The sequence below is a fragment of the Perissodus microlepis genome, chromosome 14 (assembly GCF_051167445.1).
Source record: "Perissodus microlepis isolate ML-2025 ecotype Zambia chromosome 14, ASM5116744v1, whole genome shotgun sequence".
Lineage (NCBI taxonomy): Eukaryota > Metazoa > Chordata > Actinopteri > Cichliformes > Cichlidae > Perissodus > Perissodus microlepis.
In genome coordinates, this window is record NC_140474.1 from 22205909 (window position 1) to 22326069 (window position 120161).

The 120161-nt window shown below is 40.2% G+C and overlaps 6 protein-coding genes across 12 annotated transcripts in view; 4 read left to right on the forward strand and 2 right to left on the reverse strand.

Annotated features, from left to right (window-relative positions):
• LOC146373930 (uncharacterized) overlaps positions 1–3085 on the reverse strand; it is a 7552-nt gene extending 4467 nt beyond the window's left edge. Inside the window, exons 1-3 of the mRNA XM_084950867.1 lie at positions 3013–3085; positions 224–553; positions 1–49 (exon numbers count right to left, since the gene is read on the reverse strand). The exon at positions 1–49 is cut by the window's left edge and continues 56 nt beyond it. Of these exons, the coding sequence (XP_084806993.1) occupies positions 1–49; positions 224–553; positions 3013–3085 (452 nt within the window). The remainder of the gene's footprint in view (positions 50–223; positions 554–3012) is intronic.
• A 10858-nt stretch (positions 3086–13943) lies between these two features.
• LOC146373931 (P2X purinoceptor 5-like) lies at positions 13944–27887 on the forward strand. The gene is made up of 13 exons (XM_084951863.1): positions 13944–14276; positions 16600–16750; positions 16845–16916; positions 18248–18323; positions 18448–18544; positions 18902–18982; positions 19098–19239; positions 20029–20165; positions 20331–20424; positions 24340–24405; positions 24507–24589; positions 25056–25118; positions 25288–27887. The coding sequence occupies exons 1-13, from the start codon at positions 14152–14154 to the stop codon at positions 25415–25417; spliced, it is 1317 nt and encodes a 438-aa protein (XP_084807989.1). The 5' UTR covers positions 13944–14151; the 3' UTR covers positions 25418–27887.
• Positions 27888–38553: 10666 nt separating this feature from the next.
• Positions 38554–39606, forward strand: LOC146373932 (lymphocyte antigen 6D). Its single transcript, XM_084951509.1, has 3 exons — positions 38554–38675; positions 38854–38958; positions 39117–39606. Exons 1-3 carry the CDS (start codon positions 38624–38626, stop codon positions 39194–39196), a joined length of 237 nt encoding a protein of 78 aa, XP_084807635.1. The 5' UTR covers positions 38554–38623; the 3' UTR covers positions 39197–39606.
• A 2428-nt stretch (positions 39607–42034) lies between these two features.
• samsn1a (SAM domain, SH3 domain and nuclear localisation signals 1a) lies at positions 42035–56896 on the forward strand. 2 transcript variants are annotated; one of them, XM_084951389.1, is made up of 15 exons: positions 42035–42187; positions 43650–43817; positions 44128–44174; positions 45014–45054; positions 45264–45347; positions 46105–46199; positions 47296–47419; positions 48884–49314; positions 52323–52403; positions 52722–52850; positions 53357–53474; positions 53592–53743; positions 53856–54068; positions 54211–54358; positions 56100–56896. In XM_084951389.1, the coding sequence occupies exons 1-15, from the start codon at positions 42164–42166 to the stop codon at positions 56252–56254; spliced, it is 2010 nt and encodes a 669-aa protein (XP_084807515.1). In that variant the 5' UTR covers positions 42035–42163; the 3' UTR covers positions 56255–56896. The 2 variants fall into 2 exon arrangements, with proteins under 2 accessions (XP_084807515.1, XP_084807516.1); XM_084951390.1 differs by lacking the exons at positions 42035–42187; positions 43650–43817; positions 44128–44174; ... (3 more) ...; positions 47296–47419; positions 48884–49314 and adding an exon at positions 51093–51527.
• A 456-nt stretch (positions 56897–57352) lies between these two features.
• hspa13 (heat shock protein family A (Hsp70) member 13) lies at positions 57353–62740 on the forward strand. Its single transcript, XM_084950189.1, has 5 exons — positions 57353–57527; positions 57620–57960; positions 58101–58314; positions 58490–58657; positions 60764–62740. Exons 1-5 carry the CDS (start codon positions 57503–57505, stop codon positions 61333–61335), a joined length of 1320 nt encoding a protein of 439 aa, XP_084806315.1. The 5' UTR covers positions 57353–57502; the 3' UTR covers positions 61336–62740.
• A 364-nt stretch (positions 62741–63104) lies between these two features.
• Positions 63105–105111, reverse strand: gdpd5b (glycerophosphodiester phosphodiesterase domain containing 5b). Of its 6 annotated transcripts, none has more exons than XR_014802173.1 (18): positions 104702–105107; positions 90375–90548; positions 78320–78423; positions 75751–75844; positions 75526–75585; positions 75047–75145; positions 74140–74233; positions 72778–72923; positions 71553–71635; positions 70098–70248; positions 69040–69261; positions 68701–68858; positions 68429–68576; positions 67018–67100; positions 66338–66352; positions 65029–65141; positions 64555–64821; positions 63105–64384 (listed from the first exon to the last, which is right to left on the reverse strand). XR_014802173.1 is itself a non-coding variant. In XM_084950186.1 (17 exons), exons 2-17 carry the CDS (start codon positions 90489–90491, stop codon positions 64302–64304), a joined length of 1770 nt encoding a protein of 589 aa, XP_084806312.1. In that variant the 5' UTR covers positions 90492–90548; positions 104702–105106; the 3' UTR covers positions 63105–64301. The 6 variants fall into 6 exon arrangements, 4 of the variants coding, with proteins under 4 accessions (XP_084806312.1, XP_084806314.1, XP_084806311.1 ...); XR_014802174.1 differs by having other exon boundaries at positions 64546–64821; XM_084950186.1 differs by lacking the exon at positions 64555–64821 and having other exon boundaries at positions 104702–105106.
• Between the last annotated feature and the right edge of the window lie 15050 nt (positions 105112–120161).

Consider the following 120161-nt stretch of genomic DNA (forward strand, 5'->3'; position numbering starts at 1 on the left):
ACACCAATACAGATGTAAATGACTGGCCACATGTCGGCGGTACTTGCACCTGCATGAAAAGTTGTGGTTTTACAAAATATGTGTCACAGGAAACAGTCGCTTAATCATTTGTCCCTTCTCGTGTAATGGGTCTTGAGGTTTGTGACCCTGGAAAGGAAGAAACTCTACAGGCTGCTGTTTAGTATTGAATATTTAACATAGCTTAAAATAAAACTCCACTTACTACTTTCCATGACTTGAACACACTGCCATCCACAGCGATAACACCCTAGGTCAGATTTTTCAAGCTCATCAATTCTGATGGAGTAGTTTCCGTCTCTTTGCTGGTTTGAAAAGACTTTGACTCGGCCATTTCTGGGGTCCAGGAACTTAACATGCCCTTGAGATGAAAGCTGGACCATCTCTGCCTGCTTTGAGGCAGCGTGGCTCCATGTCACCCACTTGGAGCTGTTTGGTCGAAGGTTACATGGTAGGAGCTTAGATGAGCCAAGTGAAACTCTCACAATGATCCTCTCACAGAAGTCTTCTTCTGAATCCCCACAAGATTTTTCATCTTAAAGGAAAAAATGAAATATAATCAAGTTTAGTTATTTCATATTCAAATGACCAAAAAGTCATCACAATAACTACAACTATATTATACAACCCTTACACATTGATCAAAACTGGCCTGTGGTACTACGTTAGTGTAAAAATTTATGATCTTTAGTAAATATGTTAAAATGATTTAAGCAATTTTAAATGTTTCAACAGAGTAACCATATCTTATGCCAATGTACAGTTACACCAAAAGTAGTTAAAAACTGAAGCGGCAAAGGATCTGTTGATACAAAAACTACAAAGCGTGAAACAAAGTAACATCAAATCAATTATCATCATAATTTTGTGTACTTGCTGTCTTCTCTGAAAGACCGATATTTGAAAAAAGCTTATATAGGGAATGAGAACAGACATTTTTTAATAGGTCTTACCACAGCAAAATAAAAATTTCAGTTAAAAGCGAACAATGTTTACAATGACGATAAGATTAGCTGAAGAGAGCTGACGACAAAAAAAAAATCTAAAAGCTTATAAATATTAAAGAAGATAATATTATATTATAAATATTCTAGAATATTATAGAAGATATGTTATACTTGTACAACAATAAACAAACACATAAAAACAATATAGTGCATGAAGGGGAAGTTTTTTCTTATCTGATGGGTCATATGTAATATATTGGATAAAGATACTAGAAATGAAAAAAAAAAAAAAACCCAACTCATTTAGTTTCTGCATACACACAAAAATTTAGGCTGACCACAAATAGTTGCACAAAACAATACTGATAAGGAAATGCCCACACTGACCAGTACGTTAGGTAAAATTCAGCCTTTCATTAATGCAAATATCACCCAGTGACATAACAGCAGCTTCATGCATTTAGACAAGCGGACATGTTCAAAACAACCTCTTGATTTTCAAACCGAGTATCAAAATAGAGTATAAAGGTGATGTAAGTGACTTTGAATGTGACATTGTTGTTGGTGTCAGAGGAGCTGTTCTGAGTATTTCAGAACAAAATGCTGATATATTGTGATTTTTCCACACAACCATTTCCTGTGGGCCACACCCCACTGTGGGACACTTTGTCAGCTAAGAATGGGAAACTGAGGCCAAAAGTCACACAGGGTCACCAAAATTGGACGAACGCAAAATGGAAAAACGTTTCATAAATCTTGATATCAGCCACAACATTTGGATGCTAGGGTCAGAATATGGCATAAATGCCTACCTGAGTATTGTTGCTGACCATGTCCACAGTGTGCCTTTATGACCACTATGTACCATCATTTGATGGCTACTTCCAACAGAATCACTGTAGTCAAGTAGTCACCGGATCTTATTCTAGAGCATTTTTGGGATATGGTCGAACAGGAGATTCACATCATGGATGTGATGAATCTGCAGCAACTGTGTGATACTATCATATCAATACGGACTGAAATATCTGGGAAACCCTTACAGCAACGAGTTGAATCTATGACACAAATCATTACAGCAGCTCTGAAGGCAAATCCCGGATTCAACGCAATATAAAAATAATATATCTAAAGAGGTGACCGGTGAGTGAATATGCATTTCTCTGTATTAGACACCAAAACGTGAAAGTATACAGTATTGATTTGAAAAGTGAGACATTAGGTGAGAAAATATTCTATCAAAAGGTAGCTCTCACACCTTGGATCATGATCCTGCTGAGAGAATAATTATTCCGTCTTTTAAGCAGTTTGTCAGTCTTTTTATTTATCTGATTATTTTTCAATTTCCCTCTGCCTACTTCAGAGCTCACACTTCCATCAATTAGTACAGATTCATTTAGATCACTGTCACCCAAAACGAGGCATAGATGGTTCCCCTCTGTGCTCTTTTGTGCAGTCTGGCTGGAGTTCATCATACAAACATTTTAATCACTGCATGCCTGTAGGCTGAATTCACACCTTCACTCTTCCTAAATAAAGCGCATATAACACGCTTTGAGTGCTCCAGGAGAGTAGCAAAGCGCTACATAAGAATGAGTCCATTTACCATTTAAATCACTTGATTATTATATTTAATTAGAAACATCTTATTCTTACTTACTCTCATTGTGTACATTCATGTCACACAAGTTTAGACTTTTTTGAAAGTATACTGACTGTGAAGACCAGATTAAGATGAAGATAAAAACCAAATGAAGACCACAAAAAAGTGCATGAAGACTGACAGTGCTTCACTTTTTCACTGAACTTGTGTGATCTGTATATGGCATTCAACTAACCTTTCTTGTGTCATTTACAGTTTATGTTTCCTTAATATTGACAAAATTATTTTATTAGAAAATATATTCAGTGATATGCCTTTTTCTATCAATATGAGTAAAATCGGAATGTTACAAAATCACTGTCTAAATACATTAAATTTTTCATTAACTTTTCATTAGCCGACTTCTATCTATCTATCTATAGATATATATTTTTTAAAACTTACCATTTGAAGACACACACGTGAGGCACAGGGTAAAAAGAAGCGGCCACCTGGCAGCGTGCATCTTCCTCAGCATCTCGTACAATGTGAGCAGCACGATGCTATATTAATCTATTCATCATCACAGAAAGAAACCACAAGACCACGAGTTTCAGTTGTTTAAAGCAATGGTTTGCCATATTTACCTTTATATTACCGGGAATTATATGTTTAGCACAAAAATCAGTGATCTTAACTGAATGCTAGTAATGCTACATTTTTAACTGAAATGTGTAAATAATTACATTTCAAAGAGTGATATTGTATTTCTGACTGAAAGCAGAAAGCACCTGCTGCGACATTCTGCTTTAGACCACTTCCTGTGGAAGTTTGCTGATATTTCCTGGGCAAGAGGCCCCCTTATGAAAGCCACGCATGAATACATAAAGTGATCATTAGCTACTGTAATCAAAAGACAAGTAGTACATTTTACCCACATCAGTCACAATGGCTGTGTTGCTAGGCAAACTGCTGAAGTTTATTGTGGGTGTTGTAGCAAGTTGTTTAATAAAAATATCTCAACAACAAGCTCCGCTAAAAATCAAAAGGCTTCAATACTTCAATACTATCCAGATTTCACCCATTTATTGAGACTAAATGTTAGTTTTCATCAAAAAAATATATTTCAAGAGTAAACTGAGCATCAAAATGTAAGTCTTAATGTGACAGTGTAATAACGTGACAGTATAATAGTTTGTTTGTTTACACTGTATCAAATGTGGTAATACTTTGTGTGGTTTTGTTACCTTGCAACTTGCGAATATATTAAAGGTCACATACTTCCACCACTCAAAACCATACCTCTGCAGTACTCAGTGATAGCGCATGGTTACTGTTGGGAAATTCTTTATACTGGTCAAGGTGTCACATCCTTTATTTAAGTTGAGTGTACAAGTACCCCATAAAAATCTCTACAATGCATGGTTGTAGGAAATGTTTACTGCTGTTTTTAAGACTCCGTGTTTCAGTTAATTTTGAGTATGTTCTATTTTTCTGTCAGCATGTGGTATCAACGATCAATCTCAGTGTTTACTTTGATTATATCACTGTTCTTTGCATTTTTTGCTGTTCCTGGCAGCTGTGTTATTATGTTTGCACTGAAATAAATAGTCGATGTGCAAAAGAGCAAAGCTTATGGTTATGGTAGTATGAAAAGTATCTTCCTTGGAAAGTTGGCTTACTGTCACGTTTAGAGTCTTTGATACCTCAGTGGTCCATGTGATTGACAGGATGTTACATTTTTTAATATTGGAGCAAAATGATTTGTTATTTAAGTAACACCTTCATTAATAAAAACAGGGATTGAATACTGAAAGACTTTAATAACTATATGTTGAGACCTGTGTGATTGCAGGGTCTTTACCATACATCATTTAACATTCCTTGAGGCGACTGTTACTTAAAAACTATTACAATTAAAAAGGGAATTATGAAAACAACAAAAAAGTCAATGTGTGCTTTGTATGAAAAACACATGAGTGAAAAAATTGGACAAAGTCCATCAGTTTAAAAACAGAAATGAGTAATGTAAAAATATTAAAACAAGCAAAGATTTTAATGAGACATTTGATTACAGCTTCTTTCCTGATTGTGCTTCCTTGCTGCTTCATCTTAAGTTTTTGTGTTTGGTTAGTATTTTATCTTTTATCTGAGACAGTGCTGAGCAGCATCTCAGAGATACAGTTCAATTAAATTCAAATCAATTTTATTTATATAGCGCCAAATCACAACAACAGTCGCCTCAAGGTGCTTTATATTGTAAGGTGGACCGTACAATAATAGTAATCTATAATATAATATAGTGTGCAGTGTGGTGTGGTTTTGCCTCCTGCTGGCTGTTTACTGTAAAAGCTCAAATTCAAGCTTTTCATAAACAAGGTTCCTCTATGAATGCTGACATCTCTGAAGGGCTGCATGATGGAGAGCTCATTATGCCTACAAAATGGAAAAATGGCGAAAATACAGTGGACATACAAACAAGCTGCAAATGAGTAGCAGTAATTAAAAAACATATGATATGTCAATTAAACAGGTGATGTGTAGGATAACCATGTTAAACTGTGCTATAGACTCTAACAGCTGCAATGACCTGTGGTAGCGCTCTTTCCTACACTGTGGGTGTAAAAGTCTCCTGCTGAACGAGCTGCTCAGTGCTCGTGCAGTCTTATAGAAGGGGTGGGAGGTGTTGTGCATGATGGATGTTAGCTTAGACAACATCCTGTCCTCCCAAACCTGCTCGATGTCTTGACCTGCTGCCTGTCTTGACCAGTTTTTTAATTTTCCCCTTTCCCTCTCTGCCATTCCACCACTCTAGCAGATCATAGCATTAGAGATAGCAGATGCCACCACAGTGTCGTAGAACGTCCTTAAGATGTAGTGATAGTGATATTTCTGTTAGTATTCCCTTGGTGTTCTCTATTACAAAATGTAGAGATGTTACACAGGTTCTGTCATAGTCGTGGGAAAGGCGCTACTGACTATCTAGGAGCTCAGTGACAGGGGGACCATTATATTAGTGTTTTTTGTTTTTTGTTTTTGTTTTTTTAAACTCCCAGAGCAGTTGAGGTCTGTATGGCTTGAAATAATTGGGCTGAGTGACTAAACTTTGATTCCAAAAAAAAAAACTGAAAAAGTGGAGATTCTCTGATTCCACTTTCAACTCTTACAAATTATACCAAAGTGTTTAGTTCAACCCACCTCAGACTCACCTTTACACCACAACTAATTTATTAGGGGACTGCTAATGTACACTGAGTCCAATCTTTCCCCAGGAAAGTAAAATTGGGGTATCAAATAGAAAAGAAAGAGAAAGCAAACTGAAGGATTTTGACCGTTAGCAGATGACTTCCTTTAGTTTGCGTTCTCTTCCTCTCTTTTAAGTTTTTTCAAAAATAAAATCGTTATTGTACGTTGGACCAGTGTTACTCAACTCATGTCTTTTGAGGCCCGGAAGGCAATCTGTGGAAGTCAGTGCATTTCAGGCTGATGAAATGGCTTTCAAAAAAACAACAAAAAAAACAACAACAACAAAAAAGCAACAACAATGAAGGTCTGGGAATGCCATAAGCAGAAGCAACTAGCATTTCTGCCCCAGTGGGTGGAATATAACTAGGTTGGATTTGATGATTTGAGGAGAGAAGTAACAAGTTTGACCACTTTCAACACTTCCTCTGCTTCCTTTAACCTTCCTGTTGTGGGTGACAACTGCTGTCAGGGTGCTTAATTAAGGCCTTTAGTGCCTCTACCTGCATTTGTTGAGCTTCTCTCTCTTGGGTTTGAATTTGCTGATAATCCTAATCCGCCTGCATCCGCCTACTGCAAATCAGTAGCATCTGTTAGTAAGCACTCTTGATTCTCACAGAAACATGGATGTGTAGTTTACATATTACTCATTAAACAATGACAACAAAAATGCAAATAGAACTGGTAAATGTTAACAATTAATAACACATTTAGACAGGCTCATCTGGTAACACAAGAGCATTTAAATAGATTCCCTAGACTAGCATATGGATGATACCTACCACATGGAATGCAAAGATACTGTTAGCTTCCACAGTAACTCCCCTCGATACAAATTACAGGTCTTGCAGTCAACTAATAACCACAAAAGCCCTGGCCGGTAATAATCTTTTTATTATTCACAATTGCTTCATAAACGCACAGAAGGAAATGTCCAGTGCATTTAAGGCTTGGAATCACTAGTTAAATTGGCTCCTGTGCACCTCCAGACTCACAGATTCTTCTCCTGGGCCATTCACACTGTTAATAAAAACTTGATTAAGGCAGCAGCACCCAGGACAGAGGAGGTGAAGCCTAGACAAAACACAAGGCATTATTTCACAAAGAAAAAAAACGAATATGGTAAATGGCCTGTATTTGTATAGCGCTTTTACTAGTCCCTAAGGACCCCAAAGCGCTTTACACATCCAGTCATCCACCCATTCACACACTGGCTACATTGTAGCCACAGCCACCCTGGGGCGCACTGACAGAGGCGAGGCTGCCGGACACTGGCGCCACCGGGCTCTCTGACCACCAGTAGGCAACGTGTGAAGTGTCACGAAATCTTACAGACAATAGAAGCACAAAAAATCTCAAAATTTGAGAAGCAACACACAAGTACATATACAGAGATATGTCTTTTTTGTTATATGAAAAAACAACATGGTGCTTAACTACACTATTTATGTAGAGAGAGAAGAATGTGCAAGTATCATGCTTGTTGACATGAAGTGGAAGGGGTTACATGAATAGGATGTGGGACCTATGGAATCTGATGGGAAAACAACTCGTAGAAGGAACTGCTCTCACAGTTAGAGATTGATGAGGTACAACACGTATACTACGGCAAGAGGGAGCCAGGAAAAGGTCGGGGGAGATATCATCATCACCCCAACCCAAGATTGGGCACCAAGCCCCAAATACAATAGTAGAAGGGGTGTTAAGTGTGAGAGGAACTAACCTGAAAGATAGGATCATGGCGATGCTTGAAACCTGGACCCTCCGTAGCTGGTTAACAAGTTGGCAGGAAGTGCCCTCTAAAGGTCTACTTAATGATGTGAATACAACACTGAACAAGTCCTACTGCGACCATCACCAAGACTTATCAGCTGATCAACACTGCGGCAGCAGTGATTAATGAGATGCTTGGCTACAAAAAGAGAAGCCACAAAGAGCAGTACCCTCCATGGAGAAGGAGACTAGAGGAAGTTAGCCAACTAATGGAGTTACAGAAAGGTGTAATGAAGAAGGTGCCTAAGAAGTATGGCGAGCTGTCCATACCTGAAGCTTTGGAAACTGCCAAGCAAAGACTCACAGCTTTGGCCAGATTGAAGAGGTATACCAGAGAAATAGAAGGCAGGACAATACTCCACAGAACCATCCAAGGTGTACTCTCAGTGGCAGGGGAACAATATGAGAACAGCGCCAGCAAGCCTGTAGATGGAGCAGTGCTGGAAGAGCATATGGGAGAAGGACGCAACCCATAACCACAATGCTCAGTGGCTAGTGGCTCTAAGAGTAGACCATAGCAACTTCCCAGAACAGGGTCCAGTAACCATCACGGTGGCAGACATCCAAGAAAGGGTTTCCAGTAAGAAGAGCACCAGGCCCTGACATGATTCACGCCTGACATGATTCTGACTGCACTCAATGAGTGTTTGGCAGCACAAATGAACCAGCCATTGAGACACACCCAGAATGGCTAACTGAAGGCCGGACAGGCCCGAGCTCAAAGGGCACCCAGAAGGGACCATCCAACTACTGGCCAAAAACCTGCCTAAGTACCACATGGAAGCTCCTTCATAGCGGTGAAGATGAACAGGCACATGACTCAATAAATTAGCGGGGTACAGAAAGGAACACCAGAGGAGTGAAAGACCAGCTACTGGTAGACAGAGCAGTTGCCCGTGACTGCAGGAGTAGACTGACCAACCTGTGCACAGCCTGGATTGATTACAAGAAAGCCTATGACTCGATGTCCTACATGTGGATCCTGGAATGCCTAGAACTATAAAAGATCAACAGGCTCTTAAAGCCCTCATTGGGAAATTAATGGTGATGTGGCAAACAACACTGGAGCCCAACTTCAAGCCTATAGCACAGGTTACCATCAAGTGTGGGATCTAACAAGAACATGCCCTGTACCTACTGCTGTTCTGTTGTCATGGCAATCATGCAACACAGAGACAGAAACCAGAAGACTAAGAACTCTAACAATGAACCAAGAAGACTAGAAATTATAAATAATGACAAAATCAAAGTCCAGTTATAATGCAAAACTCAAACACTGGGTCACTGACCCAGGACGGCGACAACTGCATAGGCCAGAATTCCCTAAGTGACATCATTGACAGGACTGGCTACAGATACTGCCTATGCAATGGAGCAGTTGTCAGCCACCTCCTATACATGGATGACATCAAGCTGTATGTCAAGAGGGAACAAGACATCTATTCACCCATCCACACCACCAGGATATACAGCAAGGACATCGGAATGTCATTCAGACTGGATAAGTGTAGTCGGATGATAAAGAAGAGAGGGAAGGTGTTCAGAACTGAGGTGATTGAACTACCAGAAGGCAACCTTGCAGACATAGAGGATAGATTCAAGTACCTGGGGATCACACAGCCAAATGGGAACCATGAAGAGGGCACTAGGAAAGCTGCAACCACCACGACCTGCAGAGGGTCAGTCAAATCCTGAGGAGTCAGCTGAATGGTGAGAACAAAATCTGGGCTATCAACACCTACACCCTGCCCGTGATCAGGTACCCTGTTGGCATAATAAGTTGGCCAAAGGAGGAGATAGAAGCCACTGACATCAAGAACAGGAAACTCCTGATCATGAATGGAGGGTTTCACCCCAAATCCAGCACCCTGAGGCTGTACGCTAAGCTGAAGGAAGGAGGCCGGGGACTGGTGAGTGTCAGCACCACAGTCCAGGATGAGGCAGCAAACAACCACGAATATATCAGGAAGATGGCCCCAACCGACTGTGTGTTCAGTGAATACCTCAGGCAGCAGAAACTCAAGAAAGACTAGGAAGAGGAGGCACCATCATGGAAGGTCAAGCCCCTGCATGGTATGTACCACCGGCAGATAGAGGAGGTGGCTGATATGCAGAAATCCTGCCAGTGGCTGGATAAAGCTGGACTGAAAGACAGCACAGAGGCACTAATCATGGCAGCACAGGAACAAGCTCTGATGGTGGGGTCTATCACACCAGGCAAGACCCCAGGTGCAGGCTGTGTAAAGATGAAAAATTGAGAAATACCAAGGGGTAAGAGAGAACAGCGGTCCCAGTGGTAATCGGAGCGCTAGGTGCAGTGACTCCCAAGCTAGGCGAGTGGCTCCAGCAGATCCCAGGAACAACATCAGAGATCTCTGTCCAGAAAAGCGCCAAGTGTGACATTATATCATAAAAGTGACTCTAACATCAGTGTTAAAGTTCCATAAAAACAAACATGTTTGGACATTTAATTCATTTTTCACAGATATGCTGAAAATTGCACTATTTACAATCATTATAGTACGTCTTGATGATCTGTTTTCATTTCTGATGTGCCTTAGCTCCTTGATTGTGTCTCTATACTCCACTGAAGTCTTACACCGAGACGTTCAGCTGCATGACCCAGTCTTTTAGCATTGAATCAGCTCATATTAAAGTGCACTGGATCATAAATGGGTTAATTTCCCACTCAGCAATTCAATCACAATCCCTCTATATCTGCTATGGAAAAGTTTGATTTCTTGATTTGTTTTAATCATTTCTTATGCATTCATTCTCAAGAAAGTATATTTACTTTTTGTTTGGACAGAATGTTAATGCTCAATAATGCTAAAAGCTACATCATCTACATCAAGAATTGTATCCAAAATTCCTAAATTCTGTCTGCAGGAAGGTTAATCAGGAGGGAAGAGACATTAGCCCAACCTATGACAACAAGGACAAATATAAGGACAAATAGAGTAGCTATAATAGAGTAGGGGGTTGATAAATTATATTAAACATTTGTCTTTTAAAAAAAAGAAACAAGGAATGACTGTTTTGGGGGTTTTTTTGGTTTACAAATCTGATTGAGGGAAATAATTGTTAGTAACATGGTTTTCAAATGTAAGATCAGTAGTTTAGACAAGTGTTTAAAATCCACATTTGCTAAGCTAATTGGATGATAAGAACAACAACTCAGAGGATCCTTGTTCTTCTTCATCATTAAAGAAATGAACACTTAGTACAGTGTTGGAGGCAGTTTGAGAGACTGAGATGCAAAATCAAAACCAAGACTTACTTTTAGGAGAAAGCGATGATAGGCAGATCGGCAACAGGTGAGGGATTAATCCCAGGTGTGGCTGGCTCAAAGGCAGGAGGCTCTCCAGGCACACACACAAACACACAAACTCACTCCAACTCGTGCACAGGGAAGCAAGGGACCAGGAGCAGATCACACCAACAAACAACCATAAGCATTCGAGAAGACAAATGAAAGTAATAAATATTCATCAAACCCAAAAATAACGCATGATCCCTGGGTCACAGTCCCAGCCCCACGATGATGTGGGTGCAACAATATTATTTCATAAATGAGTTTTTCACAGTAGGCCTACTATTCATCCATACATGCAGTGATATGATTTGATTTGATTTTTCTTTTTTAGAAAATGTGTTTCTTTTCTCATTTTATTGATTATTATTAAGACAGGGATTTGTTAAAATAGATCTGAACAGTATTGCAGAGGCAGATTTGTCATGATGAAAACAAATCGCAGGTTTTGTTAAATGCAATTTTAATTTTTGAACTTTACCTGTGAGTAATTTCCAACCAAATATCTGTAGTTACAATCTAGTATCACGACAAATTAACTGTTTACAATCCAAAGCATTTCAATTTTATATTTTAATGGGCGATTAAGGCGGGATTATAAGTGATTACATTACAAATTAAATAAACAGAAAAGCAGTTAAGGGGGGGGGGGCTTAAAAACAACACAACGTCAGTGCCTATTTGGACACTGTGGCTCCATTAAAAACCAGACTGCCTAAAACTAAATCTGAGCCCTGGCTGAACGACATGACCCGAGCTGTCAGACGCGATTGCCGTCGAGCTGAGCGCAAGTGAAAAAGGACAAACTACAAGTGTCATTCCAGATGCTGAAGGACTGTTGGCGTCAATATCAAAGAACTGTAAAAGATGCCAAAAGAAAACACTTATCTGACATTATTTTTGTCAAACTGCCGTGTTTTATTTAAAACTATTAACTCTGTTCTTAATCCATCATATACTGACTGTATCGAGCCCTCATCAGAAGCCTGTGAAAATGTTTTACACTTTTTTATTGAGAAGGTCTCCTCCACAAGGGCTCAAATCTCTCCCTGTGCTCATGACCTCTCAGTCTCTGTTTCCTGCTCTGCTGTCTTTGACAGGTTTGAGCCTGTGACTCTGTCCTTTTTAAAGGAGACTGTTGGTCATCTTAAGCCTGCAGGGTCTCCAAATGATGCTGTCCCTCCTCGACTTTTAAAAGGGGTGTTACCTACAGTTGGTCCTTTGGTTCTTGAGCTGGTAAACCATAGTCTGATGTCAGGTGTTGTCCCTAAAGATTTTAAACATGCAGTAGTCAAACCCCTGATTAAAAAACCTGCTCTTGATCCAACGGTTCTTGCAAATTACAGGCCTATCTCCAAACTACCTTTTCTTTCCAAAATTCTTGAAAAGGTAGTTTACAGCCAAATAATGGCCTTCCTGGAAAAGCAAAATGTGTTAGAGGTTTTCCAATCTGGTTTTAAACCCTTTCATAGCACTGAATCAGCCCTTTTAAAAGTTTTTAATGACATATTTTTAGCGACTGATGCTGGGGACTGTGTTGTTCTTGTGCTTTTAGATTTGACAGCTGCGTTTGATACCGTGGATTATGCCATTTTATTCTCTCGTTTGGAGCACTGGGTGGGCATTAGGGGCACAGCACTGGAGTGGTTCAGGTCCTACTTGGCGGGGCGAACTTTTTGTGTCAGCCTCGGTGACTATGTGTCGTCCTCCGCTCCCCTCTTGTGTGGTGTCCCACAGGGCTCAGTTCTAGGCCCCCTCCTCTTCTCTTTATATCTGCTTCCTCTTGGTTCTGTACTGAGAAAGCACGGCATTGCTTTCCACTTTTATGCTGATGACTGTCAGATCTATGTCCCTCTAAAGAAAAAAGGCAGATGCCTTACACAGCCATTACTTCAGTGTCTCGATGACATTAAGGCTTGGATGTCTGTTAACTTTTTAAAATTCAATGATAAAAAGACAGAGGTGATAGTTTTTGGTAGCCCCACTGAGACCCCCAATGTGTATGTAGATTCCCTGGCCCAGTATGTTAAGCCAACTGTCACAAACCTGGGGGTCAAAGTGGACTGTGATCTGAAGTTTAACAATCAAATTAAGGCAGTGGTAAAATCTAGCTTCTTTCACCTCAGGCAGCTGGCAAAAATAAAGGCAATTCTTTCACGGCAGCACTTTGAGACAGTGATCCACGCCTTTGTTAGCACTCGGCTGGATTACTGTAATGTACTTTATATTGGGGTCAGCGCATCATATATTAGTCATCTACAGAGGGTGCAAAATGCCGCAGCTCGTCTTTTAACTGGCACTCGAAAGTTTGAGCACATTTCCCCTGTTTTAGCTTCACTTCACTGGCTGCCCATTTCTTTTAGGATTCATTTTAAAATTCTTTTATTTACTTTTAATGCTCTCCATGGCCTAGCCCCATCTTATCTCTCTGAGCTGCTACAGCCTTATACACCCACCCGCTCTCAGGTCAGCTGATCAGCTGCTCCTGAAGATACCCAGGACTGGGCGTAAACTTAGAGGAGATCGTGCTTTTGCTGTAGCAGCTCCAAAACTGTGGAACGAGCTTCCTTTAGAGATTAGACAGGCCAGTTCTTTATTTGTCACTCTTGAAAACCCACCTCTTTACCCTGGCCTTTGACACCACGTGAGATGTTGGTTTTTATTTTTATTTTTATTTCAGTTGTTTTTAGGTGATTCAGTGCTGTTTTATCTTGTTTTTGTTTTAATGTAGGGCTGTTTTAATTTTATGTTTTATTTATTTATTTTGCTGTTTTCTGTTTTTCTATTGTTTTAACTTATTTTCTGTACAGCACTTTGTTCCTGTGCTGGGTATTTTAAAGTGCTTTATAAATAAAATTGGATTGGAATTGGATTAAAATAAATAAGTAAATTTAAAAAAAATAACAAATCTATTTGCCATGCAGTTTAAAAACAAGTAACTGGATTAACAAACGTAACAATGAATACAGATTTTAATCAGGCATTTTATAGGAGACCCTTTCCTGTTTTTCCTTGCTTAATCTGCTTTTACAGTTAATTGTTGCGTGTTGATGTTCTTTTACCTTTTCCATTCTGCCTTGCCTTTGATACTAGGGAAGTCCAACAGTAATACCTAAATACATATTGTGGCTAATGTACGCTTGGCGGTGGTTGTGCAATGAGATGTGTTTTCGCCTCCCACGCGGTGTTTGCTGTAAGAGCTCGCATCGAATCTTTCCATTACAATCAAGTTTCGTTTTAACACTGACATCAAACTGCAGACTAAGAGCTGCGTGATGGCCACGGTCGCGATCAACTCCTTACTGAACTACAAAACAGAAAAATACATTGATACAAAAAATAAGGCAGTCGGAGTGTTGCACAGACTTTTTCAGTTATCTGTCATTGGTTACATAATAGGGTGAGTGCATTATTACCACGTATAATTTCCTGCACTGTACATGTTATTACTTAACGGGTTAACTTAAAATAAGTCACTGAACAAATATAATAACATTTGGGCTTTGTCTGTAGCATATCGTTTGGTAAACAGAATAAAACAAACAAACAAAAAATATTAATTTTTGAATGAGCGGTTCATTTATTGTATTGAATAGTAGACTATTCGCACGTTACACGCTTATTTTATACTTTAAAGAAGTAAGCAAAATTAAAAATAAAATGCTTAAAATGTCAGAATCTTGACCTGTGCGTTTGAGCAAATACCACATGAACGTTTCTCTTTCACTATTTATTTTTATTTATTTTTTTGCCTGAACCTATGCGCACTTGTGGCATGCGGTTCAGCGTCTCGCTTTACCCGACACAATTCAAAGGTGTTGCCTGGGACACAACAGGGGCGGAAAACGGAACACAAGGGGTCTATTCCTGGCTTACCGATGGCAGCCGAAAACCGCACACAGTAATCTTTAGCGTTCATGTGGGTAGAATGTAGAGAACTGTGCATATAAGTCTACACAAAACAATTTTTACAAAACAGTTATCTTTATAACTGAGTTTAAATCTTTTGGTGTGTGAAAATGCGTCAGATTATATTAGGTTTATGACGTGCAGTGTTTGAACCACGATCTGTTAGGATTCCTTTAATGTTATCAGCACAAAGATCAGAGAGTCCCTGTTATAGTGGGAGGAAAAGGGGGGCTACCCACTCAGGGTGGGGGGGGGACTTTAATCAAAACTTTGTTTGTATTAATAGTGGAGGCTTTGATGTTGCCTTTATCCCTTAGCAAAATTAGAAAAATGGGTTAGACCACTTTCACAGCTAAGATATTAGGTTACTGCTAATGCACACTGTTACTGTGGTCTTACCTCAAATAAAGAAGAATATGAAAAGCACACAAATGTGACTAAGAAATGATTTGGCTATGAGCTGCTGTTAATATCAGATGTGACACAGTGTTAATGAGGACAGCTGAACACAATGAAACAGCAGGTCCTTCTCCAAATGATGTGACACAAGGTGAGATCGTTTAGTGGCAACTAAAAAGTATTATTAGGAATCATTTTTGAGGATTGCAAATGTGGGGAGATTTCAAACTGTGCAGACTTTGTGGAAAACCTTTATCATTGAACATGGCATATGAACTGCTCATTACTGGCCACCCCAACAATACCCACTGATTGTCGTGTACAGCCGCTGGCTAACTTATTCCTTTAAAACATTCGTCAGAGATGTGGGTCAACATGGAAGAGGGTCGCTGAGACTACTTGTATATTGTCACAGTTTGCTGATTTGGGAGACTGTTTTGAGTGTGATGTAAATACAAACACAGGCAGGGGTTAGCAACAAAACAATCTGCTTTATTTGGCTGTTGTAAAAAGTCCAAAAGGCAAAACAGAACCCTAAGAGAAGAAACTAAACTGAGGCATGGGAACAAACCGGGACCAGGAGACTGATGGGACAGATGAGACAGGAAGATGGCATTTTCTATAAACACCGAAGGGCAATCGGGGAAGTAGATATAGTTGAACTAAATCACGGAGGATGTGAGAAGGCGAAGCAAAACTAAATGAAAAGCACAAGGGACAATTAACTATCAAAATAAAGCAGAAAGTGAGAAGCGATAACTAAACTACACCAAGTTCATTGCCCTGGAGAACAGGTACAATCGCAGAGCCAGTAGCTGGCCGTGGTTTAAAGTGCCCCTTGCAAACACAGAGTCAGGAAACATTCGGAAAGTCCTCCGAACGTTCTCATTGTCTCACAGCACGTCCTCTGAGAACCACTGGTCCCACATTCAATAAGCCCAAATTTTACTTGAGGTTAGTATTTGTAAGCTTTCAGTATAATCTCCTATCTGCTAAATATGCTAAAGTATTTTATTCTGCCTATGCGAACAATGTAAATCGCAGTGTGGACTAAACCATTTTGGTTCTTTTTAAGAGATGAAAGGACCCCTGAGCCTCCACAATATGTTGAAATCAAAGTTCAGTCACACAGCCAGTTCATTTGGGCAATTTACTTATGGAACTAATTAATTAATAATAATAAAAATGTAAACAAAAAAACAAACTCTTCATTCCAGGCCTTGCAAGGTTAGAGAGTCCCACTAAGCCAACCACTTTGATACACCTGACTAGCAGTATCACCCCTCACTGCATACTGTATGTCACAAAAGACAGTTGAAAAAGGCAAAAGCATATAAAATATTTGCATAAGGTTTGCACCAAAGCTTTTACCAAAGACCTGCGAGAACACTGGGTAGTTCTGCTTTGATTTAAAGGTGGGTTTTCATAGTCAAGCAAGGCTACCAGGAGATAGATGATGCCATCCAGAGTTCTATCATAACTAAAGTGAAGGGAACTACGGTGACCAACACCAGTGAATCTGGTCTGCTTGTGTGGGGACCTGAGGAGTATGTCATCCCCCCACAGGTGAGAACACTTTTAATATTTCAAACTAGATTAAAGCCATGCACTGCTGATGAGACTTTGACATCTTGTCTGTTATTTTCTTTGTGTCATTCAGGGTGAAGATGTTCTGTTTGTTGTAACCAGCTTCTTAGAGACACCAAACCAGAAGATGGGTTACTGTGCTGAGGTGAGAACATTTTGTTTTCACTTTAAATCACTGACTGGGGATAATAGACCACAGTGATGGTATTTCTAACTTTAACTATATGAAACGGCACACTAAGAGGTGTTTTCATTGTTTTTAGATTTGATGAATGGCAGCGGTGATGATCAGGTCGTTGTCTCAGTTTTAATTGCCGATCATTCTACAGACTCTGGCCCAAAGAAACATTTGCCATCAAATAAAACAATTCTTCTAACATTCCCTTGTTTTACTGACAACGGAAATATTGCCTCTCCTGTTGATTTCACTTTCACTTTAACCTTTCACCTGCCAGCCCAATTTTTCTAGCATGCACCACACCACAGACAGTTTCCTCTTGCAAGTACAGGTCAGATAAAGTGTGTCATACTGTGTTGCAAGTAAATGATGTTAACTCTAAGGAGAGTATCCACTATTTATTTAGGGATTTGTTTCATTTTGTCATTTACTTACAGGAAAAAACTTTTTCTCAATAAGTGATTACATGAGATAGGTAACACCATAAAGTGCCAGAATGTGGAAGAATTATATTTTATGAAACTACTTTATCACTCTGCATGTGAATATAACGGTGGAGGCTTCCTCCAGTGCTTCATGGCCCACCTGACAATAGCGTGATGTGTTTAAAGTTATACACATTGGTTTGTGGCTGACCTGTAATTCCTCTCCTGCATGGTAACATATTGTTTGCACGGTAGCAGAGAAGTGTTTTCCTCACACCTCTTAACCCATTTTGTCACCTCCATCATCATCATATGAGTGTGTGTGTGTCAGTATTCATGATTTATTTTCAGCTCACAATATACAGTATGTAAACCCAGAAGACTCTCTGGGTTGCCTGACTGATAGCCATCAGCTAAGAAGAAGAGCCAAACAAACAGCCATAAAAATGTGCTCTTATAAATATTGACTGAAACCAAGAGCAGGGTCTGACACTTGCAGGGGAGCCTTTTGGTATCATGCAGCATGTGCCATTTTTAACGGTTGAGTTCTAGTAAAATAGAAAAAGCACAGACATGCATCCATTTAACACCCTTGGCTTCATTGACTTTCATATTCACCATGTTGCTAGAATACAGAAATCTTCTATTTTAGATTAAGATATTCTTGGATGCTAACAAGTTCTGACTGCTTTAAATATACTGAAATTTACTTTTTGTGTTATATTTGTAAATTCTGACTTTGTATCCCTTATTTTTGACTTACATTTACATATGTATTTATCATTTAGTTCAATATACTATATCACACTTGATTCTGTGTTGTGTTTTTTTTTGTTTTTTTTTACATTGCCGCTGTCCTTTTTTTGTTCTCAGAGCCACAAAGTGCTTAATGCCCACTGTAGTGTTGACGAGGACTGTAAAAAGGGAAAGATGGTGGAGTCTGGTCATGGTGAGAAAGAAGCATCCTGATATTAAATCAGTATTGTGAAACATGTCTGAATCAGAAACTCTTTTCACATGATCATCTAGATGTTTTTAAACTTTTGGGGGGTTTTTTTGTCCGTTGTCTAAAGGAGTCACGAGCGGCAAATGCATAAGAAACAATGAAAACTCCAATGGGACCTGTGAAATCTTTGGCTGGTGTCCAACTGAAAAAAACATCAAACCACAGTGAGGACAAATTTGAAATGACCGATCCTCCTTTCTCTCTGCACTAACATGCACAAACATTCAGGCAAATCATGTGTAGTTGTCATTTATCAGGTCAGCACAACAGGTTTGGCACTAAATCTAAACTAAGGATGTCCTACACTGAGACACTCAGCTTCATGACCCAGTCTTATAATGGTATTATATCAGCTCACATTAAACAGCACTGGGACATAGATGGGTTCATTTCCCACTCAGCAATTCAATCACAATCCCTCTATATCTGCTATAGGAAGGTTTGACTTTGATTTGTTTTAATTGTTTTCTTATACATTTATTCACAAAAAAATATATTTACTTAACATTTTGTTTTCACAGAAAGCCTTTGCTCAAAAATGCTGAAAAGTTCACCATTTACATCAAGAATTTCATCCAGTTTCCTAAATTCTCATTTTCAAAGTAAGTGCTCTTTAACATTTACAACAATATCTCCTTATACTTTATGACTAGCTGGATATTGCTGTGTGCAATAAGCAGTTCACATCCATAAATATGTGTTTTTCTTAACTCTGAGGTCCAACATCCTCGAAACAACTGATCAATCCTACTTGAAGAAATGCAGATATGATGAGAAACAATACCCCTACTGCCCCATCTTTCGCCTGGGAGACATTACGAGAAGAGCTGGATGCAACTTTCAAGACATGGCCACACTTGTTAGTATTACATTGTATTTTTCACAGAGTTTATACCCCAAAATAATTATGATGACTGAATCCATGACTTAAAGGTTTTTTTAGTTACTGTTATTAGTCATGAGCTTTGCTCATTGTTCTTGGGAGAAATTGTGAGACAACCGAAACATGTCCCACTGAACAAAGTTTCTCATGTTTCCTACTTCATTAGGTACAACTGTTCAACTGTCCCAAATCATTCCACTTAATGATTTGGGATCATTAAGTGGAATATCTAATTAGCCAATTACAATGCACCAAGTCAATGCATTTAGATTACTTTCTGTAGTTCTATTCCTTGATAGCCACAGTGTACCCATTTTCTGACAGCTTCTTCCAGCAGGATAACGCACCATGTCACAAAACTCTGACAAAACCTGATCTCAAACTGTTTTTGAACATGACAATGAGCTCACTTAACTATAATGGCCTCCAGTCACAAGAGGTAACAGAGAACCTGTGGAATGTGGTGAAATGGGAAATTAATTTCCTTGATGTGCAGCTGACAACTGTGTGGTTCTGTCATGTCATGTGGACTGTTCTCTGTGGAATGTTCAGTGACATGAAGAATTAGTTCTTCGTGTTCTGAAGGATTAAAGGGGTCTGATCTGGTACTAGCAGGATGTAGCTAATGTTTAACAAATGTTTTCTATACAGCTGTGAATGAACGCAGGTAAAACACCACTAATGGAATGCATACAGGTATCCAAATTTGAATACATGTATAAAAATAAAAATCTTAGAATAAGCATGTTTTCGCTGTTTTGTTAGGGTGGCGCTATTGGCATTGTGATACAGTGGGACTGTGACCTTGACAAAGGCACCTCTCACTGTAATCCAGAGTACCAGTTCACTCGCCTGGATGCCACTGTCTCCAACAAGAGCATCGCAACAGGATTTAACTTCAGGTGAGGCTCACTGCAGAGCATCTTTGTTGGCATGGTGCACAGACATGTAATCATCTTTACAACTTATGAAAGGAATAAAGAACCATAACCATTCTAAATTACCTAAAGGTTATTTATGTTTATCTTTATTTTATTTTTTTATGTTTTTGTTTTCTTCTCCAACAGACATGCACGATACTTTAAAAATGCTGCTGGTGAAAGCTATCGATCTCTATACAAAGTTTATGGCATACGATTTCATATCCTGGTATATGGGAAGGTATGTAAAATGCATCAGTGACAGAATGAATGCATAAATGGTGCCAATGCATTACAATAAGATAATTTATGTAATAAAGCCAATACATATAACACCAATGCAAAAATACCATTATTATTAGTAGTAGTATCCTATCTTCTTAGGAGAGGGGTTATTAGGAATGATTTGACAATTAGACAGAATACAGTAATTAAGGGCATAAAATGCAAGAACGTGGAACATAAAATCAGCCTTTATGTGGATGATGTGTTACTTTTTCTCCAAAACTCACAAACCAATCTCTCTGGGGTAATTGCATTGATAAACTCTTTTGCAAGAATATCAGATTACTCAATTAACTGGTCAAAATCTACAGTCCTTCTGATTAATTGCTCCTTCCATAATTCTTCTTCTACACCACTGCAAACTGGAAATATAAAATATTTAGGTATTAATGTTTCTCCCAAGCTTGCAGATCTAACCAAATTAAACCATATCCCACTTTTAAAGAAAGTAGAAGGTGATCTGGCTAGATGGAAATGTCTACCCATATCACTCATGGGAAGGGTTGCCGCTATAAAAATGATGGTCTTACCAAAAATAAATTATTTATTCTCAATGATCCCAACTAAACCACCATAAGATTGGTTCAGATCTCTAGATTCATATATGTCCAAATTCCTTTGGAAAGATAAACCCCCATGTATAAGCTTAAAAACACTACAAAGAACCAAGGATAAAGGAGGATTAGAATTACCTAACTTTCAGCACTACTTCTTAGCCAACAGGCTTCAATTTATCTCAGGATGGCTAAAACATACCCTCTTAGATGAACCTTGGCTAGATGTAGAACAGGCACTTTGCAATAATCTAGAGATTTCAGATCTACCATTTATCAGCTCAGACATCCAACAACATGAATGCTTTAAAAGCATCAACATCAGCTCTTCTCTGACAGCATGGTGGGAGTTTCTAAAATTGACGGAGTCTTCATTAATCCCATGCAAACGTATGCCTATCTGGAATAACCCTGACATGTTACAAAACAATATGATAAACTTTCCAGATTGGAGTGGTAAAGGAATCAAATACTTAGAACATATATTAGAAGGAACAGAATTTATTCCATTTGACAGACTAGTTATACAATATGGGATCAACAAGAAAAGATTTTTAGAATATCAACAAATTAAATCCATAGTAAAAAAAGAAATTTAAACCCCGTCAAGTTGAACTACAAACACCATCGAGTGCGGTACAATTTCTTACTCGTAAAACCCCAAAATTACTCTCCAAAATATACAGAATGCTTTCTAAAACAGATGAATCAATATCACTTCCTATTGCAAAATGGGAAGCGGATTTATCAGTTAACTTAACTTTTTTCACTGCCCTATGCATAGCCAAGAAAACAGTCCTCATGAACTGGGAAAATAAAAATAATCTTAATTCTAACCAATATAGAAATTATCTAATAGATTACATTCGTCTTGATACAGCCTCTGCCACCACATCAGATCAATTGCTCTGGGCTCCTTTGATCAACTCCATCACCTAGTGGGGGTGGGGGGTTATAGTTTGGTCCCACCTTCGCTGTTATGATTGGTATGGGGTAGGGACAGGCTTGGGGCGTCGGGGGATTCCCCAGGGGCGTCTTCCTTGGAGGGCTCAACCTGGGGTTGCGGTCATGGCCTGTTAAGGGCTCTGTTGGCTCTTAGGTGATGGTTTCCTCGTGGCTGCATGCAGCGGGGCTAAGGGAGGGTCTGTGCTGATGGACGTGGGTTACTGACCTGGTAGCCTGGCTGCCCCTGGGTGGGTCCGGGGCGGGCGTGGGGTTCTGGGGGTGCTCCGTCTCCGGGCTGGGGCCCTGGCTGGGCCTTGGGTCCTGGTTGGTATGTCGCCGGGGTTGTGGGTGGGTGGGTGTATGGGGGCTCAGCCCTGGCGCAGGGTTCCGCCAGTACATCGAGCCACCTGAGGGGCTCTTCAACTGGTGGGGGAGGCTGTTATATCTTGCAGGAGGTCTCCTCTCTCCAGGCACTCACTCTGCAGGTGGGGGAGATACAGGAGAGGTGGAGGAAGAACTCAGCCTGGGTGTCTATTGTCTTGTGTAGTCTGGAAGATGAGTGGATGACGGGGTGGGTGCAGTTTTCTCTGTGGTGGGGTCGGGTGGGCTGTCCCGGGCTCTGTGGGGCCGGGCGGCGCTGCTGAACTGGGCCCCAGTCTGGATGGGCCTGGGCCCCCTTTCCCTGGTGGGTTGCAGAGTATGGGGGTGCCTACTGGGGTCAGCGGGGGAGCTGGCGAGGGGAGCCACTCGCCACTCGGCCACTTGCCCCTCCCTTCCTTCCCTCCCCATCTCCAGCTGCCTCCCTCTTCCTGCTCCACCACAATCACCCACACATGCAGGGCCTTGGGGTAAAGGTGTGTCACCAGGGTGCAGGGAAGGTGACACACCTTCCCTCTGTCCCCTCCTGGCTGCCTGTGCCTCAATTTTATCCCACAACTTAGACATTCACATTACTCACACTCTCATAACACATACATATAGGACCTTGGGGGTGCGCACGCTACACGCTTCTCTCCACCCCAGGGAAGTGGATAACACTACCTGGGTCTGGGTGCAGTTTCCCTCTCCAGGGGCAAGGGTACCTGGACCTGGGGTATAGAGTACGCTTGGGGAGTGTGATTGTGTGTACAGTGTCTATTTATGTCTGTCTCCACGTTGGGTGAGTGCTGAGTAATTGCATATGAGAGCATGAGGGTGGGAATGGATGTTTGTATCTGTGTGTGCCTGTTTGTCTGTGTCTATATGTCAGGTCGGGTATCAGACGCCACCTCTCTAGGGACATCTCAGGCCCTCAAAGGTATGGAGGCCTATCTCCCCCCGCCACTCCCCCTGCCAGTGGCAGACGCCCTCAGACATCGGTGCATTGGTGGTTTTTTTGTGTCCGGGGATGGGCGTCCAGGTACGCACCGGCTCACTCCTGGTGGCTGCTTGTCGGGGCCTGGAGCCTGGGGCTCGCTCGGGCCCCTTCGTTGGTGGGGCGCCCTTGGCATCTCGTGACCCCTCATCTGGGGCTCTCCTCAGCTCTTTCCGGGAGAGTGGCACGGCTGCTCCTCTGTTGGTCTTCCTTGGTCTCTTGTGCTCTGAGGGCCTCTGGATGTCTGGAGCCTTGACCTCCTCCATACCTGCTTCATGCCCTGGAGGACGGGGCTGTGGCCCCCCCCCCACACCCTCTAGCAGATCATTACATGAAGGAACCTTTTAAATACAAGCGCGCTCATGCTCACAGGTGTACACACGGGTGCTCACAGACACAAACTACACCCTTTTTGGCTCCTACCTCAAAGCACACCGTGCGCTGTCGATCCTACGTGCTGCACAATAATATTCAATATTTAGTATTTACTGTTATATTCACATAGATCATCGCGATGATGTTGTTTATTATATTGCTTTCTTTTTTTTTTTTTTGCTCTTTTTCTCTTTTTTCTTTCTCAACAGGTGATCCAGGTGATTGATATATGTATTTTTTGTTCGTTTGTTTTGTTGGTTTTTGTTTTTTGCCCTTTCTCACCGTTCCTCTTCCCCACTGTTTTTCTTTCCCTCTTTCTTTCTCCCTTTTCTTTCCGCCAGTCATGTCTGTCCCATGTGTAGCAAGTGAAAATAAAATAAAATAAACAATAAAAGCAAAAGTGAATCAAATAGACCAATACGACAAGGCTGGTGGTCCATTTGGTAAAGTAAATCTGTTGGGCATCTTTCTTTGCCTTTAGACAATAATTCTGATGGCAAAAGAACCAAACGGGACTGGTGAAAAAAAAAAGAAAAAAGGAATGATTTGAAAAGAGCACTGCAGTCTTTGCTCTTTGAACAAAAATAAATTGTAATAAACTCCTATTTAAAAACATCTCTTGGGTTTCTGATCTCCTCCACAGGCTGGAAAGTTTGCCATAGTCCCCTTGGTTGTCAATATTGGTTCAGGGCTGGCTGTGATGGGAGCTGTGAGTATCATTAATAATTAAATCAACATGATATTAAATGAATTGAACAGCATTTTTTTTTTTTTATATATCACAGAATTGAATACAATTCTTTTCAACAGGGAACCTTCTTCTGCGACATTGTCCTCCTTTATTTAACTACGGGGAAGAAGTCTTACAAAGACCAGAAGTTTGAAGTCTTAAAGTATGAAAATCAACACACGAGTACAGATGTAGACATTTCTTAGGTTTTTTTCCATATTGAAAGGACCACAGTAAGTGTGTATAGAGAATAATGAGCTAGGATAACTTCACATTAGATTTTTTTAAATATTTAATATATTTAATATGATATATAATTTGAATAGTTTGATTGATTTAATAATTGAGTCCAATAACATATGCTATTTAAAATCAAGACATAAGCTTGTGTTTTGGGGTTAATTAAAAGCTATTATGGTCCTCACAGGACATAAAACATGCTTAACTTTAAACATTTCCAGGAGTTATACTGAGCCCTACAACACTGATAATCACTTTATTACAAGTTCCAAATGTCATTTGTAGTGAGGTGTTTTCATTGTTGTTTATTACTTGTTATTAATAAAAAGATCCTACATCATTCATTATTATCTAACTATTGAAGTAATACAGTTTTTGCAAATTTTCAGTCAGGAAAAAGTGAAGAAAGGTGAAAATGTCCAGGAAACGTGCAATAATGGGCTGTCGGAGGGGTATGTTTCTGCTCTCATTTGTCTTTAAAGACTGTATTGTTGCGTGTGCATGTGTGTTTGTGTGGATTTTGATTTCTAGTTAAGGATATATGTTCATTTATGACTAGAAAAATGCATTTCTGGTGTGATCTGTGGTTAATTTACGCTTCTTTACTATTTGTTACAACAGGTCTCTGATCTGCAAAAACTGTGCCATGAAAGATATGAAGAACAAAATGGAAAAGGACAATCAAAATAGTGTAGCATGTCAACTATTAAGTGTTCAAAGGTCATGTCCTAACCTCATTTCACAAGTTTAGCCATAAAATATTTTAGTATCATTATGAAGAACATAAACCAAGTTTACTGAACTTTTATCTGTTTACTTTCATGGCTGTGACTTTTTTTTTCTTTTAACACTATTCAGTTCAATTTAGAGTTATTTATATAACCCCAGTTCACAATAACAGTCACCTCAAGGTGCTTTTGCTACGTCCACACTTTTTGTCTGAAAATGCTCCATGTCCACACTATCGTTTTCAGTTGTTTTCACAGAGTTGTGCGCCCTCATTGAAACGGCAAAAAATTCCAGTCCTGCGCATACATGAAACGCAGGACGATTTGACCTACCTCATTTCTGTCTGCCATTTATTTACTTTCCGGCTCTTTAAAACGTTGCAAAAAAATGTTGAGGAAAAGCACAGAGTTTTTTAAATGGACTAACAACGAGGTGGAGTTGTTGCTGCGAGTATAACAAAAGTACAAAGTTGCAAAAGCGAGTGAGAATTAAAGAAATTGAAGAAAAGCTATCTGGAGCATGTACAAACTGATATTAATCTTTAATAAGGCTGTCAAAACTGAGAGCAAACAAAACAAATGCTGTATAATGCCCTCTGCTATCTTATTTTAATTGGTCACATGACTGCATCACATGACTAAAATGTGTCATCGTTTTCAAAAAGGCTCCGGGTTCACTGTCCACACTGCGACGTGAAAACTGCGTTTTCAAATGTATCCGCTTTGGAGAGCGTTTTCAAAACATTGCGTTTTCCTTAACAGAAAACGCCGTCTCAGGCTACGTCCACACGTACACGGGTATTTTTGAAAATTGAGATTTTCCGTTTTCGTTTTAAAAAATAATCCCGTCCACACGTAAATGCAGAAATGAAGGAAAACGCTGCTAGGAACATGCCAAAGCAACAGGTGGCGATATATTCCTAACCGTGTAGACCAATCAGAAGTCTAGAAGCCTCGGTGGGAAATAGTAAACAAGGATGGGGCATAGAAGCAGAACCGAGTCATATGTGTGGAGGGACAGTAACTGTGTGTATATATGTAAGCATTTAAACACTGCAGAGAGTACAATTAACAGTAACAGTATTGTAGAAATTCATTTCACCGAAACAATAACGTGGCGCACAGTGTGACGTCAAAAAAGGCGCACACCTTTGACGCTGCGTTTTCTGCGTTTTCTCCGTTTTTCTCGTCCACACGTAAATGCAAAAACTGAGTTTTCAAAAATATCCACCCTGGCCGGAGTTTTTAAAAATCTCAGTTTTCAATGACCGAAAACGCCGTTTACGTGTGGACGAAAGGTGCAAACGCATAGAAAAATCTGCGTTTTCAAAAATACCCGGGTACGTGTGGACGTAGCCTCAGTGTGGGCGGAAGGCCAAAACGGAGAGAAAAAGAGGCATTTTCAAACAAAAACATAGTGTGAACATGGCCTAATACTGCAAGGTCCTTAAAGCACTAGAAAACACCACGTGTAAGGGAAAACTCTCTTTTAACAGGAAAAAGGTTTCTGGCAGGGCCAGGTTTGGGTAGGGGCTGCCATCTGCAGTGGCCTGTTGGGGGTGAGAGGAAAGAGAAAAGAAGAAAAAGACAGTATAGGACAAAAGGGACAAACACGCACAGGGAAAGAGAAGGTGAAAATGTAATTATATGCTGCAGTGATATGTAAACACTTGGGGAGTTAAGGAACGTGAGTAGTGAAGGAGTTGCACAGCAATCTGAGCCCACTGCAGGATAGCTGAGTCGTGGTTCTTCATGTGGTACTATGAGGCCTTTAAGATATGATTGGGGCCTGATTCTTCAAGATAAGTGAGAAGGATTTTAAATACAATGCTGGATTCACCAGGGAGTCAATGAAAAAACGTAATATTATAGGATTGTTATCGCTTTTTCTTGTTCCTGTCAGTGCTCTTGCGCCACTGTTTTGGATTAATAGTCCAGCCTACAAAAAAAATGCAAGCATGAACTATATTTTCAGCATCACTCCTATATAGGAAAGTTTCCATTTAAGAGATACTGTGTAGATGAAAGAAATCAGTGCGACATTTTTATTTAAATTTAAATAAAAATTGAAGTGAATTGAACAAGAGCTTCAGAGAACACAAATCCCCACAGAAAGAAAGTGGTCATACGAAAACTTTGGTAATTTATGTCGTTTCTGTTGCGTCACGCTGGTGCTGGGCTGGTTTTATTATAAAATGCTACATCAGCCTGCTTTTATAACAACACACTGATGTCTGATCTTTGACCTTGAAACAATATATACTATAATTTTTCTGGGTCAACTTTGACCTTGGGTACTAACAGTGAAGGTCAAGGTCAAATGCTTAGCCAACCTAGCTACACATGAAGTTTGAAGAAAAATTGTTTGTAATATAATATTTGATCTGAACTGAGCAAAAAAAAGAAAAGAAAGAGAAAGTCTGCAGTCATTCAGAATGGTTGGTCTGTTTATGCTTGATTTTCATTGTTAAATATTGGACACCTCATGTATGAAATGGGCATTCAGTGTCATCTTCTGACACTATTGTTTTTCATACTTGATGTGATTTTGAAAAACTTCAAATAAAGATGTTGATAAGAAATTATGTGTTGTTTCTATCATACCTTTTAGTTGCTTCCTTGGTGTGATCTTTTGTAACGCTCCTATGTACACATCTACACACAGTGAAGACACTTGCACAGATGCTGTGTGACAGTTGATCAGTTCTTGTTTATAGATTGTGTAAATATTGCAGCACAGCCAACGTGAAATGCATTCCTTCCTTTTTTTTCTCAGATAGGGGATTTAGTCAGCCAGCTGTAGGTTAATATAGTTTGTTTATTCATGGTGACATCATTGAAATAATCAGATTTTAAAAAGAACTTTCTGCCGAACAAATAATTTTTAAACCTTAGCTGTGGAAGTGCATTTTTAATGTATACTTCATATAGATGAATGATAAATTAATATATGTGTGTGTTATTTTCATTTAGAAAATTACAATGATTTGATCTGAATTTGTATTTCTATTTTCCTTTATAATTTAAAACATTGTGGATATAATGTAAATAATGCAAATAGTATTACAACTACTAAAACTTCTTATGTTAACATAACTATGATAATGTAACTTTGTTAATGTAATTGTCAGAGTAACAATATTAAATACTTTGTCAATATTAAAAGTAAGAGTGTAATAACACAAACACAACATTAAGGTTTCTGGCCCCAAACTCAAACTGACTTAGACATAATTTCTCTGGTTGAATTAGTGGAAAACACACTAGTTTGCACCTCCTCAGTGTTGCCTACAGATGTCACCAAAGGACAGCTTCACAACTGTAGCTTGCACAGTATCTCTGTGAAGGTTCTCAGTCATCCAGGTCACCGTAGTCTAAGAAGCTTGGAAAGAAAAGCGTCTGGACTCCTTTGACCTTGCACAGTATGCCTAAAAGATAGCAATGGTTGCACAGCTGAATAATGCTTTCTGACAACAAATAACAAAAAATGATGTGTCTAAATCTCTTTCAAAAGAATACTGGAAAGAACTGTATAGGAGACTAGTAAAGCAAGACTTTAATTTAATAATAAAAGAACTCTACCTCCAGAACTAACACAAATATTAAAACAAAGAAAAGCAGTAGGGCGTGTTTGCACTGAGAAGCCAGATTGTTCAGCTCCTCAGACCTGAGGAGCCCAGATGTCATCCAAAGACCAGGAGGCGCCACCAGGAGCCATTTAACACAGGACACCTTAAATAAACTGTAGGGGGCATCAAATAAATATTAAATAGTGACAATAAAAAACTAGTTGACACACTTATTACTTCATTCATTACATCTTGGTTGGGCTACTGTAATTTGTTATTATCAGGAAGTCTAAAACCTACCTGAAAAGTTTTCATCGATCCAAAATGCTGTGACAAGATTATTAACAGGAACTAGAAAGAGAGAGCATATTTCTCCTATATTGGCTTCTCTTCATTGGCTCCCTGTTAAATCCTGAATCAAATTTAAAACTTAAAATCCTTCTCATCACATCCAAGGGTCTTGAATAACCAGACCCCATCTTATCTTAATGATTTTATAGTACCATATCACCCCATTAGAGCATTTTGCTCTCAGGCTGCAGCAAGGGCATAGATTTGGTTTTGGCATTGGTGGGGACAGATGATTCAACCGCTGAACCCTGCCCTGTTTCTTTTTCTTTTTTTTCCCTTTTTGTCTTTGCTTCTTGATAAAAAAAAAAGAGAAATATATTTGCCTACATATGCTATTCTACATGCTTTTAAACTATTTAAAATTACAATTCATAGTTTTATATGTGAATTATATAATGTTACATTACTATTAAACAAATTATATATAAATTATATATATAATTATATATATATATATGTAAAGTATTTTAGACTTTAGTTTACTTCAGCCATATTCCATATAAATCAGGTATCACACAAAAATAAAAATAGCTTCAAATACAGTCATGACAATAAAAGAATATGACTTTAAGGACTTAACAACATTACTTCAGTTATAGTACACCAACATCTCTGATACATTAGCACTAAGGGAACACTGAATGACCTGGTGATTTTTGTCCATAAAACTACTCATCTAAGATTTCCATAAAGTAAAAGATCTCTTGGCAAAATTAAGCAACATTTTAGGCACACTATTGCCCCGATCAAATCAGTGAGCTGGGATGTTTTATTCTAAACATGAACTACTGTTACAGCAACAGACATGGACTACTGGTGCCCCACACAACAACTCAATGTCCACTATGTGAAGGAGCCAAACACATGCCTTCTCCTCTCGTTAACTGAGATAAACTGCTGGCATATTGGTTTTACATCTATACTGTCCAGTCTCTCCTGGTGGACATGGCATACAGCAGCATTGTTTAAACTCATTTGAGTCATTGTTGACCTTAGCCATGTTTTTAGTCTTCTGAGAGCACTGAAGCTTCTTTCAGCCTCAGTACATGCGTTTTATCCTCAGATTAAAATTATTATTATGTGCTTGATGTGCCTCATCTTTGGCCCTGGCTCTTCCCATCTGACTCCACTAGGACATATTGCCACCTGATAAAATAACACATGGATTCGTGCCATATAAAAAGTGAGACACGTCAATTCAGATTCTTTGTCAAATGTACACTAATGAATCAATTTACATCGGGAGCCTAACAATTGTCATGATAATAAATACTAGTTAATCTATAGCACCAAATCATCAGTCAGTCACCTGTGACCTCGCATCTTCACCTCTGTCTGTGCTACAACATGGCAGAGCTGCCTCTGTCACCTGATAAATAACAGTGAGACATTCCAAATACATGCAGTCACACATGTGCTTCAAATACAGTCATGAACCAACAAGTCATCATCCAATTCCACCTGTGATCTTGTATCACCATTACTCTCTGAGCTTTGTGTTGGTTCTTCTGTCACCTGATAAATAGGACATACATGACAAGAAGAATAAAATGTGTAGCTGCTTCAGTGTTTCTGTCAATTTGTGCAGATCTTGACTCATCAGTAATGTTTGTAGGGTGAGTGCATTTTTAAAACAATTTGTGCAAACTGCACTACAAGGTGGAATATTTGCAAAATCATGACTACCTCTTGATATTTTGTCTCAAACATTAACCATTAACTATGAATATGTCAGTACCATTAGGATGAAATTATTGTGTCACCAACATTTTAACGTTAGACATGTAATTTTAACAGCCTCTGTAAACTAATATCCTGGCTTGCTCGAGGCTGCCGTTTTCTCTGACAGTTTCAATCAAAATTAGAAATGCTACTCTGAGACTGAGATAACTAATAGTGCTGCCTGTTGTGCAGTTAGTTTCCAAAACACATTATTCATGGTTACATAAAGTTTTATGTTCTGTTCTGTGGAACCAGATCCCAGCTTGGATTAGGGAGACAGACACCTTCTCTAATTTTAAGATTAGGCTTAAAGCTTTCCTTTTTGATCAACCATACAGTTAGGGCTTGATGCTGTTATTTTTAGATCGATGCATGGAAGTCATGATGGTGATCACTCCACTTGTGAGTGGAGTTGTGGAGCTTTTTGATCAAACTCTTATATTGTCTGATACACAATTCTGTGCTAATTTAATAATGTGATAAAAACTTAAATCTCTACGTATTCTTAATGTTGATAATGACAACATGACAATCATGAGACAAACCTTTGCACATGTGTATTTGAGGTAAAACATCTAAGACCGATAAAAGACTTACAAAACAAAGAAGTTACCTTTGCCTCATTCTGTGATATACATAAATAATTAAATTATGCTTTATATTTAGGAAAAAATAAATCTCATGCTCATGTGTTGGTTCTCATATTCTAAGGCCTCAACGCTCTGCTGTCTGTAAGACTTGTTCTTCATAAAGTTGAGAAGGACAAAGACACAAAAATAGGTTCCCTGTTGAACAGAATTTTATTCAGTTCTGTGACTTATGTAATACTGTCAGCCTCTTTTAATAACACGTTTAATTAATTATTAATGTAATTGTCACTCAAATGGCTTTTGTATAAAAGAGATTAATATTTAGGTTCCTGCAGTTAAAATATTTTTGTTGGACCATATTGTTAAGGTGTGTTTTCTCTTGTGTATGACAACAATTTTTGTTGCCCCGCTATTATCGCGAGGTTTGGGCGTGATTATAAGAAGCTGTGAGGCCTGCGGTTCATCCACTAGCTGTACAAGGTATTTGTTATAATTGTGTTGTAATAGTCTGCAAATTTGTAATGTATGGTGTTCAAATTACTTTATATGTTAGTTTTGAGCGCACAAGACTATAAGATTATTTGTCTAGAACGTCCGAAGGCGGCCACGAGGTAATATTTTCTTAAAGCACACGTGTTACTTTCAGCGGAATAAAGAACCTAAATCTTTTGTGTTTATGTTTGTAGTTTTCACGGTGTCCAATAAGTAAAAGAAGCCGTGCCTGTGATGTCGTTTTGGTGTTGCAGTGAAAACTGGCCCCAGCCTGCGCCAGTGAGAAGCTCATTAAGAAGAGCAGTGAGTGACGGTGCAGTGGTGCGACACAAGAGGTCGCTATCACACAAGCTCACCACTCACAAGCAGCCAAGCACAATAGCAACAACATTATATAACTGGAGTAAATTGGAAATTAACAAAGGGCAGTGTTAAAAGTACAGTAAGAGTGGTTTAAATCCACAGTGAATTTCTATAACACATCTGTCAAAGGTTACTTAATTTCTACTGTACTTCAAAGTGATGCTTTGTAGTTTATGAAAGTGTTTTGTGTGTTTGCTTAAGGTAAAACTACATGTGAAGTTTACAAAGTTCTTCAAGTTAAAGTACACATATATTAAGAATGAAAGTCGTTATAGCTAAAGAGTAACAGTAATGCCAAAGTAATACTCAAGTTACGTATAAGTTACAAATTTAAAGAAGTATTTTGAAATCAAAACTTTTAACTTTTAACATTTAACTAGACTCACAAGATGGCTGACAATGGTCATGAAGAGCAATATGCTGTACCACTTCCTGCTTACTGCTGAGCAGATTACAGAACTATATATAATATAACTTCCGGCACCACTCCGAGCTGGCAGCCAGCATCAGCAGCTCCGACCTGACCGAGTCCTTTTTTCTCTTTAATATATGCTTCTTTGTTGTTCTTGTGTTTCTTGTTTTTGTTTTTCTATTGTGGACTGCTGTCCCCCACAATGGAGCTCAGAATTTTATGGACAATTGTGTTCTTTATTACATTTTTTATGGCATCTGTGTCCGGAGAGCGCGTGGAGGTCCGACCTCCCATTGTTTACAGCAGGGATCAGCTGTTAGCCCTCTGGGCCTCCGCTGCCCTGCCTACCGCCGAGCAAGCCAACATCCCCTGCGAGGTGAGGAGGAAGAGACGCGGTACTCGGGCCGGGATCGGGCGTCGCAGTAAAGTTAGGAGGTACTGGCCAGCAATTCCATCTATTATTATGGGGAATGTGAGATCTCTCCCCAATAAAGTAGACAAGCTGGCAGCTCTTACCCGACATCAGAGGAGCTACAGGGAGTGCAGCCTGATGTGCTTCACAGAGTCGTGGCTAACTGCGCTAACTCCGGACTCACGCGTAAACATGGATGGTTTTCATCAGATCCGGGCCAACAGAACAACGGAGAGTGGAAAGAAGAGAGGAGGGGGTCTGGCTGTGTTTGTGAAAGATAGATGGTGTAACTCTGGGCATTTATCTATCAAAGAGACGCTATGCTGTGAGGACATTGAGCTGCTAGAGAGTACCGCGAGAGTTTACACACGTTATTGTGATAGCTGTGTATGTCCCGCCCTCTGCTAACGCTGCAGCAGCCTGTGAGGTCCTGCACACTGTAACCAGCAGACTCCAAACACAGCACCCTCAGGCCCTTTTCCTGATCTCTGGGGACTTTAATCACATCACCCTGTCCTCCACTCTCCCCACCTTCACCCAGTATGTCACCTGCCACACCAGAGACAATAAAACATTGGACTTATTGTATGCCAACACCAAGGAGGCATACAACTCATCACCTCTCCCTCCCCTGGGGGGCTCAGATCACAACCTGGTTCATCTCCAGCCTGTGTATAAACCTCTAGTACACAGAGAACCAGTTGTGAAACGCACAGTAAGGAAATGGTCGGCAGAGACTGAAGAGGCCCTGAGGGACTGTTTCCGTTCTACTGTGTGGGACAACCTCTGCAGCCCCCTGGAGGATGACCTCAACAGCATCATAGACTGCATTACGGATTACATGAACTTCTGTGTGGACAACACCATACCCAGCATAAAGGTACGGTGTTTTTCTAACAACAAGCCATGGATAAATCCTGAAATTAAGGCTCTCCTCAAGGAGAAGAAGAGAGTCTTTAGATCTGGAGACAAACAGGAGCTGAGAGTTGTTCAGAAGAAGCTGAAATGGAAGATAAGGCAAGGAAATGAAAACTACAGGAGGAAGATGGAAGAGCAGCTGCAACAGGACAACATCAGAGGGGTTTGGAACAGCCTGAAGACAATCTCAGGACAAAAACCAACCCCCCAGGCTGCAGGAGACTTGGGGTGGGTGAATGACCTAAATAAATATTTTAATAGGTTTGATCAACCACCCACCCCTCCCCCAGCATCGTCCCTGGGGAAAGTACCACAGCTGTGGAAGACCTCCTGTGTGGTATCGGTACCAAAGACCTCCCATCCCAAGGACCTCAGCAGCTACAGGCCGGTAGCCCTGACATCACATCTGATGAAGACCCTCGAGAGTTGGTTCTAAACCATCTGCGCCCCCTGGTGAGGTCTTCATTGGATCCGCTGCAGTTTTCTTACTAGCCTGGCATTGGGGTGGAGGACGCCATCATCTACCTCCTGCACCAAGCTCCGACTCACCTGGAGAAGCCTGGAAGCACTGTGAGGATCATGTTCTTTGATTTCTTCAGTGCTTTCAACACCATCCAGCCACGACTTCTGAGAGACAAGCTGGAGCTATCAGGAGTGGACCACCACATGTCCAAGTGGATACTGGACTACCTCACAGAACGCCCTCAGTATGTGAGGACAAAGGGCTGTGTCTCTGATATGCTGGTCTGCAGTACGGGGGCCCCACAGGGAACTGTGCTGGCACCGTTCCTCTTCACCCTCTGCACTGCAGACTTCTCCATCAACTCCCCACGCTGCCACCTACAGAAGTTCTCTGACGACTCTGCCATAGTCGGCCTCATCACAGGTGAGGATGACTCAGAGTACAGACAGTGGACTCTGGACCTTGTTAGACTGGTTTCAGAAGAACCACCTGCTGATCAACTCCGGGAAAACCAAGGAGTTGGTGGTGGACTTCCGGAGACGCAGACTCACCACACTGACACCGGTGAACATCCAGGGAGTGAACATTGAGATAGTGGACTCTTATAGGTACCTGGGTTTTCACCTGAATAATAAACTGGACTGGAGCCACAACACTGATGCCCTTTACAGGAAGGGTCAGAGCAGACTCTACCTACTGAGGCGGCTGAGGTCATTTGGAGTACAGGGAGTGCTTTTAAAGACCTTCTATGACTCTGTGGTGGCATCTGTCATTTTTTACTGTGTTGTATGTTGGAGCAGCAGTTTATCGGCAGCTGAGAGGAAGAGGTTGGATAAACTCATCAGGAAGGCCAGCTTTGTTCTGGGATGCACCCTGGACCCAGTGCAGGTGGTGGGAGACAGAAGGACTCTGGCCAAAATAACATCTCTGATGGACAGAGCCTCCCACCCCATGCATGTAAATGTTGCTGAACTGCAGATCTCCTTCAGTGACAGACTGCTGCATCCTAGATGCACGAAGGAGCGTTTCCGCAGGTCCTTCCTCCCTGCAGCTGTCAGACTGTACAATCAAAACTGCTCCCAACAATCATAGATGTTTACATCTGCACTGTAACTGCAATAATTTAATCAACCGATTCGCACTACAACCTGGGTTTGCCTCTTATCTGTAGTTAATTTTATTTAATTTAATAATTGTACAGTACTCTGTTTATAGTACCCATTGTCCTTGATGTAAATATGTAAGAAAAAAATGTGTATGTTTCTGTTCTGTGTCCTGTGTACTGTTTGTTTGTATATGTGTCTTTCTGGCTGCTGTTACAACAAAATTTCCCCTTGTGGGACAATTAAAGGATTATTCTTCTATTCTAACTACAGACTGTTTATAAAAGTGAAAGAGTAAGAACACTGAAAAGGGTAAAGAGATCAAGAGGAGAAACTTTCAGAGCGCGAATTGAATGAGGTGATTAACAACATAATGTCACCTGCAGAGATGTACAAACCATTTATGAACAAATACACCAAAGGACACGCTGGAGAGATTATATCTCTCGACTGGCCTGGGAATGCCTTGGTGTTCCCCCTGATAAGCTAGAGGTGGTGGCTGGGGAGAGGGAGGTCTGGGCTTCTCTGCTTAGGCTGCTGCCCCCTGCGACCCAGCCCCGGATAAAGCGGAAGAAGATGGATGGATGGATACACCAAATACAAACTGCAGATTCATACACAAAGCGCAATGTAGATGCATGTACTTCACTTTCCTCATTCATTGTTAAAAGAGCTGAAAAACAGCTACAAGGAGACTTTGCAGATAGTGATTAAGAGCCATAGCCAGATGTTGGGTCGTGCTTAGGATCTCAAAGTACCAAATCAAGGTCAAAATCAAGAAGGTCTAAAAGTGGTTCAGGTCAAACTGATGACCCTCTAAAGTTAAAAGTCTGGCAGTTGTCATTTGAAACCATGATTGAAAGAAAAAACATTTCAAAGAATGAAAGACTATTATCTCAGGAAGTAACTCGGTAGACCCACAAAGAGAGCGGTTGAAGGATTTCTCCTAGTGGGCAGAGATGAAGCATAAAACTCAGCTTGGGAAGTGCTGGAAAAGCTATTTGGAGATCTTTTCACTACAGAAAATGCTTTAGAGACAAACTTCACAGTTAGCCTTAAATAAGTTCCAAGGATGGAAGTGAGTTGAGAAAGTTTGCTGACTGTGCAGCTGTGATGCCACAAATAAAATCATTAGAGGTTCTTAATGACTGTATGGAAATTCAGAAACTCTTGTTGGTTGACGACAAGATGGAACCGCACAGCTATGAAAATTTATAATGAATTTTCCATCAGCTAGCCATATGGGAGGTATCTGGGAACGCCAAATTCGGACAGTATGAAGCATACTAACAACAATGCTAGACAAGTCCTCAAATAGGCTTAATACAACTAGTCTAAGAACACTCCTTTACAAGACAATGGCATCATTAACAGCAGACCATTAAGTGTGGAGTATCTTAATGATCCCTCAGATCCGAAATCATTAGCTCCTAATTACATATTAACGATGAAATCTTCAGTCATTCTCCCCCCTCCAGGACGGTTTTGGGAGGATTTGTATTTGAACAAAAGATGGAAAAAAGTACAATTTCTAGAAAATGAGTTTTGTCCACTTCTAATAGCTAAAGTAGGGGTGAAGAACTCCAGGCCCTTAGGCCAGTGTCCTGCAGGTTTTAGATATCACCCTGGGTCAACATACCTGAATCAAACGATTAGTTCACTACCAGGCCGTTGGAGAACTTCAAGATATGTTGAGCCATAATTTAGCCATATAAATCAGCTGTGTTGGATCATGGATACATCTAAAACCTGCAGGACACCAGCCCTTGAGGCCCCCCACACCTGAGCTTAAGTGTGACTTTTAATTGTCACATGCTTCAGTGCATCGAAAGTAAGCTGTACCAACTGATTAAAACCAACCTTTTTTTGTCCCAGTCCAGCCTTGCTCAAAGAGAATCAGATAGATCATCCTGTTAATGTATGTTTTTAATGTTGTAAAACTTTAACATTGGCATGTATGAGGACTGACTCACTTTGAAGCCTTTGAAGCCACTACATGATTTTTTATTTAGCCGTGAAGTTTGCTGCTTGGTGAATTCCTACTGAGATGCAATTCCCCAAATATGGTCACATTTGGCTTATGTTCATATGGGAACACCTGAAATGCCAAACTAAGTGCTTTAGAACTATAGTCCACAAACAGACTGGTGATGCTTCTGTTGCTGTGTCCATCGTTTGTGCAGCCTATTGTCTGTTACATATCATAAATGTTGTTTATTGTATGTTGACTCGCATTTAGCTCACATCACTCTTGTGTTAACCATTCAAAAAGCCTTACAAAGCAGTTGACATGATTAAACTGAACAGGCTGAAAGCTGAACGATAAAAAGTCCAGTCAAGAAATTGATTTTAAAAATAATCTTTAGAAAATGACCCCCAAATAGTGTGCTCTCATTTCATAGTATGAATGCACTGCAGAGTAACCTTGAACACTGGGTGATAAGAAAACAAGGACAAAACTGAAAAGGTGTTCTCTCGATGTGGGATATGTGTTTTGAAATACAAATAGATAGATCAAAACTAATCACGGATCTCATCAGAGAAATCCAAAGGTAAATATAGCAACACTGATAATAATTCATAGTAGCAGGTTGAACTAGACTTTAGGAGCTCTTATACACTCTGCAAAAAAAAAAAATCCACGTTAATCTGTTACTGTAAAAAGTCTTTCGCTTTCTTCTTCTTTGAGACAAAAGAGTTGAAACAAAAACATTAGACATAATTTACTGGCACATTTATCACAAGGAAGTGCATGACTCAGTTGTAGTTTGGTATGTGGTGTTTTAGTATAAAAGTACCTGAGCGGGAGGATTATCCACATACCATCTGACAACATGAAGGTCCTGCTGCTTACGCTGCTCTTCGTGCTGCTGTGTAGCACCCAAGGTGAGGCCATGTCATTCTAGCTTATATTCCATTTTAAAAGCAAACTTCTGATTGGGCTAGAAAATAGGTTTGATCTGAGGGAATCATTTGATTACACCTGGACTTCCTGACTGAGATGAAGGCTGTTGTCTTAGTATTGTAACATGTTTTGATGGATTTTGTCCTTTTTTTAAATTAGTGCTCACTCTCAATTGCTACATCTGTGTGGATGAAAATGACACAAGCTGTAAGACAGAGACAGTTTGTCCACTGTCAGCGCAGTACTGTAAAACCACCCAGACAGGTGCGTAGGATTTGTTTTCTACTTTCATTTTGTTTGTTCTCGTGTTCATGATCTAATATGTGCGCTCCTATATCTTGCAAAATAATACAATTCCAACAATGGTGTGATGGTTTAGTAATTGTATTTTTTGTTTTTGTTTTTGTTTTCTTTTTAAACAGGTGACAGAATTTCTCGATCATGTGAGGAGTTCTGTGCTGAGGACTATTTCACAACCTGTTGCAGAGAGGATTTGTGCTAGGCCTGAAGCACCCCTCCCGTTCACTTTCACTTTCTGCTTAATCAAATACAATGAAAAAAATGAAATTACATTAATCTGAATGCAATGTCATTTGTTTATTTACCCAAACAGAATCTATCAAAATCACGCACACTTGATTAGAGTTTGACTTGCTCTCATTCATTATGATCCCAAATACATGACTGGTGATTACGGTCATGGATTTTCTTGTATTTTTTTGTTTTTCTTAATGAATAGATGCGGGAAGCAGGGCGAAACACACCCACACCCTCTTAATCCTTTCCCGAGTGACTTAGTGGGTCAGAGCAATAAGCAATGCTATGTGGGTCACTGTCTATCTCCACTTTAATAAAAGTTGGACTGTTTTTTTAAACTGCTAAAAAAAACAACATTAAAAGTTGTTCTCTTAATCAATTTGTTTCAGCTGTCTTTTCTTACAGGGCACAAGTGTCTTGCCTGTTTCACACATTAAAATCTTCGTACATTTTCACACGGCCACAACCCTCATGTGGCCACTGTAAGACTCCCTCACTGGTTTTGTTTGGGTGAGGTGAAACTGAGCTGATAACCACGGACCATAAAACGAACATCTCTTTTTAATGGTTCAGCATGAGGTCTATAATGATTCGATGCTCAAATGATTTAAGATTTTTCATTTAATCCTTTTTTTTACATGCATGTAAACACAGTCACATTTGTGGTTGGCACAGGTCACTCGCCTAGCAGCATTCACGCATCCTGCTTTGTTTTCAGATATGTCACACCTGTTGGTGTTAAGAACCCACAGTATGCAACAGGCCAGACTTGTTCTCAGAAACAATGCACTGCTGCACTGTGCATTGTTTTGTTGATGGAGAGATAAAAATACCGCAGAACTGTATACAGACTAGAAGGCCATTTTAAAGAGGCTCATTAAATCATGGGAGGTTGGCTGAAGTCAGCCACGAAGTGATTATGTGGTTCATTTAGGACTTGTGCCACATTAAAAACCATTATTGCACTTACCTTGCTGTGCAAAAGGCATAACCACCACAACATCTGACACTAGAAGACAACAGTGACATGACTAATCGAAATGAGCTGAAAGGCAGCAAAATACATTTCAGCATCACGTCGTTTTCTTTGAAGTACTTCTTTTATTTTCATGTTTGTGAAAATATAGGTCATACTTTTAATCTCTCCAGCTGTTTTCTGCTCTGCATTAGAGGAGCTCAGACAGTATGATTTGTGGATTAAAAAAGCACCAGCTTCACACTTCATGTGTTACAACTTAGTGCACTTTGAACCACTCCAGAGGGATGATCGATTAGTCTCTAGGTAACAAAAAACAACAAGAAGAAATGCATTGCATGCAAAATAACCTTATATTTTTTTGTGCCTCACCACAAACTGATATGTGAAAACTTTCCTACATTTATTGTGGTTTGTCAAAAAGTTACTTTAAAAATTTCAAAGCTGTGGAAAAATACTTGCCTGCAACTGTTGCCCACACAGGAAAGAGCTGTTACTGAGCACGTGAGAAATTGTGTGCAGCGCGCTCAGTGTAGTGTTTGTTTTATTGTCTAAAAACCTGCCTGAGGGCAAGGTTGTCACAGATGAACAGTCTCCTTTCAAGTGCATTTTTTCCACACATTACATTCCCTTTTGCTATGCTGTCTTTAAATTCCTAACTTGTTAAGCCAAGCACAGATATACACATTGTTTTACCTCACTACATTTATTACCTTCAAGTTCAGATTTTAACACATACAATGCACATGTATTTAAATAATCACCTCATAACTGTGAAAAATAAACTGCAACTTCAAAACTACTCCAACTGCTACATTAAAGCACAGCTTACATATACTTAAAGCACATATAGTTGCCATCACATCCATGACAGCATACCGTAAGTAGTATTTGATGTAACTTTATGTAAACAATGTGTTTATAGGCCTGTGTAATTTGACTAGTATAAAGATGCAGGTGGCTAATTGGCTACTACATTTGGTTTCAATTTTGTATTAGTGCTAACTGATTACAGCGTTACAGCTGTAGATGTAAAACCTACATTAAATTCCCACTGATGTAAGGAGGAACACATCTTAGCACTTAAAGCTATAGATGATGATGACAGAAAGTAAAGAAATTCCACTACTTACCTTGCATCATGGCAGAGATTAATGCCTCAGTTTGCATAATGACAATAAAAAGTCTTGATTCTGGGCTTTTGTGTGTTACCTCAGAATCACAGGATATGTTTATTTTTTTTTAGATATATGTTTTAAAGATTACACTGGCAGGTCCAGATGTTTATTCTTGCACTCCGTTAATCAGCTCAGTGTGCCCAGATTTAAACCATGACCTTTATGATCAGTCCAATCTATACAATGTGCACCGCTGGAGTAAAGTGGATATAAAAAAACGCTGCTTATACATTCATATATTATTGATCTCTAAAACTAATGTCATCTCTAGTCAATTATTCTTAATGGAATGATTAATTTGACCTTGAACCAGTGATCCTCATAATTATTGATTAATATTTATGATTGATAATATTTTTGAGGCAAAAGACTTTTTAGTCTTAAGTCTTCATAAGTTGCCTTTAATGAGGAAATTTACCTGTAAATTTTTGTTTTTGTAATTTCACTTAGGTCAGAATAAATAAATAACATGGCTGCTCGCTGCTTCCCTACTGCAAAAAAAAGAAAAGAATCAAAACAAAGACAGAGTCTGCTGATCCACCAATAGTGGGCTTGTTGTCAAGAGTGAATCCTGCTTTAGCTGCTAGAGTAATGGTGGGCCATCTATTGGATTAGTGGAGGGATTTCACTGTGGTATTAATCTGAGAAGACAGCAGGCAACCGAGGCTGGCCTCAGACTGAGCTGTTGTGTCTTTCAGCCTCTGGCTTTCACTCGGCTCGCTGTTTGTCCTCCATCTGACGCACCAAAGCAAACTGAACCCGAGACCTCGCAGCCAACATGAACCTTTTCTGCTTTTCTCTGGTAAGATGCATGCATTTGTCTTCTTTACAGAACAGTCTGTGTGTGAGTCGCAGAGTAAAAGAGAAACTTGAGTTGCAAATCTGAGGTTAGCCACAAGAAATATATCGTGAAGATCAATAAATAACACACTATGCATACCTAAATGTGTGGGAAGCTACAGAGTGTCTATCTAGGTTTTTAATCGCAGTTTTCCTACAAATAAGCAAAACATGATGCTAAACCGCGGCACTAATCTAATGAGAATGCTTGCTGCTACGTCTTCTCGGTAAATAGATCATTGATAACCTGCTGCAGAAAGTTTGATCATTAGACAAGTCCCGACCTTGTCTTCTTATCTTCTTTTGTCTGAAAACTTTAAGCTTTGTTTACCATAAAGTTTTAAGCAACATTTCACAGCAGTTCTTTTATTACAGTAGGTATTTTGAAGCCCTGGTTTATGTATTACTGTCTAATTTCTTTATGCCTACAAGTGCCTGTTAAAAGTGTTTATTAATGAAGCCACAAAAGTTAAGATAAGAAGCAGGAATACACACATGTGCACAATATACACATGGGTACCTCAGATGCTCCTGCAGCTGTCATGCTGCACGTGGGGATGTAACATGTGGGTTGGATACTTTAAACTTGTCTCTGCACAGATGTTGGGGATGTTTACAAATGATCAGACTGATTCATCATTGCCTAGAATCTCTAACGGATGTCGCACCTTTTAACCACTCTGCTCAAATAACACATACAGCAAGTTTTCGTGCTGCCCGTTAACCCAGGTAGAAATCTAGAAAAGAGAAAAAACAAACACAAAAAAGCAGCAACATCTCAAAATACACACTTGTTCCCCTGCAAATACAGGAACTTACACTTCATTTGGAAGCTTTTTGTTTAAACCATTTTGCACTACATCTTACATTTTGAGTACTCTGTAAAGACCTGCTATTGGCCCGCAGTCATATGAGTCAGGGATTGATTTTCTAAAAGATGGAGGACTTTTAGATGAGTGGTCTGTCTCAGACCACTCATTAAGAATTTTGTGGTTTGGTTTAACCAGGAATGGTTGAGTAGAGAAAGAATACAAAATCAATACTCTGCGCTATCTTTTATCATGTACACCGATGAGACGTCACAGTACAGTCAAGATGAGCTGACGAGAGAAATTGGTTATGCGTTCCTAGAAGGAATCCCAACGAATCAAACAAAATTTAATCCACGCTGAAATCAGTTCTGTCGAAATTCCCTCATCCATGGTTGACAAGCAAATTTAAAGGAGCTTTGGAGCAGCATTAGTGACATTTCCCTGCAGTCATATCAAATCCTCATAACTACAATTTTCATATTTTGCATTTGATTACAATGAAATGCAGATTTATGTGCTGGAAACATGGATGGAAACAGATGAATTTCATATCCGGCCAAACTGCAGCCCTCTAACAACTGTGTGTCTTTTTGTCTGTCCACTGGGCATCAGGAGGGATCTATGGACAGCCTGTACGAGGCGGTGCAGAGCTCCAGCGACGGCCCACCGCAGCCTGTCCCAAGCCGCTCGTGCAGCCGCTCGTGCAGCCGCTCGTGCAGCCCGGCAGTCTTGCTGGATGATGGCACAAAGTGGCGAGGCTCTGGAAGATCTATATCCATGGTGTGTGTCATGAAAATCTCGTACATTGAAGCACGTTGTACAGACTGTGAGCGGTGCAGGCTTGTGAACAATCATGACCAGATTGTATGGGGTCACGGCCTTGAGGAGCTGTGACATGTAACCAGATTGAACCTAAAAAAAATAAAGCTGATTATTAAATGATGAGCAGAGCCAGTTGACAGCTGCCTCTGAGGCGAGGCCAAATGTTCAATTTCAGTGAATCTCTACATGAATCAGCTGGAGGATTTTGTTGAATGTGGCAAGTTGCTCATTTAGTACAGACAGCCTTAAATGCTTTGTTTTCTTTCAGGAGATGCCTCAGATGCAGAGAGCCAACTCGAACAAGAAGAAAAGAAGGTGAGCTCAGACGTAAATTACTCAAGAATGTTAAGATCGTCCTATATGCCCCACATTACATTGCTTTAAGCTCGAAGCTCAATCTGCTCTATCTCCACATATTATGTATGTCACTCCGCTTCGAACGGACAGGAAAATTGTATTAAAAACATCAAGTAATCCTGGAAGGAATTAAGGCTTCTGTTCGTCTAGTGCGTGCTGTGGCCTTATTTCTCTTTCTTTTGTTGGTCGAGCGTGCAGAAAGCATAAAGCTGCCCTGCCAGTGACAGAGCTTTCTCATTGAGTAATAATATGGCTTGAAAGGCTCCCTGTTTATTTTTGCTGTGGGTTAATACTGTAAATCCTTCCTGCAGCACAGCAGAATAAATTGGAATGCTGCGCTTAAAGAAGAGGGATTGACGGTCCGTAAGACACAATAGGAACCAAAAAAATCTATATATTGTTCAGCTTTGTTGGCAGAGAACTGTATTTTGAGAAGAAGGACCCTTCACACTGTTGGGCCAGCAGAAGGCAGATTACGGCTTTGGGCTAGCTGGACTAAGCGGATTCAAGGTCAACACCTTTTACTCCCTTGGCCTTTCTTTGGACAACGTACAACTTTGTTGACGCTGTAAACGCATAGAAAGATTTAACACAGTGGACATCTGCACAGCATGAGTCTGCAGTCTTGTGGTCATGTTTTAAAGCTCATGTTTTGTGGTTTATGTGCTCTATAGTTGCCTTTTTGAAGTCCCAGGCTCTTTACTTTGTGTTGTGAAGAAAATAATAATATCTAATTTGTTTTAAATAAAAATAATAATCCAACATAATGAAATATTTCTTTGTTATTTTACTTTTAGAACACATATATCCAAATCTGCATCAGATAATGAAACACTAGGTGAGTATAACAATTTCTAAACTTCACTTTTTATTAGTGCTAAAGTGTAACTTGTGCATAATGACTGTTATTTATATTCAAACTTCCAGCGAGCTACCAGGCTTTATGTCCGTGTCTCATAATGCTGATAATGATTTTACTATCAGTGGCTTCCATTCACCCCAACTTTTCACTTTAAAACCTCCAACGCTCGTCTCTCTCCACGTCAGACACCCCCGGCTGTAATACTGCAGTGTGGCAGCATGCCAGGAGCAGAGAAGATTTAGTTCACATCACCAACAATCACAATGAAGGTAAGCAGGAAATAAAGAGGCTAAGCTCATCTAAAGTTTATGCCAGCACTCATCTGGAGTCCCAGCAGGACGCTCAAAGGCAGGGTGGGGATTTCGAACCCAATTCAGCATTAAAAAAACGACACCCCAGACTATCGGCCACTGTGATCTTAAATGGGCGGGACCATTGAAATTCGCTTTTCTGTTAGTATAAAGTAATTTATCAGCCCATTTAATCTAAACCCTGGGATGTCTTAATATAAGAAGAAGAACTGCAATTTTAGCAAACTGTCTCAATTTGTCTACATGAAAAAGAAATGCTGATGCAGTAAATGGAAAAAATGCTGTCAGCACAACTCTCTGTGCTCAGGTTTTAGGAAATAAATGAATACAAATACAGAAAAGATTCTGGATGCTCATTGTCCAGACTGTTAATGGAAATACCCAGTTCTTTTTGCAGTTTCCATAGTAGATCATTCAATTGTTTACCTATTACTTAGTTACTTTGTTGTAGTATGAACAGCAGTGGAGGGAGGTCTCTATCAGCAGGACAAGCTGTAAAATGTAGCAAAATTCCAAAGATGTCCAGTGGGCCAGATTGGAGTCATTTTAGGGCCTGATTCTGGTCCCCAGGCCTTATGTTTAACATTGGTCAGGACAATCTGCAATAATGTCGAAAACAACAAGTGAGAGAATGTTTAATTTGATTCTAAGAGTTGCTAATCATTTAAGCAAATTCCTTAAAAAGTCCTCAGGTGTACACATTGTGTTGTTGCAGAGATGCGAAAGACGAAACACAGGACAGAAACCAGAGGTGGGAAAGGAAGTCATCATTCTGGCACCAAGAAAAAGGAGAAACAGACCTCAAGCCAGGTTAGAAGAGTAGTTTCACTTTTAGACTGTTTCACTCAAAACCCTCTCTGCAGACATGTTTCAGTCATGCAGTGCATTCAGATCTTTGTGGGTACCACAGCGGTATCAGTTTGGTTTTAGGTTTTAAGACCATTTTGCAACTTCATTTGGTTGGCTGGTTTTAATGCCTACTCTGAAGTTTATTGCTCCCAAAAGGCCAATAAATCTGTGCCAGCATCATGTTTGAGCACCTTCAACACACCACAGCAGAGCATTTAACAGCACCGACACCACCACCTGATGTGACTTCCTGAGAGCTACCGCTGGCCCAAATGGCACAATCTTTTTGCACAAATGCTGATTGGGTTTTAATACAGTGCAGATGGTTCAAAGAGGGGTGCACCTCTCTGTGTAATCTCTGGACCACATGGCAGAGAGGGATGTGAAAACTCTGTGTGTGTGTGTGTGTGTGTGTGTGTGTGTGTGTGTGTGTATGTGTGTGTGTGTGTGTGTGTGTGTGTGTGTGTGTGTGTGTGTGTGTGTGTGTGTGTGTTTAGAAAGGTTTAAAGGCCTCATGTCAGGTTTCTCAGTCGCCAATCTACCTATTGCCATCATAGTTAAATGAAAACAAAGCATAGCTTGCCAAAACCGGTTCAGCAGCATTTTTTCCTTCCTCAAAACACATTATGACAACACTGACATTGTCACATGATCGCTGAGCACATATCTGCAAAGACTTATAATGTTTACAAATCTTGCAATCCTGTTATCCTTTGTTAATTGAATCTCATTACTATTAATGGTAATGAGATTTTCCTCACCCATTCAACTCTGCCTGTTTGTAGTAGTCCTGCACAGCTCTCCCCTCTAACAGAGAGCAGGCACCCTCCCTATCTGTCTCCTCACAGATCTAAACTAGAAGTCAGCGGACCGGCTGAAAGAATCTAAACTTAACCCCCTAAATTTTCCATTGCTCTCATCACGCCTGTTAAACACTCCCTACCATGTCATAGAAGGTCCCACACAATGAATCAATGTTAAGGGGTGTGGGATATTAGAGGTTCTGGAATGAAAGTGTTTAAATGGTGAGTGTGTGTGCATTTGTTTATCTTTTCAGAGTGTCCATGCCAACGGAGTGGCGACAGAGTCCAAAGCAGCTGTCAGGAGAAACCCCAAAAACAGCAAGAAAGCAGGCGGGAAAAGTGGGAAAGAAGGGACAAAGAAAACAAACAGCTCCAGAGGTAGGAGCTTTCACCAACATTAACCATCATTTCAAACTCTTGGTTGCATCTTTATTCACAATGGTTAACACTGCAATCAGCTGTTTAATATTTTACACCGGACACAACCCCAAATGGCTTTGTGTCTCCTTCTAGAATCAAACCAGGTGTCTTTAGCTTGTTACGCAAACGTGTAAACCACTATACTATATTTAATACAAAAGAATTAATGTCTAGTAATCATCAGTAAATTTAAAATGTATTCATGGTACAAATTACATGTCGGAAGATTGGTGGTTCAATCCATGTCTGCATGCTATCCTTGAGCAAGACAGGCTACTGAACCCTGAGCTGCTCAGGATGCATTCATTGCAGTGTGAGTGTGTGTGAATGAGTAAATGAGGCAAGCGCACACTAAATGACAACTTTAACATTTAATATATTGTTTTATGCATTGACATCATATCTGATAAAAGTAATACTTGCATTATGATGATGTGAAAACATCTAACACTTCGTGTATCTCTTAATCATAACCAAAAGTTTTTGTGGTTTTGTAGAACCGGTTTCATTCTTGCTGCTGTTTTCATTCCCAGAGGGTCAACTTTAACTGTTTAGTCAAAGTCACTGATAGCGCACAGGACATCCTTTAGTGTCGCCACTGTGACCTGTTGTAACAATAGTGACGTTGCTCCAAACTTGTTGCATTTTAAACCAAACCACAGTCTCTTCCTGAACCTATTTAAAACACTAGTGAATAAAATTCAGTTTTTCAGCATTTACTCTAACCTACACCTACACCCCGCTGCCTTAAAACAAAGATCAGAAACATTGCTTACAACTTTACAATAGTAAAAGAGGGTTTTTTTTTTTAAATGATATTGTTATTTTTAAAATGTATTAACTGCTTTGTAACTATTTTTGGTTATCCTTATTCATGTTGTGTTCCCAGCAAGCTATCTTGCCTTTGTCCTTCCTGACGTTTCTAGAATTTCTATGACTCTGTTATGACTAAGAAAGATTTTGGCTCAAAATAGCAGAACAGCTACAGTTATGTGGCAACTCCAGTTTATGCCCTTTAAAAAAGTAATCAACTTTAAATTCTACTTCTGCTTTTAAGAGTTGCAGCACCTTCAAATTACATGTCTGCAGCGTCCTCACACCTCTCAGAGGGCCACAGTGGTTCAGGATGTGAGGGTTACAAAAGCCAAGGACATACTACACATACTCTGACCATACTGTTTGGCCAACCTCCTGTTTCCTCCTTCTCTCTTTTCGGTACTGCTTCGACATGTAAAGTGATCCTCACAATGAACTGTCTCATTTGACTAAGTCGTTTCCAGTTCAGTTTAACTCTGATGGGGGTTAAACAGCAAATCATTGCATCATCTAAGTTAAATAAAGTTACACCTGAGTCTGATGCCAGTTTGAGAATGGTGAGAATTGTTGATTTTAAGTCACTTTCTTTCTTGTCCCCTCTCTCAGTGTGCTCCCCACCTGGCATGATGAGCCCACAGATGGGACACCACTTTCCCGAAGTGCCGTACAGATCAGACAGGAGGCCCTACCCGGGTAAATTCTCCACCCTCCCCTCTCAGGAGAACACAACCCCGGGCCGATGCACTGACATGGCCAGCCTTCCTGGTGGAGCGACGCCCACCCACCACCAGCGGTGGAGTAACCCTGCTGACAGCAGTCTAGCCTGGGGGACCGTACAGCACACCTGCCGCAGGCCTCTAACAGAGTATCGCGTCTACTCCCATGACTTCATCACGGCGCACGTGAAGGAGTGGGAAGGAAGACAGGAGCACCGGCAGGTAGTGGCCCAGGATGGTTGCTTGAAGCAGGACTGTAAACCTGAGATTCCCCCAAGGGTGCCGCGATCTATCACTGATGTGGACCTGTCAGAACCAAATGTAAGTTTCATGCTGATTGCCACACAGTACCGAGACTGATTTTGTACAAAGAGCAGTGAACTAAAAATGGCAACAGTTTTTCAAGGTACTCAGCAGATTGGTTGTCCCGAGAGAACTTCCTCTGAGGGTTTCAGCTGCCTTTCGACCCAGGCTGACTGGATGACGCTGAGATGAGGGTTTTGTGGTGGACATGTGATCTGCTGTAGGATTCCTATTTGTCTTGTCACTCATGATAGTTGTCTGTGGTTTGTCAAATGCAGTCGAATGCATTTAAGACCAATTAGGTGCCTTGCTGATGACATTTTGTGGCCTATGAGAATTAATTCTGGTCACTATGTCAGTGCTATTGACGTGTCCCCAGCCTCCTCCCATACAGAACATTTTGCATTTTCTTTAAAAACGTCTCCTACAGATGCTAATATTGGTTGAACATTGAGATGTAGGTGTGGAAATTGATGACTTTGTGGATTTTCCTCATTGCGTAGCTCATTGCTAACATCACGCAATGGAGTGCACATTTGCACGCACATGACATCTCTCAAAGCTTTAGACTCTAAGCGATACTCGGTGAGCACGTGTGGCATGTGAGCCATGTGTTGCGCAAAAACAGTTGTCAAAGCCCAGGATGACTAGGGAGAAAATTGTCTGACGAAAACAACCATCAAGTGCAGAGATTACAAAATCCCCATGGATCCGTGGTGTCATCCGTTCTTAGAGTCAGAAAGTCATTTAACAGAGAATAAATCCCCAGAGGACTATAAACAGAGATGGTGCAGGGTGTTAAGAGTCTATCTTGTCCTTTTATGAACTTCCCGTGAGATAGTGATAAGAAAAGAAAACAATCAAGTGATGTGGTTTTAATTTAATTTCCTCTGAATTTGCTTATTTCTTGTTTTGTCACTGGGGAAGTTAACATTAGCTCTGCAGAACTAACAGTGCACACAATGCATGTCAGAACAGTTTTGATATACTTTTGGCATAAAACTGTATCTCAACAAAATATTTCAATGAAGATAGGGTGTTTTTTTTTTAAAATCAGACAGGAAACCCCTAAAGTAAGAAATTTAAAATCTTGATCTAGAACAAAATGAGTTTCTTTTTTGTTGTTGTTGTTGTTGTTGATTGCAAGCAGCAGGATTAGACTGAGGTTTAGGTCTGCAGAATTCCCTTTTCCACAACCGACCGCAGTGTAAACATAGTGGCAAATCCCCAATGTGGCGACATGAGAGAGGCAAGGTGGAATCCTGTGGAGGCTAAAAACTCCCTCACCTTTTCTGATTCAGTGGAAACACTATGAGTGTGTGGGTGTGTTTGTAGATAAGAGTTTTGTAACTTTTATCATTCGTCACCGATTTTAGAAAAAGGGTGACTTGTTTTAGTGTATCCAAAAAGACATAAAGTCAAAAAACCCTCAGTTCCACACCGAGAGGGGAGGTCGACCGGAAGGTATTTCGACACACCAAAGTTGCCACTTTCAGCTGTTCCTCTGTCATAAATCCACACTTCCTCAAAAGCGTTCTGCCCCACATTAGGAAATGAACTCAGAAGAATAATTACTCCAGCATCATTTACCGCAACAGAGTTCCCCATTGCTGATAAAAGGGAAAATTTGAGGTATATTGAAAGAAGAATTGAATTAAACAAAAGAGGTTTTGTCTTCTTTTTATTTCTGAACTACATAAAATAGCTTTCACTGTGAAGCTTTTAGCCTCATTGGATAATTGAGCAACCTGAGTTGAGTGGCTACATGTATGTGATTGTGGCATACTTATGCACAGTTACAGACCAACATGGTGGTGTGGCTCACCATCAGCGTCTAAAAGACGAGTAGCGGATACAAGACAGATGTTTGAACAAGCAAATGCCACATTTATAAAACTGAAGTGCTGCTATTCCTGGAAGTGGTTCTAGTTGTTTCGCTGAGCCGGCCACAAAATGCACACATAAGCATTCGTATTTTTCCCCTTTCAGAGCTGCACTGAAAGAAACAGTGTGAATTGCCTCACATCCTGTGCGTTCTAAGGAAGTGAGCCAGCCAGACCATCAGACAGACAATCTGTGTGTCAGTTAACACTTCTCTGTAGAGGAGTACAGCAAAGACAAGAGCAAAGGACTAAGATCTGACTAACACCTTGAAAGAAAAAAAAAGGAGTTAGAAAATGTTACAGAGGGCCGCATCTAATGTGTCAGACAAAGCAAGGAGCAAACCAAAGGTAGGTGAAAATAATTATGATCAAAGCTTCAGGGTCCAAATTTCCCTTGTGACATCGACTCTGTTACAAATTTGTAGAAGATGAGGCTCAATCTAACATCGCCAACTGCATGAGTGTGCAGACTTTTTATTTAAACAGGGAAAAACTGAATTAAAAACTACAGTCTGCTGGAAGCAGAGCGATGTTTTTGGAGAATATGTCACAGTTCATTTTCTAAATGGTGAAGAAAGTCTTTAAAATAAAACCTTGATTTCTGCCACTGTATTTTCAGTCAGAGAGTGCACTCAGAGCTGCATTAAATCAGTCTGCACAGGGCTGTCTAGGAGTATGGAGCTCATATTTAACCAGGATTTCCAGGGATTATTCATTTATATGATTATTTTTGGTGCTGTGCTGGGGAGATGATGGAGGCTTGGGAGAGATTAGGCTGACTATTAGTTTTATGAAAACCTGGGGGGGGAACTGAAAGATTAAAATTGAGCCAGAGCAGCAACGATTTGTCGTGTCACCAGTGCGCTGAGGGTAAACTGGTTTTATCAACGTACTTGTGTATTCGTTTAAGTTTAAAACACAAGCTCTCATTTAGTGTGTACTCGACTTAAAATTGTAGATTTTAAAGGAAGGTTTTTTTTTTTCTTTTCTTGTTGGTTTTCGTCTTGTCCTAGATGTTTTAAGACTGTTAAATGAAAAACTGATTATATTTGGCCTGTGAAATCTCGGGTCACAGCACGATTGTGCTATTCAGACGTTGTTTAGCCGTCTTTGTGTGACATCTCTTTTTAATCTTCCCCACAGCGCTCCACAAGCTTTGGCAAATTTGAGGGTCTCAGACATCACTCATCACAGGCCAAACCGAAGGAAAATGGAACCGCTATGGTTTGTAGATGTGCTTGTTTTTCACTTTTGTAACCCTGATGTCAGCAAAATTTACTTCAATAGCAATAATAGTGTAACCGATGCATGAGACTGCCATACTTAATGCAGGTTTTTCACTCATACATTAAAAAGCGGACTGAAAGCGACACATTTTACTGGATTTTTTGAGAACAGAAAAACATGTTGTCAATACTAAATATAATTGTAGAATTGTAGAAAAGAAAAAGAGTTGGTGTTTTGTTTTTGTTTGTTTTTATTTTAGGTTTTATTCCTTAATATCCCCGTTCAGTTTGTACTAAACCATGTTTCTTCACACAGGTCACAGAAGAATGTGAAAGTTCAGACCCAAACAACTCAGCTGGACTCAGGAAGAAGATGAAGGAGATTTCACTGACCATGCGCAGAAAAATGGGCAAAAAACATGCCAAGTCTTTATCCGAGGAGATGGTGAGTCACTGAATCACTCACACACACTTTTACATCAATTAACCGAGCACTCTGATAAGGTTTTTGACCGTTCGCATACACACATTAATGCTTTAGTTCTCCAGCGCTGTTTTATTCTAAAGAATTTGTGCGCAAGTGATCAAAAAGTCCCTCAGCATGCAACAAATTCGAGGCCATGGACATCACTTACTGCAAACCTGCTCTGTTTATCACTTTCATCTCCTCTGAAACCACATCCTCAAACTGTGACGCGGTTGTTGGCGATATTTAGATGACTGTTTGCTGTCATCTGCATCGAAAAGTGTCTTCCTGCAGTTTGTGTGATTGAAAGATAAGATGTTTTGATTAGCTTTGGAAATTTCATAGCCTACACCTCCACCTCCACTTTTACATGGAGTCGTTCAATTAGTCTGCCTAATTGTGCACACTCCGTCCCTGCTTATCTGTTTATGTAACATTGCTGCCATTTAAAACCGTGGGCCTTGTCGTTTTTTGCTTTCCTTCAGGGCGATGACACAGACAAAGAGCCAGATGCAGAGACAGAAAGCAGCCCTCCAGCTGAGAAAAACTCCACACAGACAAGCAACTCCTTGGAGAGTCTTTACAGTGGCCAGAGCTCCTCCAGTAAGTATCTGCTCATAATGCACACCCAGACATAGTGAATAAATGTGTGGTGTTAACCAGTAATACTCTTAGATGAGTGTGTAATCCTCCTGTGCTGTGTTGTGTTTGTGGGTTCAGGTGGTGTGACCAGTGAGTCCAATGGCTCTGGTCAGAGAGACAGTCTGAGGCTGGAGGAGGACGCCTCGTATCACGGACAGTTCTGTGGCCGAGCTCGAGTCCACACGGATTTTGTTCCCAGTCCATATGACACGGACTCCCTCAAACTCAAGGTAACTCTCCATGTCCACGCTTTACATGGACATGGCTGTACTTAGACAGGGAAACATCTGCAGTAACAATGAAGCAGTCTCAACCATCTTTTAATAGATTTTTTTTTCCAAGGTTGGTGACATCATCAACATCATCAGTAAGCCTCCAATGGGCATTTGGACAGGCATGCTCAACAACAAAGTGGGCAACTTCAAGTTCATCTATGTCGACGTTTTGGTGGAGAAAGAGGAAGAAGAGGAGACTCCCAAAATCAGACAGCAGAAGCTGTGCAAAAGACCTCGACCTAAAACACTGCTGGAGTTACTGGAACGCTTGAATCTGGAGGTGAGGACCAGATCTGCTCACCTGGGATCTTTTGTCTTAGTTTAGGGGACGAATCACAAAGTTTTCAAAGACTTAGTCATGACAGCAAAACATTTAAAGATTTGTGCTTTAGTTTTACAGTCGGTGGTTGCTCTTGTTTTAGGAATATGCTTCTGCACTGATGCTAAATGGCTATGAAACAGTGGAGTCCCTGATGCACCTGCAGGAGAAACATCTTATAGAGCTGAACATCAAAGACCCAGAGCACAGACAGAAGCTACTCACTGCTGCTGAATACCACTACACAGAAGGTCAGAAACACACCGAGCAATCATTGTGACTGGTTCTAATGCTAACAAGCAACAATATGCAGCACTTAGTCAAGGGAGATACTGCTTCGTAAGAGTTCACTCCTGAAAAATGAACATTCTGAAAAATAAAAATAAAGATCCTCTCATGAAGGTTTCAGTATTCAGAAGTGGCCTGCACAGACTGGCTCGCAGCAGAGATACAGGAGTCAGCAAATGAGACTAACAATATTTGTTAGCAGGCTAAATCGGTGTTATGTTAAGCCTGAAAGTAACACCACACTGAATGTGAAGCAGCTGTAAATACAATACAGTCTTCACAGAGACTGTATATTAAAGAAGCTAATAGCTACCTCACTCCAATCACAATTTTATTTAATAGCACATTTTATTATACACAAACTAAATGCTTTTAACATAATAGAAAAATACATAAAAACCTAAACCTTTGTTCCCAGTCCTGCCCTTTATTTCCTGTCTGTAACCCGTCCCAGCAACCATAAAACAAAGAATAAAAATTGTACAATTGGCTCTCGTCTTTTAACCAGCAGTCATAAGAGTTACATTTTCTGAGTAAATAATAACTCTCTGTGTGTGTGTGTGTGTGTGTGTGTGTGTGTGTGTGTGTGTGTGTGTGTGTGTGTGTGTGTGTGTGTGTGTGTGTCTGTACAGACAGCAAAATCTTTGTCCAGTAATTAAATATTAACATTCCTAAAGTCTTTTAGGCAGCATGTCGAGCTGCTTTGTTTGATTATGGTTAAAACATGGTAGAATTTACTCATTGGCCAATCAGAAGTGAGCATTCAAACAAACAGCAAGATAAGGTAAAGACTGTATTAAATAAAAACTCTCTTTTTTTAAATTAAGAAAAATATTTTATGTACCATAAATATAAAATGAATGGAAGTGTAATTCTGTCACTTTATTTCTGTGGGACAATAAAAAGGGGTTCACTCTGTAAATATGTGGGTGGAAACAGGTAAAGACTGAGACATTTGTGCCGTAGAGAATAGAAATACATCATGCACACTGTGAGAAGCTTATTGGTGACTTCCTGTTACTCAGATAGAAAGTGCTTAACATGACAGAAGGTGTTCCTGTAATCTGAAGTCTGGAAGCAGTCTGACTGATTATCAGAAATCCCTGCATGAATGAAAGCAAAACTTTCCAAAACAATCCAATATGACAGTGGAAAAACATCCACAGGCCTTTTTTGTGGCTTCGTTCATGTTTTACTTTGTGTAATTTAAGCAGATGTGCACAAAGTCAAAGTAAATGTCAGTGTAATTTATTTTTTAGCTCGGCTTGGTTGACAGTGAAACTAAACAGATGGCAGCTGCTGCAGTGTGACCCTGCCAAGCTCACATTAGACACCAGTAATTTAATCAAGCTGAGCTAGATTAGTCGGATTAGCAGCTTCTGTTGGTGAGTTTAAAAAACAATGAGGAAGATCGGTGGAATATTTTTGCAGTTTACAGGAAAAAAAATTAGGTGACATATTTTCTTCTAGAGTTTCCTGGTTCAAATCATATGTATTTGGGTCATGTGACAGCTCACCAGCACATCCTCTGGTCTGACACCAATAAGCAACATTTGCGATAATGCGTCGCTATCATCGCAATAAATCATATTAAAATTAAACGGTGTCACCCTTCCGCATCTAAATATGGCTTCAATTCTGCAAAGTAGCACAGTTTTGAATATTATGACATTTAATTGAATTCAGTTTGGTTTGTGGCTGCAGGTGATGATGTCAGGGATGCGGAGGAGCTCAAATCTTCCCACAGTCTGCAGGAGGAAGACAGCGACTGTCCCAGAGACTCGGGCTGCTTCATCCCGTCAGAGTGTTCAGACAGCAAGGAGGACACAGAGCCCGTCACAGACGCCGTGGAGTCCTAAAGCACGTGTTTGTCATTTGTATACTTTGATCAGAGTTTAAAAGTTGCACATTTTCTTATGACTTTGATGAAAATGGTTTTAAAAGACTCATTCCATAACTTTCTGAAAATGTCACAATTGTATCCCTTGTTCCAGTGAGGGAACAAGGGATACAATTTGCTTTGTATATGCTAAAGCTTTCTAATGTGGAAGCTTTAGCATATACAAAGAAGAGACAATATTCTAAACTTCATATTATCTTTTTGTCACTTTATCACTATGATAGGTATAGGCATTGAGTTTTGGCAGTAAGTTGCCAAAATTTTGTCACATTAATGTCATTTGTATTTATTGCATTCTAAATCTTGAATTGTTTTTGCGTGTAAAGCTTTTATTTATCACAGCTGCATCATTTTGACCTTTCTCGTTACGTCTGATCTCTGTTTAACTTTCGGTCTACTTTCCTTTCCTGTGATTTAAAAGCTGTTTGTATATTCAGATCTTGTCTGTAATGCATACTCTACAGATTGACAAGTATACTTTTTTCTGAAAGTGCATTTGAATGAGATTGTGTGTGAGAGAGCCTGTGTGTGAGCATTCCTGTGAAAAGGAGCATTCATTTATTTTCAAAACCTTTTGTAAATAAAACATTTTAAAAATAGAGTTAAATATGTGGTTTGTGTTTATTTAAAGACTCTAAGTAATACAAGAGTACAGTCTCTGATAGAGCCAAGTCCACAAGTACATCTGTACACACGGATTGCACCTCAACATGAATTTAGCTTAATTAAATTAAGGTCTACTTTTAATACTACTATTGCTAATACTACTACTACTAATAATAATAATATTTAGTTAATAATTAATTTATTATATTTTACTTTTATTTATTCATTTTTGTATCGATTAACTAATTAATTTAATTAGTAATTTATTAATAAAAAAATTGTTTCGCCTTTCCCTGATTGGTTAACCTCGTGCATACGTTTCAAAAATGCTCCCTTTGCGGTTGGCGTTGCTAGCTATATGGGATTTGTAGTACAAAGCGGCCGTTTTCTGGGTTTCTGGTAACGTTTGCGTAAACGACGTAAACTACATTACCCAGCATTCCCCACGAGCCGTGCAAAGTTGACGTGTATTTTGTTGGTGAACTGAAAATTTCCCGTTTGTCGTCATCCAGTTGTCAAAAGCCGGACACGGTTTCGACACAGCTTTTAATACATTTTTGTGAATTTTAAGCGTCCGTTGACTTCGTAACGGTTTGTGACGATGGCCGGAGAAATCTCCATGATTGGTGAGTAGAAGCATAGCCGTTTTAGGGTGCTAATTCATGAGCTAATAATGGTTTGGTCCACCTGTGATGCGCGTGCTGTTACCGTCCCACAGGTTCGGTGATTCTGGCCCTGTTCTTGGCTGGCTACCTGGGTCAGCAGTACCTGCCTCCCCCAAAACCCAAGGTGATCGGCTTGGACTTGGGCACCACCTTCTGCTCCGTGGGGGTCTTCCACTCGGGCAGCGGGGAGGTGGAGGTGATAGCGGATGAAGAGGGGAGGAAGAGCATCCCTAGCGCGGTCTCTTTCACCACCACCGCGGTGCTGGCCGGACACGAAGCCGTGGACCTAGCTGACCTCAACCCCCAAAACACCATCTACGATGCCAAAAGGTTCATCGGGAAGATTTTTGAGCCAGAGGTCCTAGAGAAGGAGAGCGCTAGGTACCCGTTCAAGGTGGGTCATCCTGGGCTGGGTTTGGAAAGTTTTCAGCTCAGACAGGCAACCAATCTAGCCACCTTTCCTAACTATGTGTATGCAGTGATATTAGATCCACACTTTAAAAAAAGCATCCTCTCATCCTTCTCTTGCCATAGGTGATAAACAACAAGGGCAGTGCAGAGTTTGTGATCTCCACCAACCACACCTTCACCGTTACCCCAGAGTTCATCGGCTCCAGGCTGCTGCTGAAGCTGAGGAAGATGGCCGAGCGACAGCTGGGTGTGGTGGTGCAGCAGGCCGTCATCTCAGTGCCTGCAGAGTTTGATGAGAGGCAGAGGGACTACACAGCGAGGGCCGCTAACCTTGCCGGTCAGTTTACTAATGAGTCTCAAGACTGCACATAATTAAACTGGGTTTACAGAGAGCTTTACCCAGTCTTTGAATCCATTACAGCGCTTCTTCTCAGGCATCATTAAAAACAACTCGTACCCCACATTAATGTTAGAAGTGTGTGCACGCTAACTCTTCCTTCGCTGTCTTCCAGGCTTGGCGGTCTTACGTGTGATCAACGAGCCCACGGCTGCAGCAATGGCCTACGGCCTGCACAAGGTGGACGTGTTTAACGTGCTGGTGGTGGACTTGGGAGGAGGGACTTTGGATGTGTCTTTACTCATCAAACAGGGAGGCATGTTCCTCACTAGGGCAATGGCAGGTAATGTGCTTCACAGCTCCAGAAATAAAAGTTTGGTATAGTTGTAATAAAGTTGCGATAGACTAGCGACCCTTTCCAGGGTGTACCCTGCCTCTCGCTCGGTGGCAGCTGGGGTAAACCCCACCATTCCTGACTGTAAAATAAAATTTTAAAACACCATGGTAACAAACAAGCAACGTTACATGCTTCTATATACTCTAGAACCTTTTTTATGTTTGTCACACTTAAATGTTTCTGATCATTTCATTTATTTATTTATTTCACACTTGGTTCAACAGTTTCAGCAGTCATCAAACAAATGTAAATATTAGACAAAGATGAGACAAGTAAACAAAAAATGCAGTTTCTAAATGAAGGTGTTTGTTATTAAGGAGGAAAAAATACAAACCTACTTGGACCTTTGTGTAAAAGTGATTCCACCCTAACCTAATAACTGGATGGGCCGCCCTTAGCAGCAACAACTGCAATTAGGTGTCTTTTACAGCGCTGTGGAGGAATTTTGGCCCACTCATCTTTGCAGAATTGTTGTAATTCAGTCACATTGGTGGGTTTTTGAGCATGAACCATCTTTTTAAGATCATGCCACAGCATCTCAATCAGATTCAGGTCAGGACTTTGACTAGGCCACTCCAAAGTCTTCATTTTGTTTTTCTTAAGCCATTCAGAAGTGGACTTGTTGGTGTGATTTGAATCATTGTCCTGCTGCAGAACCCAAGCATGTTTCAGTTTGAGGTCATGAACAGGTGGCTGGACAGGATGTTTTGGTAGACAACAGAATTCATGGTTCCATTTACCACAGCAAGTCTACCAGGCTTCTGAGGCAGCAAAACAGTCCCAGACCATCAAACTACCACCACCATATTTTACTGTTGGCGTTATGTTCCTTTTCTGAAATTGTGTGTTACTTTTACGTCAGATGTAATGGGACACACACCCTTCAAAAAGTTCAGCTTTTGTCTTGTTAGTCCACAGAGTATTTTTCCAAAAGTCTTGGGGATCATCAAGATGTTTTCTGGCAAAACTGCGACGAGTCTTTTTTTCTTTTGCTCAGCAGTGGTCTTCGTCTTTGAAATATGCCTTGCATGCTAAATGACCTCATGTTTGTGTGTTTATTTTTAAAAAGCTGCATAGCTGCTGCTCTTCTGACTACCAAATAAGTGACTTACTGCATCTTGTGGTTCAAAGTGGTGTTATGTAAGATTACAGGAGTACTGTGTCACTGTTGTTGTGGTGTCACCTCAGAGAAATGTTACGCTAAGGGTGGGGTGGGGGGATGGGGCATCGATACAGCATAGTATTGCGGTATTTTGTATGGCGACATTGTATTGATACAGGGACATCCATAGTCAACATTTTATTAAATAAATGAAAAGAATTTGGGAACACCGTAAACAAGAGGGCTCACCTCATGCACTCCTGAGATGATGTTAGCCAAGCAAACTTACATGAAGTCCACTCGAATGTGTTAAAAACTATCCAACTAGCTTTGACAAATCTACCTACTTGTTCAAAGCAAGTAAACAGCTCAGCCACTCAATTAAAAATAGGACAGCAACTTGTTTATGTCTACAAAGAAATTGGTGGCTGCCTGGTGATTGTATTGAATATTTTCACATTCTACGACATATTATAACTTGTGGCGACTACATTTTTTGGGTGTTGCACATTCCTGACCACTTTTGAACAGAAGGCAGTTGCACAGGTTGTCTGATAGGAGGCAACCTTTCTGCAAAACAGTTACAGTCTGACTTGGACGGACTGCAATCACTTTGAGAATGTCAAAGGTTTGCAAATAATTGTATAATTTCTAAATGCAGACAGTCTGGTTGAGTCTTTGGCGATGAGCACAACTCGAGGGGACTTGACTCAACTGGCTGCCTGCTGAATGTAATCTTGTTGTATTCCTGCAGAACAGGATTCCTACTGGCAACCACGTGATACTCAAAAATCCCATCTGTTTCAATCATTACTGGTGAATGGCTGCAGAATGAAAGCACTTACTCTTATTGATATACTCTGTATTGTGACAGGGTTGTATTGTGTATACTGTACCTCTATACTAGCAGTCTATAATGTTAAAGGGCTCTTTTGTTTGTTTGCTTTCAGGCAATAATAAGTTGGGAGGTCAGGACTTCAGCCAGAGGTTGCTCCAGTACACAACAGAGCGAGTGCGGCAGGAGTTTGGAGTCCCACCCACCCTCAAGGAGGACATCCACCATCTCCGGCAGGCTGTAGAAGCTGCCAAGCTCAACCTGACCCTCCAACCTAGCGTAACCATCCGGATGCCCCTGCACCTTCGCACTCTCGACAGCTTAGACAGCTCCACTCCGCCTCCAGTTCTCTTCCAGGCCGTAATCACTCGCACGCTTTTCGAGGAGCTCAATGAGGACCTCTTCCAGAAGATTCTGGCACCTGTGGAGACCGTGTTAGCTGAGGGTCACTTGAACAAGGAGGAGGTGGATGAGATCGTTTTGGTTGGAGGCTCCACCAGGATCCCGCGAATTAGGAGGCTAATTAGTGAGTACTTTGGAAAGGAGCCCAACACATCAGTGGACCCTGACCTGGCTGTGGTCACCGGTGTGGCCATACAGGCCGGCATCATGAGCGGCTCCTGGCCTTTACAAGTCAGTGCCATAGAAATACCCAACAAACATCTGCGCAAGACGAACTTCAGCTAATCTCTGTTCCAGTGTTTTATTAGTATTTCATGCTTCTTTAATGCGCTTCTTTAACATCTGCTGATGGGAGGAAAAAAAACACACACACAATAAACCCGTCACCAAAAAGCTTACGATGCACAGCGGTCCTTCTGCTCGGTTGTGGAAATCGAGCGGACAAAGAAAGCAGACGGTGTACTGAAACAACATTCCTCTACAGCGACTTGTAACATCAGAGGTGAACCGTCTGGTTTCGCATTCTGAGTAACAGCTGCTTTTGTTGTGCGCCAACTTGCAGTAAGACAACACGACAGTGTCTCTGTCACGTATCTGCTGCCCCGTTCAGCTTCAGCAGTTGATGCTTAGTGGCATCAGATACTTAACTTGTGTTCAGGGAACAGCCACACCTTTAGAAAACATCAAGACTAGCCAGTACTGCTCTAGCTATTTATTTATTTATGTGTAAATTGTGTGGGTCTGATTGTGTTCGTGTGAGAGAGACAATGCGTGTAGGTGTTTAATTGACCTTTAATTTGAGTTCTTAATTATGGCTTTCAAAGGAGCTGCTACATTGTTTGACCTGCTCCCTCAGAGGCCTTCGTCCTGCTCATAATTTTGTAGAAGTCACAGCAACTAAGTGAGACCAGTTAAAATGTGTCCATATGCTTTTAAAACACTCAAATGTAGTGTAACTGTGAGGTGCAGAGTTCAGTCAACAGATGAAGGTACGTGCTGTAGAAAGCCTTCGTTTTTTTTTTTGTTTTTTTTTTACAGTACCGTAAATCATTAGCATCGTGAGTAAAATCCACATAAGGTTATTTGCCTTTAAAAGGGACTGAGGAAACGTGCTCAGTGTTGCACTTTAAGGACTCCACATGTTGACCAATGAGACTTTTTTGTGCAATAGAGCTGCTTTATTTAAATATTTGGGAGGACGGGCTGCTTTTGCTGCTGTAGTTCAAGATGACGACGACCAAAGCGTCACTCATCGGTGCCTTGTGTGTTTGATGCTGAGAAATGTGTTTGTCACATTTGGATATTTAAGAACGTGTTTGAATGAGATACAAGAAATGTTTGGTGTATATCCAATTTGGAAGTTCATCTCTGGAAAACAAACAGAAAAGCCACTCTGATAGTTTTACTTTATTTCGACCAAGAATTCAGTGTGGCCACATTCCTTTGAAGTATCGCAAACTCTGTCCCCCCCCGTTGTAATTCATAAATAGGTATATTCACACCTGCTTTTGTATTTCACATTTTGATGTGTTAGAGCCTCCAGTAAAGATACTGTATGAATCATTTCAATTCCTAACAGGAATAATACCAGGATCTATTTTTATATTGCAACTTTCACCAAGTTTAAGTGTATTTGCCTGAAAATGTCAACAGTCTGCTTTTTGACCTATTAAAATGAGTTTCCGTCTTCTTCACTGTCCTTTTTTCAGTTTTGTATTTATGACTGTTGGGTACTGGGGTGATGCAGATGAAGCTCATGTACTCATCTGAATTTTATCTGAGGCCTCTAATAGAAGGCGGAGAAGTTCAGAGAGGAGATGAGTGAAGCTGTAATACCTCCCATTAAGAACATAAATACATTTAAGCTCTGACATACATGAGTTACTCAATAACAGTTTCACTTGTGCCAAGTGACCTTTAGCAGATAACTTAAATAACCCTTTTTAAGATCTTAATGAGGACACTGCACCCTTCTGAGAATTATTGAACCCACACGCTTTACACTTATCCAGACAAACATGATTTCAAAAGCTGTGCAAGAGAAAACGGAAATATAACCCAAAACACTTTGTTTTATTTCATTCCTTAAGACTTTAATTTAGAGTTTATAACATTTGCTTCTGAGGCACAGTAATACCCAACATAAGAAAACACAAAAAGGTAATCATCTCTTGACCTGTTCTGATACCAGTCGTATCCCTTAGATTAACTTGCAGCTTCATTTTCACATTTGGCGCCCACTTCATCTTCCTCACAGCGGTCAGTTTCACACCAGCAACCAAGCTTTAGATGCATTTTGTTCGTCTGCACTGAAATACCACAAGACTTGACTGCTGTACTTGAACTCGAAGGCTGTACAGGAAGTGAAATCTAATAGGACCAGACTATTGCTAAACTGTCACGTAAGTTCAGATGCCTTTGTGGGCTAGAGCATCTCACGCATTAGTCACCTTTTACATACAATTACACACTCAGCACTGCACACATTTATATACCCAGTCAGAAAACACACAATACACATTAAAATGTACATTCACCATTTACCATAAAAACAGGAGCACAAGCCCCCCCCCGGACCATTTAAACCAGTTGTACTGGGAGCACAGCTCACATGAGTCAGTAGAAGGGATACTTAGAGTTACATGCATTGGTAGGACAGCAGGGCTCTGAGCCTCTATCAAAATAATTCTCTTACATACACCATGTGAGTTTGTCACCTGGAGGAGAAGGCAGGACTTCTGTAAACAGCTTCTGAGTTTTTTTTTTTCTTTTCTATTTAAATATAAACATTACTGTTGGTAAGTTTACTATAAACTACAGCATAGTGCTGCCAGGAGGCAGGATACAATGGGCTGTAAGCTATTAGCCCCATGCTGCGATAAAGCCACAATAAAAAATAAAATTCATCTGAAGAATATCTGATGGCGCTTAAAAGAATGAACTGCTTTGGGAAATTAGCTCAAAAGAAATAAAGAAAGTTGATCTCTGTAAAGAAACAGGCCATGGGAACTCAGAGGAACATTTGGAAGTGAGAGGAGGAGGAGACAAAATTCAATCAGTACAAAGTGCTCTTTGAAATTGTACAGTATGTGTGAGGGGGAGGAAAAAATAGTACTATTTACAGAGTATACACAAGGATACTGCAGTCTGCCGGTTAATCGGGGCAGCAGAGGCAGAGAGACACTTTTACACTGATAAACTGGAATGACGGGATCGCTGAGTAGTGTTGTTTTCATCCTGTGAGGCTGAGATCACTGGCTGATGCCCTGATTGGCGTAGTAGTCGTAGCTGTCTCCATAGAGCTCCTCGGCACTGCCAACTCCGTTCCTCACCTCTGGAGGGCGCCAAAGGACAAGAAACAAAACAATTTGTATCAATGATAGATTTCCAGCTCTTTCTGACCTCATCTCATTTACACAAACACCTTTCCCCAGCAGGTTAACAACACTGAAGGATTGGAAAAATGATAAAGAACCACAAACAGCTGGCACTTACATCACTCACCTTTGACCTCCAGTACCAAGGGCTGTCTACACAGACTGGGACATGATTTTCCCCTGGCAGGATTTTTGGGGGAGGACAGATGTGTGAAGGGATGGATGGATGCAGGTATGATGATGAGGGAAAAGGGCAAAGTAGGCAGAGAGGTGGAAGGTAACAAGGGATGCAACGGATGAAGGGAACAAAGGAAGAAGTCACTGCTTGTGAAGGATGAAAAGGTGCTGAACATCACACGGAGGATGTAGGAGGGAGGCTGTTACTGGGGCTGACCTTCAACATGGAAGAGAGGAAGAGGAGGACCAAGAAGATTTACAGACACTCAGATGCATGCTGGGATGGACTGGCATGCTATTTGGGCACCTGAAGTCTAAAAAACAGGTTGCGGAGGTTCAAGAGCCCAAATTAATGAAAAATAAATAAATAAATAAAGACTGGTAAATAATTCAATTTTTCTTTATTTCACTGCACAGGCCTTACCAGAGAAAATAAGTTTCTCCTTCATGACGTTGATGTCTCCACTGGACCTCCTGACCGCAGCATTCAGCATGATCTGTTCAGGGTTGTAGCTGCGCATACCGCTCATCCGATACCTGCAGTGTTTGCACAGGCTGCATCAGAAATCACCACGAGACACAAGGACATCCTAAAGACAGCTGCACTGGATTACAGCCTGGACATTTCAAATTGTAATAAGCAACCTGGTCTGTGTGCATGCCTCACTCTGTTAAAATGTACAGATTGGAACAAATTATGTTCAGGAATTGTTTGTTTGATACTTCACATGCTATGATGCAACATCCAACCGATGTCGGTCATGTGTATGAAGTATGGCGTTCAATTTGGGGGGGAAAAAACCAAACGAACAAAAAACAACAGACTTCTCATAGTGTGTATGTATGTATGTATAGGTACTGATCGGGTTTAATTGTGAGTAATAAGGTAAAAGCATCACCCCTTTATCTTTGGAAACACTTGAACGTATTTCATTAAAGATGTGCATTTTGCTGGCAAAATGATCATTTAATTAATGAGTCAATATTCACTGCTCTACTGTTCTCTTAAAATATACTGTCACTCATAGAAAAAAAACAATGTTTCGTTAACAATTAAAAACATATCAACTATTTTCTTATACAAGCGGTTTAGCACTGTTTTGTCTTTGCTAGATTATCGTTCCTGACAGGCCACTGATTTCATTTCCTGCCTGCCACAACTTCATCCTCGTTTTAATGAAAACAGCCCCGATTTCAATTCAATTAACTTGGAAGCATTAGTCACAATGAACTGTGACTAATGCACAGAAGCATTTAGAGACACAAACAAGCCAGGATTCAGAAAGCCAATCCTGAGGCCTTTCCTGGATGAATCGAGAGCTCCAATTCATTTTGGACATTTAGTCGTTAACTTATTAAGACTGATGAGACATTTATACTCTCACTGTGGACTATTTTTTGTGCTGTGTGGGTAGATTACATTTCATTTGTTTAGCAGAGGAGAATGAGGATGAGAAGTCGTCGCTGTCATAGAGGAAAGCAGCAGCAGTGCAATACATCCATTCAGGTGAGACAGAGAAGAAGGTGAGAATAAATATAGGAAGTGGAACTAAGGTGGAGAGAAAAAATCTGGATGAGATGGATGATATAGTAACAGCAGAAACAAAAAAAAAAAAAAAAAAAAGAGGAAATCAACGATGCATCAAACAAAGGAATGATGGGTAAAGATTATGAAAGGTAGGAAGGTGGTGAAAGGAGAGAAGACTTTGGGTCAGGAGAGGCGACCCAGTTACCTGATCATGTGATAGCTGAGAGAAGATGCCAGAATGCAGCAGGAGGAGGAGGAAGAAGAGCATGCACGTCAGGCAGAGGAGAAAGGACGAGGAAGAGGCGGAAAGAGAAAAAAGGACAAAAGAAGGCGGGAGACAAGAGATCAGTTTAGAAGCCAGCAGAAGCTATTAAATAGCTCCAATAATCAGAGCAGACTCATTTTGGACCCTTATTGTGGAACAGATTAATAAATAAATCAATGCCCTTGGTGCCAGTGACGACAGGAGGACAGGCCATCTGTCTCTGGGGTCATCAGAGAAACAAACAAACAGCACTTTTAACACAGCAGAAACGCAGGGCAGGGAGTGTGAAGGGCGTAGCAAAGAGAAAACGCATTTATATAAAAACATTCACCCTTCTCCCGCCTGGGACACAACAGAAATACACATGACGGCTTATAATGCCACAAAACAAAATGGGTTTTAAAGGGATTCTCATTTGATTAAAAAACAGCATCATTATGTATGAGCTGCTGATGTGTTCCAGACAGGGAGATGTCTACTGAGTAAATGTGTTTGTCAATTAGCAGTAATGAGTGTATTTAAGTGTGAAAGAGGAATAACACACCTGCAGAAAAATAGAGGAACATTAGCTGTTGTATAAGAGCTCGCTTTAATGATCTGACTGCTGTGTGTGTACTTACTTTTGGAAAATGAATATGCCTATGACTACAGCGAAGGAGATGAGGTCTGCGGACACCCACGCCAGGCAGTACTCATTTGGTCTCTGGAAGCACACACGCACACACACGCGCGCACACGCACACGCACACACACACACACACACACACACACACACACACACACACACACACACACAAACACACACACACGATAGCTCTGAGTTTTGTCTTGAAGTCATTTACAGCAGGATCCATCACAGGGTGGCGCTATATGCCAAAGAATACAGTTAATTTCAGCTGAATTGTGCTGAACTGTTTTTTTCTGAATAAACCCACTAAAATAGCAGTTTTTTTTAAGCAAACACTGACACTGTCAACATTATCATTTACTACAAACATAAATGCAAATCTCTACTTCCTTCCCCGTTACCTTCTGTTGGTCTTAATGACAACTCATAGCATATTTGAGAGGATATTTTTCACAGTTGGGTTTAACAGACAGCGCCGCAGATGCTACGAAAGCCTAAACTGTCCCTGAGCCGTAGCAGTGAGCTGGAGGTCATGTCCACATGTTGTCATGCAGAGTTCCCGTATGGTGCCACAGATGGGGGGAGCGGTTTGGCGCGCTGCACATATGAGGGCGAGTGGAAGGATAGCAGAGAGGCTGCCCATGTTGAGAAGTTTCAACAGGAAGACTGAACTAGAAAAGAATGACACTACAGCAAACAGGAGTTCAGTTCAAAGCTAGGCTCTCCTTTTGATATCAATCAGTAAAATCTAATTTAGTCAAAGAGAGGATGAAGCTGAAGGAGAGGGAGGTTAAAGAGGGCCCTCGCAGCCTTTACAATAAGCATGTATCTAGTAGCTCCCTTAATTAGGTCCAAATTAAATTAAGATACAGGTGGGCTCCACTCAAGTTGTAGTAGCATCTTAAGGACCACTGATTGAAGCAGGATAGAGCCAAGCTAATCAGCGATTGCTATAACTGAGGCTCCGAATACAATTTTATTTAATTTTTATTTGTTTGGCACCAATTAAAAACAGGTAAAGAGCCTTCAATATTAGAGAGAAACCCCAGCAATCAGACATGAGTAAAAGTAAGAATTTTAAACAGTAAGAGATCTACATGGTGCCTGCTGGTTGGAAGAAGAGGCTAAAACTTACAGTTTATAAATGGGATGTGTCATTCTCTTTGATTTTCTATAAATTAATAAAACACCTGCTGAATACACATATTTTAAGACAGGTCTGCAACAAGATTTGGAGAGCAGAAAAGGTCTGAAAAAATCTCAATGCAGTAAAGGAGCAAGTGGGGGGGAAAAAGGAAATCATTCAAATAGAAGGTCAGACACCCCCCATTTTGTTAACTTAAAAACAAAATGTGAATCCAAAAGACTTATATAAAACTATACTGTGTGTGATGAGTCCTTACCATTAACCAGATGGGGTAAGGCACCTTTAGGAGGACATGCGGGGCCTCTGAGGAGACTGATGACACCCCGCTGCACCAGAGCACCGAGTACAGCCAGGGCTCGTTGACTGTGTAGAGGGTGAGATTGATGTGGGCCTCGGAAAAGTTCCTGGGAAAAAAGGGGGAGAAAAAAAAAAAAAAAAAAAAAAAAAGGAAAACATTCAGGCACTTATAAATCTTTGTGCTGAAGCTGCAGACTGATAACACAACATCAGGGCTGTGTGTCTTCCTACCTGATTTCCTCTCTACTGACTTGGTTGTATCTGAGCAGCAGGCTGCTGATGCCGGACTGCTCCAGAACTTGAGGGCTCCGTTTCACCACTGAGGTCTGGATCAGATCAGGTGCTAGCTGTCTCACCTGGGCTCTATTGTCATCAGGCGTCCACATCACCTGGACACGGCACAGTACGTCAAACAGTTACAGCTTTGAAACTATCACCAACACAACTATTTTTATAGGATTTGCATTTGAACTCATTCGTTTTGCATGTAGCATGCAAACAAAGAAACACTGGACATCACGCAGTGAAAAAGAGCAAACACACACTGCCATTTAATCCCTATATAACTACCAGGCTTTGAGGAACCCCAGATTGCTGCACAGCTTGTAGTGTATCGTTGATCCAGCTGTCGTAGCAGGGGTGCTTGGGAGGAGGTCTACGCAGCCTGAAAACCACCGTGCTGTTGTGATATGAGGCTAGTTTTAGAAGCTGCTCCAGGCTGCACACGGTCTGGTTGGCGATCCGTTCCTTCTCACGTTGAAGCAGCGTGTGCACGGTCCAGAAGGGGTCATCCTGAAACATCACACACACAAAAAAAGGAAGAAAAAAAAAAAAAGTGATCATCAGGTTTACAGTTTAAATGAAAGAAAAATACAGGTTACAATACAGCTTTATAACACTTTTATCAACATAAAAACTCAAAAGATCATTCAGTACATCGTTGGAGGACGCCACATTTCTCGCTACACTGCTTACTCCCTTTGGAGAAGATCCTAAGAAGACTCTTTTAATCTATGATAAGATGCCATTTCACTTTTTTTGACTTGAAAACACTTCATTTCTGCCTTTTATATATTGTAGAATACATATACACTACAGATTAGGTGATGAAAAATCATTGTTAAAATTACATGGAGTGGTGGTACGGCTTTTCTTAGAAATGCAATATCTATCCACACAGTGTGCACACATGCAGTGTAAACACAAGAGGGGAAAGTAATGAAGATTCAAACAAATACAGACAGCCACATCTCAGTCTTTGCACATCATGGTCTCATCTCATAAGATCTAAGCTAAAGAAGGAAACATTTTAAAAGCAACAAACCTGCACTTTTAGACATGGACAGATTAATGAAAAAGCAGTCCTCGAGTGACGGCTGTTTCACGTACGAGGATGACAGTGAAACATGGCACTCATCGCACCGCAGCTCCCAGTAAAGCTTTGGTGAGTGTTAACATTTTGATGAAAGCCAACGACATCATGAATGATCAATGTGCGATGTCGTATAGCATTTATGGCTCACTGGGATAATGGCTTTTGTTGCACATCAGTGCATCCCGGCACGCTAAAGCTAAGACTGCTTTCAAATAAATTCACAGATGTAGTCCTTATTAGAAACAAGAACTACCTTGAGGAACCAACGTCCAGCGTTGAGCTGCTGCAGATCCGTCCAATTGAAAAGTGAGGCTTCGTCCATCTGTCTATCTGGAAAAACCTTCTCTACGTCTGTGGTCCTTCGCAGGGTAAAGTCACGCATCAGGAAAGGAACACCATCCATGCTAGCAAACAAAAGAGTTAAGAAGTAATTAATATTTGCAGCTGATGTGTACGAGAGTGATGAAGGTTCCAAAAATAGCAGAGAAGAGATAAGAACTGAAATCGTGCCAAAAAAGGAAAATGCTGCTGCTGACCAATATGTGAATAAAAAAAAAAAAACTGAGCTCACATCAAGATCATTTCCAGGAAAAGACAAAAGGAGAAAGCTCTTCCATTCTCTGTATTTGTCATTCAAATACTAATCGGAAAAACAAACTAAGCATTTGACTAACAAATATTCTGCTAACACATATAGGTGGGTGTTTGTCTGTGTTTGAACTGTTAGTTTCCAAAACATCATCATCATCATCATGTGTGGGGAAAAAAATAAATAAATAAAAATCATGTTCTATAGTATGAATGCGTGCACACATGAGCATTTGTCTCCAGTCTGCTTCAGGAGTGGAGTCTCTTTGTGGATCTGGCTGTCATCAGGTCTAATTACTCAGCACCGTTAGGAGCCCACCTGTCAGTAGCCTGAACATCACACACCCATTCACTTCTCTCAGGACTGTACAGTGAACACACACACACACACACACACACACACACACACACACACACACACACACACACACACACACACACACACACACACACACCACTAAGATTGCTGCAAAAACATCTAATCACATTAGGATGCAGCGACGGTCTTAAAACAGTCTGCACTATGAAATGTGGCTCTAAAACACAAACACACACTTTGTGGCTGGCATCACTCTCCACCTCCACACAATCACTCATCCTCCATAGCCGTACATGCATGAGTAGACATGGGCACCCACTATTCATATAGCACGGCCACTGGAGTATCCACCCACCCAATTTCCTGCCTTCCTCCAAGTGTGCCTCTCTGAGCTCAGCCCGTCTTCATTTATTATGTTGGTAAAATCATGCAGGAATTGATAACTACGGACTGCTACTATACTTAACAGCGGTATGTTCATTGCGTAATGCCTAAGATTGTCCTTTTGGTATTTGGAGTACACAATAATAATAAAAAACAAAAAAACAAAATCCCAAGCAGGACTAAATGTGATATGTGGTTCTGTGTGACGTTAGTCCTGAACTGATTGAGAAATTTTTGAAAAGCCAGTGATTGTGATAATCTATGAAACCCTGTGTGTGTGTGTGTGTGTGTGTGTGTGTGTGTGTGTGTGTGTGTGTGTGTGTGTGTGTGTGTGTGTGTGTGTGTGTGTGTGTGGTGGTACTAAACCTTTTATTTGCTTTGCTTTATCATTCTCTTGTATTGATTGTGTGTGCGTACCTGACAGCCACGTCAGCCTCCAACCCAGTGACGTTCATCTGCAGCGCTCGCTGGAAGGACCAAATTGTGTTTTCTGGAGCAAGCTACAAACACACTCACAGTAAAGGACAAGCACAGAATTTTTTTTATTTATTTATTTTTTTAACACATAGCCCCGTAACAATGACCTAACTTCTGACTTTTCTGAAGTTGGAGCTACATCTCTTGATAAGAAAATGACACAGAGAACAAGTTTTTACATGTATTTATAAAGCTTTCACACTCTGTCCTGTTCACAAAATAATACACACTCTGTCCTCTGAACACAAAGGATTGTGTGTAATGAAAAAAGTCACAGCTGCAGCTTGCCCTTTAACTCTTCTGGTCGAGGGTATGATCAATACCATACCATCACTTACTAGAATAGTATCATCCTATGAAAGCCTGTGAGTAAAGCTACTTGCCTGGGAACCACAGGAAAGGAATGATGCTATAATCAATACAGAGTGATTCTGGGACAAAGAGTCCAGTGATGTGATCACTGTTTCCCAGTGGGAGTCTCACAGCCTTCCACAGCCACTCCTAAATTTAGATTCCACAGTGAGAATCGATTGCCTTGCACAAATAGCACAAAAATCTGGGTGTGTTTTTGAGTGTGTGCTTGACTAACTGTTCTGAATAACCATCTTCTCGTTCCTTCTAACAGTTGTGTAATACTCAACAGTACGTTTTGCCAAGGGCTTAAATTTGTCTGCAGGTGATTTTAAGAAGCAATGGCATTAACCCAAGCACATAAATCAATCATGCAAAAATGATCTTACAGATCATATGTTAATGTGGCTAACCATTCCAGCTCCAAGTAAGAGTCTAGCTGGTGCTTAAAAAAAAAAAACTACAAACAACACTTTGTCTTTGGCTGGGTTACACCGCAGTCCAGAAGAAAATGTAGGTATGGAGCGCTCCCAGCTCACATAGTTTTTCTATTTTTCAGTTGCACACAAGTTAATATGCTGACACAGTCCTTTTGTTTTTCATTCAGAAAAGTGAGAAAAACAAAACAAAACAAGGGACTAATATAAAAAATAACAATATAAAGCAGCACAATTTTTCCTGGGACTCTGGGAGCCTTGCTGCAAAGCCAATATCAGGACTCTGTATGTTACTGTACGAACATGTACATCAATTTATTTATTTATTTCGTTTTAAATTCTCATTCAGAATGGAAGCTGGGCATCAGCTGACTCACCATAGGGGCTCCCTGATGGCCAATAACAGCAGGGCGTGGTTTGAGGGTGGCTGGGTCCATGATGCAGGGAGAGGTGATATGTAGGGGCACCATGTAGAGTGCTAGTAACACACTGACATACAGCAAAACCACCACCACCTGGAACACTGGAAGAAGATATGCAGCATCAACATAGTTACAGTTATTAGCTGTGATATAATGAAGTCTAGTTTGACTTTGGGGAAATTTGCTTTTATGATGATGACTGTAAGAACACTCCAATAGGAGCATAGCATAATAACTGGAACAGGGGAAATGGGTAACACAAAATCTACCATTCAGCACCTCCAAAGCTCACCAAACAGCTCATTATACACAGTTTGTGAAAGATGCTAGGTGCTAGGAGTGTGCCAAAATCGGTTACCTGTGCAAAGGCAGTAAATATCTGAATGTTCAGCGGTGCTTAAAACTACACAGTGGCCAACAACACATCCATCGGGGCCATAGAGATTACCCTGTGTCCAACTCTGTATGAGTGTGTAATGATGGCTGAAAGTGGGCACCCACACACACCCACACACGGGAATGTATTTGTTTCAAGGTCAGCTCCGGGGCGGGGTTCAGTAGCCAACTCTTGTTACACACAGGAGACTCACACAACCCTCATCCACCCTCTCACTCGCACACACACTCATACCCTCTTTGATATTCAGTTGCTGTTCTGCACTGAATAAGAGAAATTTTGCCAAGACCTTTTCACCTCATCAAGTATATATATATAAAAAAAAAAAAACCCACAAACATAAACGTAAAAAATGAAGCCAACAACTAAACAGTCAGGCAAGTTATTTTCCATCTTTCAAAGAGACAAGGGCAAATTCTCTTGAGCAATGATCATTTAGATGTATCAGGTTTTATCACTAAAGACACATTTATCTTTGAAAAAACAATAACTTGTAAGTAATTAGCAGTTAATGACATACCATTAATGCATCAGTTTTTTGGTAGCCAACACTGTGGCTCCCCCTTGTTCAAAATCTCAAAATCATAAATCACAAAGACTTTCAAGTTCTTTTTAGGTGTCTGCTTTACAGACACCAGTGGCAGTGAGAGTGAGGACAGAGCACACATTCAGAGCTAACGATCCCCACAAAGAGTCCTGAAATCAAGGACAAACAATTCAAAGTGTCCTGGGTGGAAAACATCACATGAGACCGGAGGAATGTTCGTTATCTTGGACACCCTGGGTGGAGGTCTTGGCCTCTTGTCTACATAGTGTTAATCATTCACAACTCCTCCTGTGTATGTGTGTGTTTGATCTGTGGATGATGGTAACGTCAGGTAAGAATGGACTTGAATGTTGTGTTACAGAAGCACACATACTCATTTTTTCTGCACGGGTGACCTGTCCAGCCACAATCCAAGATAGTGCCGTGACTGCGGCGAGAGCCCCGATGTGCAGGAACGGGCCTGTAGCCTGGACAGAGGTGTGAAACAGAGAGGAATGCGGGGTATGTAGACAGAAAAGGTTAGAGAGAGTTAACGATTGAGTAGAGGAGGAGAGAAACAAAGACAAAGAAGACAGAGACATGGAATTACAGATATTATCTGGAGTTGAAGCACTGGCAACACTATTTAGAGATAATAGCTGTAATTTGTACTGGCATTTAATTTTAATGGCCACAGTTGGAGTGAAATCATGTATCCACTTCAATCACACATTTCTGGTGGTGCAACAATCCCAAACGGACACACTAACTATAAGGTTATTTAAACTTCTCTGATGTAATTTAATTTTAGAGACACTGTAGTCGCTGTAGTACCGCATAGACAGTTTACATGATTACACATTCCTCCAAATGGCAACCAGCAGAGTATCAACTGCTACAGCAGGCACACAACGATTATTTTAAAGGGACATTAAAAAAAAAAAAAAAAAAAGCTGTATATGGATGTATAAGATGGACCGATTGCTGTAGACACTGATGTGTAGTGTAGGAATTACACCAGTTTAAATGGGCATGTGCAAACCTCCACAGCACTACAAAGGAGAGACACTTCAGTCCACCCTGGCTGTCTCTGTGAAAGAAAACTGATTATAGCTCCATTACTGAGCCATTATTATATCAAGGCCGACAACCTCTGGTCAAAGTGTTGGTTGTTGTGTGAAAATAACACGGTGCCTCTCGCCTGTGGATCACAACACTCACTTTAGTACGGAACCTAAGCACCAGCTGTGATGTCTGATGGCTGTGATCAAAGTAGTTTAGGGTGATTTAAGTCTGCTGACCTGCAGGGAGATGGGGATGACATCCCACTCTTGCGCCCATGTTTGATTGACAGATATGACCCCAATGATGGTGGTGAGCAAGGCAGCAGTAACTCCTATCTGTGTGGAGAAAGAGGGAGAGACACCAAAAGAGGTTGTTTGTTTAGACACACATATGCACCAGAATAACCCAGAGTAGCTCGCAGCTCTTTCACATCTCAAACAGTGTTTGGTAACTGTATTTGATTTGCTGACAGCATTTCCGAACAGCTTGTTTTCTGGGATTTTGCAACTCTGCTGGGACAACTCCAAACTATAAGTTGGGAAGTTCAGCTGATCAGCAACAATTGGACACAGCGACACACACAAACACTAAGTAAACACATAACAGAGTTAAAAATACATATGTAAAACTCACCCGCCCCCCTTCCACCACCCATTTTTCACAAACCACACACAGACACATTAACAGTTGCTCAGCTTCACATTTGGCATGTTACCTTATGAAGCCAGTGCAAATTTAACTGCTGCCCAAGTGCAACGTGGCAAAGTGCTAAAACCTGAAGAGAAAGACAGAAAGAAACAAGAACAAGGTTCAGAACAAGCCTGCTGCCTTACAGATCTCAACTTGCTAACCGTTGTTATGTAAGTGGTTACCATATCTGGCAACACATGAAGACAATTTAAAAATCTCTTCAACGAAGCAATTGCGATCTGTGACTCACAATTAGAAAAGCAATATAGGTGAAGCCAGCAGCGGTGGTGGCTAGGATGGGAACAGTGCCATCACTCCACTCCCCAGAGCGGTTGTACAGGAACCTGCAGAAACAAGGATAACAACATTTCTTGTCTTCATCACACCTAATAAAAAAGGGTGTGAAGGCTTGTGAGAATAGAGTGTGAGTGTATATATGTGTCCCTATTTTCTCCCACCTATTATCAGCCATTTTTCTTTCTTACAAAACAAACATGACTGACAAACTACCAACAACATTATGTTAGATTAGCTGCAGAAGTCCACAAAGAAACAGACTTGTACAAAGAGACAAAATGATGCAATCTACAGTTGAAACATGACATTGATGTAGAAAGCTGAAAATGGAAACTATTGGTTTACTAAAGGTCTATTGATGTCTGCCTGTCAATCAGACATCAATAAAGTGCTCTCAAGCTTTGTGTTAGCAACAATAATGCACAGACTCTGCACAGTGACCACAGACACTGTTTTTGTGCCACAGGGAAAATCTGACAAAAATAGATTATGTAACATTATTAATGGATGGTTGGACAAATTATTGAGGACTGGCTTCTGTCTTATGGGATGCTTTACTATAACATGCAACTACATATAGCTATATATAGACACATAAAAATATACGCATGCTACTCTGAGTTTTAATCCTCTGAAGAGTGACACTGGGTGTAACACCAGGTCCACAGCTGCAGAGAAAAGACGAAGTGCCTGAATGTATTTGTTTCTGTGCATTTCTTTGGGTGTGGGTGTGCACATTTTTAAATGACAGCTAGGTCCTTTACATTCAAAGCCTTGTGCATGATTCTAGTGGCATAGAGCCACAGCAGGGTCACTTAGTGCAGATGCTCCTCAGCCCTTTGTGAATGCTTTTTATGCTACACATGGACAGAGATACTCCCTGCAGCTAAATCACTCAGTCATAAAGACAGGGATGGCAATTACTGTGATCATCTCTGGAAATCCCACAAAAGCAGGGTAAAAAGAAGGACATTTGCTATAAAGAGGGATGGCAAATGTCTATTGGAGATGTAAATGTGGATAAATACACACAACTTAGACAGCAGATAAAACTGGACTGTCTGCAGAGCTCCAAAGAGGATGGCAAACATAGCCAAAGGAAAAGGTAAACAGGGGGCATTGTAGTCTACTACAGCTCCATATATTCTTGGATACTACTAGGGTTGTTTTGCATGACTCAAAAATAATTCTTATTTATCCTGCCCTGGGCTTGGTGCAGCCACTCAGTTCAACCACTGTCTGGAACAGCCCGTTTTAGCTCCCTTTCATATAACTTTCTACTGTCTGGCTGCCCCTCGCAAACTCGATCTAAACAGGAAATGGGTGAGCTGTGCACCTAAGATGGTCATTTTAGGGATATTTGCTTTCAGTTAAACTGCAAAGGACCATGAGTGGGGAAAAAAATAATAAAAAAAATCTACCCAAAACTAGTCTGAGGCCTTTAGGCCCATTTTAAGTTAGCTTTGTTACTTATTGTGAATCAAAAGCTGGGCCTTAAATGAAAAAAAGAGCTGGGAAATCACTGAAAACTACAGAGGTGAAGAAACGAGGAAAGGTAATGGAAGCAACGGATGATAATAAGAGGAAACGGTGACATTGTTGCAGAGATCCCTGAGAGGAGAACAGAGAGAGGAGAGGGAGGGGAAAGTTTTCATCTGAAATCATGTGATGTCTGCATGCTCTTTAGAGATTTTGCACTAAAATGGAAACATCAGTGTCGCTAATCAGTTAACATTGCCTTGCATTTAGTATCTTAAAAGGCTCAGTTTCCACAGACATTGATTAAACCCATTCCTCAACCATAAACACAGGAGGCCTTCACTGAATTTTTCTTTTAGTCTAGGATTAAACCGTAGTGTCTGCTCTGTGAGAAGCTGTAAGTGGTTGTCCCAAAAAACAGTAGTGGGTTAACAAATACAAATGTATATTGTCAAATATACATTTGTTCGATTAAATGTGGCCCAGGACTGAGTGGTGTACAAAACAGGAAGTTGATGGGTGAGGACCTCTGTGACGTAATGGTGTAATCTGCACAGGGTTGGGTGGTCTCTGTTCAGATTAATAATGCCTTGATTATACTCCGCTGCAGACACGGACAGCTGAAGAGTCGAGTGGTCGTTCCTATTTGACTTCTTTGAAGTTCGTGGCCTTTGGTGCATGTGTAGTTGGTGCATTGTAGAATAAATTATTCGCAGACAAGACCGCATAGTCACAAAATGCTAAAAAAAACCCAAACAAAACCCCAAACAAAAAACAAAACAAAACAAAAACAAGCAGGCAGATGTCCCTACAGACCCTTGCGCTCACTGCTTTTCACTGATTGTGAAATGTACGTCAGTCAGATCCGAGCGGACCATAGCTGATCGAAGGTGCTGGAAGTATAATTGAGGCTTCTGGCAGAAAACAGGTTAAACTGACAGTTTACAAAGACAACAAGCCAACAAGTAAGGCTTGAATGTGTTTACAGCCAAAACTATATGCTGGCAGCCTCTGACAACACACAGGGGCACTTTTGTACTCACCAGTTGAACTCGCTGTAGTCATTATGTGCCTCCCACCAGAAGTAGAACCAGACAAGCAGGAGACAGAAGGTAAGGAGGAGGATCAGGGACCACAGAAGCTCCCACTGCACACACAGACACACAAACAATTATTTATGTGGCTCCTCCATATTTAATTATAACAGACTTGAAAAGATGACTTGAAAAGTCCTTTTGACAATAATAAAAACAACTGAATTACAAACAATCTGCTGAATTCTACACACAATAATAGAGACACTCTGTATAAATTATTGGATAGACAGTCACAATTTAAGTACCACAGGAGAGACCAGCAGAGTTCATAACAAGTTAACTTTTCCTAAACTTACCTGAGCACATGGCACCGAACTGACCCGAGTATTCCCTTATACACTTTGCTCATTAGCAAGGAACAGCTTTTAATAAAGTTTGTATGCAAGCTGACTAATTACTGTCCTCCTCTCCATGCACTTTGGCACTATGGCAAATATTAAATGGGCTAAATCTTCACAGAGACAGAAAGAGACCCTGAGGACATGCATAAGAGGTGATGAGCACACAGGCATTTCCATCGTTCTCAGCAAACTTTAAATACATCTACAGTTGTGCTATTATCCAGACAAAAACCTTCTGACCTTTTCTTAAAGCAAAGAAGATTGCTTTAAGAAAAGCTCATTGCGCCCTGATGAACTAAGCATCAGCAATGATTGCTCACAAACCCTTAGGTAACGCACACAAAGCTGATTGAATAAACCCTGTGGGCTAAAGAGTAATGGGACTTTAAATGATTTGATACCAGTGACATGCAGTGAGTTTTGTGGAAATCATACACACCGTTTGATCACAGTTATATAAAAAGTCAGAGTTTTGTGTAATCTGGACCAATTGCATGATACACATTTACTAAGAAAATCGACTTTTCAAACCTGCTCCTGGGTCAGAAACAAGTGTCTGTAACTGTAGTGCAACTGTAGTAAATGTACATGTGTGGTGAGTCTATAGGAAGTCTGAGACGGTCAGCCAAATATCTGCATGAAGTTTAAAGATGTTGCTTATAGAATCAGGCATGTATAAAAATTATATCCAACTAATGAAATAACTGATTAATAAAAGAAAACTGTTTTTACTAGTTTAAGCTTCTTTATTTGTTGTATTTGTTTATCTTCTGTAAGTAAATTTACAGGGAATGCAGAATTATTAGGCAAATGAGTATTTTGTCCACATCATCCTCTTCATGCATGTTGTCCTACTCCAAGCTGTATAGGCTCGAAAGCCTACTACCAATTAAGCATATTAGGTGATGTGCATCTCTGTAATGAGAAGGGGTGTGGTCTAATGACATCAACACCCTATATCAGGTGTGCATAATTATTAGGCAACTTCCTTTCCTTTGGCAAAATGGGTCAAAAGAAGGACTTGACAGGCTCAGAAAAGTCAAAAATAGTGAGATATCTTGCAGAGGGATGCAGCAGTCTCAAAATTGCAAAGCTTCTGAAGCGTGATCATCGAACAATCAAGCGTTTCATTCAAAATAGTCAACAGGGTCGCAAGAAGCGTGTGGAAAAACCAAGGCGCAAAATAACTGCCCATGAACTGAGAAAAGTCAAGCGTGCAGCTGCCAAGATGCCACTTGCCACCAGTTTGGCCATATTTCAGAGCTGCAACATCACTGGAGTGCCCAAAAGCACAAGGTGTGCAATACTCAGAGACATGGCCAAGGTAAGAAAGGCTGAAAGACGACCACCACTGAACAAGACACACAAGCTGAAACGTCAAGACTGGGCCAAGAAATATCTCAAGACTGGTTTTTCTAAGGTTTTATGGACTGATTAAATGAGAGTGAGTCTTGATGGGCCAGATGGATGGGCCCGTGGCTGGATTGGTAAAGGGCAGAGAGCTCCAGTCCGACTCAGACGCCAGCAAGGTGGAGGTGGAGTACTGGTTTGGGCTGGTATCATCAAAGATGAGCTTGTGGGGCCTTTTCGGGTTGAGGATGGAGTCAAGCTCAACTCCCAGTCCTACTGCCAGCTTCTGGAAGACACCTTCTTCAAGCAGTGGTACAGGAAGAAGTCTGCATCCTTCAAGAAAAACATGATTTTCATGCAGGACAATGCTCCATCACCCACGTCCAAGTACTCCACAGCGTGGCTGGCAAGAAAGGGTATAAAAGAAAAAAAACTAATGACATGGCCTCCTTGTTCACCTGATCTGAACCCCATTGAGAACCTGTGGTCCATCATCAAATGTGAGATTTACGAGGAGGGAAAACAGTACACCTCTCTGAACAGTGTCTGGGAGGCTGTGGTTGCTGCTGCACGCAATGTTGATGGTGAACAGATCAAAACACTGACAGAATCCATGGATGGCAGGCTTTTGAGTGTCCTTGCAAAGAAAGGTGGCTATATTGGTCGCTGATTTGTTTTTGTTTTGTTTTTGAATGTCAGAAATGTATATTTGTGAATGTGGAGATGTTATATTGGTGTCACTGGTGAAAATAAATAATTGAAATGGGTATATATTTGTTTTTTGTTAAGTTGCCTAATAATTATGCACAGTAATAGTCACCTGCACACACAGATATCCCCCTAAAATAGCTAAAACTAGAAAACAAACTAAAAACTACTTCCAAAAACATTCAGCTTTGATATTAATGAGTTTTTTGGGTTCATTGAGAACATGGTTGTTGTTCAATAATAAAATTATTCCTCAAAAATACAACTTGCCTAATAATTCTGCACTCCCTGTATATTTGAAGAGCCACTTTGAGTTCCCAGAAACCAGTTATGAATATTTTATAACAATAATTAATCTTTAAAAAAAATGAAAGAATAGACAAAAACAAAACAAAACAGATGAATGTATCCTTGCTTTTGGCCTAAACATCAAAAAACATAAGTATAAAAAAAAAAACTTGTGAGCTTTATGTGGGTTGTAGTGTTAAGATAAAGTCACTTGGTTAAATAGCCTAAGCAGCTAAAATGCACCACTGCTGAGTGCTGAGGATCAGATCATTATCACCTCAACCAGCTGATGTAAGGCAGTATGCCTGACCTGCTTTTATCAGCTCTCATTTTCAAGGTGTGTGGGTGGGTTGGGGGTTTTTTTCGTTCTTTTTTTTTTAAATATTCAAAGCTTTCCAAAAGCTGGAGCTAAAGGTTTGTGGATCATGAATAAGCTTTTCAGCTTAAAATGATGTTAAACACAGCATCTAAATGCCAAACTTTGACCTCAAGCTAGTTTTAAGAGCTTCCTTAAATTTCAGCATGCAGATCATATTCAGACTCTTATGAAATTCCTGATGGAACGCATGTTATTTCACTAACAAAAAAACCCTACAATAATAATGAATAAATAAGTCTCTCAAAAACACTCAGTTATTTTCTGAAAAACAACTACTGCTTAGCTTCCACTGCAAAATAACAAACATTTACCTGGATCCTTCCTAACATTCAGATAACAGCTCAGCGTGGTTACAAAGAGGTTACACTGATCTCTGTGGGAGGAAGAGCTGTGTGTGACAGGCAGGTCTGGCCCGGGTTCCCATGGCCCTTAATGACTACCTGGAGACACCTGGGAGAGCCGACCTTGCTCTTGAGAGGAGCCATTGTTTGGCCTGGCCTCCCCCTCCCTCTCATTAAATGCTCCACCTTCTCCTTTTCTTTGGATGAACCTGAGAGAGCTGCTATGATGCACAAAGTCTTTACTACTAATACTGAATGAATATGAATATGGCACACAAGGAATCAAACAAGACAACCACAAGTCAAGAAGAAAATTCTTAAAAAGATCATCTTGTTGGGTCTGTTAGTCTGTCTTCCTGTTTCCCAGCTCACTCAGCAGCAGAGCTCATTCAGTCAAAGATGACTTGACCTGCCCTCGTAACGTCACATTACCATTCTGCACAGCTGGCTTTTTATCCGGGCAAAAGAACACATGACACAGACCAACAGCGGGCCAACGGAAATCTATGAAAATTCAAAGCAGCTCTGGGAAACAGAGTGATTGAAAAGCACTCCAACACTTCTCCAGGCTTTATTATGACAACATTTCCAAGTAGAGTGCTAAGTTGTTTGACTCTTTAGGAAATCACAAGAGCGTATTCTCCTGAGGAAGACCAGTTATGTAATCAAACTTAGAATCTAAGTTATGCTTATTTATCTTATATGTATAATCTTGGCTGTGTCTGTGTCTGAAATGACCATATTAAAAGGACAACATATATGATGCAGTCCATACTGCATAATGAACTAAATCAAATGCATTTCTGAAATGTTGAATAAAAAGTGCAAATATTTGAAAAGCTTGGAAGTGGCAGAGCTAACTGCTAAAAATAGAAGGATCAAATGGATCAAGGAAAATATTGCTGCAGCATATAAACACTCATGTTAAAACCTTAAAAGGATACATTCCAGAAAATCCTCCGCTTGCACTTTGTTCACAAAACTCTTTGCAAGTAGTGGAGACAAATGCCATAACAAGCTTTTACCTACAATGTTGATATGCTGCTTCTACAAAGCATCGACATCCCTTCAGTCACATAAAGCATTCATCATTTATGAAATGGTACTGTACATTATGCTCTGTCCAAAAAATATATATACAGGCTGCTTAAGAAAACATTAAATAGTGTCAAAATAATAATATTTGTGATTCTCTATTGCACTCAAGAAAACGACACCAGTGAATTCATATCTGGAAAAGTCAGGTATGGAGCACAAACCGTATGTGGTGTGGAAAAATATACCTTTTGCTCTTTTTCCAAGACAGCTGAAAGCAGAGAAAACATTGCTGTTTTAAATTAAAAAGCTGCACATAGACTTACTTATGGGGCCAAGGGCTGTGAACAACCCCTGCACAGGATAAAATAAAAGTAATAAAAAGGAAGTCTAAACAAATTTATATGAGTTACTCTTCCCCACCTCCTTCTTCAGCAGTATTTTAGTTTTAACTGCTCACAGCAGGGCCAATACAGTGGATTATTACTGCAGCAGCTAACAATATATTAAATAAAGCCTACTGGATTGTTCCTCTGTCTGCAGTAATGTTCTTTTGAATTTTATGGTTTAAAAACAACTCAAAATGTCAGCTCGAATTCAGTGTCTTCCCCTTGTTGCAGCTTAGTAAATATTCCCATTAGAGTGCAGTTAAAGGCATTTGGAATGTTAAGTGGGAATGAATCAACCTAACTCAACCCAACACTTACTGCAGACATAAATAAGGGGTGAAAAAAAAATCCACAAAAAGAACAGCAAAGAATCTCAAGAAAGCAAACTTTAGAGCTTGTAAATTTGGATGGACTACCTCAAAAGGTCTTTAATTCCCAAACTGTTGATCTGTTACTTTTGTTAGATCCCTGGAATCAAAGTTGAAGGTCTACAGTGAAATCACTCCTTGACCGCATCATTTCGGATCCACTGTGGTAGCTTTTGTGGAGATTTGCTAGCTCCTTCCAGTTGGTACTTTGTGACAGATAATTGGTTCTCAGTCAAATTTAAAGCAAGGAAATCAGGTAAATACTGAACATCATCATATCTAACAAGACGGCACAATCAAGGTATCAGTGGGTAATATGCTACCTATAGCAGTTACAGAGGTTTTGATCTTTTGTCCTTCTTTTCACTGTAAGGGTGACTGCTAACTGCCAATATGGCTGATTCAATCTGTTCTGTGTTCTCCAACAATGCCTCAATATGCCAGACTGGATCGAGTCTACACAGTTTCACACTCAAGATGGTAACTATTTATACTCATGAGCTGTTCTACAACAACACGTGGACAGGGTTGCACAGAAGAAAACACGTGATGTGTGATTATTATACAGAACTGCAAATGGCCTATTGTGTATACTTTCATTTGCATCTGATTTGTAAGTGTAGCCCAGACAGAACTAGGATGTTAAGTTTTGTAGAATGGATAAAAATAAATTCACCCATGGAAACCTGTCATCCTGTGGATTCACAAGTCAAATTGTGTAACTGTGGCAAATGTGTCTTAAACTTACAAAGGCAACTATAGCATGCTACTCTGAGCTTACCTCTGGCTACGTGATCAGCAGTACATACCACAGGCCCACGTCACCACATTTGACACTTTCAATACCTTTAGATACAAAAATGCTGAAAAACATTTATTAGCGATTAACCACAAAGGCTGTCTGTTAACTTAAGGTAGTGGCTATGGTTAGTTAAAAAAAAAATTGTAATGTTAATGCTGAAGATAAATCACAATTATTTATGTCGAAAAGGTTTTTCAGTTGAAGTCCTAGATTGATGCCAAGAAAATCTACCAGCAGTCACAGAGTGGCAGCCGACCTTAATAAATATATAAATATATATAAATATCTGATCAGCAACAAAAATATGGTGCCAGGTCTGTATCATGCCAACCCCAATAATAACAGTATACATTTGCCTACTGCTCCTTTTATAGGAGCTCAGTGTGAAATAAACTCTGTAATGGAGGAGTCTGCTGGAACACTACATGGACAAACTGTCCTTGTGTCACATACAGTATGTCTCCTTGTACAGTGACACAGTGTAAGCTGTCAACACTTGCACACCAGTATCACAAAGCAGCTTTCAGAGCACCTTTTGTGCTCAGGTTATTATTTATATATTGTGATTTAATCAAATGTAATTTAACTGTGCTAGCTGCAAAATAACTAAGTCGATTACACGCTATATACACACACACATACTAATCAATATGTTTCCATATGTGATCATCTCAGTATATTTTAATGGCCATAAATGTACAAAAAATGGATTCAGATTCACATATTGACCTGCTAAATTACTACAGATAATAAGTGGAACTGGAACTGTCAGGAGGGGTCATTGTGACCCCATCCTGCAACAACAACAGCAGTAACAGCAAAGATGTTAATTTCTTCAAGTTGTTCATTTTCATTTCATTTGTCAAATTTTAATTAAGATTTGACAAAACAAATATTTGAGATCACAATCTAATGTAATCCCTAAAAATTTAATAAATAAGAGATGTACCAAAATAACTAACACACAAGTTAAAAACTAATTTTGATAATTTGTGACATTAAAATAAATACTGTACAAAAGCAGAGTGCACACTGTGAGACAGACTGAACTACACATGCTCACAGACTACATCTTAAATTGACCGAGCTACAAAAAGAAAGAAACATTTAAATAATTATTGTGAAAGTAACACAGTCAAAATTCATCATCTTGTCCAAATCTGCTTTGATCACCAAACCTGCAGCCTGTCTCCTCTGCTCCTCTGTCTGCAGCTTCACCTCCTCAGGCCTGGAACATTTTTGGCTGCTGTGCTCTGGATTTCATTCTATTTGCTCAGATTATTTCTGGTGTTAATGACAACTTCTATTAAGTACACATTTACATTACAGATTGATTAAAAAAAAGAAAAAAGCTAATCCAACTGCCCAATGGTGGAATGTCACAACTTTAATAGTCTGTTTTTTGTTTTTTTATGCTTTGGATATATCGCATATTGTGTCACCAAATGTATTCAACAGATCTCAGATTTATTTACTTCCTAGACATTGGTCAGGCTCTGCAAGAAACAATTAAATGATACATTTAATTAGACATGGCAGCTTGACACAGTATGCTGCAATTAAACATGCCAACACTGCAGGATGCTGCTTAATTTCCTTCTGCTACCACAGATCAATACAGGCAGAAAAAAAACAAAACAAAAAAACCCTTTTCCTGTAAACTCCAACCTAACATGCTCCGCTCTCCTTGCCTCCATCTTCACTGGACATAACACCTCAGTCACTTGTCACATTCCTGAGCAGATCCAGTTAAGTCTCTGGCATTTCACACAAGCCGAGTAAGCATTTTAAAATGCAGCTATATTACCAGCCTGCCAATAGCATGAGTGGGAAAAATAATTCAAGGCCACATTACTACTTTTATCATAAAAAAAACAAATTCCATACACAAGATTCAGTTTAAGTAATTTTGCATATATGAGAAATGTACACACAGCCAGCATTTCTTCCTGAAACATGAAGTACACCCATCTCAACCCTGTAGATCAGTAAACTCTCGGTCAAATGTTCAAACACGTTTCCAACCATAGGAAGGTCTGGATAGGAGACCATGTAAAAAAAAAAAATCCTAAAAAACAAAGAATGCACTTCAATTACATGCTGATTGATTTAAAATCCTCTGTGTACAGAAGCAGATATACACTATGTGTCACTGTCCAATAGCTCTAACTTTAGACATTTACTAGATGTTACTTGTTTGAAGGGGGCCACACATTTTAGAATTTGTTGAAAAGTCACTGTTTGGATCACAGGGGTGAGGACGCACACACTGGGAAGAAGTTCAGGGATTTTCTAATCAAAGCAGATAAAGTAAGTATGTTAGCAGAGTTGCGGTACTTTGTTTCACTTCCTTAACAATAATAATTTGCGTCTGCCATAAAAAGAAAAAAAAAAAAAGACTGTAAATGCAGAGGAAAAAAAAAAAAGATATCTGCAAAATGTTAATGTCCAAGGCAACAGTCCAGAACAGAAATACACTGCACATATATTTAATCCAACAAGTGCGTAGGAGACGGACAAACTGGTCCAATGCTGCAAACAGACTAATGTTAAATGTCTAGTCTGTCAAATCACTGGTCCAAAAACTAAAACTCATAAAAATAAGCTGCTGTTCATCAGTTCCAAAGAAAAGGAACAACGTTATAATCTAATACTGTTCAGTCTTCAAATATCTTCCCCTTTTATCTGCAAAATTCAATGTTGCAGAGCAACAATCGCTTCAAGTAACTGCTAGCTCTAGCTCCTGTCCAGTATTTCACAAGCCAGGGCAAATGTAGACCACAAGATTACCAAAGCTTTGCTTCTATTTTTGAAGCCTTTGTCCCACTGAATTGTAAAGACTGGCTAGATGGAAATACTTTCAATTATTACTGAGAGGCCAGATCGGCTTGCACTGTGTGACGTTGGCAGTCTTCCTACAAAGCACCTTGAACAGACAGGAGGCAGCGTCACTAAGGTAGCCAGTCAACCCAAACGACTCATTAGAGTGAACAAAGATGAAAAAGGGAGAGAAACTACACAACCCACTTGTGGATTATAAATGGGTCTATAGTTGTTGCTTGCTTGTCAAGCTCATGTGATTCGCTGAGGTCCAGTTACACATACCTGACACCAGCTCCAAGTTGCAGTTTGCTTACAGAGATCAGTGAAGGTGCAGTTTTTTATGAAATCACCACAGTGTAAGCTAAGAAACATTCTCTATGGAAATCAACAGTAATTTTTTTCCAGTATCAGCACTGACAATTTTAAATATTAAATGAATCCAAATGAATTAAAATAGACTGAAGGGTCCATTTTTGCACTGGAGTCAAGATAAGTGCTACCCAGCACCACAGGCTCAAAACAAAGGAAGAGCACCTTGGGGGATTGGGGGTGCTGACTTGGCAACACTTATTCATTTGTGCTTGTAACAGGAAACAGAGCTACACTGTGTCCAGGTCCCTCCAAACAGGAAAAAATGAGGTCCAGTGTATTCCATTTATGAAATGCGGGTAAATATACCCTTTTTGCCTTCCTGTGTTATTTCTGTGTGTTTACTTATACACCTAAACAGGTTTATATAGGTAATTTGCTCACAACAGTGTGTGTGTGTGTGTGTGTGTGTGTGTGTGTGTGTGTGTGTTCCCTTTGTTTCTGCCAGTTTAGAGTATATTATATGGGCATAAATAAATGAATGTAAACAAAGACATGTGCTGTGTGTTTGAGTCTGTTGGAGCAACATAACCCAAGTGTCCTTCCAAAATAGCAGAAAGAAAGGTCACCTTATGCAATACTTTTGGCATCCAGCTAATATTAATGGTGCTGCAATTTTATAAAAATGAGCCAAATGAGCCTTCAAAATTAAATTCTTTAAAATGTTTTTTCCCCATGTAGGCATTTATACTTACAAATGACTTGGACCCCAAGGTCTGCTGACCTGTCAGTGATAAATGGGACCCTTCTACAGAATGCTTGCAGGGTTTTCTGTACGTGACAGGCTTGAAGTTCAATAATAACACGCGCACACACACAAAATCTAATTCAACCTTTTTTTTAAAAAAAAAAAAAAAAAAAAAAAGGGTGCAGATTGTATGTGATGACATACAGGTAGAAACAATGGAGTATTATAACTTCAAGCTTGACCATAGAAAGCTCAAGGTTATTGAATGAGGGAGAAGCCAGCAAGGACATAATATGGTCACATGTGTTTTTCTTAGTATGTAAATTAGGGTATTTGGAGATCATGGTGTGGATATAAAAGCACACATCTTTGGAAGAATAAGAACAGTTTTATAGGATTTATGCATTTTTTCAGTAGTATATTCAACAGAAAATGTAAAAACTCCTACACATCCAGCTTGTTATTCAGGGCTGTGAGGAAAAAAAGAAAGAAAGAAAAAACCCACACCACATTACTGTAGCAATACAATAATAATAGCTTTTAAACTTAGCAATTAAACTTTAAGGAGAAATGCCAACTTTTTAATAAAGATGCTACTCTTAAAAATGTAGGTTGAAGGTCACTGGAAGATCTATAAAAAAGCCAAGTAAGTGAGTTTAATTACTAAGCAATAAATAACAGAAAACCTTGTTTGTGGAAAGGGAGTGAAATTCTCTAAGGACTGTGGGAAACTGACCTTGGTAAAATAAATTGCGCACAGAACAAGATGATCAGATCTCATTCATCCACAACTGTGCGCTGGCACACGTGAGTGCGTGAACAGCTTCAAATTCTCTTGTAACAAAGAATGAGAGCAGGGACAGCACTGACTCCATTTCCTACCGATGTCCTTCTTGTACACAGTGTTATGTAAATCTATACACTAATCCAGCCATCATAAGAGTTTCTATACAAACAAAAGCTCTGTTAGAATGAAAAAAAAAAAAAAAATAAATAAAAAATCAGGTCAGTCAAATGTCATTCTTTCAATTAACAGACTGGCTGCTAGTGTCGTTAGTACGCATCTCTAAAACAATTAGACAAATCTGAGAATATACTGTAAATAAACAGGTCGCAATTACTGTGATGATGTCATTCTATGATCTGTATGGGTTTGAATGCAGGCTATCCCAAAAACTGCAAATTTTTCCTTTCACTTTAATTTCAGTGTAACCTGACTTTTTATAGTCAAAAGAACCTGTGTGAGCAGCAACTCTGTAATAAAATTAGGAAAAAACTGAACTGAATCTGACAACAAAGCCTTTAATTCATGTAGCGTGCTCCTGTCTCAGAGGTTTCCCTAAAGTGTATTAGGAATGTTATGAATGATAACTCTGACTATGTTACAATTAATAGAAAAAATATGGTTCCCAGTCACATCAGCAGAGTTTTGGTTAGGTCAGTCTCGCGTTGTTGGTATGCAGCAGCCCATCTTAACACTCTGAAACAGGTAACGTCAGCTGAATTGTCAGTGCTTAGCTAGCAAACAAAGGTAGTGGATGACAGTCTCTGGGGGTTGCAGCAGTCAAACAGAATCAACCTACTGTGACATTACTGTAATATTTGTTGCTCCAGCTAGGCCAACATAACAACCATGAAGTCAGCCTCTGGGGGCTTCTGCCCAAGTTGTTTCCATTCTTGGCATACAGCAGCTGACTTGCCCCCCACACAATATAAGCAGAGTTGCTAAGTAGTGCAATAAACACTCGGCACCAGATTGACAGTGGACAGTGAAGGTAAAGTCAAATAAACCTTGGTTTGCGTGGTACTCGCCAGGTAGGTTGTCCCAATCAACTTCGGAAAGTATTCACGCTTCTATGGATTTATTTTGTCCAAGTTTTATGCTGTTTCTTTACATAATCCCACACTGACAAAGTGATGGTGACTACAAATGATTTTTTAATCCCTTTTTGTTGGACACTTGAAATCTTTGCAGTGTAACAAACATGTACTACGTCCTGAACTATGTGCTATGGTACAGTGTGAGGCATTACTCTTTTACAGAAAGGAACTCATGGATAGAAATATGTACTGTACAGAAATGGTAAGGTTTCTGCATTGTTTAATAAGGGGCCTCTCACCTTGGTGGTGTCATCATGGGAGCGTTGATAGCGTTTCCATCTGCAACCATAGATCCCAGTGATGCATGACAAACAAAGCTGGCGCTCATAGACTTGGAGGGGTTGGTGTTTCACCATGCTCCTTCAGTCAGTCCGGCTTCCAGAGCTCTAACATCCCACTGGCTGCGAAGGATCCTGTGAGAAATTACAAACAGCGTTAATATTGAAGCAAACAACGCAGCAACAAATTGTTGAAACCACAAAGGCTGTGTTTGACAACCCATGGAACAAATGGAGTAACATGTCTGGCACTTTAATAGAAAACACATGCTGCCTTGAAAAGCTCGTCCTGATAAAAAGCACAGCTTCAAATTAAGACCTTGTGCATGTTTCCAATAACAACTGGGACTGCTAGCAGCTTTCATCAATATGATCAAGGAAAAAACATGGCAAAGAACACTGGTAAGGTGATTATCTATTGAACATCACATTCAAGTACATGACCAAGAACATGAATATATCACCCACTTATAATAGGTCTGGGACAAGGCAGCGTGCAGGCACCACCTCTCCCATTAATCAGGCCAATACGAGGAAATGCAAAAGCAATACCAACAAGTGTACGTGTAATAATACAACTGTGACATTTTAGCAAAAACCTTTCAACCTCTGGGAAACTTTAAAAAGGTCAAAATGTCAACTAAACCTCCAGGTAAAGCAACATGATTGTCCTCACTACCACTTTATTTTTTTATAATGTGCTATAAAAACAGGGGGTCTCTGCATCATTTGGCACCTTATCTGAAAGTCTTACACTGCCAGCACTCACTATTAGTAAGGCTACAAACCATGGTGGAGTAGCAAGGCACATTATACTTCAGAAGCAAAAAAAAGTCTTGATTTTCCTTTCATCCTTGTCTGATGTCGTTTTAGTAAACATGGTAGGCACGACTAGTCTGTGTTGTGTGTGAATAACTAGAGCTTTGAGTAATCCTCACCAATGAGCCTGCTGCTGATTCAGCACCAAGACTTTGTAATCAGCTATAATAACAATAATGATATTGCAGCGGTGCGGACTGTTATCACAAGTTTACCTCACTCTCCAGGGACACGATGGAGCCTGTTGTGCTGCAGCTGCAAAACACACATCAACCATATCTGGGGTTGAAAGTGCAACTTTGTGTTTTCAAAGCAGCAAATGATGCATACATAATGGCAGGGTGAGCAAGCCGTGTCGATGAGAGGCAAACAAACATGAATAAGAGGCTACAGCGAGATGCAGACTTGCTTCTAGCTAGTTATATTCCTTTTTCCTTGCAGCGGTTGCTAGTGTGTAGCGTACTTGCATCTGATGTTTTAGAGTAATTCTGCACTCTTCCTGCTGTAATCAGGCTGTCTCAGTCTCTGGACAGCTGCTCATTAGCATCTACAGCATGGGCCACGTTTCCTGTTATTAGCGAAACTGCTCTGAAAAGGGTGGGTTAGACCCAGGCAATAATGAATCTAGCTCACCACAGCAGGACCGCAAAGACTGTCAGTCAGTGTGTTATAAATGATTTGTGGGTTAAAATGTTAAAGTGTTAAATGTAACTTCTCCAATGCAGCAGCTTTGTTTACAAGCCTTTTGTATAAGTATTATATTTTAACAAGCCAAACATTTTTTCATAAGAAAAAAATAATAATCTGTACTCTTACAGGACAGTTAGTCATGCTAAAGGTTATCGACTGTCTGAAGATCTGTACTTGTCAAATTCATTGCTTGTACTGTGTTGAAGAAATGAAAATCAATTCACTGATACTTGCACAGTTAATATAATTACTCAATGACTGATATAAAATTATTACTGTCAAATAAAACCAGGCACAGAGATCACATGATTACAAAGACTCACTTCTTGTGTCCCAACACAATGCACAGGTGTGTTCATTAATCACCTTATACTGCACCAGTATATTGGCCAACATCAAACTACTTTGTAGCCAGCCTGACTGCTACAAAGCAGCCTAAGGGATTTAGACGTTGATCAGACTGAGCACCATTTCATGCTGCCATGGCCATTATAAGTGACAGTTCTTCTCAAACCATGTCTGCCAAGTTGAAAGAGATCAGAGCCTTGTAAGGACATGATTAGGAGTATAATTACGGAAAAATATCTACAAATCTGCCAAAACACTAATGGCATAAAAATCCTCATTTTGAGCCAGCAAAGAGTCTGACATGTTTGATCATGGCATTAAAAAAAAAAGAAAAAAGAAAAAAAGAAAGTGAATTGCCACCTGCCTGCACATTAAAGCCAATGCGTTGTCATCAGGGGTGCAGCAGTAATGTTAACAGAGAGCCAGAGAGAATACTTGCTATTCTGGCCAGATTCTGGAGGGGTGTGCATACAGATAATGTGGCCTTAACGTAAGACGTTTGGCTTCTTCGTGGACCCTCACACAATCTTCACTTGACCACTTGCTACTCTGCGTCATCCTGTGTGTGCGCACAAATGCACAAACACATTGAAATGAAACTGAAAAATGTCTCAGGTTCTTTTACTGGCACGACACATAACACATCAAGTCTGTTTATAAACAAACAAAAGGGTCTTAATTGATAAGCAGTTTTGAAACATGCAGCCCTATTTTTGTTCCTTAACAAAAAAAAAAAAAAAAAAGACATTAATCAGTAGAGAGTCATGTGGGAAAAAAGTATGACATTAAACAGTCTTTAACCTACAAGCTTATGAGTACAATCTCATAAGCAGAAATAGCGTAGGTCATATGAGTGAATCCCATGTGTCCCACCTCCTGCATGTTTTTGTTAAACCACAGTATTTCTAGTAGTGAGAGAGAATGCAAATTGGATTATGTCCCATTGTGTGATACACACGAGAAAGGAACCTCTCACATGCCTCAACTCACTGCCCAAACACTTTCTAAAGTTGATGTGGAAAAATAGCAGTTGTAAGCAGCTTTAGCTGAAATCAGGCACAGTGTAGATTGGTCAAAATGACTAAAAAAAAAAGGCATCAAAATCAAAATTCAGCTCAGCTCTTCAGTGAGGAAAACACACACACACACACACACACACACACACACACACACACACACACACACACACACACACACACACTTTTGACATCTTCAAAATGTCAGCTGGGGATTGTAACAAAAACCCACAGCGGTTTGGAGTTTCAGTTCAGTTAGTGGAATTACACAGTTCAAGCACCAAAGACTCAAAACAAACAAATGATTTTAATTAATATTTTTTAAATGAACAGAAGTCAAACATTTCGGGATTCTGAAAAGAGCTGCTTTTCACATTACTGCTGCCGACACTGGAACAAAAAACAAATATGGATTTATGTTTGGGCTTGTCGACCAAGCCTTTAAGACAGGAAAACAAATGTGAAGCTGACACAGCAAAGTTTGTTAGTTTGCCTTTGTGATCACACCAAACACTTTCAGCACTGTCATGCCATCTCTTTGTTGACATACTGTTCCAACCGGTTGCCACAGAAACACCTCCATGTTGTTACAGGAAAGGCTGATGTCATAACTTATTTACCCCCAAAAGCTTCCATTCATGAAAGTGTTACATCCACTTGTACTCTCAAAGTCAAAAAAATATTACACGCCATAACTACTTTAGTTGAGATAAACATCAAACGGGCCTTTAGAATTCCACCTATTTGATGAGCAGCACCGAGAGCACAGATTTGTCACCTTAAAATGGAAGGCTTATGCATTTTTCACTTCGGGGTTAAATACCCCCATCGCTCATCTCCTCAAGCCTGAATAAAAGAAAGAAATGCTCTTCCATTAATCCCTTTATCAGCATAATGTCTTAGCAAAAACTCATCAGCCAAATACAGCCCAGTGGACACAATTCTTAAATAAGACGCAATGAATTAGTGAAGCCTAGTTAATTACAGCACGAGTCGTGATGTTCACCACAGACTGAATACATGTTCAGCCAAGACTGGAGCTACACTATCATATTTTGCCAACATGGATGTGACACCTCTGACCACAGTAGGTGTGGAAATGTAACCACCATAAGCAGTGTGGGCTGCTCTGTCACAGTGACTCACTGAGTCACAGACACAACAACCGAGCCACAAAAACTGAAACTTCGATTAAAATCTTTCAAAAATTACACAGTAAGAAGAACAGAGCTTTCTGCATATTTAGCAACACATCAGAAGAATAGAGCAACTTTTCAGATCCTGTCACCTAAATGGCCTCATTCTGGACTCAAACAGATTAAGCGGCAAAGTCAACAAGTGCTCAAAGCTTTCGTCACACAAGAAGCAGACTTCCTGCCATTACTGTCTGTCACAAGGTGTCTGAACTTGTGTGGAGAGGAGGAGAACATGAGAGGGGTGCATGGAAAAACCCCTAAACAGCTTTTACCATCTTCTTTTCTGCTGCCTCATTTCCTCCAATCAGAAGTACACCCAGAGAAAACAGTCAGCAGGGGAGGATATGCTTCAGCAGTTTCCCAGCAGAAAACATCGTCTTCCTTTGGTCAGGGAACTGAAAGAGACCAAGCAGCAGAGAACTGCAAGACCAAACGCAAACCTGCTAATTGTGAATAATATATTCTTAAAAAGATACTTCACAAAAACAAAAACAAAAAGGGGGGGGGGTTGCCTCTACACATCTGCTGCAAAGTAATCAAGACCATTTAAAAAAAAAAAACAACAAAAAAAACAAAACAAAACAAGATAACTAGTGAGGATGGACCTGCTGAGAATGCAGAGAAAATGCTCACTCAAACTTTTCAGTAGATGACCCAAGAGGAGAATGAAACAAGAGGAGGTCCAGGAAGTTCTGACAATGCAAAAACTGCAGCTGCATACTCTGACATGCTTATTGAGATGTGCAATAGATACCTAGTAACTGAGCTCCATGAAGACTTTGCTAATAATAATAATGGATTGGATTTATATAGCACTTTTCAAGGCATTCATGCATTCATTCACTCTCACACACTGGTGGAGGCAAGCTACGGTTGTAGCCACAGCTGGCTGCCATACCGTGCTATCGGCCCCTCTGGCCAACACCAGTAGGCGGTAGGGTAAAGTGTCTTGCCCAAGGACACAACGACCAGGACAGAGAGCCCGGGGATCGAACTGGCGAACTTCCGGTTACAGATAGGTTTCCCAACCCCCTGAGCCACGGTCGCCCTAATGGGTGATAAAGCCTATTATAACGAGCAAAGGGAGAGCACTGACATCAAAGCTGTTAAAGCTAGTTCATTCTAGAGGTCTTGCATTTAGGCCACGGAAGATCAATTGTGCTTCAAACAACATTTCTGACAACCTCCTTTTCTTGTGTTTAATATAAACAAATCATTGTTGCTGCTTACTGTTAAGAAAACCCCATGACTTCCTGTGCACTTTAATGACAGACCTGCATCACAAGATTCCAGTGTTTACCACATCTGATTCACAGGTTAACAGTGCAATGTTGTTCACATTTATATATTTATTAATAATACAAATAATGATTGAAGTAGAAACAATATAACAAAGCCAAATAGTTCCCTGCATTACACTGCATTGAAACCTCTGCAAGTCTTAAATTGCCTAATGTAAAGATCAGCCAGGTTATGGGACATCTGAAAAGACGCGCACGTGCACGTACGCCAAATTCCTATTACCGTGAGAAAGAGGCTGGTGAGTTTCCTGGGAAACCAAAAATCTGGAGACATGTTAGAACAGGCCAGTTAACTAACTGTTTAATTTCTGTGTTTATGCCCATGAGTATGTAAACTAACTGTTCAGGTGAGGCAAGGGGAAAATAACTCCAACCAACAGATTCTGTTACATTGTGATTAATGCATAAAGATACTAATTGAGACTGCACAACATGCATTAGTAAGACAATAACAGCACTTGGCTAAGAACAACAGTTACACTTTAGTAATGACTTACAAGTACTTTTCATCCTTAGCACTCCTTAAGATAAAAACGTGTGTGTAGTGTGACAGAAGGTTCACCAATAGCTGGTGAATGTATTTACTTGGTATAATTTAGTAATTGTGGGCAAACATACTAAATCATAAAAAATAAAAATAAAAAAAGGAAGCAGATCTCATTTCAGCTGGGACACGAAAGGTCATTTGAAGTCAGCATGGTGACCTCAAGCCTATTCCTTCATGTATTCATGAGAATTAATGCAGTTTCACCTATAAGCAAAGGCCTATGGCTGTTGCATATTCAGTAACATGCTTCAGTGTTCACGCTCCCCTAGTGCTCTCAAGCTTATGATATCAAGATGAAGAAACAAAAAACAAAAGCAAAGCTGCATATTCAACACATGAGTAGAGAGTCGCTGACGCCAGAACATTCTGGCCTGAGAAAAGAGGAAAACAGCACAAACAAAGCTCAAATAAAGGCTCTTTGAGGTTTTTCCTGCTCATGACCAACATTTTGAACAAGTCATAATTTGCCATTAATGTACCCCAATTTTGAAACCGACAGAATTAATAAATTAGGTGAATAGAATTAGGAGGACTTCGGAAAATGCATTATAATCGTATAGCAGTTAAACAGGACATGTTAAACAGCACGACAGTCTGAGAGTTTGTTGTCAAGGTGAAAGCAAAAATTAATGCGCTGACCAGAGATACTGTCAGTAACATTTGGTGATTAGTATAATGATATGCAATGTGAAGTTGCAGGCGCTTAGGTACACTTATTGCCCTTCACACGCATATGAACTTAAGTCTCTTTTCTTAATCCATAGGGTTTAATATGGTGTGGGCCTACACTTTGCAACTATAACATCTGCAACTCTTCTTATGACTTGCTGTTGTTCTCAGTTCCTTCCATTTTGTTATGCCACCAACAGTCGACTGAGTAGAGGGAAAATTTCACAACTGGACTTGTGGTGGCCTCCTATCACGGCATCATGCTGGAATTCACTGAGCTCCTGTGAGCGACATATTACTTCGTGATTGGACGCGATTGGAATGAATGGCCAATGATTATTTTTCACTGTTGTCCAACTGAGTTTAACAGATGAAGACAACACAGCATTTTCTGTAATAAAGCCTGAGATTTAAAAGATCAGCTCCAGAGCTGAGCTAATTCGGAGCATTACTTTGGCTGAAAGTCAGATAGAGGAAGTATTGAAAGAAGGAATGCTTTTCAATCATTTCAGCAGCAAATAGAAGAATTAGTAGAGCCAGTGGGGGGTGGGGTGCAAAAACATTCAGACAATGCAGTGCTCTTCAAACTGACAGCTCATCAATCTGCAAAAATATAGGTCAGCAATAATCAGATGAAAAATAATTGATTTAATCACAGTCCATCAGTGTCTCTTAATTAGAACACTGAAAGCGGAAAGAGGAAGCGACATTATTGTCATTACATTATTTGAGCAAAACAAGGGAGCACAAGCACAGAGAAAAATCTCCCCACTCAATTCAGGGCGGGCAAAACAAGGTGTTAAGTGGGTCAAGTGATGCATCAGTAAACGGGTCAAGTAACGTTCCATTTTTTTTAAAACGTAGGTAAGAATAAGGAGTGGGCTTCAGCTGCAGTATGAAGCGTCCTACATGGCCTAAAGGTGACCTAATATACATAATATATATGGAAAGCACGCCACCTAAACACCCGTTTTTATCCACACTTTGAAAGAACCAAATATCGAAAAGAAACATCTCAGTCAACCTTGTAGGATTTGAACTCCTTCCTGTTGTGATGTGACAGTACCGTCCTCTCATCTGCCTTGCGACTGGTTAGGCAGCTGATTGTTTGTGGGTTTGGATAATTACCACGTTAAAATAAAGATCACGCCGACTCCTGTCTGCTTAATGTATACATGCACTGTGCTTTCGCATCAACCTTAGGACAGCATGTGATTTCAGATGTCTTGAGGATGAGGAGGAGCATCCAGAATAGGAGGTCAATACCACAGAACAGTGTCAAGCTCTGAAGAGCTATGAGGATGGAGTTTTATGACTGTGTCCAGGATACTAGGGCTGCCACAAACGATTATTTTGATAGTCGACTAGTCACCGATTATTTTTGCGATTAGTCGACTAATCAGATCATGCATCCATTGGACGTAAAACGTACAGCTTATATAAGAGCAGATGCTGCTGGTGCAATAACTATCATTAGCTTACAGCTTTAAGTTTTTAAGGTGTGTGCTAACTAAAAATAAAGACAAAGATGATAGTTTATTAAATTTTAATGACATTTGAAGATTGTTTCGGTGAAGTTTAATAAACTCCTTGCTATCTAAAATATAACAGGACACCAGAGTATATTCTTCTGATAATCAGCTGTCTGCTTGATGTTTATTCAGCTGTGTAAAAACTATAACTTTAATCTCAGCCAAACCGATTTACTCAGGAACAAATAAAATACTACAAAAAGCCAAACAATAACATTTTTAAGTTATCTAAGTGACTTATATATGTTTAACCTGAGTAGCGAAAGACGGCGGTGGGTTTGAAAACGATTTGCCGGGAGTCCGGTGTTCTCACGGGCTCTAGTGAGCCTTGCCCCCGGCTAGCTATCGAGCTAGTGGGTAACAGACGTCTCTGAAAACGTCGGAGCGCTTTTGAAAATATGTGGTGTCTTGATAAACTGAGCAGATATTTGAGGTTTACACAGCTACATTCTCGCCTGAAAATATGTTAAACGTTTATTTTGTGACCCAGAAAGAATAATAAGAGTAATATTAAAACTAACTAGCTGCCGCCATTGTTGGAAACTGAGCTGGGCCGCGCTATGAATTCTGGGACACAGTTTCTTCTTCTTCGGAGTTTAAAGGCAGCTGGCATCCTTGTACATGCAGTGCTGCCATCTTCTATTTCAGTCCGTTATTACACTCTTAAATCCTACTACTTATTCCTGCGTCTTTTGGGATCTTACAAAGCTTCAAACGACGCATCGACTATTAAATCAGTCGTCGACGATTTTGATAGTCGACGTAATCGTGACTAGTCGACTAATCGTGGCAGCCCTACAGGATACGCACACAAAAATTCACAAGAACTCCAAACTTCAAAGTTAAATATCGTGGTTTCATGTGGCAAATGTAAAAGTGCTGAAATGCTTTTAACAACTATCAAGTAGACGTACCATCTACCACATTCCCCATCTCAGTTTAACATATTAGCATGCTAACATCTACCAATAAGTAAAAAACAAAGCATGACTCAGTGTAATGGTAACATAATGATGGTATGCTAAATGAGTCAGAGAATAGCTAAAGTGACTATATTCCATCTTGGGGAGAACGAGAACATGTAAGCTAGACTAAAGTGGCTTTACACTTGAAGAAAAGTGTCAGCATTATGGTGGCTCAAAAAGAGGACAAGAAAAGAACAAGTAGGTAAAAACATCTCTACAAAAACACAGCTTGTGTGTTTTAAAAAAGGAAAGAAAGCAGCAACAAAACTGCAGAACTATAAAGGATGCTTAGGGAAAGGCAAAGGAAAAGAACAAGAGTGTGTTGTTTCTTTTGTCAAAGTTTGCTTGCAGTATATGACATCTGGATCCCATCTTATGTGAAGCAGAGTGACTTATAAGCAGCTTTACAGTCTCACTTTCATCTGGATTTAATCAAAGCTTCGATAATGAATGAAAGCCAGGCTTTAAGGTTCTGTGCCCAGCATGTAGAAGCTTCCATTAAATAGAATGTTTCAGCTTTCAAAGATAACATTAATTCATTAAAATGACCCGTGAGCCTAGTAATGAAAAAGGAAAATATATAAAGTTATTCTTGAATAACTCTCCTCTAATGCCTAGTGATAAGGTAATAGTCCATTTACTGCATCTGCGAAATGTACTGTGAGAAAGGAGCCAAAGGCAACAGACATCCAGTTGTGACAAGCACTTTTCAGCCTGGGAATATTTCTTTTATGCTTTCTTTTTTTCTTAACAATTTATAATATTATTCAGCTTGCAGTATCACCACTTTAAAGGTTTCAGAACTGATACCGTGACCTGGAACATAAACAGCTGACAAGGATGTCCATGCCATGCAGAGATAATACTCTTGTTTGGTGGTACAGACCACACAATTAGCTTAGTTCACTCAGACCTCTTCAGTCACTGTGTTTTTCCACAGGGAAGCAGGAAAAGAAAAAAAAAAAGTAGTTGGACTACAATGTGGTATCAAGGTGCCATCTGTAAGTCTGCACGGGGCCCTTCTCCACCATCTGTGTGTTGACATCACACCCATCTCTGTCCTCCACTGTGACTGCCATCTGAAGCTGAGAGGCAGGAACAAGCAAGCCAATGCCGCCATGGTGGTGAACATTTAGCTGCTTTAATTTGGGATGATTAAACATAGGTGACATAACTACTTTGCAACAAGAAATAAATGGAAAACACTACTGAACTGAGTTTTCATTCAATAAGATTAGATGATAATTTTAGATTAGATGATAACCTGAGGCACTAAAGATGTGGAAAGAAATGTACATTTTGTTTTTGCTTGCACATGACAAAACAGACTTCCGTCAAGAAACTACAATTGCCTTTTTCAAGGGGAACATTCAGCTCTGATAAAATAACGTGCCATTTTGGGCTTTGAACAGAGCTCAAGTTGTAAACTAGGAAAGACGGTGCACCAAAGCCCCCAGTCTTCCTCTGGGAGTTAAGGCCAGGATAAAATCCACTTGATGAGTAGTTCTCGTCTTAATTTCTAGTCTGTTGGGAATTGGAGGATGCAAACACATTTAGTCCCATCAAGAAGTTGGAGAATTCACAGAAAGCCGTTATTGAGACCTACACAGATCCTTCCATACTCGTGTATGTTCAAAGCTTAACGATGGTGAGAAGTCACAGAAGTTTTCTCTGGAAATAAGATGACACGTAGGAAAGTAGAAGTTTTCTGAATTTTCTGGCGGGCCCTTTAGCAGCCTCTTATTTAACCAGAATTCATCAAAAGCTATAGTTAATGAAGTGTCTTCATGACATGTCCATGTAACAACAGGATGTTGCTACTTGCATTCCAAATATCAATGCTTGATTTGACTTTTCTGCAAATGCAAATCTGCTAAAAAGGTAATCTGACTATGTCACCATCCAGAGCTGGTACAAACCATGTTCATGTCTAAATATAAGGGAAACAACTACAGATTCTTGTGATGCTTGAGCATTTCAAACTCGTTTAAAAAATACATTTTTATTACCAGTCAACTACAGTTCCATAGCAAGCTACAACAGGCAAAAACCTCAAACTTCCAGCACAGATTCAAAACTCTTCAGCACAAATTCCACCCTTGGGTTTGCCAACATGTGCTCCATTACAGACAGCAAGTCTGTTCAACAATGGGGGAAAAACACCCAGAAATTTGAGGAAAAATTGGTTGCAATATGAAGTGCTATGGAAATTATAGTCTTCTGGATGTATCACATACAGCTTTGTACAAACAGTGTTTCATTTTTCCCCCTAAATCTAAATCCTAAGCCAACTTAGTTATCCATTACATTTGCATTAAATATTTGCTATAGCTTCAGTGAGTAAACAAATGAATGACAACATTTTTCCCTATGGGTACTATGAGTTCAGAGCATACACTTTGATATGTGGTTTCCTTCTAGCTTTACAGCACCAATGACATTTTCCTTTCTTCTCTCATATATGGAGCTTTCAGATAATACATCCTACATCTCAGCTACTGATGATATTTGGCATATTTTCTGACAGGGAAATATAACCAACACTACACTCAAACAGACAAAGTGTTTAGCTTTTCACTGCAACTTTACACAGAGCAGAGCTCCAACACATAAAACTTGAAAGCTTCTTTTAAAAGCTCTAAATATTTCTCCAGACCCTGTGTATAAAAACAGGAAATAGTAGGAATATTTGCTGTCATATATAAATATGTAATTTATGTTGGAAAAATGAGAAAGGAAAAACCATCATTTGGATATATTAAAATGAATTATTTAGTTCATTGTCTCATTTCCAAAGCACATTAAAGATGGATAAAATGTTTTCCCCTTATTGGACTGTTATAAAGAATATTATGTCCTTTGTATGAGAAACTGGAAATAAAATATCAGTCCACGACCAGCAAAAATGTTGTTTCTACAGGCCTTTAGATCTGCTGTTAGAGATCGGACATTCAAATAATTTAGGTACAAGCCTAACAACTATATAAGACAAACTGGTGCATAGTTGATGATCTGTGCACATTTTTCACATATCACAGAGTGCAAGGTCAGGAAGTACAAGCAACATTTCCCAACATGTCACCCTGCCAACACAACTTTTCAGAACGGGCATCCATTGTTAATCAGTCATCTGAAGCATCAAACAATTGAATAAATATTTGCAGTTAAAATTCAGTTCATAAGGAAAATGTATACTACATAAATAAAGCTAGACTCTGGTTCACAAGACAGAACAATGACAAGCGACTGTCAGCAACATGGTGACCACAGACATTGATGAAGGAGGAAGAGGGGGGAAAATACAAATCTTTTACAGCTTCAGAAAAAATATTTTGGTTTTATTTTTTGTGCTGCAAAATTAGATTTTCCTCCATATAACACTCAAACCTGCCATAAATGTTGCCATAAGACAGATTCAGACTGCTAGAAATCCACAACTGAATGGGATCCGGTCGGCAATTGCCTTCCATCAGGCAACCTGTGCAATTGCCTTCTCAACAGGACTATCTGTGAGGAACACTATTGATCTCTGGGCAACCATTTAGTCAAAACAAGTTGCAATGGTTAAGATCATCCCAAGGTGGTATTGCATGAGATATTCATAGTATTCCTAAAGAATTTAAAAATATTTAATAAAACATCAATATCTGGATTGATACAATGTCACAATAGGCTGCTGTATTGATTTTTGCCCCACCCCAACCAGTGGCCAACCATCAAGCTGTTTCCACATCAAAACCAGTCGCTCATTGCAGACAGCTATGAAGCTGATTGCTGGTGTCTTGCAGACATTTAAGGTTCTGGTTGCCTAGGTGACCAACTGATACAACTACTACCAAGTCATATGTCTACCAGCAGTATCCTGGGTTCTCATTAGTAGTCAATTTAATTGTTCACCTGGAAGTTAAAGAAAGAGCTTTCTTGGGTCCCACCCACTTCCCTTGACCAGTGGTCATTTCGCTAGAAGTCGGCAAATATGGCTTCCTTGGATCTCGGGTCAACACGTCAACACAAATTTCACGTCCCTATTAAGAAGTATATCTTTCCCTGCCCAGACAAACCTGAGACAGTCAGCTGAGAGGCATTTGATAAACTTTAAACATAAAAAAAGAAAAAAACAGCTCTGCCCTTTTATACTTAAACATTTCAAAAGAAACAACAGTACAGGTTATTGTATTTATGTCTAAATTTTTACACATAGCTTTAAAATCCTTTTGCTCAGTTGAAAGAGGAGCAATCCCTTTGCCTCAAGGTAATAGATAAATAAATAAAAATAATGTTCTGGCTGCCATCAGGAAAGGAGCTCCCCTACACTGTGCTATCCCATAGAGGTTCAAAAATACAGGATCAGCATACTCCACTCCAAAGACAGTTAATCCATAAGAGACCAAAAAGCTTGCATAGTCACTCTGAAAGTCTTTACTCAGTCTCAGTCATTGATTTTACTGAAACTCTGTCTAAGCAAGCTCCAAGTCCTTCAAAAGTAACAGTTTACATGCCTGTGAGACGTAAATAAATACCATCTGTTAACACTTTCTGAACAGAAAGTGTTAGTTTGTTTTGTTTTTTACTAAAGTGTAATTAGTAGCAGATGGGGAAGTGTTAAAGCTGCCACGAAGGTTATTAACAGTTGACCAAATGGATGCTGTCCAATGGACAAAGTCTGAAGATGAATAAACTTCCTCCGATAAAGTGCTTCATAAAACAAATCTAGAGGGTAATCTTGTATTCTTGTAGTACACCAGGGAAATCCAAACAGCAATCATCCTCTCCAAACAGAAAAAAATAATAGTGCCATGAATTATGTAAGTGGTAACCTAAGAGCAGTCCACAACACATCAGCAAATGCACATTGGGCATATGGATGGAGGACCCCGTGTTCAGCTTGCATTATGAACCTTACTGTCCAATAGATAATGAAGAGAGTGCAGCTGATGCATGATTCGAGCCCCTCCAATGGGAAAACATCACCATGGGCGTATCCACCAATATGCCGTAAGTGATGCGTAAATGCACATGGTCATAGCTAATGGACTGCATGCACTTCTAACCTCTGCATGTGAAAAAGGACACTTGACTTGCCTCATATTTAACCGCCGACACGTTACGGGACTGCTGGCTAGTGGTCAAGAGTCTCTGGAACATATTTTAATGAGGTGTGTAACTGCAAATAAACTAAAAAAGGTTAAAGATAGATACACTCACCTTTCTGGGTGCCTTTATTTGTTTTCAGCTGGCTCGAAGGTTCCGTGTAAAAAGTTTCTTTTCCGTTGGAAAAGAAAAAAAAGCCCCCGACTCAACAGTCAAACGGGGACACCCCGTGCCAGCGGTAACGGATGAGGAGCCGAAGTTTCACCAAGAAAACAAAGGAGAAAAAAGGCCGGCTGAGTGCGGACGCTGTGACCGGTGTATGTCCTAGCTAAAATAACTCCTGTCTCCTTTATCTTTCATCCGCTCCGTCCGGGTTTTTCTTTGCCCCTCTCTTCTCTGTTAACTCAGCCTCCCCTGCGTGAGTACGGATACTTACACCGACAGAGTAATTCAATGTACTGACTAGTGGGAGGAGTGAGTGTCGGTCCTTTTATCTCCAGCCCTCTGTTACAGTGAGGAGGCGTCACCGGGCTGACTTTACTCCCGGCCTGCGCGTTCAGGACACATCAAAAAGACACAGCCCCCAAACCCTCCAGTTTGTTTGAATTAACCAAAAAGAAAAAAAAGTGACCAGTTTTCTGATAAATTTGGACACATCATGCCGCCGAAATAAATTCTTCAGCACTAACACCTCTGACGTCAAACGGTACCCTCATTACCATCAGCTGAGATGTCAACCGAAAATTCGAGGCGACACGAATGCATCAGTACTCAAATACAGTAGTTTATAAACCAAAGAGCATTGGCTTAATCTGTTATCTTGACTGCATAACTAATTCACCAAGCTAACTTTAAGAAATCTTGATCAAAAGCTGACCTTTGTTTGACAAGTGCAACAAAAGCCATCTGAGCTTGAAATTAATTTTTATCTGCTTTATACGTGACATCACAACTGTCTTAGCGTAGATTTTAAATGTTTTGTTTTTGCTGTCACTGATTAAGGTACAATGTCTTTCCATTTAGCCAAATTCCATTTTACACATAATTTCTTGATGTCCATATTTTCTGTGATTCTCTTTACCAAGTGAATAGCTAAAGCTCTGTTTTATAGGATTTTTAAGACCAATACCGATGCCAATATTTTGTCATTTAAAATTCGATATTCCGATATATCAGCTATATGAAACATGAACACATTTCTCTCACGTTTATTATCTGTAGTTTGTTTGGGGGGGGGGGGGGGGGGGGGGGGTTTGTTGGTTTTTTTAATGTATTAGTTTATACTCTTCCTAACAGCTCAGATCAGCTGGTTGTTGTGTTTGTGGCTCTAAAGACATTTGCAGAGTGCCCTCTAGTGGGCAACTTATTCAGCATTAACACTCATAACATGATTGAATATCTCCCATGTCATCTTTACTTTTAATACTTTTATTTATCAGCCATAATAAATAGCAGTCTTGACAGATCGACAAACAGCAAATATCGGCCCAAGAATAAATTGCTTGAGCTCTGGATCAGTGTACCTTCTTGCACCACTTGAAAGCATTATATCTGATTACATTCATTTAGAAAAATCACAATAATCCACCACTCATTTCTCTGTGCACTCAGCCTTTTTTTTCAGTTCAGACTTGATATGCAGACACATGTCTATGACTCATCAAACAAAAGTGATTTATTGATTTCTGTCACACAAACACCATCTGCAGTTATAATCAGAGACAGCATGTAATGGCAGCAGTCCCTCGTGATTGACCGCTGGACGCACTGTGAAATGTTTAGTACTCATGTGCAAAAATTGACCACATGTGGAGAAACCATGCAGAATTCCACATAAAGCTTCTTGTAATAAAAGTAAAACTTATTCTCACGGTGATGATCTGGTTGTCTTAGAAAATGGAAGTTCACAAGTGGGAGAAATGACTCATCTGCAGATAGAGCATTTGAAATTTTCAAACGTTTTCAAGATGAGTTGCATTTAATTGCTTTGCCTGAACTTTGGGTGTTCCTTATGTCAAGAGATGTGGGAGTTGTGGTTAAACCAAATCAGGTTTATCACCAAGGAAACAGTCAGCGCAAGTGATTCTCAGCTAATTGAGATGAAGAGCTGAAGCTATCTTACATAAAACAGTAAAAAATAATGCAGTCTGCTTTCACAGAGGGATGATCAGCGGGAGCAGATGTAGTGTCACATGACAAAGAAAAGGTCAGGTGGGAGAACTCATGGGGTAAGTGTAGGTGTTGGTTGTCAAACAGCACATTAGTTTTCTGGCACAAGTAATTCAGATACATGTTGTCAGCCACCTCAGATACTCACATACATGGAGTCACCAGAGGCACACACACCTTGACATTATCTCTCTATGTGCCTCTGTGCGTGAGGATGCAAGAGATCCTATGACAAATCCCCATTTGATGTGACTGGCCCGGGCTTCCCTGGTCCTCTCACCACAGGTTGGCATTAGTCAGCAGCTCCAGCTGCTGTGCATGCTTTTGAACTCCACCCATTTTAAAATGCCAGCCAGCATGCACAGACAGGAAGGGTAGGATGGCTGGTGGGGGTCTCCCCTGCAGGTATTATTATGTAATATGGCAGAGCTTGTGACTGATGCTCACTAGAATGAGACAAAATTTGAAAAGAGCAGGAAAGATTTGAATATGGATGAATTGGTGAAATGCACAGACAGTCAGGACTGAGTGACTAAAAAGCCAACACTGCGGCTTTCTTCTGACTTTGTAGGTTTGCTGGAATTTCACAGCTGGGTATGATGTTTTCATAGTTCTCACATCAACTCAGAGAGGAGCTAGCATGGCAGCAACTCAGTACAATATCTTGTAGAGGAGCTGATGAAGTTATTGGATGGATTTAAGCGATTTCATCATATATTCAACCACAGTCCAAGAGGTGCAATTTTCTCATGACGTTGGCAGCCAGCAGTCAGCTCTTGAAGGTTTATGCTTTTGGGGGGATTTTTCAGTTTCCCTTTGGTTTTGATATGTAAAAAATATTAGGACAGAAAGTGCTACTCCTTGACTATCAAACTCACAGCTTTGCATAATTATATGTTTCAGATCAAACAAATTTAAACCTGAGTAAATACAAAAAGCTCTTACCTGTTTGATGCCAACTTGTTTGACAAATTAAAGCAAGCTTAAAAAGCTCCAAAAGGAACACTTCATGAAATAGTCTAAAGAAAGTCAAGAACAGCTGAGAAACAAAGTCAGTGACATCAATCAATCGAGCTACAACACCATTTCTAAGGTGTTGTGAACCAGGTGAGAGCTATTATAATTATTAATTAATTATACATGTAATTATTATAATGAGGAAAACTAAACCTTCTCATGAATGGCTGGTCTACAAAAATTTCCCCAAGAGTGCATTGATTACTCATCCAGGGGTTCACAAAAGAACTCAGAATATAATTTAAGGAACTGCAGGCTTCACTTGCCTTAGTTAATGTCCGACTTCATTATTCAGCAATGAGAAAGAGACTGGATAAAATTGGCATCCATGGGAAAGTTCAAAGCTCATCTCACATTTTCCAAAAAAACATCTTGATGGTTACCAAGACTTCTGGGAAAATATTCTGTGGACTGACGAGACAAAGGCTGAACATTTTGGAAGCTTCGAGTCCTGTTACAGCTGCATAAAATGAACACAGCATTTCATAAAAAAGAACATCATATAAACAGTCAAATATGGTGGTGGTAGTGTAACGGTCTGAGGCTGCTTTGCTGCTTCAAGTCATGGATGACCTGATGTAATTAAAGGAACAATGAACTCTACTCCCTGTCAGAAAACCCTAAAGGAGAATGTCGGGCCATCAGTTTAAAGTTTAAGTCCACTTGGGTTTTGCAGCAGGAAAATGATCCAAACCACAGCAGCAAGTCCAGCTCAGAATGGCTTATAAAAAGAAAAGACAAAATTAAGCTTTTGACCTAATCAAAGTCCAGACTCAAATCAGGTTGAGATGCTGTGGCTTGACCTTAAACAGACTGTTCATGTTCAAAAACTGTCCAGTGCGATTGAATTAAAACAATTCTGCAAAGAAGAACAGGTCAAAATTCCTCTACAGTGATGTGAAAGACTCATTGCCAAGGGTGCTCAAACTATTTATTTGGTTTTGGGGGGCAATTATTGTTCCCACACAGGACCAGGTTAGAATAACTTTTTTTTCTCATTTAAAACATGTATTTTGTATTCATTCAGGTTATCTTTGTTTAGAATGAAAATGTGTCTGATGATCTGAAACATGTAAGTGTGACCAATATGCAGAAAACAAAGAAATCAAGAAGCAGGCAAATAGTTTCCCACAACACTGTACACAAAGGGCCACGAGGTGACTGTTGTTGTGTTGTTTGGTGCTATATAAATAAAAGTGAGTTCAATAAAACTAAATTGAATTGAACTGAACTATATATACCATGTGTACGCATGGTTATACCTGATATGTAATTAATCAAAAATGAAAGAAAGTAAGGAAAATATTTTGTATATAGTGTATTTGATTCCAGGTCGAAGCACCTTTTGCTGCTTAAAATGCAGAGAAGCATGCAGGTTGGATTCATAAAACAAAATAAATAATGCAAGACTAAATATTAAATGTAAGCAGGTACAGTTTAAAGCATGTAAATAATGCATGCAAGTTACTAACCCTAAACAAAATAAGAATAAAAGAATAGATAGAACGACAGATAGAACGACAATTAATATATGACACATCAAACCAGTTTTAAAGATAACCCCACCCCTTTTTTATTGTTAAGTATAATAATAATACAAATAGAGACAAGTTATCTGTCTGCCATGGTCACAGAATACGGTCAGAACATTATGTGCAAAACATGGTTGTGTATATCAGGCACTGAAAGATTATATGAGAACAGAATACGATACTATGGAGTCCTTCATTCAGCCAGGTCAGCTTGACACAGAGGAGAGCAGAGAAAATAATTACTTAAGAGTAAGTTTTAGGCTTTTTAAATTAGTTTTATAAATGATTCAGATGATTTCATTACAAATTAAAACTAAAACTTGATAACAATTCACTAATAAACAAAGTCTGCAACAGGCACCACAATCACTGTCACATCTAAATAAGTTAATTATCAGAGAAGAAGAGTAGTGTGGGGAAGCTCAAAATTAATTTGGGATAATATGCGGTAATTATGTAAATAAAGAACGGATTAAAAACAGAGCTTAGGTTTTTTTAATGGCTTCACATTGGCAACAAATAACTAACAAAATAAATAAGTAAATAAATAAATAAGGAAGACATTTTAATAATTAAATTACAGTAAAAATATGACAGTAAAAGTGTGTCCACAGCCTGGTGTTGTTCCGAACTGATCACCTACCAAAACGTGAGTGCCAGTGCTTTTGCAATCTCCAACATTTTTGGTTATATTGATAAATAGGCTTTAATAAAGATGAGTTATGAAGTTAAAAATAACCTGTTTTGCAAGTATCTTTATGACCCTGCCTTATTGTATTGTACATAGGCTAAATGTTCATTCTGGCTCAAAACAACTTGATACCTTTCATGAGATACATGTTTGAGATATGGTTGCGGTATGGCTGCTCTGCTCTGAGCATCACCCTGCGGTTCCCCCACTGCTCTGCACAGACATGCCAAACAAATTATGTTACCTTTGGCAGTTCTGGGTAAGAATATACCCATTTTCTTAAAGATATAATATATGAGATGATGGGGCTTTGATTTAACAGTTACATCATTTTAAAATGATCTAACAATAAAACCCCCAATGGTTTTATTGTTTTATTGTTAAGATCAGTAGCACTTCCAAAAACTGGCCCATGAATTAAAATGCATAAAAGAGGCAAAAGTTAAATATAACAATAACTACAGCTTTGGCAATTTATTTCTGAGGATGCTGCCAAAAACTGCAGTGGTGTGATGGTGTCATGTAGTAAGTTGTGTTTTTACGCCATCTAGTGGTTGTTGATTCACATCACACATTTTGTCTGTGGGTCTGATTAGCATTTGTTTCAAATTTGAAATGATTGCCAGTGGCTGGGCTGGCTGGGCCTTGGGGGCTTGGGTCCTGGTTGGTTTGTCGCCCGGGGATGTGGGTTGTGGCTAACAGATGGAAGATGAACTCATCCTGGGTGTCTGTTGTCTTATGTAGTGTGGGAGTTCACTTAATGTTGGGGTGGGTGTTTTTTCCTCTGCAATGGGGTCAGGTGGGCCACCCCAAGCTCTGTAGGGCTTGGCGGTGCTGCTTCTGTGGGCCCCATTCTGGATGGGCCCGGCCTCCCTCGCCTTGTTGGATTTCGGGGAACAGGGGTGCCTACCAGGGTCAGTGGCTGGCTCCAGGATGTGTGCATGAGAGTGGGAATGGATCTCTGTGTCTGTGTGTGCCTGTTTGTCTGGGTCTATGCGTCAGGTTGGGTCTTAGACTGCACCTCTCTCAGTACATCTCAGCCCCCACCCCCAGGTATGGGGGCCTATCTCTCCCCACCACACTCCATGCCGGTGGCTGATGCCCCCACCTGTCATTGTATTGGTGGTTCTCTGTGTCTGGGGATGGATGCCCAGGTATGTATTGCTCACTCTCAGTGGCTGCTTGACAGGGCCTCGCCCACGTGGCTTGGCTGGGTCCCTTCTGGGGTGTGGGGGGCCCTCAATTCTCCTCCTTGTGCTCTGGGGGGCCTCTAGATGTCTGGGGACCAGATCTCCTTCATGCCTGCTTCATGTCTTGGGGGGAAGGGATATGGCTCTGTGCAAATCTTCTTTTAATGTCCGTAGTGCCCAAGTGCAATAGCTTTATTGCAATTCAGTACATTGCCTTTATTTTAAGAAAAAGATTTTTTAAATAATTTAAAGTAATTTCTCCAGAAAGAATTGAAACCTGAAAATAATCTCCTACTTTTATTACAGTAAAAAACAATAACACACAAAACAAAACGGTCATGTTTTAAGGGAGCATTCCATTTGTCCCACCAGGGGGCATATTCATGCTATATAGGCCCTCTGAAGAGAAAGCCATGACTGGTGATGACCTTAGCCCTAAATTTTAACCCTATAGGATATGTATTCTGTTTCCCCACAAAAAAATTCTTTCTGTTTGCTTGTTTGAAAAGGAATTTACGAATTTAGGGTTAATGTTTGGAACTTGGGTTGGGATCATCACCAATTATGACTGTAAAGCCTTAAAACAATAGTGGATACACAGTCACATCATGAAACTCAACTTTTTAATAGAATGTACCTCATATGCCACCAAAGCATGCAAGTATACCATCAACGCTGACACAAATACAAGAAAACAGCCTGAATAGCTGTCCACTGTAGTGACCATCCGTGTTGGTCAAGTTACTTGAAAAAAGTAATCAGTAACTAATTACTGATTACTTCCCGAAAAAGTAATCCCGCTGCTTTACTGATTACTTATTTTCAAAAGTAATTAGTTACTTAGTTACTTTTTTTAAACATGATTTATCCCCTAAATAGGTAATAAAGCGATAGATCTTTCAGCCCAATTCTATTTTTTCTGCGTAATCCATCATATAAAATGTAATCAAATGGAAAAGTCTCTTTTTAAAACTTGTTTTATTTGTTTTAATCTTTTAACTTTATACATCAAGCAAACATTTAATTATATGCAACATTCTCTGACTGGAAGAAATTTGTTTAACATTTAAACCTATTTTCTGCATATTCCAGAACATAAAATAAAATAGTTTTTTGTGTTTACACTCACTCTTTCAAATAGATGCACGTAAAACACAGCAGAAAATAAATAAAATCAAACACTCAGCGGTCTTGTTGCTCTTTTTTCACCTGTATAGCAGGAGTGGGGCAGGCGGAGGTTTGCCCTGGTGCAGGTGTGCCGCAGTGGTCAGTGGAAGCAGTGGTTCCCAAACTGTTTTTGCTAGGCCGCCCTTTGTTTTACAAGAAAAATGTTCGCGCCCCCCCTTCTCGCACGTGCACAAACACATCCTCCAACCACACACACTCATATTTTGCTCCATTGCGGTTTCTTTCACACCTCAAACATTTAGTAAACAATTAAGCAAATACAAGTAATCTGCAATAAATTACAGGTAGTAATAAAATAAACTACTAACTCTGTTACGCTTTCGAATCACCGAAAACTGAGATTTTTTAAAACTCCTTTTTTGTGTTTACGTGTGGACGAGGAATGCAGACTTCCTCATGCAAGGTCAAAGGTATGTGCCTTTTTTCACGTCATGCTGTGCGCCACGTTATTGTTTGCATGAGATGAATTGCAGAATGGCAGACAGAGACAAAATACTGTTAATCTGACTATCTTCAGGTTTTACACGCTTACATATACACGCAGTTACTGTCCCTCCATTTAGAAAGGCAGAGGCGTCACGGTGTGATTATTTTACGTGTAGTTGTTTTTTTTCATGTGTAATAATATTCAACATTGCTATCAATGCATTTTTCAAAAAGTGCCTCTCTGTGCAAAATGGGTTTAAAAACATAAACAACTGTGGGATACTGTTTGTCCATGATTTGAACAGCCCAGCGCTGCTCCCAACACAGGGAAAACCAATTCTGCAGGGGAGACCTACCTTGGCACTTGTGCAGGTGAAACCAAAGGGCAGATATGCTTCACCATATTTTCTAGTCTTTGGCTTAGAATGAAGTTGGTTTGGAAACATATTCAGCGATGCTTCATCTCCTGCTTTGCGTTTCTGTGGGCGCCCTGTGCTAGCAGTGCCCAAGCGTTTTGTCCCCCCCCCTTTCATACCGCGCCCCCCCCTGCAATGGCTCTGCGCCCCCCATAGGGGGCGGGCCCCACACTTTGGGAAGGTCTGAGTGGAAGGATACGGCAGTTTCTCTGTGAATTTCCCATTCGTGGCAGCGTACTCTTGCTCGGGTTTTTTTCGCTGTAAAAATACCTTTTCTTCCCACGCAGTGAACAGCGGACGCTAATGTTTTTGTCACTTTTTATGGAAAAGTGGAAGTAAGCGTGGAAGTAAGGTCAGTACTTCCACGCTTTAAACGCTGCATGGTCATACTTTCTCCCGCACTCGTTATATTATCCATTTTTGATCTGCACACAGCTGTTGCCACAAATGTCGCACAAGCTTACATCATTGTCATGAGACACTCAAAATTACGGTTTTAGTAACGCAGTGTGTTTACGGGAAAGTAACATTAATCTAATTACCTTTTTTGCAATAGTAATCCCTTACTTTACTCGTTGCTCGAAAAACGTTAACCCTTTCACCAGAGATGGGCAGTAACCCGTTACAAGAAACGCGTTACTGCCCATCTCTGGTGAAAGGGTTAACACTAGATTTACTAAACCTGTGCAAATTTGCTAACTTCCCTAAACCCAACACCTCTTCACTTCCTGCCACCATCGACTCACTTCAGTTTGCTCACCGGACTAATCGTTCCACAGACGATGCCATATCTCACCTGCTCCACACATCCCTGAGTCACCTGGACACTGGCAGAGGGGATTATGTTAGGATGCTGTTCGTGGACTACAGTTCAGCATTCAACACAATAATTCCCTCTAAGCTTTTCACCAAGTTGGCAGATGTAGGACTCAGCTCATCACTGTGTCAGTGGATCCTCAACTTCCTCACAGACAGACCCCAATCAGTGAGGGTGGGAAAACAAGTCTCCCCCTCCATCTCACTCAGCACTGGAGCGCCTCAGGGCTGTGTTTTAAGCCCCCTGCTGTACTCACTGTACACTTATGACTGTGTAGCCACATCAGACACCACCTCCATTGTCAAGTTTGCTGACAACACTGTTGTTGTGGGCCTGATCTCCGACAACATTGAGACGGCCTACCTGGAGGAGATTAGGAACCTGGAGACCTGGTGCCAGGAGAATAACCTCCTCCTAAACGTCAGCAAGACTAAGGAGCTAATCGTGGACTTCACTACAAAGCAGGCGAGGAATTACAAGCCCCTCATCATCAGTGGCACGCCAGTGGAGAGAGTGGACAGTTTCCGATACCTGGGTGTCCACATCACTCAGGACCTGTCATGGTCCTGTCACATCAACACCCTGGTTAAGAAAGCCCGTCAGCGTCTCTTCTTCCTCAGAAGACTTAGAGACTTCCATCTGCCACTGAAGGTGCTCAAGAACTTTTACTCCTGCACCATCGAGAGCATCCTGACGGCAAACATCTGCACCTGGTTTGGGAACAGCACCAAGCAGGACAGACGAGATCTGCAAAGAGTGGTGCACTCAGCCGAACGCATCATTCAATCAGAGCTCCCTGACCTGCTGTCCATCTACACCAAGCAGTGCAAGACCAAAGCTAGGAAGATTATGATGGACCTCTCCCATCCCAACAATGGACTTTTCTCACTGTTGAGGTCTGGGAAGCGCTTCCGCTCCCTTAAGGCCAAAACAGAGAGAATGAGGAGGAGCTTCTTCCCCCAGGCTATTCGGGCCCTGAACCAGGTGTAGGACTGGACTCTCCCACACACATCACATCACTATAAGACTGGACTCTCACACACATCAGATCACTATAAGACTGGACTCTCACACACATCACATCACCACACGCACTCTGGTTTTTCTTCATGCACACTTCCTATAATTTATAATCTCTTTCTGCTATTTGCACATTTTTTTACTGTAAATTTCTAAGTTAAATCTGTAAATTTTGTATAACCTGTAAATTGTAAATACTGTAAAACCACTGTCATTTAATGGTCGGGCATTGCATTGCACAGCTACAAGCATTTCACCTCATGTGTGTATGGTTGTGTGTGTGACAAATAAAATTTGAATTTGAATTTGACCTACTAGAATTACTGGCTTTTTTATTTTCTGGTGGAAGTCCCGAAGTGTTAATCACCCCTGCTGAGATTTTCACAGGTCGTCAGCTCGTTTCTCCTCCAGCTTTTGTTGTGCAAACCGCCCATTATCCTTGAGGCCTGGCACATTTGCATTTGCTCACTCAGAGTTGCTCAGATCCAAGCCAGGCCAAACCTCTGTGTTACAACCTTCAGAAATTCCTTCCATATCGATACAAAAGACACACATTCACAATATATGGGTATACAAGTCTGTTTTATTTCAAAGTGTTTCAAACTTTACAGCGTTTGCAGACCCAGTGTTCATCATCCCTGCATTTGGCACAGGTGAATTTCTGACATGTTGCACAGGTAAACCTGCTGCGATTCCTGTTGCAGCTCTCTTGCACCTGGCACTGCGTTGTCTTTCCAGTCCCTGGCACAGCAGCTGCAGCAGCTTCAGCAGCCTGTGCTAATATTTCCTTGTGCTGCATGAATCGGCAACGAAGTTCCTGAGCTAGAAGACTCAGAAACAATCTTCTTTTGCCTGTCCACCCTGTACATGCCTTGTACAAAATGTAGGCATTCTCCGCCGCCAGGTCCAGCATATTGTAGAAAACTGCTACTGGCCACCTGCGTGTTGCTGCTCTTACGGAATACATCCGCACAAGTTGAGAAAGTTCACGCCGGACTTTATTCACCGTGCCCAGTAACGTTGTTTTGCGCTGCAGCAGTCTGTGCGACAGTGACAGTGAAGTAAAGAAATTGTCCGTTGTGACGTTTCTCCCATCATCCAAAAACGGCTCCATCAGTTTCATGACCACGTTCTCTGCCAGCCTCTCTCCCTTCTGACGACTGGGGTCCTTTCCCAAGTAAGGAGATGCACTGCAGACATATTTGGTGTCCAAGTCTGTGGCCATCCAGAACTTGATCCCAAATTTGTCTGGCTTGGTTGCAATATACTGTGTGAATGGACAACGAACCTTGGTAGGGAACAGCTGTTCATCTATGGTCATGTGTTCTCCTGGAGTGAAACTCTTAGCACAGTTCTCGTTGAAGCGTGTCCAGATGTCAGAGATCGCCGCAAATTTGTCTGTTTTCACCCGTTCTGCCCGCGTGTCCTTGTCATCAAATCGAAGGTGTTGCATAATTGAAATGAATCTATCTCGGGGCATTGTCTCTTTGATTACTGGCACCAGAAATCTTTCTGACCAGCAATCCACAATGGCACCAACGGGACACATGATTGCTCTTACAAACAGAATTGAAATGAATGCCATCAGTTCATGAACTGACAAATTCCAGTCCGGCTCTGTTCTGCGGGCTTGATGTACCGTACACTCTCTGATGGTGTGCAGCATTCCCACGTCTAACAGGCAAAGGAAGCTTTGGAGCACACTTGTAATTTTACGCTGTCGGAAGATAAACAAATAGAGAATGGTAAATTTACATGAACCTCACTCTAAATGGGTTTATATAAATATCATATGTAATATGGCAATGACAAACCTTAGCAGACTCTGTGGGTCCAGCTTGCGCAGTGAAGCACGAGCGATTTGCTCCTGCACTGGGCATTCCAATGTCCTCCTCTACCCATGCAGTGCCTTCTTTTGCCGTCTGGCTCAGACAGGGCTTCCCAGTACCACGGGGCCTCTTCCAAGGAGGCATGTTGGGTTCTTCCGTCTCCTTTTCAGATTCTTCTGAGGAGGTATCAGTGGCCTGCTGGACAAATGAAACCTCTCCTCCATCAGAATCTGCTTCGTCCATTTCCTGAAGCAAGGCCCAAGCCTGTTGTGCGGAGAGGTTCTTCCTGCGTGGCAGTGATACGGAGGCCATCCTGATGTGCGTTCTCAGAAATGCGAAGAAGAAAAGATTCTCCCTCCTGGTCGGTCTGCTTTTATGCACAGCACTGTGCTGTAGTCAGGCAATGCCACTCCTACACATACACAAATCTCTCCTGGTTGGGGGAGGGTGTTTTGCACAACAAAAGCAGGAGAACAATGGAGCTGAAGGCCTGTGAAAATCTCAGCGGGGTGCTAGCACTAGAATTACTGAGCCTTTTTTTCCTGCTGTAAGTCCCTACTACTACATTTACTAACCCTGCGTAAATTTGCGTAAATTCCCTGAACCTAACACCTCCTAGCACCCTGCTGAGAGGCCTTCAGCTCCATTGTAGGGTTGTAACACATATTTTTCTCTTGCCTTGGATCTGAGCTACTCTGAGTGAACAAATGCAAATGTTCCAGGCCTCAAAGATAATGGTTGGTTTGCACAACAAAAACAGGAGGAGAATCGAGCTGATGACCTGTGAAAATTTCAGCAGGGGTGATTAACACCTCGGGACTTCCACCAGAAAATAAAAAAGTCAGTAATTCTAGGTCTTACCGGTAGGTTCAGGGGATTTATGCAAATTTGTGCAGGGTAATCTAGTAGTAGGGACTTGCACCAGGAAAAAAAAGGCTCAGTAAATCTAGTGTTAAACAGTCCCAGATAGCCTGTATTAAACCTGCACCTGTATTGGCTTTTGCTACAGGTTAAAGTTAGGCCAGTCTGGTGTGCTGACAGGCAGCTTTTTTTTTTTTTTTTTTTTTAAAAAGAGTTGTCAGACACATAATATATATGTGAAGATCTACAGGAAGATATTTGTGTTCACCCTCCCTTCACTTCCAGCTCCAACAACAACTTTTGTCAACGTGCTGCAGTGGAAGATTTGTGATCTTGGGATTTGTGAATAATTACGCACACCCCACTTTGCAGTTATTTATTTGTAAAAAATGTTTGGAATCATGTATGATTTTCGTTCCACTTCTCACGTGTACACCACTTTGTATTGGTCTTTCACGTGGAATTCCAATAAAATTGATTCATGTTTGTGGCTGTAATGTGACAAAATGTGTGAAAGTTCAAGGGGGCCGAATACTTTTGCAAGCCACTATATATATATATATATATATATATATATATATATATATATATATATATATATATATATATATATATATTTTTTTTTTTTTTTTTTTTTTTTTTTTTTTCCTGGACTTGCACCAGGAAAAAAAGGGTCTGTAATTCTAGTGTTAATGCAGCTGAACAGGTGGATCATTTTAAAAGTTTACAGTGATCGGGGGATGGCTCTGAAGTTTAACTTCTAGATCAGGGTGAGTTAAAAGCTCATGTAACTCTCGAGTTTACTTAAAAATCATTAAATCATTTTCTCATTTAGCATTCGATTGCAAAAAATTTTTATCTGTCATTAATATGAGTCATTTCAGACTTACAAACCAAGGACCGATTAAAAAGCCTATATGTATTTTTATAAAAGTGGACTAAACTGGCTGATTGACAAATTTTATACATTAACTGAAGGTTTGATTATTGTTTGTACCAAAAAAAAAGTTGGATCCAGAAATGATGAATATATCTATGAATATATTTATGTAAAGATACACGCACACCATCAAATGTATTTGTGTTTAACTTAATTCTGTAACATGATACTAAGATACCAACAGTAAGATGTGTGATAGGTGTTTACTGTAAAAAGCTGTAAAAAGCACTCCATTTTACAGTTGTAAATCTGACCAAGAACAAAACTGCTCAAAAGACAAAGGACATTTCAGCTTATAGAGACTACCAAGCAGATGAAGTCCTTTATTAGATGTGAGGAACCTGGACCTGAGAAGGAGAATGTAAAAAGCAGGCCCAACCATTGATACTGACCGTGAGCTTAGGCCCGTCACAGTTACATCATACAGTCGAGCTGAAACATTTCTTTGGTCTTGCGTCATCTTCTTGCAGCTGTGCTTTAAGTTCTTCACTGACAACTTTGTGTTTCTCCTCCTACCTTTAGTAGTTTGTGTGGATATCATCTTGAAATTGTTTAAAACTTTATACTTTGATGTGGGAACTTTGAATCATGCAGAAAACTTTTTATGCATTTTTACTTTTCTCAGGTAAATTACTTTTTTTTTTTTTAACAAAAAGGTTCCTCTTCTCTCTAATCCACCTGGATGGAGTATATATTGGAATCCATAAACAGATTTTCAGGCCCTATTAAGTACGTTTGGAGGAAACCAAACAGGCATATATCTTAAAAAGATAAACAGGAAGCTCACCATTGAGAAAGCCTCTCTTAGGTTTTGTGTTGTTTGATAAACTAACACAGCTGTCAGGAGTGACTGAAGAGACTGAACTCTGTTCACAACCTCCATACATATATATATATATATATATATATATATATATATCTGTCTTTAAGCTTAACAGCAGAGCAGCTGCACAAACAGCACATTACATTTGAATTGGTTGAATTGAATTGTAGCGCATAAAAAAAGAATTATTACCTCACACTGCCTGGACTAACACTGTTAAAATCTTGTCAGTAAAAGTGAGCCATACTCATAATGCATTATCCAAGAGAAGAGTTTACTGAAGAAACTCCAGAAAGCAAAGAAGTTGCCGTCGTTGCTGATGCTGAGGCTGGTGCAATGACGTCCAGATGTTGCATAGGCTCCTTGTCCTCGAATAGCAATTCTTCCCTGAAGTTATGTAAGAGTTGCTCCACCCTCTGAAGACTATTCCCACCCTTGCATCTGATTCTGCTGGAAAGAAAACGTGTCTGGCGCGTGCCTGCATCCTGACTTTTGCTTACTTTTATAAAACGCAATCTGCAGATGGTCTTTTAATTTTCTAATGGTGAAAATTTGCATCAAGTTGCGGTTAGGCATCTTCTATCTGGTGAACGTGACTATGTCACAGTTATTCAGTTGTGTGTTTGATGTTGGTTGGGAAAAGCTCTGGAAGCTT

Bases quoted from the DNA above. Each gene is read 5' to 3' on its own strand.
- gdpd5b (XM_084950185.1), bottom strand. From the start codon at position 90,491: ATGGTGAAACACCAACCCCTCCAAGTCTATGAGCGCCAGCTTTGTTTG. The intron at 78,424-90,374 runs GTGAGAGGCCCC...CTGTGTGTGCAG, and splicing joins CCCATGATGACACCACCAAG to TGGGAGCTTCTGTGGTCCCT. The intron at 74,234-75,046 runs GTCAGCAGACTT...ACCTCTGTCCAG, and splicing joins TCATCCCCATCTCCCTGCAG to GCTACAGGCCCGTTCCTGCA.
- samsn1a (XM_084951389.1), top strand. From the start codon at position 42,164: ATGAACCTTTTCTGCTTTTCTCTG. The intron at 42,188-43,649 runs GTAAGATGCATG...ACTGGGCATCAG, and splicing joins ACCTTTTCTGCTTTTCTCTG to GAGGGATCTATGGACAGCCT. The intron at 52,851-53,356 runs GTGAGTCACTGA...GCTTTCCTTCAG, and splicing joins AGTCTTTATCCGAGGAGATG to GGCGATGACACAGACAAAGA.
- LOC146373932 (XM_084951509.1), top strand. From the start codon at position 38,624: ATGAAGGTCCTGCTGCTTACGCTGCTCTTCGTGCTGCTGTGTAGCACC. The intron at 38,676-38,853 runs GTGAGGCCATGT...TTTTTAAATTAG, and splicing joins GCTGCTGTGTAGCACCCAAG to TGCTCACTCTCAATTGCTAC. The intron at 38,959-39,116 runs GTGCGTAGGATT...CTTTTTAAACAG, and splicing joins CTGTAAAACCACCCAGACAG to GTGACAGAATTTCTCGATCA.
- hspa13 (XM_084950189.1), top strand. From the start codon at position 57,503: ATGGCCGGAGAAATCTCCATGATTG. The intron at 57,961-58,100 runs GTGGGTCATCCT...CTCTTGCCATAG, and splicing joins GCGCTAGGTACCCGTTCAAG to GTGATAAACAACAAGGGCAG. The intron at 58,315-58,489 runs GTCAGTTTACTA...GCTGTCTTCCAG, and splicing joins GAGGGCCGCTAACCTTGCCG to GCTTGGCGGTCTTACGTGTG.
- LOC146373931 (XM_084951863.1), top strand. From the start codon at position 14,152: ATGGCCACGGTCGCGATCAACTCCTTACTGAACTACAAAACAGAAAAA. The intron at 18,545-18,901 runs GTGAGGACAAAT...TTGTTTTCACAG, and splicing joins GAAAAAAACATCAAACCACA to AAAGCCTTTGCTCAAAAATG. The intron at 25,119-25,287 runs GTATGTTTCTGC...TTGTTACAACAG, and splicing joins AATAATGGGCTGTCGGAGGG to GTCTCTGATCTGCAAAAACT.